Raw genomic sequence first — 131,973 nt, forward strand, 5'->3', positions numbered from 1 at the left:
ATACATTTTTGCAACAACATAAGCCTCAAATATACACACGGACCTCACTGGATGGAAAACACAGGAATCAAATTGACTACATCTGTGGAAAGAGACAGTGGAAAAGCTCAATATCATCAGTCAGAACACGGTCAGGGGTCCACTGCAGAACAGAAGACTAATTGCTCATATGTAAGTTGAAGTTGATGCTGAATAAAATTAAAACAAGTCCATGAGAACCAAAACACGACCTTGAGTGTATCCTACCTGAATGTGAATCTTTTCCCACCATTTCAAAAATAGATTTGACACCTTGAACACTAATGACGAAAGACCAGACAAGTTGTGGGATGACATCAAGGATATCATACATAAAGAAAGCAAAAGGTCCTTAAAAAGACAGAAAAGAAAGAAAAGGTCAGAATGGATGTCAGAAGAGATACTGAAACTTGCTTTTGAACGTCAAGTAACAAAAGTGAAGGGAAGAAATGATGAAGTAAAAGAGCTGAACAGAAAACTTCAAAGGGCCGCGTGAGAAGACAAAGTAAAGTATTATAATGAAATGTGCAAAGGCCTGGAGACAGAAAACCAGAAGGGAAGAATATGCTTGGCATTTCTCAAACTGAAAGAACGGAAAAAAAAAAAATTCAAGCCTCAAGTTGCAATTTTGAAGAGTTCTACAGACAAAATATTGAATGATGCAGGAAGCATCAAAAGAAGATGGAAGGAATAGAGTTACTGTATCAAAAAGAATTGGCGGATGTTCAACCATTTCAGGAGGTAGCATATGATCAAGAACTGACGGTATTGAAGGAAGAAGTTCAAACTGCACTGAAGTCATTGGCGAAAATAAGACCCCGGGAACTGATGGAATACCAATTGATATGTTTCAACAAATGGATGCAGCTCTGGAGGTGCTCACTCATCTATTCCAAGAAATTTGGAAGACAGCTACCTGGCCAATCGACTAGAAGAGATCCATATTTGTACCATTCCAAAGAAAAGTGATCCAACCGAATGCAGAAATTATCCAACGATATCATTAATATTACATGCAAGTAAAATTTTGCTGAATATAATTAAAAAACAGTTACAGCAGTACTTTGACAGGGAACTACGAGAAAGTCAAGTCAGTTTCAGAAGAGGACATGAAACGAGAATATAACTGCTGATGTCAGATGGTTCTTGGTTGAAAGCAGAGAATATCAGAAAGATGTTTATGTGTTTTATTGACTATGCAAAAACATTTGACTGTGTGGATCATAACAAATTATGGATAAAATTGAAAAGAATGGGAATTCCAAAACATTTATACTGTTATATTAAAGTATGTATACACATATAATACACAAATATAAAAATTATATAATATATAATAAAAGAAAAATTGCCATGTGGTCAATTCCAACTCACAGTGACCCTGTAGGAAGGAGTAGAACTGACCAGTAGCGTTTCCAAGGCTGTAATCTTTACAGAAGCAGACTGCCACATCTTTCACCTGCAGAGCAGCTGGTGGGTTCGGACCACTCACCTTTCGGTTCACGGTGGAGCACTTTAACCACTGTGCCACCAGACCTTCTTTCATATAATATAAAAGTCAATAAAACTATATGTAAGTATATATTATACAAGTAAATATAAAAATCATATAATACATAAATAAATAATACGTATTACATAAAAACCACAACCAAAATCATTGATGTCAAGTGGATTCCGATTCATAGCAACCCTATTGCGTGGAGTAGAACTGTCTCATAGGGTTATCAAGGAGTGGCTAGTGGATTCAAACTGCCCACCTTATGGTTAGCAGCCAATCTCTTAACCACTGCACCACTACGGCTCCATATAGTACATATAAGTTATATACACAAATAATATGTTAATATATTAAATAAATCCATAAATTACATACAAATATATCAATAAAATATAATCAATAAATATGCAAAATATATAAATTATATATATTTTTAAAAGCTGCCGTCTAGTTGATTCCAACTCATAGCAACCCTATAGGACAGAGTAGAACTCCCTAACAGGGTTTCCAAGGAGCGGCTGATGGATCCGAACTGCTGACTTCTTGGTTAGCAGCCAAGCTCTTAACCACTGTGCCACCACGGCTCCATATATATAATACATAAGTAAACAAATTAATATATAAACAATTATATACAAATTATATATAAGTTAATACATACAAATTTATATATGCAATTTATATATTAATACATAAACATAAAATTGTAAATAATATATAAATATATGCATATACATAACACACAAATAAATACATAAAAATTATTTATAAATTATAAATAAATATATAAACCAGAAGCCAAACCCGTTGCTGTTGTGTCAATTCCGACTCATATCCACCCTACAGGACAGAGTAGAACTGCCCCATAGGGTTTCGAACTGCTGGTTCAGAACATAATAAATATAAATTATACACGATTTATATATAAAAACAATATATAAGTAAATACACAAATTTTATACCTATTACAAAGATATATAAATATATTAATAAAAATACAAATTACATATGGCACTGGGTATATAAATACAAGGAGCCTCAATGGTTAAGATGCTCAGCTGCTAACCAAAAGACGGGCTGCTAACCAAAAGGTTGGCAGTTCAAACTCACCAGCCACCCCTCGGAAACCCCATGAGGCAGTTCTACTCTACCCTATAGGATTGCTATGAGTTGGAATTGACTTGATGGCAATAGGTTTGGTTTCTCTTTTTTTTTGGTTTGGAGGCACAATGGTTAAGTGTTTGGGTGCTAGCGTAAAGGTTGGTGGTTCAAACTCACCAGAGACTCCAAGGGAGAAAGACCTGGCCTAGAAAAACCTAGGGGACAGGTCTACTCTGTCCTGCAGGGTAGCTATGAGTCAGAATTGATTTGAAGGCCCACAACAACAACACGTAAATATAAATACATATGTAATATATAGACTGTATTATTTATAAATATATATAAGCACATAAGAATAGAAAATAGAGAATATGAATGCAGGTGAATTAGTAAAAAATATAATAAATATATAAACAAAATACAAATAGAATATATAAACATGTAAATTATGTGTATAAATATAAATGTGTACAAATTATATATCATAGACACAAATTATACAAACGTAAATGTACATAAATTATATATAATATATAAATGAATATTCAAAACTTATAAATCAATAGAATAAACAGCTGAAATGCTACTTAGTGATCACTGAATCCAGAAGACGGCCGTGCAGGTGTTCATCTCACTGTTTCCACCTTTCCTGCGGACCTGAGAATGTTCAGCCTCAGAAGTGGGAAACACGTAGAGGCTGTGCCCTTCCTGTAGCAGAGCCTGAATCTGAGCCGCGCGGTGGCAGGCGGTTTTTCTGCATCTTTTCCTGCGTTGACCAAGCCTGAGCAGGTACCATTACTCTTATTAACAGAAAACAAATAAAAAAAACCATTTTAAAAGCCTTTCACATTCTAGTAATATTTTCTCCTAAAAAGAAGTGTGAGTTAAGTTTTTTCTAGGTAGTTCCAGATCTAGGAGAGAGACGAGCTCCACAGTGCCCCCTCCACCAAATAATCAGCAACTTCAAACAGCCCCCCGAGGGTCAGGTGGGTCCCCGCGATTGTGAGAAGAGTCCCATCTTTCCAGGTGGGGCAAGGGGTCTCCATGGCCTCCCCCTTCCCTGTCCCCTCCCCATCAACCCAGGGACAAAGACAACAGGTTCTGAAGGGAGCAGGACAAAGGCAGAGCAACCCTGCGTGCTGGGCTCAGGGTGACCACCAGGACCCCACCCCACTCTCTCTGCCCCTCCCCCCCATTCAGTGGTAGATGCAGGCTCTGGAGGACCAGGCGGTGGCCTCCAGTGGCCCAGGGGTTAATGGCTCTGGCAGGGGCTCGCTGGGGTGGAGGGGTCAGATGTCCCTCTGGGATGGGGGTAGGCACGCCGGCTGGGCTATTCTGGGGCTCTGATCTCCACCACCTATTTATAGCGCCGGGGGCCAGCCCTCCCCAAACAGGCAGCCCTGCCGCAGTGTCACTGGCGTTCCCGGCTGCTGCCATCCACTGCCGCTGCAGGGGACGGAGGGGCTGCGTCTTGGCAGGGATCCTGTGGCCGCTGGGCGCTGTGTGAGGTGTTGGTCGATGGGCAGCACCATGGAGCCCCCTGGGGGCGGCTACCTTCACATGGGGGCTGTGACCTCCCCAGTGGGCACGGCCCGCCTGCTGCAGCTGGCCTTCAGCTGCACCACCTTCAGCCTAGTGGCCCACCGGGGCGGCTTTGCGGGCGTCCAGGGCACCTTCTGTATGGCTGCCTGGGGCTTCTGCTTTGCGCTGTCAGGGCTGGTGGTGGCCTGCGAGTTCACCCAGCTGCACGGGTGCCTGCGCCTCTCCTGGGGCAACTTTACAGCTGCCTTCGCCATGCTGGCCACCCTGCTGACTGCCACAGCAGCGGTCATCTACCCGCTGTACTTCACCCGGCTGCAGTGCCCCCCTGAGCCTTCGGGATGCACCACCCGGGACTTCCGCCTGGCGGCCAGTGTCTTTTCCGGCCTCCTCTTCCTGGCCTATGCTGCCGAAGTGGCCCTGACCCGTGCCCGGCCCGGACAAGTGGCCAGCTACATGGCCACACTGTCAGGGCTCCTCAAGATCGTCCAGGCCTTTGTGGCCTGCATCATCTTCGGGGCACTGGTCTATGACAGCCACTACGGGCGCTATGTGGCCACCCAGTGGTGTGTGGCTGTCTACAGCCTATGCTTCCTGGCCACGGTGGCTGTAGTGGCCCTGAGTGTGATGGGCCACACAGGTGGCCTGGGCTGCCCCTTCGACCGCCTGGTGGTGGTGTACACCTTCGTAGCAGTGCTCCTGTACCTCAGTGCTGCGGTCATCTGGCCCGTCTTCTGCTTCGACCCCAAGTACGGTGAGCCCTGGCGGCCCGCAGACTGCTCTCGAGGCAGCTGTCCCTGGGACAGCCAGCTGGTGGTAGCCATCTTCACCTACGTCAACCTGCTCCTCTACGCCATTGACCTGGCTTACTCCCAGAGGATCCGCTTCGTGCCTGCCCTCTAGCTGCAGCTGCCGCCTGGGCTGGAGGGGGCAGTGTCCAGGCACCAGGGAGCCAGGACTCCCAGGGGGCGGGCAGAGGGGTGGAGAGGCCAGGCATACATGGCAGGCACCGGGGAGGCTGGGGAGAAGCCCCACACTGGGCAGGCCACAGCTGAGGCTCTCCTGGAGTTCTGACAGCACCCGGTGGCTTGGCTCCGGGATGGAGGAGGGACAGAGGGGCAGGAGACTCTAAAAAGGGAGACAAGGGAGGAGCCTCAGGTGGCTCCCAGCCCTCTCTCTCTCTGTCTGTCTCTTTCTCCCTCTGGTCCCTTCTCTCCCGCCTCCTCCCCATTCCTCTCTCTCTTTTCCCTCTTCCTCTCCTTCCCTATCATATCTTCTCCTTCTCTTTTTCTCTCCCTTCCTCTTTACCCCCCTTTATCTCTTTCCTGCACCTCTCTCCTCCCTTTTTTCCTCCCTCTCCCTCCTTCCCCTGCACCTTTATCTCTCTGTGTACCTCTCTGTCACTTCCTCTTCCATGACCTCCCTTCTCTCTCTCTCCCCCTCCCTACCTCACCCCCTACTCTCTCTCCAAGTTCTGGCCCTCCCTGCCCTAGGGCTGGTTGCTCTGACATACGGGGACCTGGAGCAGGTGCTCTTGTGACCCATTTTGCAGATGGGGACACTAAGGCTAGAGGATTCAGAAGAAGGCCCAATGTGCCTATCGGGGTCTAGAGAGCACACTCAGGCTGGACAAGGGGACGGTTCCCAAAGGTGGGGGTCAGGGCCAGGAGAGGCACTGAGAAGAACCCACGGCCAGGCCCGGGGTGGGGGGTGGGCACAAGAGGAGACCTCTATGGACAGGCAGACAGGAGAACACAGCGAGTGCAGAGACGGCACGGTGGCAGATCATTGCCTGCCTCACCTGCCTCTGTGTGCCCCAGGGCCACAGCAATGAACCTGAGCAGCTGGCCTGGAAGGGCCCGTGGAGACCGCAGCACCTCAGATATCACAGTGAATCCAGGCACGGCACCCACCTGGAACCTCTGCAGTATCTGGACAGCCCCAGGTGGCCCAGGGGAGGCTGTCCTAGGGGGCAGCACTGCCATAGGGTGAGGGTCCAACTCAGGGCACTGGGCACCTCCCTGGTCTGCACGGGCTCCAACCTCCGCTCACATGTCCAGCTGTCCCTGACCATCAGGACTGTGGGACCGTCACCATCCACACTCCAGTCAGCTCCTTGTGCACAGAGCCTGACTGGCCCAGACCAGAGCAGGCCCCTAGCTATCCCCGGCCCTGAGCTGGGCAGGCAGTGGCCACAGCAGCCCTCAGCCCTCAGTCCACCTACTGGCCGCCCCAGGCCCTTGAGCAGAAAGTAAATGCCAACATTGATTTGCATCTGGCCTGGCCCAGCCGTCTGTCCTCAGGGGCTGTGGCCAGCTGCACCCTGGGGCCACCTTCCCCCACAGTGCTTGGGCCCTGGCTGAGGGAGGGGTGACCTTGGGGGTTCCCTGGGCTCTGGGGGTGAGGGGAAGGCTGGTGGCTTGTCTCCAGAAATTCTTGAAGCCTCTGAGGAAGGAGTGAGACTGTCTTCCCCCTCTCGTAGGGACAGGCCAGGGTGACTCAGAGGGGTATGGTGGGAGGAGAGGGGTTGGTATGAGCTTGTGGCCTTGACACCCTTCCTGCCGCCAGGGGTTTCCAGGGCTGATGTGGTCCTGGGGGAGTGGTGCTGGCACCTCGAAGGCTGGAACCCCAGCAGCTTTAGGTAGGGCTCCAAGCCAGGACTGTGTGGTCGCCACAAAGAATGTGAGGCCAGGTCTGGGGTCTTAAACACTAGCAAGCAGCCATCTAAGATGCATCAATTGGTCTCAACCCACCTGCATCCAAGGAGAATGAAGAACACCAAGGACGCAAGGTGATTACGAGCCCAAGGGCCACATAAACCAGAGACTACATCATCCTGAGACCAGAAGAACTAGATGGTGCCCGGCTACAACCGATGACTGCCCTGACAGGGAACACAACAGAGAATCCCTGAGGGAGCAGGAGAGCAGTGGGATGCAGACTCCAAATTCTCATAAGACCAGACTTAATGGTCTGACTGAGACTGGAGGGAACCTGGTGGTCATGGCCCCCAGACCTTCTGTTGGCCCAGGACAGGAACCATTCCCGATGCCAACTCTTCAGACATGGATTGGGCTGGACAATGGGTTGGAGAGGGATGCTGGTGAAGAGTGAGCTTCTTGGATCGGGTGGACACTTGAAACTATGTTGGCATTTCCTGCCTGGAGGGAAGATGAGAGGGTGGAGGGGGTTAGAAGCTGGCGAAATGGACACGAGAAGAGAGAGTGGAGGGAGAGAGCAGGCTGTCTCATTAGGCGAAAAGTAACTGGGAGTATGTAGCAAGATGTATGTGGGTTTTTGTGTGAGAGACTGACTTGATTTGTAAACTTTCACTTAAAGCACAATAAAAATTATAAGAAAAAAAAGAATGTGAGGCCTGGAGGCCTATGTCTGTTGAGAGCAGGGGCCCACTGGGTTCCCAGACAAATTCCCTGGCCTGCGGCCCTCTACTTGAAGAGGTGGGCTTTCCTGGCAGGCAGCTGGTCATCTGCAGACGTCCTGGGACCTCCGCTGGCTGCAATGCAAAGCAGGAGGACATGGTACACCTGACAAATGGATCCCCGCTTCCTGGCTCCCTGGGTAGGCCTGGGCACTATCTTGGTAGGGACCCTGGTTCCTCTCCTTTTTTATAGCCAGTCTATCAGAACAAGCTATCAGTCACCCATTCCCCAATCTCCCCCAGGTCCAGCCAACTTCTGCCCCAACTCTCCCCCCACCCTAAACTTCAAAGGTCCTGAGGGGGAGGAGAGGAGGAAAGGGGACCAGAGCTCCAGGTCAGCATGGAAGAAGGTCCACTCAGGTCACTCCTGCTGAGTTCACCCACTGGGCCAGAGCAACATCCTTTGTTTTTTAATATTGCAGTGAGAACATACACAACAAAATGTACACCGACTCAACCATTTCCACGTGTACAAATTCAGTGACCCTATTCCATTCAAGTGGTGCAAGCATTCTAGAGGTATGTTTTTGTTTTGTTTTGGGGTTGTTGGTTTCAAGACTTGAAACAGTTGTTTTACTGGGCTTTGCAGTCTGTGGGTTTGAATCTGGCCTCTCCTCCAAGCTGTGAGCCTCCCAGGAGGGTGAGGATTCAGTGCGGTCACGGCTGTGGGATGCCTGGAAATTGTGCTGTGTAACAGGAGGTTGCTAGACAGCAGGGTGGCAGCAGTGGTCGTGGCCGTGTCAATAAGGGGACAATGAGGATAGTAGCTCACAGCCCTGGCTGTGGCAGAAACACCCTAATCATCCCGAAAATTTAGATTTTAGAACAGCTTCTTCATCGTTTAAGACACAGTCAGAAAGAAGAAAGAGCCCACATTGTCCCTCGGTGGGGGCTGGGAGGGTGGCAGGGTGGTAGTGACAGCCTCATCTCACTTTGCCCTTAGCCCTGCTGCTGACTTGGATCCCAAAGTACCCCTTAACCCTAATGCAGACTCCACTCAGATGAGCCCTGAGCTCACCTGGTTGGGGAGAGAATAGGTGGAGACTTCTTCTCCCCAAACCCAGGCCCCAAAGATTCCAAGGACCCTAAAGATTAGAAGTCATGGGACGCAGGGGCTCTGGGCTTGGTGGAGGGAGACAGTGGGAGGTGGGGAAACTGTGGACTACCATCCAAGGTTTACTTTTTGAACACCTCCCATGGCAGCTTCCACGGGGGCACCTGCCCACTGGACTGGGTAAGGGAGGGGTGTGGAGGAAGGGGGACCAGGCCTCAGAAGGAATGAAATGGACTTTCCTTCTTCCAGCCTCTCTCTGCCCACCCTCCAGGAGGTCCAGATAGGCCTGGGCCAGCTCCATGTTTTGAGCTGCCTGGTTCAGGAAAAAGATGAAAATAGTTTATGTTAAGGGTAAGAAAAGTTTGGATAAGGAGAGTGAGAATGGTTGCCCAACTTGAAAAATGTTATCAGTGCAACTGAATTGTACGCGTAGAAATCAATGGATTGGTCTATGCAATAAAAATAAATTATTTTAAAAATATGAAAAGTGACGAATTACATTATCAAAAAGGTGACATATTTTAAATGCCATGTTGAGCAAACTGTTTCCAACACCCGAAACCAGCTCAGCTCTGCAGTCCAGCCACCCAGACACAAAGCGCTTTTCTAAGTCCGACCGGTTCGCCGCCACGCCGCGGGCCTGACGTGTCAGTGTCCGCTGGCCGGCACAGAGCCTCCGGCCCCGGCAGCCCCCCAGGCCCGGCGCCCCCGGCGCCGCCCGGCGCCCCCCCGCCCCCCCGCCCCCGTGCCCCCGTGCCCCCGTGCCCCCGGACGCCCGTAACCCCCACAACGCTGCAACGGCGCCGCGGGAGAGGTCTGGGGGCGTCAGGGGCGGGCCCACGGAGCGGATGATGCAACCGCCCCCGGCGGCAGCGTCGCGGATTGGCTGAGACGGCGGGGCGGAGCCTCGGGTGCCGCGTGGCGGGCGCGAGTTGCGGGCGGGGGCTACTAGCCCCGGTAACTGGGCAGCTCGCGGGGGTCGGCGTGCGGGGTGTGCAGGGGCCAGCCGGGGCGGGAGGGGGGCGACCTGCGGGGCGCTCGTGCGCGGGGAGGGCGGGGCGGGAGCGGAGGGCTAGCAGCAGCCGGCGGGGCGGGAGGGGGGCGGGGGCGGGGGCCAGGGCTGGGGAGGCAGGTCCGCGCCCCGCGCCCCGAGTGAGGAGCTAGATGCGCGGGCTGCCCGCACCCTTTCTCGGAGGCGTGCTCGGCCGACCCCTTCTGAGGCCCGCGGGCCGTCACCGCTGCTCGGGACCCTTGGGGCAGGTCGGGGTGCGGGGGGTGCTGCCAGGCGGCAAAGGGCACAGATAGCTCGCCGGGATGGGGCGGGGCTGTGGCGCCTGCGGAGTGTCCGCCTGGTGCTGCCCTCCTGACCGCACGATCCTGCCACGTCCTGTCCACAGCTGAGCCAGCCGCGGGTGCCGACACTATGAGCGTGGGCTTCATTGGGGCTGGCCAGCTGGCCTTTGCCCTGGCCAAGGGCTTCACGGCAGCAGGTAGGTCCCCGGCCAGGGCGAGCCCAACCCCCTCAGCAGGTCTGGGATGACGCTGGGGTCTGGAGAGCGAACCCCCATCTGGGTTCTGGTGGAAAGATTGGCTTCAGTCCCTTTGTAGTCGGACAGGTGCTCCTGACCTGAGATTTGCACTCTCGTTCCCCGGGGGAGGGAGAGTCTGGACTGGCCTCTCTCTCTCAGGTGTGGTGGCTGCCCACAGGATAATGGCCAGTTCCCCAGACATGGACTTGACCACCGTCTCAGCACTCAGGGTAGGCAGCTGTGTGTGTTGGGGCACTGAGTCCTGGCAGGGTGCCAGTGTGTCAGGGGGTTGGGGGGGTGGCCCTGACTGTAGAGGGTTAGGAGTAGAGAGGCTCTAGTGGACCCCAGCGGTAGAAGTGCCCTTGCCTGGGGGTCTTGCAGACGAGCCTGCCCACTCCCTGTCAGGACCCTTCCCATGGCTCCTCTTCGTTTGCTCTTGGAGCCTGGGTGACTGGCCGACATACCTCTGGTGCACAGGGGGTGTTGGTCTGGGCAGGGGGCCTCTGTGGAGCTGAAGTTTGAGCAGGGGTCACTACTGGGAGGCCTCTGGGGGCCAAGCAGGTGGGGCCACAGTGTGGGGGCCAAGTGAGGTTTGCCACAGCTAAGTCAGGATTACAGACCTGAGAGTAGGAACAAGCTCCTAGCTTAAGACCACTATTCATCCCCACCTTACGTCTGGAGAGGAGAGGTCGGGGGCTGCAGCCTGAGGTTGCGGCTGGCTGGGGTGGTGGCAGGGCGTGAAGCGCCAAAGGGATGCCTTCTGGAGGCGCTTCCTCCACTCTCGAGTCGGGGTTCCAAGGTAGAAGGGCCATAGCCTTATGCCTAGCCCCCACTTCTGCCCACACCCACTCTTCCAGCTGTCTGTGCTGTTCTGAACGTAGGGGTCAGCCTGAGTGGGGCCCTTAGCCCCTGGAGCAGGCTGAGCCCACTTATGCTCCCTGCAGAAGATGGGGGTGAACCTGACGCCCCACAACAAGGAGACGGTGCAGCACGGTGATGTGCTTTTCCTGGCGGTGAAGCCGCACATCATTCCCTTCATCCTGGACGAGATCGGCGCTGACATCAAGGACCGGCACATTCTGGTGTCCTGTGCTGCTGGTGTCACCATCAGCTCCATCGAGAAGGTCAGAGCTCAGTAGGGGTTGGCGGAGCGTTGGGCTGACAGTGCTCACCCACCCGGCCGGGGCGGGGCCGTGGATGGACACACGGCCTGTTTCCCCTCCAGAAGCTGATGGCGTTCCAGCTGGCCCCCAAAGTCATTCGCTGCATGACCAACACTCCAGTGGTGGTGCGGGAAGGTGCTACCGTGTACGCCACGGGCACCCATGCCAAGGTGGAGGACGGCCGGCTGCTGGAACAGCTCATGAGCAGCGTGGGCTTCTGCACAGAGGTAGAGGAGGACTTGATCGACGCTGTCACAGGGCTCAGTGGCAGCGGCCCTGCCTATGTGAGTACATAGAGTTGGGAGTTAATTCTCCTTGGACACATCTGGTCTGCCTGCTCTTGAAGGTCCGGAGTGGGGATCTGAGACTGGGAGCTGGTCTCCTCTTGCTCCGGCTGCCTCAGGCAGAGCTGCAGGCCAGGACAATGGCTTAAGCACCTTATCCCCACAGGCTTTCACCGCGCTGGATGCCCTGGCTGATGGTGGCGTGAAGATGGGGCTCCCGCGGCGCCTGGCAGTCCGCCTCGGTGCCCAGGCCCTGCTGGTCAGTGTTCTGCCTGGTCCCCCGGTGGGGGCACTGTGCATTGGGGTACTTGGGTGGGATCAGCGGGTGCTGCCATAGTCTCGGGCTGGGGGTAGTGGTTGTCCCACAACCCTGTCAGCCCCTCCTTTTGGCCACAGGGGGCCGCCAAGATGCTCCTGGACTCAGAGCAGCACCCAGGCCAACTCAGGGACAACGTCTGCTCCCCGGGCGGGGCCACCATCCATGCTCTGCATGTGCTGGAGAGTGGCGGCTTCCGCTCGCTCCTCATCAACGCCGTGGAGGCCTCCTGCATCCGCACACAGTAAGCACTCCGCCCAGTGTTGGGCCCTCGACCCCAGCTTTGGGGAGACAGACATGGCATCGACACACAGCTGGGGGACAGGGGCTAAGGGGACCCAGGGGCTAGGTGCTATGGCCAGAGTTGGTGACCCTGAGCCAGTTTGAACAAAGTGAGGGTGAGCTATGCTGCTCTCTTGGGCAGGGTGGCCAAGGGCAGGCATGTGAAAAGGCCCTGAGGTGGCAGTGGTGGCTCAGCATCGGCCGAGTTGACCGGTGCTGGCAGCCTTGGCTTGGTGCCCTCCTCCCAGGTGAAGCTGGAGTGCTGGTGGCCAAATCTCCTTGTGCCCCCACAGGGAGCTGCAGTCCATGGCTGACCAGGAGAAGGTCTCGCCCACTGCCATCAAGAAGACTGTTCTGGACAAGGTGAAGCTGGACTCCCCTATGGGGGCCTCATCATCCCCTTCCGGCTGCATGAAGCTGCTCCCCCGCAGCCTGGCCCCAGCTGGCAAGAAGGAGTGATTTTGCCTGCTGGCCTGCTCCCCACCCTCTCTCTGGGGCTCAGGTCCTGCCCTGGGGTCTCTGACCCCAGGCCACACAGCACTGTCTCCACAGTGCCACTGCCAGCAACGCTGGTCAGCTTGAGGCTTCCAAGAGAGGTCAGAGCCCGTCATACCAGGGAGGGGCACCTCTTCCACTGGAAATCTCCAGGGCCCCTGCCTTAGTCTCCTATTGCTGCTGTAATAGAAATACTGCAGTGGGGAGCTTTGACAAACAGGGGTTTCTTTCTCATACTTCAGGAAGCTGGAAGTCCAAATGCAAGGCACTAGCTCTAGGGAAGGCTCGCTCTCTCTGCTGGGTCTGGGGGAAGGGTCTTGTCTCCATTCAGCCTCTGTTCCAGGGTTCTTTGGTCATCTTCCCCCATCTGTGCTTCCTGCTTCTGTGCCTAATGTGCATTTTTTTATCTCAAAAGTGATTGGTTTAAGACACATCCTACACTGCTCCAGCCTCATTAACATAACAGAAAACCCTGTTCTTGAATGAGATTATGTCCACAGGTATAAAAAAAACAAAACCCATTACCCTACAGTCTATGCCGACTCATAAACCCACTGCCCTTGAGTTAATTCTGACTCACAGTGACTGTCGGACAGAGGAGGACTCCCCACAGGGCTTCCAGGGAGCGCCTGCTGGACTCAGACTGAGGACAGCTTGGTTAGCAGCCACTCCGCCACCAGGGTTTCCTTCTGATTTGTTGTTGCTATGAACCGTCGAGTCAGTTCCGACTCATGGCGACCGTGTGCACAAGAGAACGAAACGCTACCCGGTCCTCGCCGTCCTTAAAATTGTTGTTACACTTGAGCCCATTGTTGCAGCCACTGTGTCAGTCCACCTTGTTGAGGATCTTCCTCTTTTCTGCTGACGCTGTACTTTTACCAAGCATGATGTCCTTCTCCAGGGACTGATTCCTCCGGACAACATATTCAAAGTATATAAGACACAGTCTCGCCATCCTTCGTTCTAAGGAGCATTCTGGTTGTACTTTTTCCATGACAAATTTGTTCATTCTTTTGGCAGTCCATGGTATATTCAATATTCTTTAACAACACCACAATTCAAAGGTGTCAATTCTTCTGTTGTCCTTATTCATTGTCTGGCTTTCACATGCATATGATGCAATTGAAAATACCACGGCTTGTGTCAGGTGCACCTTAGTCTTCAAGGTGACATCTTTGCTTTTCAGCACTTTCAAGAGGTCTTTTGCAGCAGACTTGCCCAATGCAATTGTCTTTTGATTTCTTGTCTGCTGCTTCCATGGGTCTTGATTGCGGATCCAAGTAAAATGAAATCTTTGACAACTTCAGTCTTTTCTCTGTTTATCCTGATGTTGCTCGTTGGTCCGGTTGTGAGGATGTTTGTTTGTTTATGTTGAGGTGTAATCCATACTGAAGGCTGTGGTCTTTGATCTTCATCATTAAGTGCTACAAGTCCTCTGCCCTTTTATCAAGCAAGGTTGTCATTTGCGTATGCCAGGTTGTTAATGTCTTTCTCCAATCCTGATGCTCTGTTCTTTTTCATATAGTCCAGCTTCTTGGATTATTTGCTCCGCATTCAGCTTGAATAGGTATGGTGAAAGGATACAACCCTGATGGACACCCTTCCTGACTTTAAATGACTCATAGGGACCCTAATAGAGTAGAACTTCCTCACAGAGTTTCCAAGGAGCAACTGGTGGATTAGAACTGCTAACCTTTTGGTTAGGAGCTGAGCTCTTAACTACCGTGCCACAGAGGTCAGAATTCCAACATATATTTTGGGGGGACACAGTTCAATCCATAACAGACCCCATGTACCACCCAGCCCAAAGAGGGGGATGGTTTCTCTGACCTAAGCTTCCCTCCTCCACCTGAAACCAAGATGGGACCACCTCCCTGCTCAGCTCAGAGTCCTGGGGGGTCTTTGCTCCTCCACAGTGTCAGTCAGCTGGGGGCTTGGCACCTTCCTGATCACAAAGGTCGAGGCCTCCTCTGAAGGCTCAGCCAATGAAGAAGGCAATCCAACTTCTGCCTCCTCGCCGCCTTCTACTGTGGGAGACCACTGGGTGCTGGCTCCCCTTCTGACTCAGCTCCCATGTTGAAGCCATCACTTTCTGCTACCTGTAGGTCCAATAAACTTTCCCAGCTCCCAGTGCGATGGTTTTTAACTTCCATCCAAGTGTACAGGGAGCTCTCTGCCTGCCCCCAAGGATGGCTGCTGTCTGATGATTGAGGCTGGGGTTTCTGGGGCTTCTTGAATCTGCAGCTGGGAGGCCTTAGGAGCATGCCTGGAAGCTGGTCCCAAGGGGCTGGGCCTGGTGTGCCCTGCTGTGTGTGGGGGGACACCAATCTCTTCACCACCTGTGCTAGTCGGGGGCAGATGTCTCACCAGATGGGGAGAGGGTGTTCCTGGTGAGGGAGGCACCCCAGGTAAGCCTGCAGGATGAGAGGAGCAGCTGAGGACCTGCTGGGGCCAAGAGTGCTTCCGTGTTGGATGAACAAACACTCGCTGAATATGGAGACAGGAAGATGAGGCCGATCCCCAGAGCCTGGGAGGTAGAAACACCCAGTGCTCATGTGTTGGGCGGGGGGCGAACTAGGTGTCTGTAGGGGCATGGTGGGCACATGGAGGAAGGAGAGTGGGCAAAGTGGTGAATCTCTCTGTGTGGTGGTGGGGGGGTCAGGTGAGCTCTGTGTGTGTGTGTGTGTGTGGTGGGAGGGTCAGGTGAGCTGTATGTGTGATGGGGGGTCAGGTGAGTGTGTGTGTGATGGGGGTCAGGTGAGCTGCGTGTGTGTGATGGGGGTCAGGTGAGCTGTGTGTGTGTGATGGGGGTCAGGTGAGCTTGTGTGTGTGTGTGATGGGGGTCAGGTGAGCTTTGTGTGTGTGATGGAGGGTCAGGTGAGCTGTATGTGTGATGGGGGTCAGGTGAGCTTGTGTGTGTGTGTGTGTGTGTGATGCGGGGTCAGGTGAGCTGTGTGTGTGTGTGATGGGTCAGGTGAGCTGTGTGTGGTGGGGGGGTAAGGTGAGTGTGTGTGTAGTGGGGGGGTCAGGTGAGCTGTGTGTATGATGGGGTGTCAGGTGAGCTGTGTGTGTGGTGGGGGTCAGGTAAGCTGTGTATGTGGTGGTGGGGGTCAGGCAAGCTCCAGACTGGAGGAGATTTGCAAGAACTCCCCTGTGGTCTCATTTCCAGGTCTTCCCCTTTCCTGTGAGTCCCTTCAGAACCTGGTCCGGAAGCTGTGGGGTAGGCAGAGGGGACACCCTGGGGACAAGGATCCTGGCACTTCAAATCCAAGGGGGGAGAGAGGAAAAGGAACAACAGGGCAGTCAAGGCCAGGACGGTTGACGTTGGTGGTGGGAGAACCGTGCCCTCAGGGCATTGGGATCTGGAGCCCGGGAGGTAAGAGAACACAGGACAGATGAGTGCAGGGCTGAGCATCCACAGGGTGGCCAGGACTCTGGGTACCAGCCTGCATGGCCCACCCATGGTGTTAGCCCCAGCCCGTGAGTCCCCCAACCCTGGCAGCAAGCAGGCTGTGTTAACCCCATCCTCTGACTGCACAGGGCCCAGCACCTGGCCCTGGGGAGGAGATTGTCCCACGGGCCACATGCCTGCCCTAGGGCCAAGCGGCTTCTTTCAAGTCTAGGACAGTCTCACTGAGGAACAAAGATAAGGGGGGGCTCAGTGTCCCCCACATCTGGGGGTGCGAGGGGAGGCAAGGGTGGGTGCCCAGCATGAAGTAGAAGCATGTCATGAGGCCCAAGGAGGCCCAGTTCCTGAAAGGGAGGCACGCTGAAGATCAGGAAAGAAGGTGTGGGATCTCCCAGGCTGCAGGGGCGAGCCTGCCTGTGGCAGCTCCCAATTAAGCAAAAGGCCAGAGGTGGCCTGGAGAAGCATGGGTGAAATGAGAGAGAGGGCTGTGGGGACTGAGGAGGCTGCCACTCGGGAGCCATCGGATGTGCTTGAACTAGGGCCTAGAGCAGGCCTGGGAAGGGGCTCTTGGGGCAGGCCTGGGCCCTCTGCCTGCCTGGAGCGCCCGGTTGAGGTCTGCTGCACCCTGGGGGAGCCTCTGGGGTCCCCAGGTCTGTCCTGAGGAGGGGGCTGAGGACAAGAAGGAGCGGTATCTAAGCTCTGCCCCATAGCAGTGGTGGCTATGATCTCTGAGGACTGGCAGGACACCCAAGACTCAGCTTCACTCACACCGTTGCTTTCCAGGAGGGCCCCCTAAGCTGGTGGCCTCCTTGGCCATCGCCCAAGCAAGGCTGAGCAGTTGTTTCAGCGACAAGTGTCCAGGTCTGTGTTGGGAACCAGCCAGGAGACGCTAGAATAGATGGGGAGACGTGTGCCAGGGCCAGCACAGCCCCTCTGCAGCCCCTGAGCCTCTAGGATGGACCCAGAGGCAGGTCCCTTGGGCTTGGCTGTTGTGGCTGTTTCAATGGGGGTACCTTCCTTTCCCTCCACAGCCTCCTCCCGCAAACACACCCACCATCTATCACCCTACAGTGACTAGGACACTGTTCAAGGAGATTCTGTTCAAGGGTAGGGGGGCAGGCAAGGAGCCTGGGTTGCCTCCTGCAGCATCCCGCTTCCCCCAATTCCCAAGGGTGGGCAGCACAGTGCCTCTATCACCTGTCCCAGGTGTGGGAGTTTGGAGTTTCTGAGGGCTGCCCTCAGGGCTCAAGGTGGTTGTAGCCCCAGACTCACAGCCCCCATGCCTCCCCCCCACCCCTACCAGGCCAGTATGGCCTGAGTCACCTTTCCGCAGGCTTCCCTGGTGGCCCTGCTTGCCTGTTCCTCCCCCAAGATGGGAGTGCCCCTGCATCTGTTCCCAGAAAGGAGGAAGAGGAGAGAGACTGCTGAGTAGGAGTCTTCTCTGGGAGGAGCAGAGCAGTCAGTGATTCATAAAGTGCCTTTTCAGCCACCCCACGTGTAAGAGCAAAAAGGCGGACTCCTTCCTGGGAAGTGCAAGGAGCTGGGGGAGGAGCTTGGCAGGATGAGGAGACAAGTGAGGATCAGTCTGGTGAGTGGCTCCTGGGTTGCTGCCCCCAGGGACCAGTCACCCACGCTTCCTGAGGGTGCTGTGGTTCTGGTCAGAGCTGGGTGGGACCAAGGACAGAGAAGAGCAGGTCAACAGGCTGGCCTGACATAACTCAGTGTGGCCACCAGGTCCCCATGCAGGACTCAGCCACCGGAAAGCTGGGGGATAGAAGGAACTCCACATTCCGACAAAGCTAGATCTGGTGAGGAGAACCCAGCACCCACTGGGAAGAAGGCAGAGGAGACAGACTGCATTCTTGGCCTCGGAGGCAAATTGTTGTTGTCTTTGTACATTAAAAATTGAGAGCTTTACAACTATGTTTAGGTCCCTGCTTTCCATGTTTACCGTACACTATAGCCAAAGGGGGGAGCAACCCAACTGCCCACCAAGGGATGATGGATAAATGAAATGTGGTCAGTCCATACAAGGGAACTTTATCCAGCCCTAAAGAACAACGAAGTCCTGATACATGCTACAAGATGAGTGAACCTTGAAAACGTTATGCTGAGCCAGATACTAAAGCACAAACCGTTCATGACTGTACTTACATGAAATACCCAGAATAGGCAAATGCATAGAGACCTAAGTAAACTAGAAGTTACCAGAGGCTGGGCAAGTTATTGTCCAATGGATAGAGAGTTCCTGTTTGGGGGTGATTAAGAAAGATCTGGAAAAAAGATCTAGGTAGGCAACATTGTGAATGTACTTAATACCACAGAATCGTACACTCAAAAATGGTTAAAATGGTATGTATAACTCTATGCTATGTATATTTTACTAATCCAGAAAAACCCAGTGCCATCGAGTCGATTCTGACTCATAGCAACCCTATGGGACAGAGTTAAAAAAAAAATGTATATTTTACTACACATCCAAAAATACTACCCATAATACCTACCCAAAAAAGTTGAAAGCTTTCAAATTCACACAAGTATATTAAGCGTCTATATTGTGAGACACCCAGGGCTACGCCCAGAGCAAACAGGGAAGATAAGCAAAAGGTGACAAGGTACTGCGGGGTTCAAAGAACAGCTACTGGAGTCAGAGTGACAGATGGCCTCATGATGCCATTACCCCCACGCAATGTGGAGGCTCTGTGGCCCCCCATCCATTTATTTGAATGAATTATCCTCTGCTCTCTCCATAGTCCCCGTATGCGAGTCCCTCTGAGCTGCCTGGCTGGGTGCATCGCTCTTCCTGGCTTTGCAGCTGAGAAGGAATAGGGCTAAGTAGAGAGCCCAGAAATGGCACCTGGGAATTGGAGGGAACCCCTCTCCCTCCTCAGCCCCTCTCCCTCAGGGATCTGTGAACAGCAGTGAGAACTCCTTACAGAAAGAGCAGAGACAGACATGCCACGTGAACTAAGGACGCTGAGGAGACAGCAAAGGTGCCATTTGTTCACCAACTATCAACTGAACATAGTTTATTGCACACCTACGACATACGCGACCGTTTCCAGAAATACCCTCAACCCTTCTCACTAACAGGACTTCTAGGTGTTTGGGCTTGTGGGTGAAGACAGACTACATTATGGTATCTTGGTGCTGCCTTATCAGCCAGGTACATCGGGAGCTGAACGGACCCCAGTTTGAATGTCAGCTCTGCAACCTGGGAGAAGTTACGTCACCTCCAGGAGCCTGTTTCGTATTTACCTTGATGAAGCAAGCATTACTCAAACGAGATAACATCTACGAAGCCCGCGGACAGCGCCCGCCATCAGGTCAAGCATCGGAAAATACCATTATCGTTCTCTCCGTGGAAACCCCGGGACCTGTGTCCGTACCTAAGCTTGGAAAAATGTCTCGGAAACTGTCTGTACAATAAAGGTCTGGAGAGGCGGGCTAGCAAGAAAACCAGGATTGCTGGCCTAACGACCACGGGAGGGCCTGCGGCAGGTGGGTGGGCGTTGCTGGCCGAGCCGCCCGGGGGAGCGCGCGGCTCGACAACCCCGTCCGCGTGGAGGGCGTTGCCGGGCGACGGCGCCGGGGCGCGCAGGCTCAGTGCGGCCGCCCCGCCCCCGATGGCCGCTGCGCCTTCCCCTTTAAGCGCCCGCGGGTCGCGTCGCCGCTTCATGAATGGAGCCCACGTGACCAAACATCATGTGACGTCTGTGGAGCGGCAGCGGCGGCGGCGGCGGCGGCGGCGGCAGATCCCGAGCCTGGTCCGGCCCGGCCTTCCCGAGTGCTCGGCCCGGCCCGCGCAGGCGGCGACCCCCCAGTCCTGGGCCCGGAGTCCCCGCCGCGGCCCGCCTGGTGCCCCGGAGCCCGCGCGCCCCGCCCCGGCCCGGCCTCAGCCCGCCGGGCCCGCAGTGTGGTGAGTGCGCGGCCGGGGGGCGCGGGCCAGGGCGCTCCCTCCGGCCGGTGGGGCCGGCCGCCGAGCGGCGCTGCCCCCCGGCGTCTGGGTCTGCCCCGCGCCCTGCGGACCGGCGGCCCGTGCCTCGATTTCCCCACCGATCAGGACCCGGCCCCAGCCGCTGCCGCCCGGGGTGCCGGGGGTGGCCATGGGGACACCAGCGGTCTGGGGCGGGGCGCGTGCGAAGCCGACTCGGCGGAGACTGGTGCGCCCCGGAGAGGGAGGGGCGGCAGGAGGACGGGTGGGGTCGGGCAGGCCGCCGGACGCCCAGGTGTCCGCTGAGAGCCGGCGGTGCCGGCGCCGAGCTGCTGATTCATCAGGTGGCCGAGCCTCGGCTGAGCAGGGTTCCTCGCGGGGCGGGGGCGGCGCGTGCGGACCGCGCAGAGAGAGCTCGCGCCGCCGCGGCTCCCTCACACGCGTGCCCGAGCCTGGAGGGAGACTTGCTGAGTCATCAGCATGAGGTCACTCAACGCTCATCCTGGTGCCGGGGGGAACCTGGGAGAAGGGCTGGGGGCTCGAGTGCCGGAGTCGAGGGGTAAAGGAGAGCCCCGGGATCGCGGTGGGCGGGCTGCCCCGGCCGAGTGTGCGGGTGGGAGGCAGGGTGGTGAGGAGGAAGTGGAGCGGGTGCCATTGCAGGTTGTCTCCGGGCTGGGAGGTGACGCACCTTGCCTGGCCATCCCCTGCCTGACACGCTTTTCTCGGGCAGCGGTCTGGTACCCTTTCTGAGGCAGTTCCCCGAACTGGGAACTAGTTCTGTGAGCTGAGAGGAGGGGAGGAGCTTAGGGGGGCAGTGCTGGCAGGCTGAGAAGGATGGGCAGCCCCAAGCCAGAGAGGGCGGCAGTGGGAGGAAGAGAGGACAGGGCTCCTGGACTGGTGACAGGGGACGCTCCACCAGGACGTTGCAGCAGGAGTTAGAAGCCAGAAGGCTGAGGGATCCAGTGAGCTTACTGTGCATGTGTCCATGCTCAGCTTGGGGTGATGGGAGCTGTGGGGGTGCCTGGCCTTGGTGCACCAGGCCTTGGGGAACAGCAGATGGCCTGGTGTGGACAGTGCGGGATGGGAGAATGCAGTGTCCTGTGACCTCAAGGTGTCCCCTCCTGAGGCTGTGTTTGGAGAAGTCAGCAAGGAAAAGGGGCCTGGTGGATGTTGATATTTTGGTCCTAGTGGCCAGGCACTCTTGGGAAGTGACAGCCCAAGCGTGGTATAGCCTGAGCGGGCTCTCTTGGGGTGTATGAGTGGTTCCTGGCCCTGGAGCTCAGGGATTCATCAGGTTGGCCTTGTGGTTTGCCCTCAGGGGTGCCACACCCCCCAAATCTCACATTTGGTCCCCTGGGGCTTAGAGATGTTTTCACACTTCAGGGAACCCTTTGCTGGAGTTGTATCCTTTAGGAAAATGCAGGTTCCGGGAGGATGTTGTTTTTGTCTTAGGACTTCTTTGTGCTTGAGTGAAGGTTTAGACTCTCATCTCAGAGTGCCTTCCTAGCTGAGGGCTCTCTGGAGGAGGTGGGCCTGAAAGGCTGGTGGGAGCTGGGCTGGGGCATCCACAGTGTCCTCAGGTGTGCCTGGCCCACTGGGGCTGGCAGGCCAGGATGAACTCTGCTTCTGCCGTGTCCAGGCTGTAGGGTTGGGCACAAGGGGAAGGGGATGCCGTCCAGACCACTTCCCTTTCCTGATCCTCAATTTGGTGGGTGACCCAGGGCCCTCGGTGGACCCTCGGACAGCTTCTCCACATGGTGGGCTCAGCCTCTGGGAGGGTGCAGGGTTGGTCTTTTGTCAAGAGGAGGATTTTCAGTTGTGCAGGTGAGTGGATGACCGGCCTTCAGGACTGGGTGGAGGGAGGCCTGGGGTGGGCAGCTCCTTCTTAATCTGCCTCTGGGACCCCCTTCCTCTAGTTTCTGGAGGTGCCCTGGAGTCCTAACCCCCAGCCCATCCCCAAGGCTATCTCTGTCTTCTGGGTGGGCAGAGGCCAGAGGGCCAGAGACCCTGGCTTTGCTGAGACCGCGCACACTGCGTGTGCTCATGCATACACGCATACAGCACACCTTTGATTAGGAGCAACTGGCTGCGCTTGTGCTGAGTTCAGGCCTTTTGCGGAGGGTGAAATCTGTCGAGGAGGCACTTTTCTGCTCGCTCCAGCCGCCACACTCGGCACTTTTCTGTGTGATCTCTTCAGGAAGTCATCGTTGTGCTGAATGGGGGGGGGGGGGGGGTGGGAAAAGCTGGTGCCAATGCCGCCTGGGGCCACCTTTGCCTGGGTTGTGCAAAAACCCAGGGCTGCATCCCTGCACCTGCTCAGGCGCAAGGCTGGTGAACTCCTCCAGGCTCCCAGGGTGTGCAGGCAAGGACTTTCTGGTCTTCAGCCTCAGTCTCCATCCTTGGACCATGGAAGTACCTCTGGCCTTTCCTCCCCACTCTCACCTGTGGGTGGGCAGTTGGGTATGAGATGTGAGATGGGGTCTCTATCGAGTGTCCACCAAGAGCCCTGGGTCACCCCTACCTTAGCTCCTCTGAGGAAGCAGGAAAGCTTACAGCCCACATTGCCTCAAGCTCTGGTTTCCTGGTGCACCCTTCACTCCTGAGCCACAGCTCCCTGGGCCTAATCTGGAAAGTGGGGGGCAGAGCAGGAACGGAGGAAAGTCCTGGTTTACGGGTCTGGAAGGGGTAGCTGTGCAAAAATGCCCTGGTCATGCATCAGTAAAACACCTGAGGGTGGGGCAGGAGGGTCCCCGTGTGGATGGGGTGGCTCTTTGTCTTGGCTTCCTGGCTCTGTGGGGACTGACCTGGGATGGCAGCCTGAGTGGTCAGTGACCCCAGGGTGAGGGGCTGCCCACTGAGCAGGGCCCTGGTGGCTGCTGTACAGGTCCTTGTGAAATCCCCGATGGGGTGGGGCAGGGGTACTGGATGCTGCAACTTCAGCCCAGAGGCCAGTTGCCCCATCAGCGGAAGAGGTAGACAGGGCCGGAGTGGCCTTGGGTTGGGCGCTACTACAAGGTAGGGTGCACCTGAAAAGGGTCAGAACTCGTTGGGTGGCCCTGTCCCCACCTCTGTACAGTTAGATCTCTGGGGGACTCTGGTCTTCTCTGCCGAGTCCCCAGTGGGGACAAGCCCCCAGCCATCCTGGGAGCTGGGACTTTGTCCTAGTGGCAGCTGGAGGGAGGACCCCGGAACTTGCGTACTCAGGGTTGCTGCACGGCCCTCACCTGCTGCTGGCCTGCTGGCCTTCCTGCTGGCTGCTCCCACAGGTCCCCTGGGGCTGGGCTGGCTGGCAGGGCCCCAGAGTGCCCGTGCTGCTGGGCGGGAGTGGTGATATGCTGAGTCAGCGTGACTCGCTGAGAACAGTCACTCTGGGGCGTGCACGCAGGGTTATTTTTAAAGGTCGTGGCTTCCTTCTGGGCCAGCCCCTCCGGTATTGTCGTCCTTCTGATCTCCCCTTGCCCCTTTTCTGGTCTCTGCCTCCCTCACAGCTGTCAGTTCCCCTGCCTAACAGACCCTCTTGGCCCTCCCCACCACCTGAGTCCCAAAAGGCAGGGTGCACAGAGAGCAGCCCCACCTGCCCCGAGAGGCCTGCTGACGGGCTGTCCTGGGGTCAGGTAATGGGGAACAGGCTGGTGAGCTGGGGTGGGATGGGCAGGTATGGGAGGCTGACGGGGGGTCTCCAGCCCTGACTTCTGCCTTGTGTCTTGCAGAGAGAGTCTGCTCACTGCGCCCCCGGGTTATGACGACCCCCAGTAAAGGAAGCAAGGCCTTGAAGGTGAGTGGGGGACGGGGTGGGAGCGCCTGGGGTGGGGTGCCATGGGAATGTGCCACCCTGAGGGAGTGCCCCAGGTGAAGCGGGGCAAGGCACAGCCAGAGCGTGCTGCCCTGACCATGTGCCGTCCACCACAGGTGAAGCGGGAGCCTGGTGAGAATGGCACCAGCCTGACGGACGAGGAGCTGGTGACCATGTCTGTGCGGGAGCTGAACCAGCACCTGCGCGGCCTCTCCAAGGAGGAGATCATCCAGCTGAAGCAGCGCCGGCGTACACTCAAGAATCGTGGCTATGCGGCCAGCTGCCGCGTGAAGCGGGTGACACAGAAGGAGGAGCTGGAGAAGCAGAAGGCGGAGCTGCAGCAGGAGGTGGAGAAGCTGGCCTCGGAGAATGCCAGCATGAAGCTAGAGCTTGACGCCCTGCGCTCCAAGTATGAGGCCCTGCAGAACTTCGCCAGGACCGTGGCCCGCAGCCCGGTGGCGCCGGCCCGGGGCCCCCTCACTGGCGGCCTGGGGCCCCTTGTCCCTGGCAAGGTGGCTGCCACCAGCGTCATCACGATAGTCAAGTCCAAGACAGATGCCCGGTCGTAGGGACGTGTGCGCCCCGGTGGGTCAGCGAGGGGCCGCCAGGCACGTGGTGAGCTCGGCAGTCCTGTCCCCCTTTCTTCCCTCTTCCTCTCTGTTCCTTCTTCTTCCTCTCAACTTCCTTCCTGCCCTACAAAGCACAACCTCCACCAGGCGGGTGCCGGGCTGAGCCCCATTGATTTTGTTGTGTCCTCGTGTGTCTTGTACGTTGGGATTGGTCAGTTTGGTGGTGATGTTGGGTCACCCCTTGCCCCCTTGTACCAAGGCTGTGTGGGCTTAGAGTCTGCCCCGTGGAGGTGGACGAGGGAGTGGGAGAGAGGTGGGACCTGTGTGTCCCTAAATAGGGGCCCTCCAGTAGGAGGCCCCTGACTGCTGCCACCGGTTGGAGGGGGGCGCTGCGTGACTCCTTCTAGACAGACCCGCGGGCAGCTTGGCCCCGCTCTGAAGAGCAGGTGTGCCCCCTGTGAGGCCCCTGCGGGCTGAGCCCAGCTGGGCCCAGCAGCCAGGACATGGTGAGGCTGTGGGCCACGGGTGCAGCGCTCGGACCTAACGTATTGCACTGAATGAGACCAAAATCACTGGTTGTGTGCGTCTGTGAAGGGTGTGTCCAGTGTATCCTCTCGGTGGGTCCTGTTTCACTGTTTACATGATCTGTTTGTGTGGTTAAATAGCCCTGAAAAGAGAGAGTAAGTTCCTTTTACGAAGTTATTAAATTATATGTTTAAAAGCTACAGAAAAAAAAAAAGCTGCAAAGTATTTATAAAACTGTCTTTTTAAAAAAAAAAAAAAAAAAAAAGGCAAGAAGAGCATTTGACCCTGTCAGTGGAAAAGGGAAGAAAGCGTAACAGAAGCTTTGGTAGTTCAAAAAAAGAAAAAAAAAGCCCTTTCTTGTAAATTTATGGACAACTCTTTGTGGCTGTTGGAGTTTAGTTTTTATAAACACAGAGTTATCAGACATTATTTATAAAACTTAGTTTAAAAAAAGACAGAAAAAAGAAAAAAAAAAAAAGCCAAACCGCGAACCCCCCCAGGCGCGTCCTAACGTCCCCTTTGATATCTCTTTTGCAATTGTACCGAAAGTGACTTAGGCCTTGCCCTATCTGCTTCCGTCTCTTGCCGGTGCCGTGGTTTTGTTGTGCCTGGTGAGGTCTTGTGTGGCCGTAACGTGCTGGTGCTTCTGGTGACCTTTGACCTGTGGGTGTCACTTCTCGTATCTGTTCCCCCGTGTTTGTTTTTGGGACTTGGTTGTGATCTTGCACCTGCTGGCTTGCCGGGCCAGGGTGCTGGGCAGCACGGCCTCTCCTTCTTCCCACGCTACCCTGTACCCCTTGGTGGCCTGGCCTTGCTCTAGGTGTATGTTGGATGCAGATACTGGGCTCTGCTCCCCACCCCTGTTGACCCTCAGCTTCCTGCGTGTGCGTGTGTGTGAGAGTGCGTTTGTGTCTCTAGGACTTGGGCTGGGCCAGTGACAGGGCAGGTGGAACTGGGGGCCTCTCAGTGGCCTCCCATACTGCCTCCATGTCCACTGCCTCTGGCCTTGGGCGGTGGCCTGGCAGGGACCCAAGAGTCACTGTGGGTGCCCATGGGGTGTGGCCCAGCTGCCCCATCTGTCTTCCTCATTGTTTCTTATCAGCAGCACAGGTCTGGCCTCAGCTTTGCTCCTGGGCTTCCCTCGTGACCTCTGTCAGCTGCTGGGCCAACACGGGGGGCTATGACCCCACCGCCCACTTGTCCCACAAGTGTTTCAGGGCTGGGGTGGTGCTTCCCCAGGAGCAGGGCTTCTTCGTATCCCTGCCTCGCCCCAAGGGCCTGGGGAGTGGGTCTCTATCAGTGCCAGCAAGGGCTATGACCTCAACGCTGGGCCCTTCCCCCCTCCCCCTGTGCAGGCCTACAGCTCTCAGCTCCAGGCCCTTCTTCCACCTCCCTTTGGGATCTTTGTCTTCCAGGGACCAGCTGCTTGGCTTTCAGAGGCACTTCCGCTCAAGCCAGGGCTGCTGCCTCCCCATGCTGGCCACTGGACGGGCAGATGACCCTCCAGCCTTGGTACAGGAAGCTCCTGGTAGGGTGTGTTGGGTCGGCTCACAGCATGGCCTGAGATGCTGCAGCTCTGTTTCTGGCCACGGGGGCTTGGCTTCTCCCAGGGTTGCTGGCCCGTATCTCCAGAGCGCTAGAGAATACAGGTGAGGGTTGCTGAGGAGAATAAGAAGCGAGGCGGGCACCCGGGACAGCCTTGAGGCAGTGGTGTCTTGTCAGCGAGTGTGGCCACACACGTGCTTGCGGTCGTGGCAGGCACGTGCCATACATGGTGTAGCCTCTCTGGGGCTCTGCTCAGATGCTCCTGGCTGGCCCACAAACAGCTCTGTGACTCCAAGTCCCTCCATGGTTTAAGCCCTCCCTGGCGTCGGGCTTTGTCCCTCTCGGGTCCAGGCTGCATTGCCAGGGTGGTGATGTAGCAGTGAGTTCCAGCTGTATCACCAGGAGCCTGAAAGAGAGGGTGTGATGTGGTGGAGCGAGGAGGACAGACCTTCCATTCCCTTGCTCTGTTCTCACTTTTGTCATTGGCGTGGGAGCTTGTCGTCTATCTCTAAGTGCCTCTGCAGGCCACATACGGCCAGCTGGGAGAGCAGAGGCAGGAAGTGGGTGAGGCGAGGAAGGGCTTGATGGTGAGCATTGTGGCAGCAGGTACCGGTCCTTAACTCAGCCTGTGGAAGAAGCTGCTCTGGAGTGAGTGACATCGTGAGAATGCCGTGCTTGCATTCATGGTGTTTGGACTTGAAGCCACTGTTCTGGGTCTGCGGGAGCCTTCCCGTCCTGCCAAGCCAGCCCTAAGGGGCTGCTCTGCCCCTCTGCCCCTCTGCCCTTTTCCCTTGGTTTCTTGGCACTAGATCCGTGTCCACGTGTAACTGTTTTGTGTCTGTCTAATCCTTGTTGATTGAGTTTTCTACCGTGAACGTGTTGTGTTCTGTTTTTTCCTTTCTCTCCTGAACTTTCCTGACACAGCGAGTCGAGGCTTGGGCCGAGGCCAAGTCTTCAAACTTGTCCGCTACGTAAACCAAGATGCGCATCCCTTTCTGACCCTGACCTTGCCCCAGCTGCACCCTTATCCCAACATGGACACTCGGGTTTCTGAAAACAACCCTGAAGTAACAGGCCAGCTCTGCTCGAAGTGTCTGACCTCACAGGGCCTCCCCATCCCCAGCTGCTGCTCTTTGGTGGTTCTGTGTGGCACTGGTGTATTTGCTGGGCACCTGCCCTCCCTGGAGGCTGGAGGCTTTTCTGCTCTGGGTCCGTGCCTCAGGTCTGCCCACTTGTCAGCATCCTCTGGTCTCAGTGCCTGGCCATAGCACTGACTAGCCACAGCCTGCCCTGGGATACCTGGTCAGGCCCTGTCTTGCCTTGCTGCCTGCCTCTCTGGAGTGGCCCCTTGGCAGTACCTCCCTCTCGACAGCTCCCTGTCTGCAGCTGGAAAGCCGAGCCACAGCCTGCAGGGCTGTTTCCGCTCTGGGATCTTGTGAGTTATTTTTTTAGGCTGTGGTTTGGTGAAAGGAACCAACACATTAACGATTTTTCCCCCCAGAAGCCACTGAATAATTCTTTGTGTTGCTTGTTTTCTTCCTGCTGGCTATCAGTGGCTTTGGAGCAGCCGAGCAGTGTGGAGGACATGGTGGGTGCCATGCGGAGGCGGGAGTGTGCCCGCGGGACTGCCTATAGCCTGTTCTGCTATGTAGTATGTGTCCTGGGCAGGTGGGGCACCTGAGTGCCAATGGCACCAATTTCTACCCACCCCTTGGAGTAGCAGCCTCTACGCACTGGGTGTCTTGTGGGTCGGAGCCCGGTGGACTATGACATCTCCCAGTTCTGGGTGACGCCAGTTGGGTTTTGGCCCCCTTAGCCACCTCCTGCCCTTCCCCGCCCCCTCCACATCCCTCACCCTGCTTAGTCCCGAAGCCTTTAACCAAACGGGAGTGGGTACAGAAAGCTCCTCCTGGCAACTTAGGGCAACAGGACAAGGGCTGCCTGGTGTCCGGCTCTGCCGCCCTTGTGGCGCTGAGAGGGGTCGGAGGGAGTTGGTGAGACCCTGCCCAGTGCTGTGGCCGGGACGGTGGGGGTTAGAGCGGGCTGGGCCGGCCAGGCGTGGGGCCGCCGCTCGGGGCAGCGGCCGGCCTGCGGCCGCCACCCGCCCTGCGCAGTATTTATTGCTAAATTATTGTCCAGGAGGGGCGGCGCTGGGCCAGGCCCCCCGGGTATTTATTGCTGTACATAGTGTATGTTTGTGATATATAAGGTTTTCTTTATTTTGTATATGATCAATAAACACCTTTTAAAGAGACTGGCAGGTGCTTCTTTGCGGCTGGGCTGGAAGGTACGGGCTGATGGGGCGGGGCCGGAAGGGGCGGGGCCTGACTCGCGCATGCGCCTGGCACGAGGCTGCCGGCGAGGCGGAAGCGGAAGCGCAGGTGCCGGGGAGCGATGGCAGCCGGCGGTCTGAGCCGCTCCGAGCGCAAGGCGGCGGAGCGAGTCCGGAGGCTGCGGGAGGAGCAGCAGCGGGAGCGCCTCCGCCAGGTAGGCCACCGCCCGCGCCCCGCCCGGGCCAGGTCCCACGCGCCCCTGACCGCTCGCCCGCGCGTCCGCAGGTGTCCCGCATCCTGAGGAAGGCGGTCACTGAGCGCAGCGCAGAGGAAGGTCGGCTGCTGGCCGAGAGCGAGGACCTAGTGACAGAGTTGCAGGGCCGGAGCCGGCGGCGCGAGGGCCTGAAGCGGCGCCAGGAGGAGGCGAGTCCCGCGGGCCGGACGGGCGCGGCGCTCCGAGGGCGTGCTTCTCGCTCTGCGCTGGCCGGTCCGGGCCACTCGGTTGGCCCGATGCCCCGTCGCCTCTCCTGAGGTGACAGCAAACGTGGGTGCCGGCGTGGATCGGAGGAATGGGAGCGCTTCGTAGTCCAGAGCGTGCTTCGTGTCAGGCCTCGTTCCCAGCATGTCTCAGACGGCATTCCTGCCGTAGCTGTCATCTGCCTGGGATTGCTTGGCCCGGCTTTTTCAGCTCCTGGGGTGGGGGGCAAGAGCGAAGGATAGGGCCATGACCAGTCTCGGCGTCTTCGCAGGTATGCGATGACCCGGAAGAGCTGCGGAGGAAAGTCCAGGAGCTGGCCAGCGCCGTCAGGAACTCCAAATACTTGGTTGTCTACACAGGCGCAGGGATCAGCACGGTAGGGACGGGTGAACAGCTGCGCCCCGGGTCACCCCACGCCCTCCGGACTCTTCCCCTAACCCGTTGCCGTGGAGTCGATTCTGACTCATAGGACTTTTCCTGGCCCCAGAGAAATTGAGAGCGCGCGCTCCATGGGTCACGTGGCTGCCGGTCCCAGGGGTGGCCATGGGGCGCCCTCTTCTGGGTGACGCACCCCAGAACAGAGTTCAGCACTGTAGACTGGGGTGAAAAACAAAATAGAACAGCTGTAAAGTGTTTTCCTTTCTTAGAGAAATACAAACGGCACTGCCTAACAGGGAGCATAAAACTCCCAACACTATAAAGATGCTGGAACTCTGTTACACCTGGTTAAAGACAAGAAAAGCAGAGGAGAAAAAACAGGACATAACAGCTTAGTGCTTGCAGGTACTTCCTCATTCGCGGTGAAGGAGGTTAACCAGTTGGCCCACGGTCATGTAGGCAGAGCTACCCCTGCAGCTGACTCCTGAACCTGGCTTCTTCGTGGTTTCTACACGTTGGAGGAAAATAGAAAGTGAGACTGTAAGGATGCGAATCCTGATTTTTTGAGGAGCTGTGGGACATGACTAGCTTTGGAAGTGTGACTGGCACATACTCTGTCTAATACGATGGTCCTGTGTTGAGCGTCAGGCACGTGTCACCCCACAGAGGTGAACACCAACTGATTCCTGTTTTTTGAGAAACCTGTTGTTAATGTGACAAGGCGTGTAAACAAACAGTGGTAACGTGGAGTTAAATGTGTGAGGGGGATGTGACAAATCCAGGCTCTGCACTCGGTGGGGTCAGGGAGTGGGGAAACTCAACTCAGGTTGGCTTTTAGGGAGAGGTGGCCTTGAACTGGGGTAGTGAGAATGTGGAAGGTTCTCGGTGATCTAACCTGTGAGCACCTGGAGCCCAGGCAGTCAGGCTTCTCCCCTCCCTACCAGTCAAATGTACAATTCAGTCATGTGGTTACTGAAAGACAGGACTGTGGCCTTTTGGAGAGCTATCAGTGGTCCTAAAAGCCAGGTGCTGCTCATTAGTGTGATGGGAAGGCAGGTCCTTCAGCCCGGAGAGCACAGGCACCTGGGTTTTGGCAGCCTTCTTTGTCCTTTTCTCTCAGATAGGCTCGTTTTCCTGTACCGGAAACTTGGGAAACAAACTAGCATTTCTTCTCATCTGGAGAGATTGTCCTGGTTTTGTTAAAGTAGAACAGGAGCCTCTTAGAGATAAAAGGATCAGATGTGTAAGAATTTGGACAGAAGAGCCTTCCCACTTAGGGGTCCCCCACTTGCTGGTGTTTCCTGAGTATTGGGCTCAGCCTGGGGACACTCAGAGGAGCTGAGCAGTGCTCCCCACCATGTGGAGGGCAGACATGGCAATACAGGAGAGGTTTGTGGGTGGTGCTAAGGACTCCCAGAGTGGGTGGCCTCCTCCAGCCTTGAAGGATAAGCTGGGTGCAGTGGGGAAGGGGGAGTCTGGGAAGGCGGGAGCCACGGGTGGTACACCCGTCAGGCAGGTCAGGCGCTGGGTCTGTAGGGGAACAGGCAGTCATGGGCTGGCCCTGAATGAGGCAGGAGAGACGCCTGCTTCGTGTTCTTGGAAATTCAGTTGGTCCCGACAGTGAGACCCTTTTACCAGGCTTGTTTTCTTTCTGGACATGCAGGCGGCTTCCATTCCAGATTATCGGGGCCCCAATGGAGTGTGGACGCTGTTGCAGAAAGGGAGAAGCATCAGGTAAGCAGACCTCAGCCACCCACTCCACCCCGGGGCCACTGAGCAAGAGAGGAGGGCAGGGCAGAGCAGCCTGACCCTGCAGCACCCTCACCTCGCTCTTCCCCTGACCCGGCAGTGCCACTGACCTGAGCGAGGCCGACCCGACCCTCACCCACATGAGCATTGCCCGCCTGCACGAGCAGAAGCTGGTAAGCACATGGGTGGGCAGCACACAGGAGCCTGGGGAGGAGCAAGGCCAGTTTCGGCCAAGGCTCCTCTGCTCTAATGGCCTCAGTCCCAGAGCTGCTATGGCCCCTGTCCTCATGCTCACTTGTGTTACCCTCGCAAACCTCAGACACAGCCCTAGTCACAGGAGGCGGTTCACAACGAGTAGGGGAGGGTGGTTTCACCTGGGTCTGGAGGGATCTGAGACAGTGACCCAAGAGTGTGCACTTTGGGCAGAGCGACCCCCGCCGTCTGCCTCACTGGAGCCCCGAGTTCCTTCCCAGCTAAGAGGGGCGCTGCTATCGCTTACCTCCCATTCGTGCTTGAGCCGTTAGGGGGCATAGAGCCAGCCCAGGCCCCTGTCCTGTGGTAGAGCGACTCTGAGAGCCCGGGGCTCTCCTGGGTCCTGGAATTCTTGGGCTGGCTGGCTGTTCCCTGCCCCTGCTGACAGGCCCCTTGTCCTGCCAGGTACAGCACGTGGTGTCTCAGAACTGTGATGGGCTCCACCTGCGGAGCGGGCTGCCCCGCATGGCCATCTCTGAGCTTCACGGCAACATGCACATTGAGGTGCGCAGCCTGGAGGGGATGCAGGGCTCCCTGTTTGTGGTCCCTCCTACTTATGGGGCACGCCCTTCACAGAGCGCTCTCTGTTCACCACCCCTTCCCACTCATGCCCCCCTACCAGCCTTCCTCATGGGGCACCTCCCCTCTCATGGAGACCCTCCCTCAGGTCTGCACCTCCTGCACCCCCAACCGGGAGTATGTGCGGGTGTTCGACGTGACAGAGCGCACCGCCCTGCACCGGCACCAGACAGGCCGGGCCTGCCACAGGTGTGGGGCCCAGCTCCGCGACACCATCGTGCATTTTGGGGAGCGGGGCACGTTGGGGCAGCCGCTGAACTGGGAGGCGGCCACTGCAGCTGCCAGCAAAGCAGACACAATCCTGTGCTTGGGTTCCAGCTTAAAGGTACGAGGCAGGCGGCAGCACCAGAGCAGACGGAGCCAGCTGGCCCGGCCCCTTCTCTCCCACACTATCCAGCCTCTTGGCCAGGCCCAGCTACAGCCTCCCTCCCTGTGTACATGTGTGCCCTGTCTGTCTGTCTGTCTCCACAGGTCCTGAAGAAGTACCCACGCCTCTGGTGCATGACCAAGCCCCCCAGCCGACGACCCAAGCTGTACATCGTGAACTTGCAGGTAACTGAGGCCCAGGGTGGCTTAGGAAGGAAGAGCCAGCAGGTCCAGTGTGGGCTGGGGGGTGCTGACTGAGCGGGAAGGGGCCATGGCCGCCAGGCCGCCCAAGGGGGAGTGTGCGTTGTGCTCATGCCCCTCTCCCGGCCTCAGTGGACACCCAAGGATGACTGGGCTACCCTGAAGCTGCACGGGAAGTGTGACGACGTCATGCGGCTCCTCATGGACGAGCTGGGCCTGGAGATCCCCCACTACAGCAGGTGAGTGGGCACTGTGACCTGCCGTCCACGTGTACACTTGTGCCTGGTGGCGTGGTGCATCACTCCCATGGGCAGAGGGCTCTGACAGCACGTTCCTGCCCGATGTCCCCTCCATCTCAGATGTGGTACCTGGTGGGAGGCATTCTGAAGGGCGCCATCTTGGCAGCTCTGGGCAGCAGAAGATTGGCGCACTGGTGTTTGGGCCTTGGCATAGCTGTGGGTGCTTAAACAGACGGAGCCTTAATGCAGAACTTGTGAAATTTAGATGTGGTGTGTGTACTGAGTAAAAAGTTTACACTTTCTTTCTCTGTGAATTTCCAGGGTCTTTTAGGGGAAATCAATAACTTCTTTTAATCAAAGGGTTCAAGAAATTAAGGATTCCTTCACCTCTGGGCCTGGCAATTCTTGTATGTTATGTTTGTGGTGTTCTGTAACGTGGGCCTATTGTGTACTGCACTTTTTGTTTTTACATTAAATTAGCTCATTTCTTTATCAGTGCTTATCTGTATCTTACGTTTATGACGTGTGGTTCTACATCTCAAATCAGACATATGATTTCCTCACAACGTGCTCCGTAGGCTGCGCCTCCCCACCCTTCCCTGTCAGCTCCCGCACCACCCACAGTCTGGGAAGGGGGAACAAGTGAAAGGGGACCCAGAGTTGCTAGTGCCTGACCCCGGAGGTGGAGGTAGCCCCGGCGCGCTGCGGCCCACCCTGTGTGCACAGCCAGCTCGGCGCAGTGCCGGCCTTTGAGTCACCGCTCACAGGGGCTGGCTCTTTTGCACTGCTCTGTAGCTACTGTTGACCGCAGCCTGCCCAAGATGAAGGGTGGAGGGGTGGGGGGGTGGGTGACCTCTGAAGTCAGCTTTCCTATCCTGGGGCAGGTGGTGGCCAAGACGGGCTCCGCGCGTACCTGATGCAGCTTTCCCTTCCTGGTAGGTGGCAGGACCCCATCTTCTCCCTGGCAACCCCCCTTCGTGCTGGTGAAGAAGGCAGCCACAGCCAGAAGCCTCTGTGCAGAAGCAGAGAAGAGGGGCCCAGCGACCAGGGCACCCCGCCCAGTCCAGCCCCCATTCGCGGGGGCTGGTTTGGCAGGGGCTGTACCAAGCGCACAAAGAGGAAAAGAGTCACATAACCTGGTGCCTGACGGTGAAAACAAGTGGCACTTTGCAAATGGCCCCAACTCTTATTCAGGGCCAGGGTCACTGTGAAGGTCGGGGTTGCCTCCAGGGTCTGGTGAGAAGAATCATTGGGGGTGACGTTTTTAGCCATTTACCCATCGCTGGGAAGGTGCATCTCCCGGCCCCCTGCACTGCTGTGGGTGTCTCCGACATGGGCTTGACCGTGGGAACCCCTCTGACCCCCTGGCCCCTAGGTCCGAGAAGAGAGGGTGTCGTTTCACATCTGGCTGCCCAGAGGAAGCACAGGGCTGCCTTACCTCAGTCACCAGGCTAGTCTCAGGAACCTGCCCTCTTTTTACTACTTCTCAAGAATGTTCTTTATAGGAACCCTTTCTGTTGGGTGTGTGGCAGGGGGATGGTTTTGAGCCCTGGCTCTCAGCAGCCCTTTTTATCGTTCTTATTAAACATCTCTGCACTGTTCGCATCGTCACGAATGGCTCCGCCGCGCGACGACGGGGGCGCGAGCGCGGGGGGGACCCCGGGCGTAGACCGGCGCGTGCCCGCTGCTTGGGCGCAACCCGGCCGTTGATGCGAACCGGGGCCCAGCGGAGGCTCTTTGAGGAGGCGGCAGAGAAGAGTACCACGCCCTACCTGCGCCAGCCTCTGCCAGCTGCCAGGCGAGTTCGAAAGACGACGATGTGCGGCGAAGAGCGTGCGCTCGGAGCGCTGGGCTCCGACGAGGAGGAGCACGCCATTGGCCGCGTACCGAGGGGCTGGTCTCCAGGTCCCGGACGGAGTTCACCATTGGCCAAGCGCGGAGGGGCGGGGCTCGGGCGGGTGCTGCGTGTTATTGGCCAGGCACAGGGGCTCGGGTGGGCGGTGCACATTGTAGACCGGGGTAGTGGGGCGGGGCTCCGGAAGGCGCTGGACCCCGTTGGTGAGGGGCGGGGCCTGGGCAGGCGGCTCACACCATTGGCGAGGCGCGGATGGGCCGGCGGGGCGGGGTCTCGGGCAGGCGGCACTCGCCATTGGCCGCGCGCGGCGGGGTGAGGCCCGCGTGACGGCGGACGCGGGTGCACGGAGCGGGTGGCGGGCGGCGGAGCGGAGGCTGAGTTGTCTGGAAGGGCCAGGGCGTGTTGCCGACGGGCCATGATCCGGAACGGGCACGGGGGGACAGGCGCCGAGGAGCGGCCGGGCCCCGGGGGCCGGCGCGCCGTGCGGGTGTGGTGCGACGGCTGGTGAGCGTGGGGGCGGGGGCGGGGGCGGGGGCGGCTCTGGTCTGCGCGGCCCGGCCCGGCGACTCGGCAGGCACCCTCCGGCCGCGCTCCGTCATGTGGCCGGGCGTCCGGGAGGGAACGGCGGTCGCCTGAGTGCTGCTGCGCCCAGGCCTCGTTCAAAGGAGAAGTCGTTAGGAGAGGACCCGCGTCCGCGCGACCCGTGTCTACGGCGCGGCGCTGGGCTTAGGGACCCCGGCCGGGGAACAGAGGGACCCGCCCGGAGCCCGGACGCTTCTCTGAGCGGTCCGAGGACGCCAGGGTCAGCGCCAGGCGCTCCCTGAGGCCTCGGGATGGGTGGCATGCTCTTTGGAGGATCGTGATAGACGCCGCTTTTCCCGAGGTCCCTGCACCTTTGCCGTTGAGGCTCCCAGCAAGTGATACAGCCAGACAGGCCCCTTGGGTCTGGGCCTGCCTCCACCCGCCCCGGTGGGGCCAGAAAGTTGTGTGACTCTAGTTGTCATCAGCCTGGCTGTTTCCAGGTGATTAGGAGCACCTCCAGCTGAAGGAGCGGACACAGGGAAGCCTTCCCAGGGAAGCCCGGGGAGGGCGGTATGTCTTCCCTGTCCTCCAAGCCCGACCTCTCAGTGTGCTTTAATGTGAAAGCCGTGATTGCCGGGCACAGGGCAAGCTTCAGTGCTGGCAGAGTGCAGCCATTGTCTTCAGGGCCTGCCACAGAAGGTGGACAGCCCTAGCCCATTCTTTTTAGGCAAACTAAACATCTGCAGCCTTTCAGGAAAGTTGGAGCTGTGAGAGTAGTCACAGCTACTGATAGTTTGTTACTTTTAATGCTTCTCTATGCCTTTTCTTGATGGGAGCAAAAAGAAACTCTCATCTAGCTAGAAGCGGGACAGCTGCAGAAAAACCCCCAGCCCCAGCCCAGGGCTTTAGGAGAGGGTGCTTTGCCCTGGACATGGCCTCATGGCAATGGATTCTGACTCTGGCCAGGCCCCCCGGCCCCAGGCAGGCCACAGCCACAAAGCCACAGCAGTGACACACCTGCACCCAGCCCCAGGCCATCCCCTGTTGTGCTCTACAGGCTCAGCCTCTGATCCCTTCTGCTCAGCCCTGTTCAGTGGGCACATGCCCAGCCAGAACACCTGGGCTTGTTCTGCCCTCTGCTTCTGGACCAGAGCCCTGTGAGCTGGCTGTCCTTGGGGTAGGTGGGGGCAGTGAGTGGACCAGCTACATATGCATAATGCAGCTGTGCCTGGTGCCCACCAGGTCATCTGGATCCTCACGTGGAGAAAGGGCACAGCTCCTGCTCACCAGGTAGTGGTGCAGCCGGAGGGAAGCAGTACCCAAGAGAGCCCTCAGATAAACATGGGGTCCTCCTGATGCCTGACAGGAACCCAGAGGGTGTCGAGGTGCTGTGGTAGTCTTGCAGTTGGAAGTTCCGTTGTAAATAGACCCTGAGCTTGAGAACAGATAGTGGGGGATGTAGTCGTTTGTCCCAGAGACGAGGCCTCGCTGAGTTTCTGGAACTAGCTGTTTCCAGACCATTGTCCTTTTTGTTGAGCTTTTTCTTTAGTATTGGTCTCAGGATCTGTTTACTTGTCTCAGGGTGGTATGAGATCCAAACCACCACCCACCCCAAGTTGATTTTGGTTTAGTTTGAAGCGTCTCTATGCTAGCAGTTTCTGTTCGGTGAGAGGAGGGATGCAGGCTCTGTACCCCCAGTGGACTCTGGTCTGTCCCCCCACTCAGGTCTGTCCCTACACTTGGGCCCCTGGGACTAGACGTGTGGAGGGCAGGGTATCTGCCTCTGCTCTGACCCCCCCAGGCCCAGCCCCACCTGAGGGAGCAGGCTGAAGTTCCCAGAGGCCATGGCTCCCTCACTAACCTCCTGGAGCTGCTCAGGACTGACGGACGGCCTGACCCCTTTCCACAGCTATGACATGGTGCATTACGGCCACTCGAACCAGCTTCGCCAGGCGCGGGCCATGGGCGACTACCTCATCGTGGGCGTGCACACCGATGGTGAGCCACGGCCACTGGGCTGCACCCCCTTCTCCACCCATCTGCCAGGCTGAATGGTCACGTGTGGTGACAAGCCAGGCTTGGTGCTGGGGAGGGACTCCCCAGAGAGGTGCCGGACCAGCCTGTGGACAGCCCTCCAGGGTCACATCCCTTCCTTGTCCTTTCTACCGGCTCAGAGGAGATCTCCAAGCACAAGGGCCCCCCCGTGTTCACCCAGGAGGAGAGATATAAGATGGTACAAGCCATCAAGTGGGTGGATGAGGTGGTGGCCGCTGCACCCTACGTTACCACGCTGGAGACGCTGGACAAGTACAACTGCGACTTCTGTGTTCATGGCAGTGAGTGGGGCTGGGCCCCGGGTGTGGGAGGTCAAACGGGTGTGGTGGTTGTGAGACTAAGCACCCAGGGGCCCCTGGAGCTGGTTAGGTCATGGGTGGTATCTCAGACCTGGAGTCCCTTCGAGGGTCTGAGGAGAGCTCTGGGTTCTTTCCCCAGAAGTGAGCCCACACTGGGTAGGCCTGACATTGGGGTCATGGGCCCCAAAATGCCATCACCTTGGGTTAAGGTTCTTGCTCTGTGTGCTTGGTGCTGTAGACGATATCACGCTGACTGTGGACGGCCAGGACACCTATGAGGAGGTGAAGCAGGCAGGGAGGTACAGGTGAGCCCCCATCTCTGTGCTCCCAGGAGTGGTGGGGAGGCGTCTTGTCACTGGATGCTGACCTGCCAGAGCTCTGAACCAAGGGAGTAAAGGTGCTTGTTCTGGATGTGGTCCTGGCAGCCAGCTCCACATGTAGTGTCCTGCCCCCATGGCCACAGTTCTCTGGGGCAGCAGCACTGTGCAGTGGAGCCTTCTGCTTGGATGGAATGTTCTAGGTCTGTGCTGTCCAGAACAGCGGCCGCTTGCCAGACGTGGCTGTTAAGTAGTGGAAACACGGCTGGTGTGGCTGAGGCGGCTGAAAAAAGGAACTTTATTCCAGCCGACTGAAACTTAAAAGTTGGTACGGTCAGTAACTCTGCATAAATGACATAGTTATAAAGCTGTCTCAGAGACAGCACAGGTAGGTAGGTCGGGGCCCGCTTCTTGATAATGTGGCCATGGGATTCAACCACACAGCACCTCTAGCTGATCTAAGGACAGCGGCCTTCCCTGTGTCCCTGGTGCCAAGGGGCAGGGGGTGCCACCATGCCAGTAGTCCCTGGGGTGCCGTTAGCTGGAGGAGGACCTCAGTGTCACAGCCTATGAGGGTCCCAGGCTGAGCCCTGCTGGCTGTGTCCCCCAGAGAGTGCAAGCGCACCCAGGGCGTGTCCACCACCGACCTCGTCGGCCGCATGCTGCTGGTGACCAAGGCCCACCACAGCAGCCAGGTGAGCTTCTGTCCCTGGTCACAGAGTTTAGGACATGCCTGAGAGGAGTGGGCACCTCTCCACTCTCTTCATCACTCTCTGGCATGTGGGGGTCCCAAGAGCCAGGGTTTCCTGTCATCGTCCGAGACAGTTGGGGTGGGTGGGGGCCTATAGCTTCACTAGCACCTGTTCCTGTGTGGGCTGAGTGTCCCCCCCGCCGGGTCCTGGGGTGGGCCATATCTGCAGGGTGAGGCCTTCAGCCCTTCTGCTCTTCCATAGGAGATGTCTTCCGAGTACCGGGAGTACGCAGACAGCTTTGGCAAGGTGAGTGTCAACCTTGCCGGCACAGGCTCAGCTGCAGGCCCCTCACCCCCCGCCCAGGAAAAGGGGTGCAGGGCCTCCCTCTGCCCTTGCTGCCAGGTGCTCAGCAGCTGCTGCCGGGAGGAGGCTGTGACCAGGCAGCCTGGCCTCTCACCCTCTGTAGCCTCATCACCCAACACCTATCCGGGAGACTTTTCTCAGAAAGTTCCTCCCAGGTGACCAGATGGTGGCCTCAGGGTGCCGCGTCCCCAGGGCCTATGTTTGTTGGCCACTGGCCCCTGAATCCTTAACTGGGACAGTCCCAGGACACCCCTTGCCTGCTGGTGGTGTGGACAGTGTTGTGGACTGGTGCTCTTGCCTGCCCACTCCCTTGCCTGGACATGGTGCTGGCCTTGGGCCTGGGCTGCCTTCTCTGGCTACAGGCTTGCCCTGCCCCCGCTCTTCCATCCCTGCTCTGTGCCTCCTGGGACAAAGAGACAGGCAGGGGCCCTGGGCCCCCAGGCTGCAGAAAGAGCCCTGGGCGGGGGCCAGGCAAGGGAGGTGCTGGGGGGCCCTCTGTGCTGACCAGCACCTCTCGGCCTACAGTGCCCGGGTGGTCGGAACCCCTGGACGGGGGTGTCTCAGTTCCTGCAGACGTCCCAGAAGATCATCCAGTTTGCTTCTGGGAAGGAGCCCCAGCCTGGGGAAACAATCATCTATGTGGCCGGCGCCTTTGACCTCTTCCGTATCCTCTTGGGGTGCGTGGGGGTACCCTGCTTGGGACTTCCCACACTGCCTGTCCACCTCCGGGACCTGAAGGGCCAGCGCTGACTTCTTGACTTTCCTGGATGGGGGTGGGGAGCAGGGATGGGGTGCAGCAGGGGAAGGAAGAGTGGTGGGGGGGGCCGGTGGGGGGGGCGGTGGGTGCAGGAAGGGCCTCTCTCTTACCATTCGAGGTCCTGTGGCAGCTGCACTGGCCCTCCCCTTCCCACCGCTTGCTCCTTAACGTGGGCACAGACATCGGGCATGTGGACTTCCTGGAGAAGGTGCACAGGCTGGCGGAGCGGCCCTACGTCATCGCAGGCTTGCACTTTGACCAGGTCCTTGCCCTGCACCTGCTTGTGCCCCTGCAGGCAGGGACTGAGAGACCTGAGCCCTACCTCGCAGACCCTGGGCTGACTTGTCGGGGAGGGGGGGGTGGAGGCAAAGGAGATCCCCTGCAGGGATGTAGGATGGGCGCTCCTCCCAGCCACACTCTGGTGGGGAGAAGTGGCAGAGAGATGGTGGGAGGGAGCCTAGCCTCTGTTTGCTGGGGGCAGCGGCTGACCTGGCCTCCCACCCTAGGAGGTCAACCACTACAAGGGGAAGAACTACCCCATCATGAATCTACACGAGCGGACCCTGAGCGTGCTCGCCTGCCGGGTGAGTGGGCCGCAGGGGCACAGCACCTGAGGGGGCTCTTGGGGTGAGGGCAGGGCGGGCAGGCAGGCTCTCCAGGGCTGCTTCTCTTACCCACCTGGAACCGGCAGGTGTCAGGCCCCATCCAGGTGTTGGGCTGGGGCCTCGTGCACCCCGTGTCTAGGGCTGGCTCCCAGCACCCTCAGGCTGAGGCTGGCAGGGCCAGGGGCTGGGCTAGCAAGCTGTATGTGTCCCCGCAGTACGTGTCAGAGGTGGTGATCGGGGCCCCCTATGCAGTTACAGCTGAGCTCCTGGACCACTTCAAGGTGAGGCTGTGGCTGGGCCCCAGAGCTGCAGCGGGGCACAGAGAGGGGCCTGGGGTGGGGAAGGACCCCCAGGGTTGCGGCCACCTCCCTGGGAGGGCTCCCTGACCCTTGCTCCCTGCCAGGTGGACCTGGTGTGTCATGGGAAGACGGAAATCATGCCTGACAGGGACGGCTCTGACCCATACCAGGTGGGTCCATGATGGCCATCTCGGGATGTGGGGGTCCCATCTGAACTGTGTGGCACCCTATTTGTGCGGTGGGAGTGGTAGCCCTCACTGCTGTAACGGCCTCACAGAGCAGGAGGGCATGTCCGCAAAGGAGCGAGAGGGAGTGAGCGCTCCGGGCTGGGCAGCAGGCGATGTCCATATCTGTGCTCAAGGGGCAGGGCCTGGTCTGTCCTTCCCACCTGCAGGAGCCCAAGCGGAGGGGTATCTTCTGCCAGGTGGACAGTGGCAGCGACCTCACCACAGACCTCATTGTCCAGAGGATCATTAAGAACAGGTGAGGCCACAGATGTGGCCTGGGCCCAGGGAGTGCTGTGGCTGCTGTAGGTGAGGCTCGGGCCTAGGGGGTACTGTCGCCATTGCTGAAGCTTGCCCCCACCTGTTCCTGCAGGCTAGAGTATGAAGCACGGAACCAGAAGAAGGAGGCCAAAGAGCTAGCCTTCCTGGAGGCCTCAAGGAGGCAGGAGGCACGGCAGTCGGAGAGTGACTGTGACCTCTGACCCCAGGGGGGAGGTGGCCAGCCATAGCCCTTGGCCCTCACCTGCTCTGCTTCCCATGACTTAGGCCCCCGGCTTAGAGCCCCGCACGCCACTCCTTGAAGCCGAGAGGCCTTGTTCACGAGCCCTGTCCCCAGGCTGTCTGGAGGGACGCTGCCCCCAGCCACCTGCTCGGCCCCCTCCCTGCCGAGCTTTGCACAGAAGGCCTGGAGGCTGCAGTGGGAGTCGGGCATCTTGGACCGGAGGTGCTGCTCCCGGTGCCATAATGCCAGTGTCTACTCTCACCCAGCTCTGGCCCCCCCAGAGGCTCCTGCAGAGCTGCTCAGCCCGGGACAGGCCTTGGTCGGGCAGGGGGACAGGGGCGCACCAGCAAGGTAGGGGTCTCCAGGGGAGAGGGCCGGTGCCACCCCTTTCCTCCTCCCAGCAGGCCCTACTCTGCCGTGCCCCGGGCTGGTGCCCCTCCAGGAGCCACCCCACTCACTACTCTGTACAGATTTTCTAGTCTCAGTTTTGTACCTGACTCACTGTTGGCGGTGTCTATGGTGCAGCTGAATAAACCCCATGGGAAGCTTCCTGTCTACCTCGCAGCCCTGCCGACGAAACCAACACTGGGGGCTGGGGAACAGCACCCAGCAGCCAGTGACCCTGGGGAGGGTGAGGAGCTGGTTCCCTTGGCTTGTCCACCCAGCAGCAGGCCCCACCCACTAAGGAGCAGGGCAGGCACCCCAATTCACATGGGTCTCCTTCTCTGAGCTGGGTTCCCTGGAGCTGCCTACCCCAGGGGGCCTAGCTCCCGGGGTGTCTGTGGGGACGCATCTGTGGGGATACGATGGTTTGATTGGTTTTGTCGTGTTCAAGTGAGGGTGTTTTCAAGATTCTCTGTCTTTCCATCCCATGCAGAATGGTCATGGTTCTTGCCTTCACTCTCTCTGAGGAAAGGGCTTGTCCTTCAGTTCCCCTTGGCAGTAATTCCTGAGGGCTAACTGGTACACAGGAGAGCACAGGCAGGGTGGGAGAGCCAGGCGGGGAGGGGCTGGATTGCTGTTTGCCCTGGAGCCCCCCTGCTTCCCACCCAGGGGCTGTGAGCAGAGGGCTGGCAGGTCCAGCTCCCTACAGGCCCCTCGAGGCCCAGCGTACCAGGTACTCCACAGGTTGGGGACACCCCTAGGGGACAGGACCAGGACTCAGGCCCCCATACTTGGTCTTCCTGCCACCCATACCCTTGGACCCAGCCTACCAGCCTCCCCAGGGGATCCGCCCTGCCAGGGTGGGGCCAGCTGGGCAGAGGGAGGTGATGACAGACCATTGCCCTGCTCTGGAGACCTCAGTGCATCTGCCTTTGAGATAGGAGTTCTGAGTGTGTGTGGCGAGGGTAGTGGAGTATTAACGTGCTGAGCTCCAAAAAATAATTAGTCCCAGTGGAGAAGACTATGCCCCCACTCCTGAGCCCCCCATCTGCCCAGGCTGCTTTCTCACAGGCCCACCAGCTCCAAGGTACCTTCTGCAGCCCCGGGATCTGACAGGATGCTGTGCCAAGGAGGGAAGGCTGAGCCAGGGCCGTGGAGGCTTTGTTGAGGGCTCTGTTGAGGCTCAGAGGGCCTCTAGGCAGCCCCAGCCACCCAGGAGCTGCACACCTGGCCTTGCCTGGAAGGCTCCCTCCACTCATGCACTTATCAGCACATGGTCACCCTGTGCTCAGTTTCACGCTGGGTCTTTGGGGGCTCTGAGAAAGGGGTGGGCCCAGGACTGCCCCCTAGTGAGGAAGAGTTTTGGCCACAGGAAACCCAGGGTTGGTTTGAGGCATGGCTTTGAGCAGGAAGCCACAGAGGTGGGAGGATCACTTGGGGTGGGGTGGCCAGGGGGGCTTCTAGAAGGCAGCACTTTTGAGTTGGCTGTCAGGGGACACAGGTAGGGCCTTCTAAAGGGCCCCAGGAGCTACAATGTACAGAGATGTGGGTGTGTGTAAGTGTAGAGAGCCATGTAAGGCAGGGTTCCCCGCTTTTCAGCGGGGTCAAGGCTGGGAAAACGCTAGGCCATCCCGGCGAGGGGCTGCCAGGGACCCTGAGAAGGGCCCACCGCGCGGCCCAGCACTCACCTTGTGGGCTGCACCCAGCCCCTCCCCACCCCCGGCGCCCCCACCGCTCAGAAGCTGCTTGCTTCTTGCTTTATTTCTTTAATCCTTTACTGATGGGGCGGGGGAGGTCTGGGGACCGGGAGGGAGCCGAGCGAGGTCGGGGTCCGGGGTCCGGGCTCAGACGCGGCGACAGTCAGCGGCGCGCAGCGACTGGAGGACTTTCTCCTTGCACTCGAAGGTCCCGATGCTGTCGGGGAGCTGCGCGCAGCTCTGCAGGCTCGGGATGACGTGCCGGACGCACACGGCCTGGGGCAGGCGGGCGCGGGCTTAGGAGTGCCCCGCCCTGCCCCCCGTGTCCCCCAGTCCTCCTCAGCCTACTTCCCCCCACCTCCTCATACCCCCCGAACTGCCTGCGCCCTCGGCCCCCCGCGCCCCTGGTCTCGCCCTCACGAGGCTCCGCAGGCTGGGGCGCAGTTCCGGGAGGGCGTCGGCCTGGCCCAGGGATCCCACCCCGACGGGGGGCTGGTCGCGACGTGCATACGGGGACCTGCGGAAACCGGAGAGGAGCCCGGCGGCGCGGCCCACCGAGTAGTAGCTGGCCCCGGCCGCTGGCTTGTACCACGCGCACCCGGGCGGCGTCAGCAGCAGGACCAGCGCCAGGGCGGCGGCCGCCAGCATCGCGGGCCCGGCCATGGGGACGCGGACGGGCGGTGGGGCGACTGCAGGGCGGCGGCAGCTCGGTGGGCCTTTTATCTGCGGCGGGGCGGATGGGCGGGCTGGGAGCAGGTGCGGGGGCGGCGGAGCCCGCGGCGCCGGTGGGTAGTCGCGCAGGCGGCCAGGAGCGGGACGCGCTGGGGTGCAGAGGACCCCGGGCCTCTCCGCCCCCAAGACTAATGCACCCTAGGTAAGCGCTCCTCCGCGCGGAGGCGGGCAGGAGGGGCACGTGGATCCAGCGGGTCCGAACCCCCGCCCCCACCCCTCCATCTTCTCTCGGGCACCCACCCTCGCCCACCGCCCCCACGTGGACGTGCAGCGGGCGTCTTACTGGGCACAGAAGGCGGCCAGGGCGCTGGTCCAGGAGTCACTCCCCCAGCGGTTCAAAATCTCTCGGGGTTGGAGCCTTTCCCCAGTCTTCCTGCTGGGACTGACCGACCCCAGGCTGTCTCTGCCTGACCAAGAGTATCAAAGTCCGTGTTTGGCCTAGGTGGGACGTTGTCTTGTGGGGAAAGGCTCTACCAACAGGACCACCACTGACCAGCCAACTTCTCAGGAGAGTGGCTGTTAGTTAGGAGGAGGGGGATCCCACCAGTCCAGCCCAGGCCCCATGCCCCTCCAGCCCCTGGCTGGGGATCAGGGCCCTTTCCTGCCCAGCTGTCCATTCAGCACACGGTCTACAAAACATCACGATGAAGCAAGCCACAGAAACTCTTGAGTTCACTGATCCCCTACCATCTGTCAAGGCCCCTGAGGTGCAAATGGCCAGCTCTCTGGGGAGGAGCAAGGGCCTGCAGGGCTAGGCTTCCTGGAAGGTGGCATTCAGGCCCTCGTGGTGGGGGTGCTGAGGACCCCAGGGGGGGCCTGCCAGGAGGGTAGGCCTGTTAACCCCTCTGGAAAATGGGGGCAGCTGGGCTCAGGACTGTAGGCTCTTCCTGTCTCACAGGGAGGCAGTACATGAGAGAAGGAAGACAGGGGAAAGCATTCCCCAAGAAGAGTTCCCAGAAGGGTGGGGGCTGCTGGGTGTGGCCTCAGGGTGGCCTGGCCCAGTAAGGCCTGCTGCAGAGCTGGGGTCCTGTAGAGTCAGGACACCTCCAACAAGGAGAGGCAACAAAAACATCAAACCGGAAAATCTCACCCTGCGGTGTTCACCCTGGAAGCACTGCCCTGGCAGCCAGCTGCACGTAAGCCACCCACTGTCCCCTCCAAGCCCCTTCGCACCTGGTGAGGGTGGTCTTCCCCACTGAGCTGTGAACTCATGGTGACTCCACAGGCAGCCTGCAATTGGCTGGGACACACTGTAGACAGAGGAGCAGGTAGAATACAGAGTAGCAGCCTGGGGCCCCAAACACTGTGGTAGCTTTGTCTGTAGAGGTGGTGGGGTCCTGGAGACTGGACCCAGGCCCAGATCAGCCCCTCCCCCTGCAGGGGGACTGTGGTGGCCCTTGCTGATGTCACGCTCCCCAAACATGCTGGTCAGAGCCTGTGACGTCAGGTCTCCCCAGAGAGTCTCCTGGGAGAGACGGGGCCCGGGTCCTGGTGGGTGTTGCTAGGCACTCACGGGTGAGGGGACCTTTGGGCTCGGGGGCTCACTGCACGGGCTGAACTCCCCAGCCTCTCTGTCACCGTGCTCCCATTAGCAGACACAGACCCGAGGGCCCGAGGCCTCCCAGTCGAGATCTGACCCCAGATGCTCCATGCTCCTAGAGCCATGACTCAGCCTGGCGGGGCATGGTGCTCGCACAGATGTTTATTCATGTGAGTTTCAATATCAAAATGCCGCCACCGTCATGAACGCGCCAAGAAAACAGGCGCTGGAGGCCTCCGGTGAGGCACAGAGACTTTAATAAACTCCGCTTATTGGATAAAAGCGTCAACTTGTCATGGGAAAAACAAAGGGCTGTCCTTCCTCAAGCCTGCCACGGCCCGGGGGGGCGTCCCGGTGCGAAGGTCGAAGGCCCTCAGGCGGAGGTCCCGGTGCGGAGGTCGAAGGCCCTCAGGCGGAGGGGACGCGGGTCCCGCGGACTCGGCGGCCGCTCATTCCTTGAACTTCCACTCCTGGCGGCACATGGGGCAGTGCTGCTGCACCTGCTGAGCGTTCAGCCACTTGAGGATGCAGTGCATGTGGAAGCAGTGGGAGCACTGGCCCCACACCAGCGGGCAGTCGTCGCCCGGCACCTTACCTGCGGAGAGGAGGGGGTGGGGTCGGGGCGGGGCCCCAGTGGGTGGGAGACGCCCCTGCCCTAGGCCAGCGGGTCTGTCAGGATGGCCCAGCACCAGTCTACGGTGTGAGCTCCCTGAGGGCGGCAACTGCCTCCTGACTCTGAGGCCCGGTGCCTCCGTGGGACAGACGCTCAGTAACTACCGAGGAAGGTGGGGTAAAGGATGGCACGTCTTCCCCGGGCTTGACACCGCCTGCTGGATGTAACCCGCAGGCAGACATTTTCAGTAAGAAGGCAGGTGCCAACTCTGCAAACACAACATGGGCCCAGGAGTCCTGCACCCGTTAAAGGCGGCCCAGAGCACCACGTCATGCCGCGCCACGCAGCGCCTCCACCGGTGCCCCCGGCGTACCTCCTCCCTCTCCTGGAGCAGTCCCTGGACCCTGCCATCACCTCTGGCAAACCCAAGAGCACCTGACTTCTACAGTCAGGGGCAGCTGCCGTGACAGCTTTTACCCCTCCTTGTAGATAGTGTTTTTCTAGACAGTGCTTCTCTGTCTCTTAAAAATCCTTCTAACAGCGGAGATGTTGCTCCCTTTCTAGAACTGTTATGGCAAAGCAGTCAGATAGGGCACTGCAAAAAAACGCTGGAATTCCGACAGAGGCGGGAGGACGTGGGACCCTAGGCAATGGAGATGGTGGGGCAAAGCAGATGGGGAGTGAGACCCCAGCCAGTGGAGGTGGGGGGCACGGAGATGGGGGTTGGGTGGGACCCGAACCAATGAGATGGGGGGGCAATGGAGATGGGGGCTGGGACCCTGGGCAATGGAGAGGGTGGGGCAAAGCAGATGGGGGTGAGACCCCAGACAATGGAGATGGGGGGATGAGGCCCCAGCCAGTAGAGATGCGGGTCATGGAGATGGAGGGTGGGACCCCGGACAATGGAAATGGGGGTGACAATGAAGATGAGGGAAATGGAAATGAGGAGTGGGACCCCAACCAATGGAGATGGGGGTTAAGACCCTGGACAATGGAGATGGGAGGCAATGCAGATGGGAGGGTGGGCCCCAGACAATGGAGATGGGGGCAATAGAGATGGGGAACCCCATCAATGGAAGTAGGGGGTTGGATCCCCAGGCCAAGGAGGTGGGGGCTGGGACCCCGACCACCCCTGTCTCAGCCCCCTGGTTTGAAAGCTCTGCTCTCCTCAGTGTACCTTTGCACAGTGAGGTCAGGGTCAAGGCAAGGACAGGACCACCCAGAGCCTTCTGGCTGTTCCTAAGGTCAGGGCTGGGCCAAATGGAGTCCCTGGGCTCTGCTGCCTAACACCTGATGTGGATTAGTCCCCGCCTTTCCTTCCATACCCCAGCACACACTGTATCACCTCTTTCAAATTTGATTCCCCTAGGAAAGAAAAGGAGCCCTGGCGGCACACTGGTTAAGAGCTACGGCAAGCTATGGCCGCTAACCAAAAGGTTGGGAGTTCAAATCCACCAGCCACTCCTTGGAAACTCTATGGGGCAGTTCTCATCTGTCCTACAGGGTTGCTATGAGTCAAAATCAACTTGATGGCAACAGATAAGGTAAGGGTTAGGAAAGAAAAGGTGGGCAGTGGTGGCTTGGTAGAATTCTTGCCTTCCATGTAGGAAAACAAGGTTCAATTCCTGGCCAAGGCACCTCATGCACAGCTACCACCCATCTGTCAGTGGAGGCTTGGTGCTGCGATGATGCCGAACAGGTTTCGGCAGTGCTTCCAAACTAAGATGCACTAGGAAGAAAATCCTGGCAACCTACTTCCGAAAACCAGCAAATAAAAACCCTATGGGTCACAGCTGTCTGACCTGCAACTAATCACAGGAATGGTGCAGAGCTGGGCAGCGTTTCCTTCTGTTGTACACGGGGTCTCCATGAACAAGGGCCAGGCTCCACAACAGCTGACAACAGGGGAGAGAAGCCAATCACTCAGTACCTGCCCACTAAGTAGGGGTGTCAGGCCTGCCTACTGAGTAGGGATGTCACGGCTGCTCTGGGCCCAAGGGAGGCAGGAAGTGTGGCTGTGCAAGTAGCCTGCTGACATACGTGATGACAAATACACTGATGACTCACCCGAAGGTGCACCGTTGTTTTACGCCTGAACTCTCTGGGATAAGGTGGTTTATCGTGACCTTAGCCACTCCGCCTGAACTCTCTGGGATAAGGTGGTTTATCGTGACCTTAGCCACTCCGCCTGAACTCTCTGGGATAAGGTGGTTTATCGTGACCTTAGCCACTCTGATTTTATCAAGAGCAGCCTGGTGCCCCATCACCTGTGGAGACAGCACCTCAGACCTGTGTCACAGATTGAGTTGTGTCCCCCCAAAGTATCTGTCAACTTAGCCATGATTCCCAGGATAGTGTGACCATCCACCATTTTATCATCTGATATGATTTTCCTATGTGTTGTAAATCTTATCTTTATGATGTGATAAAATGGCATTAGTGACAGCTATGCCAACTGAGGCAGGATTCAATCTAAAAGATTAAGTTGTGCCTTAACTCAATCTCTTTTGAGATATAAAAGACAGAAGCAAGCAGAGAGATGGGGGACCTCATACCACCAGGAAACAAAAGCCAGAATAGCGTATCCTTTGGACCTGGGGTCCCTGCACTGAGAAGCTCCTCGGCAGGAAAAGATTGATGACAAGGACCTTCCCCCAAAACTGACAGAAACAGAAAGCCTTCCTCTGGAGCTGGCACCTTGAATTTGGACTTCTAGCCTCCTAGACCGTGAAAGAATAAATTTCTTTGTTAAAGCCATCCACTTGTACAATTTCTGGTAGAGCAGCGCTAGATAACTAAGACAAGCTGTCAAACACTCTGCACATTAAAACGGGATCACTGTCGCTGAACAATGTGCCAATCCACAGGTGGGACCCCCAGTCGCTATCCTCTACAGCAAGGAGTCCCTGTTTTAACACAATCTGAGGGGATCACACAAGTGTGGGGGTGTCAAGTCCTAGGACCTGCTGATTACACACAGGCCAGGTTCCTCAGGCCGTGTGCACGTCCACCACTGCGCAGGGACGGGGGGCCACCACTAACACAGACTCAGTGACACACCAATGCCCAGCTAGCCTAGGCACAGGCACAACACGTTCGCTCAAGCTGCTTTCCAGGACTTTGCAGAAGTTAACACCTTCCTTGCTCCGGAAACTGCAAGTCCTTGCCCCTGCAGGCTTTCAGTATCTGGGGCATCCTTATGAAGGGCGATTTAAAAAGCATGAAATCAAACCAAACCTCTAGAAATTCCGTTACTAAACTCATTTGCTACTCAGGTGGCATAAACAGTCAACTGCCTGCCTGCTAACTGAAAGTTCAAACCCACCCAGCAGTTTCTCGGGAGAAAGGCCTTGTGATCTGCTAGGTTGCCCTATGGGGCAGCTCTGTCACATGGGGTTGCCATGAGTCAGAATTGACTGAACCCAACAATCAACAACACAGCCTGATTAAGGACAGTCAATCAACGATCCCATCAAATCCCATCCCTCCAGCCTGATGGGATCAGGATTTGTTAATCCCAAGTGATGAGATCTCCTTCTGGCCAGGCAGACGAAGAGCTCAAGCCTGGAATAAAATCTTGTTTGTACTGAAACCCAATCTCTTGAATTTCACCGGAAGAAATCAAGTTCTAGTGAGATACTAGGCTCTTGCCTGCCCCAAAAGGACGGAACTGCTCTAGATCAAGGAGACTTAAGAGTAAACGCATCCTAATGTAATGTGGAATCCTGGTTCAAACCACTCAGCCGTACAAAACCACCTGGGGACAAACTAGAGCGATCCGAACAAGGAGGAGGTACCGGGCGGCACTAAGGGATTACTGCTGTGTTGTCAGAAGTGACCAAAGTGCTGTCTCTGGAGAAGAAGTTGGCGAGTCAGGTTTCAAGATGTGGCTGAAGTGTGTGACGTGAGAGATCAAAATGTTTATGACTTACCTTAAAATACTTCAGCAAAAAAGTGAAACAAAAGTGGTAAAATACCATTACCTGTCAACACCATGTGCTACATGGGTATGTGTGTGCTGATACCACTCTAGTCTGTTTGAAAACGATCAAATAAAAAGTTTTAACACCTGTTTTTGATCTGTGTGTTTTATAGCTGAGTCTGATTACATCACAAGGCTGCATACTTTTTCCTTCAAAACCGTGGGTTGGATTATACAAACATGGGCCCAAACTGCCTGGCTTTTTAGATGTCAGCTCTTCTTCAGGGACGGGATATTAACACCCAGAGCTTGCATGCAGGTATTTACTAGGAAAGGCCAGCAGACAGAGCTCATGACAGAGCAGGGGTGTACTCACAGTCTGGGCAGCAGCCGTTGAAGGCCATCCGGCAGATGCCACAGTTCTCATCATTGGCCACCCAGAGCCAAGTGGCCACACCATTCCAGCACTTGATCTTCACCTTCATGGCCTGGAGCCTTCAGGCTAAGGGGAAGAGGATTACCTTGCTAAATTTAGTATGCAGAGCTGGAACATTTGGGCACCAAAGAAGGAATATTTGCCCTATCCAAGAGGGTCAGCACTGCTGTGAGTGGCTGGGCAAATGGGGTGCAGCTCCACTCAGAGGGCAGGAAAAGGTGCACAGAGGTGGTACTCCGCTGTCAAGAAACATCTACTAGGAATCCCTTTTAGAATCAAAGGAGAAAGCTGGAGACCCATCTCCAAGGAAGAAGACTCAGCACCCGAGGAGCCTCAGATCCTGCTTAGGACAGCGTGAGTCTGTCCAGCGTTCCATTCTGCCAACCACATTTAGAACGCCTTCACGGACCTCGAGTTATACCTTGAAGCTCATAAAAGGGTCTGCTGGTTCCCACTAGAGAACTGTAAAACTATGCCAAACAATACTCTTTAAAATGACGCGATTAGCAAACAATGAGAGCCACCAGCTTAGGCATTACAGATGGAGGCCAAAATTCCAGTTCGGTGTGAGTTTTCACCTCCAGAAATCCTCCCCCACCACTCCAAAAAAAAATCAAGCGTCTACTCCGGGCCTCCACCCGCCTCGGGGCTGAGCCCGAGGTGAATCCAGTACCTGACGACAGAACCAGATGACAAAGTGCCCAGACACGAATCGTCAGGAAGGGTGGACGGGGAGGTGGGAAATGCAGGTAACGACCCAGTCACCGCCCAAGGAAGCTCGGCGTTCCCGCTGCCAAGTCAGGCCTCAGCTCCCCGGCCACGTCGGGAACCCACCTCGGCCGCCCTCCAGTCCGGCCTCCCGAGCCCATTCGCCTCAGAAGCCCCCCAAACCCGAGCCCAGCCGCCCCAGTGTCCCCCCTCCCCCCAAGCCCAGGCTTCCGCAGCGCGACCCGAGGCCGGCAAAGGGCGGGGCTGCGTGGGAAAGGGCGCCCCGCCCAGGCCCCGCCCCCAACGGCTGCCGTCCAACCCGCGCACCTTCTACGACCTAATCGGCCCGGCCCCGCCCGCCCGTCCGTTGGCAGCGCCGGCGTCCGCGCGGGAAGGTCTAAAAACGACCGCGGCCGCTGCCTGCCACTTCTCGAGCAGCGCCCGCGGAGCTTTGCGCGCCAGTGCGCCTGCGTCGCCCTGCCCCGTGAGCTCAGCCACCCGCCCGCAGCCAATCAGCAGCCGCTCCGAGGCCGCGGCTCCAGAAGGCCCCGCGCGACGAAGGAAGTGACGCTGCGGCGTGCTGACGCGCGGGCTCGAGCCGAGGCCGATTCTGCGCCCGCCATGGCCGACAAAATGGACATGTCTCTGGACGACATCATCAAACTGAACCGGAGCCAGCGCGGCGGCCGCGGCGGGGGCCGGGGCCGCGGCAGGGCCGGCTCCCAGGGCGGCCGCGGCGGCGGAGCGCAGGGCGCCGCGCGAGTGAACCGAGGCGGCGGGCCCATCAGGAACCGAGCGGCCATTGCCCGCGGCGCAGCCGGCGGCGGCAGGAACCGGCCGGCGCCGTACAGCCGGGTGAGTGGGGGGCAGCCGGACAGCCAGCCTCCGGGGACGCGGCGGGAGTGAGCCGGGCGGGAGCGGCTCGCGGCTTGGCCGGGCCCGGGGGCGGAGAGGGGTCGAAGGAGCGGTCGGACCCGGGTGCCGGCGCCCGCGAGGTGTGGGCGGGGGCGAGGGCGCGCGACCCGGGCAGATACCGGAGACAGAGACCTTCTCTGGTCGTTTGTCTTATTCGGGCCCCGGGGCCTCGTAACGGCCAGGAGCCGAGGGTGCGCTGGGTGCGACGGCGGCGGGAAGTTAGTTGAAGGAACTGAGAAGTTGTGTGGCCGCGTCGGGACCATGGGGCCTGCGGCTGGGACGACGGCAGCCCCCGGAGCTGGGGCCCCCGAGACCCGGAGGAGAGAGGGTCTGTGGTAGTCGCGAGCGAGGCCTGGAGTGCGATTGACGGGCCTATTTCTGTTTTTGTGGGTTTTTCGTCCCCTTCAGCCGAAACAATTGCCAGACAAATGGCAACACGACCTTTTCGACAGCGGCTTTGGGGGCGGTGCTGGCGTGGAGACCGGTGGGAAACTGCTGGTGTCAAATCTGGATTTTGGAGTGTCGGATGCTGATATTCAGGTAAGGAACGTGAGATTCTCGTTGAGCAGAGTTGCACAGTTTGAAATGTGGCCCCGAATTCCCTTCCCACCTTAGAAAAGTGAGCCCTCCCAGCTAACCACGGGATCGCCTTGTGCCCGTGTTAGCGGCCACTTTGTCGCTTGAACATAGTGTCAAGCAGTGATTGTGTTGAAGTTGACAGTTCCACGAGTAGGCCCGTCTGTGCTTGCAGATAGGACTGTGTCAGTCTGAGGAGCTACTTCTGAGCACTGAAACGCACTCTGTGAGCCTTATGAGCCCCTGCTAGAGCTTCCAACTTGTAGCAGGGAAAGGATTGGTTAAAATGTGAATGGGTCTCAGGTATCAGTGACAGACCCCGCTGCTTGCTCTAATTTTGTGCTGATTTTGATGATGATGATTTGGGATTTAGAAAATTTGTTGCTAAAACTAATGAAGTGTAGCGGGAGGATCTTCCTTCAGTGTTTTTCCTGTCATGTTTGCCTGAGTCCTGTCCTATTGTATAGCTTTTTGTAAACCTGGTCTCACTTGTCAGCACTCGCCACGTCTCATCTGTGGCATGATTCTCAAACCGTGTTTGGTCAAAGCCCGTGGCTTTTTTTTTTTTTTTTTTTTTAATTGAATCCCAAATATGTTTAAATTGGTTTTTTGGTTAAGGAGTAAGTTCTGGGTTTAGTTTTACCGATGTCTAGGTCAGGGTGTTGGGCCTTTCTGGGTTCAATTTCCCAGAGTCTAGCCGTGTGACTTTGCCATGGAAGGACAGAGCAAGGCTGGTGAGCACTCACAGTGTCTCAACACTTTTTTTAAGGTGGTTTCTGGCATCCACTGGAAACCGCTTTTGGTGAACTCCACTTCCCGCTGTGTGCCTGCGGCCGGAGTAGCCCCACTCTCTGGGTTCCCTCTCCAACTCCCAGCCTGCCTGAGGTCAGGGCAGTTACCATGGCAGCGCTTGACTTCAGCCTTTGCGGCAGGCTTGAGTAGGAGGAGAGGGAAAGGTGAGCCAGAACCTGCCTGGGGGAGGGCTGGGGTCAGGGCTCCTCCGTCAGTGCCCTCCAGGCTGCTCCACTGTGTGGACAGCTTCCCTTGCTCTGTGATCATGGCCTTTGCTGTTGATTGGACGTCTCCTTGGTCTGAGATAATCGTGACTTAATTTTGTGTCCTTCATAGTGGACTTTGCAACTTCCTTCACCTGCCTCATGAAATCGATGTCCACTCCCAACGCCGACAGGGGCCCTCAGACCCACCTGCTGTAGGAAGTTGCTGTCTGCCAGCCCCGTCCCCCTCCCCCGCCCCAGTTCCCATCCCCGCTACCTTGTCTTGCATATGTTTGTCTCCCAGGGAAACACCCCAGAGCAGATCACACTTGCAGGAACTGTATCTGGGACACAGCTTTTCTGTTAACTTTGTTTTTCCTGATTTCCAGGAACTCTTTGCTGAATTTGGAACTTTAAAGAAGGCTGCAGTGCACTATGACCGGTCTGGCCGGAGTTTAGGAACCGCTGACGTGCACTTTGAGCGGAAGGCGGATGCCCTGAAAGCGATGAAACAGTACAATGGCGTGCCATTGGACGGTGAGTGTCAGCCTGGACCAGGATGAGAGGGGCCAGATCCTACGTTGTGGCACTGGGGCTGGTACCTGTCATATAGAAATGTGGCTCCCTCCCCGTGGCTGAGCACACTTTGCATTTGCCCCTTTGTCTCTCTCTTCCATTCTGCCACCTCTCATGCTGCCCCACACATCGGGACCAACCTCTTGTGAACCCCCATCCAGCAAGCTACATCCCTCCCCTCCTTCAGCTCCTTCCGGAAGATTCACTTCTGTGAAGCCTTCTCAGAACTGCCATAGTACACCTCTGAGTGCGGGGCTGTAGTCGTAAAGACAAAGGTACCGGTCCTTCTTCTGTGAGGTCACCCACACCTCTCTACCCACCAGAACCCCAGACAGGTTACCAGACAGCCCACCTGCCTAGACAGGAAAAGAAGGATGAGGTGTGGTGGGGTTGTTTTTGTTTCTCCACCAGTGTTTTCATGCTCGTGTCCTTGTTGGCAGCATTTGAGGCACAGAGAGACCCTTTCCAGTCTTTGCATGGACCCCAGGGTATGGTGGCATCTGGACTGGAATGTGATCTCTTGTGTTCTTTCCCACAGGTCGCCCCATGAACATCCAGCTGGTCACATCACAGATTGACACACAACGGAGACCTACACAGAGGTGAGTCTGGGGCCGCTAGGTGGTGAGGTGGCCTGTGATGTGTGGGAACATTGTCCTTGAGGGATTATGAGGATGTGAACAAGTTCTTTTCTTTCTGCCAGTATAAACAGAGGGGGCATGACTAGAAACCGTGGCTCTGGAGCTTTCGGTGGCGGTGGCGCCCGGAGAGGCACCCGTGGGGGCAGCCGGGGACGAGGCAGAGGAACTGGCAGGAGTTCAAAGCAGCAGCTTTCAGCAGAGGAGTTGGACGCCCAGTTGGATGCTTATAACGCCAGGGTAAGTCCTGGGGTGAGGGTCCAGAAGCAGGCAGCCATCTGGGGCACAGACCTGGACTGGGGCAACCCAGAGAGTGGCAGGAAGCAGGAGCCTCTGAATGAGAATGTTTCCTTTCTCTCTGTTTCAGATGGACACCAGCTAAACAGACCCATGGATCTGTGCACGGAATAGGACCCAGACGTCTCTCGCCCGTGCTCCCTGGCGGGTGGGAGGGTGCGGGCCTTGAACTGGGTAGCCAATGGTGGATTTGTTTCTTTTGTGTTTTAAAATAGGATTTAAAAACTCATGTAAAGGTTTTTTTCCTTTTTTTTTTTTTTTTTAAATTCTGAAGCAGCCATGTTTTGTACTGATTTATTTTTGGGATAAACTTTACTGGTTGTTGTTGTGGGGAAGGTGGTGTTCTCACCTTTGCCATAATAAAATAGAACTGTGTGTAGAACTAGACCTGACTCATTCGTCCCACTGTTGGAGGCTTGGCCTGGCCTGGGCAGGGCCCCGGTGTCTGAAAGGTGGCAGGTGCGGGGGCTGCAAAGAGTAATCCTGGGGGGCATTTTTGAGCTACAGGGAGCCTGGCTGCTCTTTTTCTGTCCCTGCCAATCCTAATCCTTCCTCTCTTACTTGATAGGTGGGAAGACATTGAACGGGGGTGGCCTTTGCCTGGAGCTGCTGGTTCACCCTGCCACACTGTGGAGGTGAGGGCCCCGGGAGGGAGGGGCACCTGTGCTGTTTGCAGAGGTTTTTCCACGTCCTGTAGTTCTCAGAGAAACCTCGTCGTCCAACCCAGTCGTGTTCTCTTTGGTTGTGTTGCCGTGAGCAAGGCACACAGTGATCTCTCTTATTAGTTGTGCATGTGGCGAAACGGTTCGTGGGAAGCCAGCAGCCATCTGTCCAGCAGAGAGCTGGGGAACGTGGCAGGCACTTGGCCTAGCTGCTCTGCGTGGGCCTTGCGGAGGTGAGCCAGGCCACCAAGACTCACGAGGCTGTTTCTGTGCCTCTGGAGGGCAATGCCCAGTGGAAGCTCCAATCTGCTAAAGCCCAGTGAGACCCAGGCATGCTGGTTCTGAACTTTTTTCAGACTTGTTCATGCTTGGGGCTGGGGCAGTTAGCTGGGGACAGTGCTTGGAGAACAGGCTGTCTTGAAGTCCTATAGCCAGAGTACCAGATGGCCAAGGACCAGAAAAGGGTGGGTGCTAGTCCTTGCCTTTCTGCCCAAAGCCCTTCCCTGGGAGAGGCAGCTGCCACGCCCTGCATGGAGGACAGACTTCCTTGGCTGGGCACAGTCTGTGGCAGGTCAGCTTCTGTGTCTGGGGCTGGACTAAGTGAGTCATGCTGGAGAGAGCCCGATTGACAGGAGGGGATGGGAATGTCAGCCATGCACATCCTTTCTGCAGAGCCTGGGGCTGCCACCTGCCAGGCCAGGATGTGGGCTAGGCAAACAGAGGTGGATACATGGAGTGATCTCGGCCCTGCGGAGGACCCAGTTTAGCAGCGGGAGAGGACGATCAGTGTCTGGTTTTAATTCCTGTGGCAGCGAGTGGCAGTGGTCTCACTGGAGAAGGTGGCTCTGTCTGGGCAGTTGGGCAGCATCCCTGAGCAGGTGGCATTGGGCTGACTCAGCCTGAACTGGGAGACATGTGTTCTGGAGAGTGTTAGCATGCGAGCTGGTGGCCGTCTTTCATCGTGTCACATTTTCAGTCAGGGCTTCTTCCCTCTAGGCCCAGCAGAGGCATAGGCTTCCCCTACCAGCCACACTGGCATCCTGGCTCGCACTTGGCATTCAGTGTACTCTCACCTCAGGGCCTTTGCACGCGCTCTTCCCGCTGCCTGTGAAGCTCCACATGGCTTTACGCCTCCCTTATCAGATCCCATATACCATGAACAGACTGGTATGCAAAAGCCAACATGCCACCGTCTCTGCTCTTTTGGACGTTGCGGGTGTCGCCCACGTTCGACAGCAGCCATCCCCACTGGAACCCACCGTGCAGGGCCAGGCAGCCCCTGAGGCCCCAGCACCTGCCCTCTCCCAGAGGCTTGCCCAGGCTTTTGTGTTGTCTGTGTGTTTTCATAGTGTATAGAGCAGGAAGTGCTTCTTTAAGAGGACTAGTGTTCTGATTGAAAAGGTGACACAACGAAGCAGTACAAGAGGGTGGTGGGACAAACTGATGCCCTTACTCTCCAGAGGGGACCATTGTTACTTATTGTTGAAAACTTATTTTTTAAGTGAGAACTTTGTTGGGATATAGCGGACATACCATAAGTTCACCACTGCAGGGTGTACAGTTGAGTAGTTTTAGTACACTCACAGAGCTGCACATTTGTCACCACCATTGTTTCCAGAACATTCTCATCATTAATAGAAACGTGGTACCCATTAAGCAGTCACTCCCCATTTCTCCCTCTTCTCCCCTCCCCCCCCCCCCCCCCAGCCCCAGCTCTTGACAACCAAAAGTTTCCTTTCTCTCTTTTGTGGATTTGCTTATTCTGGACATTTCATATAAATTGAATTTTATAGTATGTGTTCTTTTGTGTTTGGCTTCTTTCACTGAACACAATGCTTTTGAGGATTATTTTTATCATAGCACGTGTCAGTACCTCATCCCTTATTGCTGAATGATACTCTGTTATGGACGTGCTACATTTTCTTTATCCATTTACCTTTTGATGGACGCTTGGGTTGGTTCCACTATTTGGCTACTATGAACAAGGCGGGTATGGACATTCCTGTACAAGTTTTTGTGTGGCTATGTTTTTTTTTAATAATTTTTATTGTGTTTTAAGTAAAAGTTTACAAATCAAATCAGTCTGTCACATATAAGCTTATGTACACCTTACTCCATACTCCCACTTACTCTCCCCCAATGAGTCAGCCCACTTCCTCCTTCCAGTCTCTCCTTTCGTGACAATTTTGCCAGTTTCTAATCCTCTCTACCCTGCTATCTCTCCTCCAGACAGGAGATACCAACACAGTCTCAAGTGTCCACCTGATACAAGTAGCTCACTCTTCGTCAGCGTCTTTCTCCAACCCATTGCCCAGTCCCTTCCATGTCTGATGAGTTGTCTTCAAGAATGGTTCCCGTCCTGGGCCAACAGAAGGTTTGGGGACCATGACCACCGGGATTCCTCTAGTCTGAGCTGGACCATTAAGTCTGGTCTTTTTATGAGAATTTGGGTTCTGCATTCCACTGTTCTCCTGCTCCTTCAGGGGTTCTCTGTTGTGCTCCCTGTCAGGGCAGTCATCGGTTGTGGCTGGGCACCATCTAGTTCTTCTGGTGTCAGGATGATGTAAGTCTCTGGTTCGTGTGGCCCTTTCTGTCTCTTGGGCTCATAGTTATCATGTGACCTTGGTGTTCTTCATTCTCCTTTGATCCAGGTGGGTTGAGACCAATTGATGCATCTTAGATGGACGTTTGTTAGCATTTAAGACCCCAGACGTGTGGCTATGTTTTTAATCTCCTTGGGTGCGTATACACCTAGGAGCGGAATTGCCGAGTCATACGGTAACTCTATGTTTAACCTTTTGAGGAACTGCCAGACTATTTTCCAGAGCGGCTGTACCGTTTTACAGTCCCTCCAGCAATGCATAAGGGCTCCAGTTTCTCCACATCCTCACCAACACTTGTTATTGCCTGTTTCATTTTCACTATCCTGGTGGTCGTGAAGTGGTATCTCACTGTGTTTTTGGTTCGTATGTCCCTAATGACTAATGATGTTGAACGCCTTGCCTGTGCTTATTAGCCATTCATGTGTCTTCATTGGAAAAACGTCTGCTCAGAGCCTTTGGCCAATTTTTTAATTGGACTATTTGTCTTTTTATGGAGTTGTAAAAGTTTTTTATACCTTGGACACAAATCTCTAATCAGATACATAATTTGCAAATATTCCTATTCTGTGGGTTATCTTTTTCACTTTTTAATGATGTCCTTTGAGGAAACATGTTTTTAATTTTGATGAAGTCCAATTTATCAGTTTTTTTGTTGTTGTTGTTTGTGTGTTTGGTCTTATAGCTAAGAAAGTCTTGCCTAATCCTAGGTCATGAAGATTTACACCAGGGCTTTGAACCAGTTAGGTCCGGTTCAAACCATTGCTGAGAATTTGCAAGTTCTCAGGTGCTGCTAATGCTGCTGGTTAGGGACCAATTTTGAGATCCACTAGTAGAGCAGTGGTTCTCAAATTTTATTACACACAAGGATCACCTGGCAACTGCTCTGACAGGGAACACAACAGAGACTCCCTGATGGAGCAGGAGAACAGCGGGGTGCAGACCTCAAATTCTCATAAAAAGACCAGATTTACTGGTCTGACTGAGACTGGAGGGACCCTGGAGGTCATGGTCCCCGGATCTTCTGTTAGCCCAAGACTGGAACCATTTCCAAAGCCAACTCTTCAGAAAGGGACTAGACTGGACTATAAGGCAGAAAATGATACTGGTGAGGAGTGAGCCTCTCAGCTCAAGTAGACACGTCAGACTATGTGGGCAGCTCCTGTCTGGAGGCAAGATGAGAAGGCAGAAGGGGACAGAAGCTGGGTGAATAGACACGGGGAATATAGTGTGGAGAGGTGAGCAACTGGGAGTACATAGCAAGGTGAATACAAGTTTTTGTATGAGAAACTGACTTGACTTGTAAACTTCCACTTAAAGGACGATAAAAAAAAAGTCACCCAGGGATCTTGTTAAAATGTAGATTCTAATTCAGTATATATGGGTGAAAATGCAAATTCTCAGTGAGGGTTCAAACCGGTTTGAAGCCCTGATTTACGTCTGTGTGGTTAAGTGCTATAGCTGCTAACCAAAAACGTCAGCAGTAGGAATCCACCAGCCCTCCTTGGAGATCCTATGGGACAGCTCTGCTCTCTCCTGTAGGGTTGCTGTGAGTTGGAATCGACTCAATGGCAACGGGTTTTGGTTTTAGCTCTTACGCTTAGGTTTTTGGTCCATTTTTAGTTAATTTTTGTGTATGGTGTGAGGTGGGGATTCCATATCATCCTTATACATCACTGAACATCAGGAGGGCAGAGATAGCAAGTACACTTTTTGAATGAAGGTTGCACGGCCTTGTGTTAAAACCAGTACTCAAGTAAGATGTCACCCCGTGGAACCAGTTTCTGAGTTAAAGGAATATAGAATTTATTCACAAAATTTCCAGTTGTTACAAGTAACCTGAGTCACACTGCAAATAGTGATGTCTACCTTAGGAGCTGTAACCACTCAAGACCCGAGCTGGCAGATCGTTCTGAAGCCTCAGGTAGCTGCTCACCTTCAATGAACATTGTCTTTATAACCCAGACATATTCGTTTATGTCTGGATTGAATAAGTAGCTATAGATAAAATTTTCTTCCCTGGGTAATCTGGAGAAGTTTACTTGAAATATTTGTGGTTTAAAGGGAATTGAACTTATTTATTGTCACAGGCATTCATCACATTCAACAAAACAGTTGCGAAAGCTCGACTGTTGACTGTGGTGAATGCCTGGACGCCAATGTTAACAAAGACTAGAATCGTATCTCACCTCAATGGTGTTGTATGTTTTAAGTTTTATGTAAATGTTTGTATCAAAAACTGATAGGTTCTCCCTGAAATTTATAAAGCTGTCATTTTCTCCTAACATTTAAGTGTTCTGTAAACCTTTTATTTTGAAATTCAGATTTATAGAAAAGATGCAGGAATAGTACAAAAAAATTCTTGTATACTCACCCAGATTCCGCAAATGTTAATATTTTACCACTTTTTGTATATTTTCTGAACCGAGTGAAAGTTGTAGTTGTGATGCCACTTTGTCCTAAACACTTCCCTGCCTGTTTCTTTGAAAACAAGGACATTTTCTTATATAATCAGCAAACGAACAGGGATACGACATCGTTACCTAAATGACAGATCGGATGTACATTTAGCCAGCTCTCTAATAGCCCTGGTATTAAGTGTTTACCTGGTTCAAAGTCTGTCCTATTTAGCCCTCATGTCTCTTTGTTGTGGTGCTGCCATCAAGTCTGCCCCAAACCTGACCACGCACAATGGAATGAGATGCCGTTGCCTTTCGATTGCAGATGAGACAGTTGTGATCTGTAGGGTTTTTGTTGGATGATCGCCAGGCCTTTCTTCCCAGTTGGTCTTAGTCTGGAAGTTCTGCTAAAACTAGTTTGGTGTCGTAGCCGCATGCAAGCCTCTGCTGACAGACAGGCAGCAGCTGAGCGTGAGGTGTGTGGGTGGGGAGGCAAACCCAGGTCTCTTGCATGGAAGGCAAGAATTCTACCGCTGAAGCACCACTGCCTCGTTATGGCTGTGTAGTGGTTATTGTTGGAAAGCCCTTTAGCCTTTCTTTGCCTTCATGACCTAGACACTTCTGAAGGGCCCTGGTCAGTTATCTTGTAGGCCACCCCTCCGCTTTGAGTTGTCTCACGTTCAGACCAGGCTTATGCATTTGTGGTGAGAAAGTACAACCATCGGTTCCATGGTATCCGTACGTGTTGTTATGGGTGATGTTACCTTGCCTGCCTGATTCATGCGGGATCTGCCAGGTGTCTGTGCTGTACAGCTAGTGTTTCCTCTTAACCTGTTGCTGTCAAGTCAATTCCGACTCATAGCAACCCTATAAGACAGAGTAGAACTGCCCCCTAGGGTTCCCAAGGAGCAACTAGTGGATTCAAACCGCCCACCTCTTGGATAGCAGCTGAGCTCTTAATCACTATGCCCCCACCCCCTGGTCTTTATAAATATCTTAGGGAAAGTACTTTAAGACTATGCAAATACCTGCTCCTCAAACTGCCCATTGCTTTTAGCCTCCTTTCTTGGCTGTTGCATGTAACAGTTGTCACTGTGGTGTTTGGTGGTGATTTTTTCATGTCCTTTGTTCTTCAACATTTATTAACTGGAATTCTGTAAGGAGGAGCTATCCTTTCTCTTGTTTGTTTATTTATTTGTATCAGTCCAGACTTGTGGATATTTATTTTATTTCATAAGTTATAAGCTGATACTTTCATTATCATTTTGTTGTTCCAATTGTCCCAGCCTTGGCCATTGGGAACTCTTGCAGGTTGGCTCCTGCGCCCTCATCCTTTTTTACGCCCTTTAAGCCTTACTTTCTGCCACCATAAGATACTCCAGGCTTGTCTTCTATTTCCCCTGCCTTCACACTGGAATCAATCACTTCTCCAAGGAGCCCTGGTTCCTTTTACTGAAGAATGGTATTTAGCAACCAAGATCTGGGTACCAGGTGTGATCGCTGATGCTGGGGTGTTGTGCTCCTAGGCCCTGTTTGTAGGCTGACTGGTGCACACAAATCTATGTTTATTTCTGTATCTGGGGTGTCATGCTTCTAGGCCCTGGCTGTATGCTGACTCGTGTACACACACGTTTGTTTTTTTGTGTGACTATAGAACTGCTATGGGTGGAACTGTATCCTCCGAAAAGGTATATTCAAGTCCCAACCTTGTTTGGAATTAGGGTCTTTGAAGGTGTTACCAGGCCTTACTGGAGTAGAGTGGGTCCTGAACCCATTCTGAGTGTGCCCATATAAAAAAGAAGAGAGACAGATGAAAACCTCAGAAGGAATTAACACAGCTGACACCCAGATTGTGGATTCCTAGCTTCCAGAATTGGGAGAGAATAAGTTTCTGTCATTTTAAGTTCCCACTCTATGGTACTTTGTAATGGCCCTAGGGGAAGCAGGACACTCTCAGCACCACCTCTGAAATCTGAACCAGGGGCTTATGAAGCCAACATAGGTATAGGGCATTAGGGGCAGTCCACCGAACCCCAGGGGGCTCACTCAGCTGTGTCCAGAATGTGGGATTGTAAATGATCTTGTCCTGGTTTCTTCACCAAAGTGAAAGTACAGAAGAGGAGACTAGGTCACCAGACAGGGTGGACTCCCATCGGGGCCCTCATGTGACAAACTAGCCGGACAAAGAGCTGGGACTCTGGGAAGGTTGAACATGGACAGTTAGATAGAATGCGGAAAGCACTGTTAATTTTCGTAGGCAGGTTACAGTATTGTTACATCAAAGATAAGGCCCCCATCAGGCAGTGAGTTTATGTTCCTAGAGAAAGAACTCGATAAAAGAGGGTGGGGATGGTTGCACAACTTGAAGAATGTAATCAACGGCACTGAATTGTACATGTAGAAATTGTCGAATGGGTGTATGTTCTGTTGTATATATTCTCACAACAAAAATAAAAAATAAGAAAAAAACAGGTGTCTGTCTTTACAGGTGAAATGGGGGTGGGGTGAAGCAGCTCAGGTAAAAATATTTAGGGCAGGGAGGACTATTAAAGACTTCTGTAAATCAAGTAATACCAAAAAACAAGCGGAGTGCTGGAAGACATACTGCAAGGGCGTGAACAGGCAGCTCCAGAGAAATACGTCTAATAAACTCACCTTTTTAATAATAAAAGCAAGTTAAGACAATGTGATGCCTTTGTTTTAGGATGCTTAAATGGGCAAAGATTTAAAAAAAAGATAACACCATCCTGTCTGTTAAGGGTGAAACCAGGCATTATCACTCGGATGACATGAGTCTTCGTGTAGAAAATCCTGAGGAATCCACACAAGAAACTACTGGAACTAGCAAACAAGTTTAGCAAGGTCACAAGAATAATAACGTCAATATACAAAAATCAGTTGTATTTTATATCTGAGCAGACAATGGTCAAAAAAATGAAATTAAGTAAATAATGCCACTCACAACAGTATCAAAATGAATAAAATACTGAGGAACAAATTTAACAAAAGTGCCAGACCTGTATATGCTGAAAACTACAAAATACTGCTGAATTAAAGAAGACCCAAACAAATGCACAGAATTGTTTGTTGACTGGAAGACTCAATATTGTTAAGATAGCAGTTCTTACCAAATTGTCCTGTAGAGTCAGTGCAATCCCTATCAAATTCCCACTGGGATTTTATTTTGAGAAATTAATAGCTGATTTTAAGAAATTTATATGGAAAATCACTGGACCTAGGATAGGTAAAACAATTTTGGAAAGAATGAAGTTAGAAACTTACACTACCTAGTTTCAAAACTTATGATAGAGCTATAGTCATCGTGATGTTTTGATATTGAATAAGGATGTGGACTAAATGGAGCAGAACTGAGAGTTCAGAAATAAACCCTTATGTCTACAGTGAATAAATTTTCAACACCAGTGGCAAGACAGTTCAGTGGAGGAAATTATAGTCTTTTCAACAAATGGTGATGGGACAAAGATGAAACACTGACTTCACACCATATACAAATACAAAAATTAACCAAAAAAATGGATTGTAGACCTAAATGCCACAGCTGAAACTATAAAAGAAGAAAATACAGGGAAAAATCTTCACGACCTTAGGTTAGGCAAAAGAGTTCTTAGCAATGACACCAAAAGAAAGAAACATGAAGGAAGAAGTTGACGATTTGGACTTCATGAAAATAAAAATTTTCCCTTCAAAAGACACCATTAAGACAATGAAAGACAATTATTGCTTATGGAGTCCCCAGCTTAGGTCGGGGTTCTGGTCCGATAATGCCATTGTAAGAGTCAGTTCTGACATAAGTTGAATACTTTTTTTTTTTTTTTAGTTTTCATAGCCTGCTGTACAGCAGTTTTGTGAACAGCAAATTATAACATTGAACATCTGTGAGTGAACGTCTGAGCATGATAACGTCAGCAAAGTACACATTGCAACATTGTATGTAATACCTATTGCTAAGGATAAGATGTATTTAAAAAAAAAAAATGGTAACTCAATGATGTTGGGGACTACCTGTACTGAGTTTCAGTTTACGGTGATAGAAAAATCTCATGAAAGGTAGGGTTGCACAGTAGATTTATGTAGTTGCTGTCAATAAGTTGTACACCTGTAAAAAGCTGAATTGGTAAAAGTGTAGTAGATACATTTACAATGACCAAAAAAAAAAAAGCTGCCGAGGCTGCTTATGTACTGTCGAACACCTCATGGAATTGGGTTCCTTAATTTGGAGGTTTAGAGTCTTGGTTTCATGGAACATCCCAGTTAACTGTCCTAATAATGTGTTTAGTGCTTCTGTTCAACCTCCTAGTTCGATGCCTGGGGTCTTAAAGGCTTGCAAACATCCAAGGCTCAACAATTGGTCTCTATTCCCCTGGAGCAACAGAGGAAGAAGAGTCAGAAATGAAAGGAGGAAATGGAATGTGCGGCTTATTGCCTCCATGAACAACTGCCTCCTTTGCTATGAGACCAGAACTGGATGGTATCCTGCTGCCATTACTGAACGTTTTAGTCAATGATTCTATAGAAGAATTCTGGTCTAAAGCGGGGAAATGCAGAAGAATTTCAAATTTTCATGGAATCCAATCTTTCTGGAGCCATGGAGGCTAGATGAACCCTGAAATGATTGCCCTGAGATTATCTAAACCTTAAACCAAAAATATCCCCTAAAGTCATCTTAAAACCAAACAATAGCTAGTAAAGAACATTTGCCTTGAGCATTGTGCTTTTTTAAGATTAATCTATGGGATCAAATTGATGACAGCAACTTGAAAGATTAGATAGGAAGCTCAGGGGGCAATGAGTTTATGTTAATGGAGGAGGAACAGCTCAGAAAAAAGTGAGAATGGTTGCACAACTAGAATGTAATCGATGTCAGTGAATTTGTACATGTAGAAACTGTTGAATTGGTATATGTTCTGCTGTGTATATTCTCAACAACAAAAAATAATTTTAAAAAAGCTACAGAAAATATCTGCAATCATATATTCGATGGACTTGTATCCAGAATGTAAAGAAGCTGTTACGGATTGAATTATGTCCCCCCAAAATATGTGTCATGATTCCCAGTACTGCGCAGTTGCCCTCCATTTTGTGATCTGATGTAGTTATCCTATGTATTGTAAATCCTAACGTCTATGATGTTAATTTATGAGTTGGAATCGACTCAACGGCACTGGGTTGGGTATGATGTTAATGAGACAGGACACAGTCTACAGGATTACGTTGTATCTTGAGTTCATCTCTTTTGAGATATAAAGGAGAGAAGCAAGCAGAGAAGAGAGGGGCTTCAGTACCATCAAGCAAGAAGCGTCAGGAGCAGAGTGCGTCCTTTGACCTGGGGCCCCTGTGCTGAGAAGCTCCTAAACCAGGGAAAGATGGATGACAAGGACCTTCCCCCAGAACCGACAGAGAAAGCCTTCCCCTGGAGGTGGTTCTCTGGATTTGGACTTCTAGTCTACTTGCAGCATTATATAACTAAGACAGGAGCCCTGGTGGTGCAACCATTAAGCACTCAGCAGCTAACTGCAAGGTTGGGAGCTCCAACCCACTCACAGACTGGGAGAAAAGACCTGGTGATCTGCTCCATAAAGATTGTACATAGCCAAGAAAATTCTATGGGGCAGTTCTACTCTGTCACGAGGTCGATATGAGTAGAAATCAACTCAAGGGCACCTAACAACAACCACATTTAGAATATATGCCCTTCCAGCCTTGGACACCAATAAGTGAAAGAGACCCAGCACCCAGCGTTGGGATGTGGTGAGGGAGTCAGGGCCTGTGGTGTAGGTGAGGCGGAGCATCAGTGCCAGGAACTTCCTTCACTTGACAATCATGGAATTGCTCGGTAATGGGATGCCTCTGAAGTGATCCCCCAGCGAAGAAGACAGTGTGCTGGGCTTGAAGAACCCTGTGATTCGAAGTCGGCCCTGAAGGGGCTGAAAGGAGAGACTGGCAGAGGAGAAGCCTTGGGCCTCTGCAAGGTGTGGACAGTCAGCAAAGGTTCAGGCCCTTGGCTAGGTGTGGGTGGTTTCCAGAAGATGCTGGTATCCACGGCCTTGCTCATCAGCACGAGCAGTATACAGGGCAGGGCAGTGGGGACACTGTGGCCCACACGCAGGGACCTGACCAGACGCCTGGGAACCGTCTCCCCAGCGTTCCCTCAGAACCTAACCCAATGCTGAGTGCTCACTTAAGCTCGTAGGAAGCCTCAGGACACGGGACATTGCCAGGTGGCACCAAGAGGAGCAATGCGATGCGGACGGTCCGAGTTGGAGGACAAAAGGCCAGTTAGGGCGACCCTCTGGGAGAAACATTTGGGGTGGATGGCGGGCTTTTGGGTTCAGTGTGATGCTGCAACCGTGTGTACGTGAAGGGACACGCTTATTTTAAAGATGCGTGTTAACTGCCTGGAGGGGCGATAACATGACCTGTGATTCAAAATGCTTCCAGGTTAAAAGCAAGCTGTATCAAAACGTTCAGTTAATAGATCAATATAATCGACAAAGCTGCTCAGTCTGGGCGGTGGACATGAGCTCGGTCACACCGTCTCTGCACATCTCGTTACAAAAAGTGAAGGAGGGCGCGGCGGCCGAGAGGCCGTACCCCGAGGTGCTTAAGCAACCAAGAGAGTCACAGCACCCAGATACCAGAAGCAAAGAAGAAAACACAAAGCCGCATCCGGTCTCCGGCCCAGCCCCTCCGCCCGCCCACGCGGAACCGCCCCGCAAAGCCTCAGCCCAAGATGGCGGCGACGCGCTCCTGGCCGCCTCCCGCACGCCCGCGCCTTGCGCATGCGCTCTCCGACCCGGCCCTGCCCGCGCATGCGCCCCGGGTGTGGCCCAGCCCGCCTGGGAGCGGAAGTCGCGTGACCCCGGAAGTGACAAACGGGCTGGCAGGCGGGTGGGTCGCCGCGACGTTCGTCACTTCGTGCGGGAGGGAGCGAAAGGCCGCGCGGTCGAACCCTCCGGTGAGTGCCCGCGGGCGGCGGGGTGGCGGGGCGGTGGACGGGACGAGATGGGGCCGCGCGGGCGGATGAGGGGCGCGCGCCGCCGGCTTTGTTTCCGCAGCCCCGCCCTGCCCCGCCCTGCGGCCCGGCCTGGGGATCCCGGCGGGATCCGGGCGCGAGGACGGCGCTGCGCGCGGCGGTGACAATCGGGCCTGGCCCGCGCGGTGGCCGGGGAGCGGAGGGCGCGGACCCCGGGCGGGCGGGCGGCGGCCGCACGTGCCGTCCGGGGCGGAGGCGGCGCGGAGCCGGGGAGGAAGCGCCTGGGGCGGGGAGGGGCCTCGCTGTGGCCATCCGGCTGGCTGCCCGGCCCCGCCGATGCGCACCCACCCGCCTGCACCCGAGCCTGATGCGCCCCGCATCCGGCACGTGAGGCGGCTGGCAGAGCCCGGGGCCTGTGGACCCTCGGGGCGCGCCAGCGGTGGGGCGCGCCGGTCTTCGTGCACCGCGGCAGCCCCGCCCCGCCGGGCCTCGCCCGCCCAGATTGCAGGGCCGCACGGAAGTGCTGGCGGCGGGGCGCGCGCTCTCGAGGCAGAGCTGCCCTGAGGCCACCCTGCTGCGCCCCGGGCCCGCGCCTTTCAAGAAATCCTAGAGGAATCCTGGGGGGCAGCGAGCGGGAGGCGAGGGAGGGCCTGCGGCGGCTCCGAGGCCCAACCCTGGGGCCACTACGTGCATCCCAGTTTTGAAGTAGGCCTGTTCCTGGGGTTGGTTACTTTTCCCGGAAAAGCCTGAGAGCTTGAAACGATTGAGCGGGTTTTCAGCAAACGTAGGGGAATCCCGCTTGGAGAATTCCAGTGGGAGCAGAATGTGGGTCCCTAGCGGGAAAGCCCCGTGTGACTTCTCTGGGGACTCTTGGTCACAAACTCACACAGTTGGAGGGAACCTTGGCAGAAACTTGGGGCTGGCCTCGTGTCCCGCGGAGGCCCCTGTGGAGCTGAGCTCCAGAAGAGCTTGATGTTAGCAGGTTGAGTCGGAGCCTGTGTTCTGCTTAAAGGTTTCATTATGGGGGGTAGGGTCTGGGTCAGAGGAGTGGCCCTTACAGGGAGGCTGAGCTCACTGACCGGTGGGGGTCATGGCAGCGGGCTTGGGCAGCAATATCCCGAGTCTTTAGAGGTGATCCACTCAGGCCCTGCCGGGTGGCTCTGAGGGTAGCTAGGTCATGAGGTGCCCCAGCCTCACCCCCTTCCCTTGGGTCCCTGAGGGAGCAGGGCAGTGGTGCCCATTCAGTCCTGGGTGCCTTGTCTGCGTGGTGCCTTGCACTGCCCACGCCCCCCCCCCCCCAGCATGACTCCCCTGAGGTGGGCAGGCCTGGGATACATGTGGGTTCTTTCTGAGTTGCAGAAAGCTGTTCCTTGGGCACTCTCTGTTCCTCAGGCACACGTTGGCTGCAGCAGGAGCCCCCTTCCTGTTTTCCTCCTTTAGGAGTGGCCTGCAGGGGGCTGGAGGGCTGGCTTCTTTAGTGGCAGGGTCCCAGGGGGCACAGGCTTTCCTCCAGGCTGCCACAGCTCCTGCCGACCCCCAGGCATCCCAGACGAGGTGAGTGAGCATGGCTGAGCAGGAGCCCACCGCTGAGCAGCTGGCACAGATTGCAGCTGAGAATGAGGAGGATGAGCACTCGGTTAACTACAAGCCACCGGCCCAGAAGAGCATCCAGGAGATCCAGGAGCTGGACAAGGACGATGAGAGTCTGCGCAAGTACAAGGAGGCCCTGCTGGGCCGCGTGGCCGTGTCTGCCGGTGAGGACCCCACTGTTCCCCCAGGCAGCCTTTCCTCTGAGTTTTATCTGCTGCTCCCCTGTCCTGCTCTGGTGGGTTACCGAGTACAAGGTGGTCCTGCTGGGCCACGCAGCCATTTCTGCTGGTGAGGCCGCTACTTCCCCTGCGTCCCGCCCCCCTCGTGGGTTACCAAGGACTGGGGCGCTGATTTTCTGTCCATCCCCAGACCCCAACGTCCCCAATGTCATCGTGACACGGCTGACCCTGGTGTGCAGCACCGCCCCAGGCCCCCTGGAACTGGACCTGACAGGTGCGTGGCAGCCAGGATTCCTGGGTGGGGCCGGTGGCACCCTGTTGCTTTCCCTGAGCATTGGTGCCCTGTGGTGGGGAACATCGGCTGCAACCAGGTGGCCTTTGAAGGGTTTTGGCCCCGGAACAGCCTGAAGAGTTGGGGTGCCTGCACCGGGGCATGTGTGTCCATGTGCTGGCATGGAGGGACTAGGCTGATGCAGGTCTGAGGTGTATAGGATGAACCACAGACTTCTCTGAGAGTTTCTGTCCGCAGGAGACCTGGAGAGCTTCAAGAAGCAGTCGTTCGTACTTAAGGAAGGCGTGGAATACCGGATAAAAATCTCTTTCCGGGTAAGGAGGGTGGGGGCTGCCGGTACGGGGCTGCAGGGAGGGCCGGGCTGATTGAGGGGCTGACCGGCTGCTGTCCCCAGGTGAACAGAGAAATCGTGTCTGGCATGAAGTACATCCAGCACACCTACAGGAAAGGCATTAAGAGTGAGTGCACCTGTGTTTCTTCTGTGCCTTGCCCTCCCCCAGACAGCCACCCCGGCACAGGTGGGGTGGGAGGGGGTGGAAGGAGGTGGGGCAGCACTGATGGGGGGTCCCTGTGGCTGCAGTTGACAAGACCGACTACATGGTGGGCAGCTACGGGCCACGGGCAGAGGAGTATGAGTTTCTGACCCCCATGGAGGAGGCACCCAAGGGCATGCTGGCACGGGGCAGCTACACTGTCAAGTCCCACTTCACGGATGATGACAAGACAGACCACCTGTCTTGGGAGTGGAACCTCACCATCAAAAAGGACTGGAAGGACTGAGCCCTGGCTGGGAGGCAGACAGGGAGGGACAGACGGACGCACCCCACTCGACCCCACCCCCTTCTTCCTCCCGACCCCATACCAAAGTGCTGATAGGGCCCGAAGCCACCCTTGGCAGCCCTGGCCTGCCTCCTGGCCCGGCCAGTCCCCAGCCTCCCATCCCAGCCCCCTTCCTGCAGGCCCCAGCCTCCACTGTGGTCGCCGTGGTCAGTGTCTCGTTGCTGCTTCTGCCTGTGCTGTGGGCCGGGTGGCCCAGGCCCCACTTCCCGTTTTGTACCCAGGTTCCCATCACTTTTCCGGCCATAGTGGGGCATGGTGCGGGGTTTTGCAGGCACTCAGTGCCCCTCTGAGCCCCTGTGGGTGCCCCAGCTGGCTCCCACCTCTCTCCCAGCCCCTGGGACCTAGCCAGCCCGATTGCTGTCAGTCACCGTGTAACCATGATGCCTTAACATGTGGAGTGTGTGCAGGGCCGTTACTAACCTCTCACCTTGGTGTCTGCATGAGCATGTGGTCCCCACCCCATCTGTAAGCCCGAGACCCAGGTGTGGGGTGTGCTGCTCCCCCCGGCCCTAGGGCTGTGGAGATGGCTCCGTGACTTGGGGAAAGCCAAATTGCCAAAAGTCAAGCTGCCCCAGGAGGGCTGGGTGGCCTCACCTTGGACACCTCCTACACTCACCCGCCACCGCCAAACAGCCCCTCGACAAAGCCAGTGGCCGAGCCTTACCTGGCCCACCTGGCCTGGCCAGAGCCACATTCCTGGCCTGTCAGTATTTATTGCCTCCATTTGTGCCGTCCTCTGGGCCCACCCTGGCCTGCTCCCTGCCGCCTGTACCCAACTCTTGGTGCCACCACCTAGGCACAGGCCCCCTTTCTCCCCCCAACCCTGGACCCAGCCAGGACAGACAGGGACCAAGCACAGAGTTGGGAGCCGTCTCCTGTGCCTCCCCCTTCCCCCTACCCCAGTCGTAGTGTTGTGTTTGCTGGGCCTTCAGCATCCCAGACAGCAGAGGGCCATCCCTGCTTCCCCCTTTGACCGGGAATAAATTCTCTCAAAGGAGCCAACAGGTTTCCTCACTTCTGTCTCATGGTGGGAAGGGCTGAGGGGGAGGAAGTGGTTGTCTGCTGACTTGCAGCCCCTAGTGGAGTCTGTTCTGTCTGGCTCCCAGCCCCACGGTGGCCTGTAGTGTTGGACCAGAAATAGACTTCAAATCCCATTTCTTAGTCACACTGGTTGCCATTCAGGTGCTCAGCAAGCACATGTGGCTGCTATATGGCATAGTGGGGGTTTAGAACATCCCATTTTTGTGGAAATTTGTGGGTGGTGCTGTTCTGGGCCAGTGAAGCTCAGAAAAGATTGCTCCAGAGCCTGTGTGGTTGCTGGTTTAGAGGAGCAGGACTGGTTCTTCCAACCTGCTGGGTCAAGTGTGGTGTCATGAGGCACTCCCAGGTCGGTGGTATGCACTCCTGCCCAGGAGGCACCCAGGATGCTGTTGAGGGAGACCTAGCTTTGACTGTGGGTCCAAGGGCAGCGAGGAGGGTCCACTTCCAGAGCCTGCACTGCCCTGCTGGCCAACTGGTGTGGAAACTGCTTGGGGCCCCCTGGAACTATGGAATCATATGCTCCCCAACTTTAGAGACCACATTTGGAGAATCAGGACTTATGCGAAAGACAATCAGTAGGAATAAAGAGCTAATGGGTCCCAAGCAAACCAGAGCTCAGGTTGTCAGTTTTGCGATGCCGCGAGAAGGAGGTACTGCTGCTCCCCCAGCCAGAGTGTCCCCAGAGGAAGTGGGAGAAGCCGGCTGTCCAAGGAGGCCCTGAAGGCCGGATGGTGAGATCAGCTGGATTCCTTGAACTGCTTGACCCAAGATGAAACAGATGAGGTGGGGGAATGGGACACATGGGTCACCACAGCCTCAGAGGAATTGCTACAGGGACCCTGAAGGCCCCCACTGGCAGGCACCAGGTCCCGTTGTCCAAAATGCCTGGGTCTGCCTTCTACCTCCAAGCACCACTCTGAAGATGCCCAGCATACCATGGATAGTGGTGCCAGGGCTGGGCTGGGACAGGATGTGCCGTGCGGGACCACGCCATCCCCCCCATCCAGGGAAGGGCCCAGTGAGCAACTCCCAGAAGCTCCGCCTGCCCGGGGCCACTTCAAAAAGCTGCTCCTGCTGTCTGAGCCATTCAGAAAGTGCTGGCTTCACGCTCAGGCAGCTGGGACCTGGGCTGCTGACTGAAGGTAAAGCCTTCACCCCTGGCCTTAGGCCCTCCTGTCACAACTATGGGGCACCACCCTGCTGATGTCTGTCATTTAGAAGGTGAGCCCTCCTCTCCCCCAGGTCACAGAATGCCCACCTGTGTGCTGGGTTGGTCCCCGAGTGGCAGAGCTGCAGAGCACAGCATGGAGCCAAGGCCCTGTGGAGGTGACCAGGCAGACAGTACCTCCTGTGCTGCTGCCCGACACAGATCCCAGAGCAGCCCCAGGAAGTATGACAGACACTCCAGCCTCCTTCCCAGAATTCCATTCCTGGCTCCCCAAGAGGCAAACAACCATGCCAGGCACAGACAGGAAGAAACAAAGTCAGCCCAGCTCTACCCGAGAACCTCCCTACTGACAGGGCACCCTCGCCCACCCTGGAGAGTGCCAGACAGCAGGCCTGATTCCAATCTCAGTCACCCTAGCTCTGCCCGCTCTTCTTCAACCATGCTAGTTAGCAGTTCTGTTTATGGGGTGAGGCCTGAGACCTAGCTGGGCCAACAGGACTGGAAGTTTTGTCCTTGGCTTTTTCCAGCTTTAGGGAGATGTGTGAACTCAGACCCTGAGTGCCAAGCTGTACTAGCACACTGCCAAGAGCCAGGACTTTGTCCCAGCCTCATCACTGGCACCTGTGTGATGTGTCCCTGGTCCCAAGTCCAACCCAACCCACTTGGCCCCGTGTGCAGCATGGTCTCCAGTCCAGCCAGTGCCTCGCCTGGGCTGGACCTACCCACGTCTTCCTCCATCCCCAGCTTCCTCCTCCTCCCCAGCCCCTCCAGGGACTCACTCAGGAGAGTCTTTGAATGTAGCCAGTTAATTAGCAGTCCTGGCATTTACAAGCCTTCCTGGTGCCTGACCTCATCCTGTGTCATGCAGGAGAGCATGCTAACCACCTTCCTTCTCCCAGGTGTTCTAGCTGCACTGCTGGCACACCCACGCAGGGCTGCGTGGAGGGGGAACCTGCAGGAGGGGCCTATCTTCCAGTGCCACTGAACCCCTCTGGGTGTTCCCAGCCTGTCAGCTTGCCCACCCCCCACTGGAGTACAGGCTGAACAGAACTCCATTTTGGGAGTGGGGGGGCTGTGAAAACATTTGATTCCTTTCTGGGAAACTTCTTGACCATGGGACAGCCAGGAAAGCATCCTGAGCAGCTGTGATGGTTCAGAGACCCAGCATGGGGATCTGCAGTCCCCACACCCCAAGCCTCACCTAGGACTGCACCATTCTACACTCAAGGGGCATGAGCAAGCCAGAGCCAGCTGGCCCCTTGGAGCTGCCAGGCCTACAGAAGTGGTCAGCCAAGACGGCCAACATTCGGCAGGGGCTGGATGCTGCCTGGCAAGATTGGAGATCTCACATGCATACCCCAGAGCAGGCCTCCCTGCCGATTCCCAGCCCAGCTTGGCTGCGTCTGCACGTTAGGTGCAGATGCCAGCTGAGAAGCATCAACATCACCAAGACCTGTCCACTGGTGCCCTGGGTAGGCGCCCCAGGCCACAGTGTCCACCTGACCAAGGCTCACTGAGGCCACAGAACTATCCTGCCCTGCTACCCTGGCCACCCGGCCACCTGCCTGGAAGTGTCCCCCTGCAACACCATGCTTAGCGTCTGCCACCCAGCCCAGAGCCAGCCAAGTCCAGCTCAGCCACACAAACCACTCAGATGCCCACCTGGTCCTTGTCTGGGGGTCCTCGGAGCTGACGTCCTAAACCTTTTGTGGATGTTCATCCTTTACGAATATGTCGCTGTGCAATTCTGAGGCTAGCTGCCTGTCAACTGTGACACTACGGTACCTCTTCCCATCAGCCACCACCATGCTGGCCCCAATATTCTGGCATCTAAATTCAGACTTTGTGATGATCTCTTATACCTACGGGTGGCAAAAGCATCCTGTCTCAGGTCCCAAATAGTGCTTTGCCAACAGGGCTGTGACAATCACCCAAACACTGGGTGATACGGCAGCAGGTATGAAGCAATTCAGCTGTCTCCGAGGCAGTGACTGCTCACAATCATGGTTACAAAGACAGCAGACAGCGAGCACACTAGCCAGGGCCCTGGTCTTCACCTAGAAGTCCAGCTTCTGTAAAATCCTGTGGAGGCAGACAGCTCTCCTGAGCAGATAAAACCCACACCTGGTTGACCCTTGCTCTCCTGGCCCTGGGGGAGGTCGGGGCATTCACATGTTCGGTGAAGAAGCCCTGCATAGAAAAGACGAGAAAACACGCTTCAAGAGCAACATACCAACACACGCAAACTCTGCAAAGCACAGGAGCAGTCTCTGTTTTACCACTTCTGAATTAGAATGTTCTCAATCGATGCGTACACTGAATGTGGGAAAACTTCCCTTTTTTCTGCCAAGTTATTACACTAATTCTGAGCCTAAAAGACTGAGGTGGCATTTCATAAATGAGGAAAGAGTGCATGAACAGAGAGGGAGAACCCCTGAGAAGGAGGTGGAGCAGGTGGGGAGAGGAGTGCAGTGGCGGTAGAAGGCTTTGAACCATCCAATAGAAATGAGCCCCGTGTGTAATTTGAAAATGTCTAATAGCCACGTTAAAAACAAAAACAAGTGGAATTAATTTGAGATGTTTTAAACTCGACACAAAATATTTTGTCAGGTACTCATTATTAAAAAGTATCAATAAAACCTCCTTTTTTTTTTAAACTCAGCCTCTGCGACCTGATACGCATTTTACACTCCAAGCACTTTATATCTTGGACTTGCCATATTCCAGGTGCTGAGCAGCCTCAATGGCAGCGAGTGAGTGACAAAGCACGGCTGGAGAAAGACCTGTCCTACCTTCTAAGGAAACGCTTGACATTCACTCCACAGCTGTGTGGGGGCTGGGACGTCTTTGAGGCTGCTTCCAGCGCACCTGAGAAGCATCACAGGGAAGGAACGCCTCCTAAGATTTGTCAACGAACGGGAAAGCGAGAGGGACAGAGAAACGCAAGCACAGAGGGGAAGGGCCACACCCTGGGGGCCTTTTACCTGGGACAGCCTTAACTCACTTAAAACAGCACAGTTGAGTGACCCCCTAGGAGGGTCCTTCCAGCGCCCTGTGCTCGGTTTCAGCCCTGGGCACCGGCAGGTCACCCTGGTGTCGCCCCTGCAGCTGTAAACATCCACAACATAACAGCCCCACAAAATAACCTGCTTCCTTCCACCTGCCTTTGTGAGCCGCCCCCTGCCACGTGCTGGGTCTGCTAGGAAGTTTCCCTCGTCCAGCTTTCCGCCCCAGTTCTGCAGCCCCTGGCTGGTGCAGACGATTCAGGCCTGCTACTAACTGCAAGGTGCCTTGGAAAAAAGCACTAGCCATCTATTTTCGAAAAATCTGCCAGAAAACCCTACGGAGCATAGATACACTCTGACACGCATGGGGTCGGCGTGAGTCGAGGTCCACCGGACAACAATTGGTTAAAAGTTCTACTTCCCGCCCCAGACACGACAGCACCTTCCCCGAGTCTTCTCGGCCGGCTATAATCTCCTCGCGCCCTGGCGCCTGCTCCGAAGGCCGGACCGCGGGTCCACGGCGCGGAAGGCGCTTTCCGAGCCTCCTAAGGCGCTCAGGGCCCAGGCACGGCACCGAGATATCCAACTGCCCATCCGTCCCAGTTCCGGGCGCACGGGCGACACGCTCCCGGAAGTTACTTCACCCAGCTTCCGGCTCGCGGGCTGGGGGGCGGGTGCCAGTTACGGATACGCGGTCCAGTCAGAATCCAACACGAGGGGCTTCGGAGGCGCATGTGCGGCCCCGCCCCCCGGCAGGGGTCCCGCCCCACTGCCACGTTTGACGGAGGGACGTGCAGGGTGCGCGCATCCCTCGGCCAATCAGAAGCAGCAAATCCCGGGCTGCCAAAGCACGCAGCCATTCTCGACTGGCGGAAGGTGCGGGAGAAAGCCGCCAGTGAGAAGTCGCGGGAGAGAAAGTTCTCCGCCGGAAGCCAATGAGAGGCCGGGGAAGAGCGCGAGCGCTAGCCCTCCGGCCAATCCTGGGAGAGGGCGAGGGCCACCTCCGGTGCGATTCCGAATCCGGGGCCGGGTCTGGCATGAACATCCAATCGGAGTGCGGCGGAGGCGGGCCCCGGGCTACTCCGGCCAATGGGAGGAAGCCGGCGGGCACGTGTGGGCGGTGGCGGAGCGTGCGGGCGGCGGCGGCGCGCCCAAGGGCCGGATGTATAAAGGCCAGGCCGGGCGGGTGCGCGCTCTGCTCGCACTGTCTCGGCGGCGCCAACCGAAGCGTCCGCCCGCCCGCGCCGACATGCTGTGCCGCGCTCTTCTCTGCCTCGCCTTGGCCGCGGCGGCCAGCGTCCGCGCCGACGCCCCCGAGGAGGAGGACCACGTCCTGGTCCTGAAGAAGAGCAACTTCGAGGAGGCGCTGGCGGCCCACAAGTACCTGCTGGTGGAGTTCTGTGAGTGGAGTGGGGCGGCCCGGGCCTGCGCCTGCCCCTGCCCCTGCCCCTGCCCCTGCCCCTGCCCCTGCCCCTGCCCCTGCCCCTGCCCCTGCCCCTGGGTTCTGGCCACAGACCCTACCCTGCCCGCCTGGTCGAGCCCTCGCCCCCAGGGCCCTGCCCTGCCCCAGATCCCTGGCCCGGCCTCCAGATCCTGCCCGTGTCTGATGGGAGGTGTGTCGGGGACTACGCTGCCGGGAGGGGCCGGTGCGGGGCTTGTGTGGGGAGCCCCGTCCCCTGGGGTGGACAGGCCAGCGCAGCCTTGCTGCGCCTCCCCAGATGTCTGGCCGCCATGGGTACCCTGAACTGATCTCTGAGCTGCTGTTGGGGTCTCTTCGCAGTTCTGGGTTGTCAGCGGCAGGCCCCTCTCAGACGGGTTGAACTTTAGCACCTTTTGAGGTTTTGCTCATCCTGGGGGCTAAAGCCTACTGTTCAGACGGGTGCAGGCCCTGTCAGCGTTCACAGCCTCACCGTGTTGCTTAAGGGGCGCTTTTTTTGCCTAAAATGGAAGCAGCTATGCTCAGGGCTCAGTAGGCTGAATGCTGGACTGGGAGCCAGTCAGGCGCCTTTGTGTCTGATGGCCACATGGCAGGACCCCTGAAAGAATAAGAAAAACAGGACCGACCCATGTGAGCCTCAGCATACAGCCAGGCGCTGGCTAGCCTCCACGTTTCTTAACTGAACTCACGTAAGAGCACGCTGGATGCTGTGCCCACACCCGTTTAACCTGAGATAGCTATTTCTTTAATAGTGCCGCAGACTGGCATCCCAGCCTTTATTTGCATGTGTGAGTGTGCAAGCCTAACTACGCCTGGGTGGTCAGCTTCTGCTGCACGCAGCTGTTAGCCCTTGTTGACTGACAGCTCTATGTCCACATGTAAAGGACCAGATTGGAGACCCTGGGACATGATGAGCACATGCGTCACGTATCTGTGACTTCTTCTTGCTAGGTGTACGACAGCCACACAAACTTTCTAAACTTTTTTCTGGATTCTTGAGAGATTCCAGGGACACTTTTGCCCTAATTGTTTACAGGTAGTGTGAGGTTACTAGTCTTTCAAATCTGCCAGAAAAGTAGGGTGGGCGTTTGTTGCTGACCAGTTCCTCCTGGCCTCAGTCCCAGTGTTGCCCAAGAGCACCAAGACAGGGCTTAGCATGGTGTGTTAAGGAGGGTTATCTTGGCCGTTAGATAAAGTTTTTATGAAGGAAGTACCTAAGGAGCCAGAGGGGGAAGTGATAGGCTGGACCTGGTACACTTTCTAGCTTTTTTTTTTTTTTTTTTTTCCTCCCAGACGCCCCGTGGTGTGGTCACTGCAAAGCCCTGGCTCCTGAATATGCCAAAGCAGCTGGAAAACTAAAGGCAGAAGGTTCTGAAATCAGATTGGCGAAGGTTGATGCCACCGAAGAGTCTGATCTGGCCCAGCAGTATGGCGTCCGCGGCTACCCTACCATTAAGTTTTTCAAAAATGGAGATACAGCCTCCCCCAGAGAGTACACAGGTGGGGTACAGCTGCTCCAAGGAATGCATGGGTCGGGTATGGCTTTCCCCAGAGAATGCACAGGTGGGACCACGACTGTTTAACTGCCTTTAGAGAAGTGAGGAGCTCTGGTGGTACAGTGGTTAAAGCACTCAGCTACTAATAGAAAGATCGGCTGTTTGGACCCAGTAGCTGCTCTGCGGGAGAAAAACATGGTAGTCTCCTTCCATAAAGATTTATAGCTTTCAAACTCTATGGGCAATAAACTCTACCTTGAGAGTCACAGTGAGTCAGAATTGCCTCTGTGGCAGTGGGTTTGGTTGGTTGGAGAGAGGGCCTTGCCCGTAGGCCTGGAGGGGCTCTTCACCTGCAGTCCAGTAGGAAGGAGTTTGAGAGGCGTGGCAGGAACCTGTTCTCAGACCGGCTTCTCTGTTCAGGTTTTAAAAGTCCTGCAGGAAAGCTCTCTTGTCCTGAAACAACTCCTCAAGTGGGGGTGGGGGAGGGTATATACCATGTGATCTGCTGTGATGTTTTGGGTGGGAAGTGGGGGTAAGATTCAACAGTGAGAGGGTGGCTGGCGCCACGCCAACCACACAGGCCCGCTGAGCTGTCAGTGTTTCTAGGAGTAGCATGTGTAGCAGTGACACCCAGGGGGTGCTCGTGGTATGCCAGGTGCCGCCGAGCTGAGTGCCTGTAAGGAGCTGAGGCTTATAGTAGCTCAGTCACATGCCCAGTGTCACATGGCACCAGTGGCAGCACCCGAATGCAGACCCAGCTCCATCTGCCTGGCGGAGAAGCAGGACGGCCCTCTGTAGCCACATCAGAACGGGCGGCCTTGAAGAAGAGTGTTTTGTCTGTAAAGGTGGGCTCCGCGGCACGTCCGCCAGACCTGCGTGGTTGTGGCCTGTAACCATCTACCTCAGTGTCGGCAGAGGCGTTCCTCAGAGTAATTCTGTCTTGTCATTCTAACGTCAACAGCCTTGATTGCCTAGTGGCTGCTAGCGTGTGGCTCGCACTTGTACTTGTGTTTGCTTTCGGAACAGGAAGTTCTGTGTCCACAGTTGGCCACGATGTAGTTGCTAATAGTTAGGTTTGCTAGGTGGGACAACTGCTCTTAAATCCACTCACAACTGGTGACTCAGCTTTTCGCCACCACTCGGCTGAATCCTTTTAACCTGAGACCTGGCACCCTTCCTAAATCGTACCAGGTAGTCAGACCTTAGGTGGGTAAAGTAGTTATTCAAGATCTCAGGAGCAGGTTTACTTGTGTTCTTTTTGTCTGCTTGTGGTGGCATGCAAGTGCATGATGACATTTGAATTCTTAACAGTCTGGGAGGGATGGAGGGCAAGCCAGGGACCAGGAGCACCTGGCCCACCTGTGAGCTCAGAGGCCTGGGAGGGTGAGGGGGAAAGCAGCACTGAGATGAACTTAGTTACACCACGTCACTACAATCCAGGTGAAACCTTCCTGAGGTCCTCAGGTGGAAAAAAAGTATGTGCATGTCGGCATGTTTAGCGAACTTAAACGTCAAATGCAGTTTAGAAAATGTAAAAGATCAAAGAAAAAAAACGATTTACCATCATGTCACTGTTTTTTCTCCATTAAACGCAGCCACGGTCTTTCATGCACAAAAGATTCTTGGAAGGGTGGGCCGGCAAGATGCCACGTCACCCCAGGTGCTAGCTCAGATGATAACAGGAGGTCGGCTGCCTCTGGGCAGCGGTGCCCCTGGCCTCAGAGAATAACCTGCCTGTGTTTGGGTCCAGCCGGCAGGGAGGCCGACGACATTGTGAACTGGCTAAAGAAGCGCACAGGCCCTGCCGCCACCACGCTGACCGACAGCGCCTCAGCAGAGTCCCTGGTGGAGTCCAGTGAGGTGGTCGTCATTGGCTTCTTCAAGGTAGTGGCTGGAGTGCCACCCCCAACCTTGTCTTTCCACAGGGGTCCCACTGCCCCATCCCCAGGCCTGGTCCTGCCGTGCCCCTTGTGGGTGGGCCATGTGGGGCTGTGTGGCCACCCTGTCCTTCCTCTTCCAGGACGTGGAGTCGGACTTTGCCAAGCAGTTCTTGCTGGCAGCGGAGTCTGTCGATGACATACCATTTGGGATTACTTCCAGCAGTGACGTGTTCTCCAGGTACCAGCTCCACGAGGATGGGGTTGTCCTCTTCAAGAAGGTGAGGCCCCGGGCACCTGCCCAGTTTTCCGGGCGCAATCTGCAGAGGGGTGAGGCTTCACTATCTCCGGGAAGAACCTTGCCCCCAGGAGGCCCTGGGGCTGCAACCCAGCCCAGAGTGCCGCCCAGGGCCCTTGTCTGCAGTAGGTACTGTATCAGCCACTTAAGCTGGATCTTCAGACCTCAGGCGGGGCTGCACGGGTCATCTGCTGTGGTGGCCAGTGTGCGGTGTTTGTAAAAGGCACAAGCGGACCCACTTCTGAGCATTAGCTTTTTGTGGAAGCATTCTCGCTCTGTTGGCAGTGTCCACCTCCCGTGTTCCAGCCCTGAGGGGTTCTGCAGACCCCCAGGATCCAGCCTGAAAACTGCCAAGCTGGCTGTTGCAGCTCCTGGGAGAAGCTGCTGTCATACTTCGATGCTGATCGGCCGGGGTTCCTGTTTGCACAGTGTTACCAATAAGGGTGGTGTGTGGTGGGCCTTTTTTGCACCTTTTATTTTAGTCATCGGGAGGATTGTTGCCAGGCGGGCAGGTCGACAGGGTGACCACCCCTCACTCTTGGAACATGGCACTACCTGGATGCAGGAGACAGTGTGTACTTAGGTAGCAAGGTGCTAGCAGAAAGGGAGTGAAAGATCTGTGAGAGGGCAGAAAGAGTGCTTCAGGGGTGGGGACCTGGGTCTCTGACCTGTTCTGGTTGTCCCCGTGGAGAGGAAAGGATTTTAGGTTTGGAGCAAACGGCTGTCTGGGTTCTCTTATCGCACCAGAGAACGCAAGACATTCTGTCTTCTTTCTCCGCGCGTAGAAGTCCTCCGAGCGTGCCCCAAGTGAACCTATTGTCATCACAGAGGGACCGACATTTTAACTGGACATGTGACTTACGAACAGTCGTGCATGGTTGAGGTCAGGAGGCAGTGTAGCTGCATTTAGATTCCTGGAGTCTATAGTTCCTAGAGGCCTGTGGAAGCGTGGAGTCCAGCTCTTCCATTTCCATTGCCCTTAAGCCTAGAAGGAGGACTTGAATCCTGGACTGAGGCCTTGGGTGCTTGTAGATCCTTCTTGAAGGGTACAGTGAAGATTTGTTTTTCCTCCTGCTGGAAGAGGACGTGGCACGCGATAGATCACTTTTCCAGGTGATTGTGTGATTTTTCCTGCCCAGGAATGTCTGCATGGCTGGGGTGTAACCCACCCACTCCAGTGGCAGTGCATCCCCCCAGCCAGGTGGCTCAGGTGGTATGGGTGCCTAGAGCTGTGGACTTGGCTTCCTGGTGAGTTGTGCTGCTGGGCCAGGAGGGGGCACAGCTGAGGCAGCACAGAGCGCAGATCCTCCAGCCCCACTGCAGCCATCCTTGGGCACTCAGCCCTGTGATGCCGCGTCAGGCTGTCAGACCTGGCTCCAAAAAGCGAGCTGGCCTTTCTATTTGTGGGACCAGGTGGCGGGCTGGAAAAATGACGAGTGGGGTCATGCTGGCACTGGGGCTGTTGGTTCCCAGTAATGTGACCAGTGGTCTGGTGAGTTGGCTGTCCTTTGTCTGTGCCAGCACTTCATGTCTCTTGTTCTTTAGCACTGGGGCAGGTAGGATGGGCTGTCCTTGTTAGCTAGCTGTCACCCAGGGACCAAGCCGCCCACACCAGCCCAGAGCACCAGGCTTTGTGTTGCCTCTGTAATGTAGACAGAGCCCTGCCCCCTGCACTGCCTGTTCTTCCCGAAGTAGATGACGACCCTCGTGTGATACACAGCCTTTCTGAAAGACTGTGGTCCAGGTTAGGGGTGGCAGCTCTGCGCAGCATCGCAGCGTGGTGGCCGCAGGGAGTGCTGGGGCACTGGGGAGGCTGCGGGCTGCACAGGGGTTCACATACCCACTAATCACCGCCTAGCAAGATCCCTGGAGAAAGTGGGCCTCGCTCACGCTGGGCCTGATGAGCTGGCTCAGCCAGCAGCCAGTTTCCCAAGGAGCCTGGAAGGGCCTGGCGGCCCCACCTCTTCCCATCTTTTATCTTCTCTCCCCCTGTGGTTCCGGAAAGGAACAATCGGTTTGAAAGCCCCTGTCCCTGAATCCTGTGGGAGTGTGGCGCTGTGTCCCCTGCTCAGCGGCCGGCACACAGCAGGACCGGTGTGTTTAGCCGCATGTTTGGTGGTGGAGCCCAAATGTGCAGCCACAGGGCTTTCTGCAGAAGGTGACAGGCGGTGGGTGGGGCTGACAGCCACTCTTCTGGGAACTGGTTGAGGAAGTGAAGAAAAAGCCTTGTACGAGGCGATACCCATCTGTGAGTGTCCCTTGTAAGAAGTCTCGGCAGAGGAGAACACGCTCCTGGGCGACATCTTAGCACATTGTGCAAACACTTCCTCCGGTAGTTGTTTCTGTGCCGCCTGCTGAGGAGGCAGCAGCTTCGCTTCTCCTTCGCCTTCTCCGCCCAAGACCAGGCCCTGTCCAACCTCTGAAGTGACAGTGGCTGATATTCCTCAATAGCTAATGTTCCACCTCGTGGGATCAGGGCCCCTTAAACATTTAGACATCATAGTACTGACCCTGAAGAGCTTCTGTTGATGTGGATCGCAGTGGTCGATGGCTTGTACCAAAGATTTAAACCGAGAAACTTTAAAATTCATAGTAAAGTCTCTATGTGTTATCATAAATGACATATTTTCACAAAAAGAATAGCCCCCAGGCAAGAGTGTTAGTGGTAAGGGCGGCGCTGTTTGATGGCTTCCTGGAGGTCAGTTGGGTGCTGTCTTGCAGCAGTCTGCCTCATGCTCACGGCATGTGGCCTTGGAGAGTCAGCTGTGCGCTCCCGAGAGGTTGCAGTGGGATTGGATGGTGACATCTTCCTGTCACAGGGAAATACGTGACCTTGCAGGCCCTGAAGGGGTTGTTGGGGCCACACTGCGAACCTGAGGAGGGTAGTTTATACATTAAAGCCAGATGCTTTCCCGGCACCCCAGGATGTGGAGGTTCTCAGAACTGCCGGCAGAAGGGCGTGTGAGCGGGTCACAGGACAGACCTCTGGGGCTCGGAGCCGCTGCCGTTCTGGCACGTGGAGGCCTCCACCTGCTCGGGCTTGGACTCGCCCCTGCCGACCTGCTCGCTGTTCTGAGGGAGGCAGCAGTGTTGGGTGGGCTTTCCTCACTGCCCCACTGGCCATCGTGGTAGTGCTTGCTCTCCAGGTTGAGGTGGGTAGGGGGCAGGGTGAAGGCCTGGAGTGCCCAGATGGGGAGCAGAGCTGCCTGGCTGCCTTGTTGGCAAAGCCCTGGGTGGCCTTGCTCCTGACACTCTTCTGTCCCCAGTTTGACGAAGGTCGGAACAACTTTGAGGGGGAGGTTACCAAGGAGAGCCTCCTGAACTTCATCAGGCACAACCAGCTGCCACTGGTCATTGAGTTCACCGAGCAGGTGGGCACGGGGCTGCTGGGCGTGGGGTGGTGGGGCCAGGCTTGCTCCCTGCACTGAGGCTCAGCTCACAGCTCAGACCACGTGACTTTACGTTTCTGACACAGACAGCCCCGAAGATTTTCGGAGGTGAGATCAAGACACACATTCTGCTGTTCCTGCCCAAGAGTGTGTCTGACTACAATGGCAAACTGAGCAACTTCAAGAAGGCGGCTGAGAGCTTCAAGGGCAAGGTGAGCCGCCTCGGCACCTGGCCAGTGTGGGGACGGCAGTGGGTGGGGCAGATAAGCACTGCTTCCAGAGGGGCTGGGTTGCAGGGTGTTGCCGAGACCCTCCTGGAGCGCACACCTGCTTCGGTGAGGACCCCTCCTTTGGAGCCAGGATGCTGGGGACTGTGTGGTCCTGGGGTCAGGCTCCCAGGCCCGGTGGGTCTGCTCTGGGTGGATCAATCTGAGCTCGGTGGCTGTGGTAGAAATTAGACACCCAGGCCTGGAACACCCCGGTCTTCCCGGTACTATCTCAGTGTGCCTTTTTTTCCCCGAGATCCTCTTCATCTTCATCGACAGCGACCACACCGACAACCAGCGGATCCTTGAGTTTTTCGGTCTCAAGAAAGAGGAGTGCCCGGCAGTGCGTCTCATTACCCTGGAGGAGGAGATGACCAAGTACAAGCCTGAGTCGGACGAGCTGACAGCAGACAAGATCAAGGAGTTCTGTGACCAGTTCTTGGAAGGGAAAATCAAGGTGAGGAGCTCTGGGCCCAGCCATCCCCAATTTCTTGTGGCTCACAGGTGTCAGACCCCATGAGGCAGTGAGAAAGTCACCATTCTTTATAATGTCTGGGGGACGAGAAACCCCTTGCTGTGTGGCAGCAGGACAAGTATCCGAGCTCTTTTGGGAAGTCGGGGCAGGGCAGGCACACTTTCTCCCGGGCAGCCCTGAGTGCGAGGCTCCATGTCCCTCTGACTCCTGGCACATGTCCCTGTGACTGGTGACTCTGTGGGCCACTCTGGGCCCCGAGGACTCCAGAGGCCCCCACTCTCCCTGTGACTGGATCCTCATCCACAGCCACATCTGATGAGCCAGGAGTTGCCTGAGGACTGGGACAAGCAGCCGGTCAAAGTGCTGGTCGGCAAGAACTTCGAGGAGGTGGCATTTGACGAGAAGAAGAACGTCTTTGTGGAGTTCTGTGAGTGCACCGTTCCTGCCCTAGCGGGATGGGTGGGGGTGGCCTCTGCATGGGGGGCCTGGAGACAGACCAGAGCTGCTTTCCCTGCAGATGCCCCATGGTGTGGTCACTGCAAACAGCTGGCTCCCATCTGGGACAAGCTGGGAGAGACATACAAGGACCACGAGAACATTGTCATCGCCAAGATGGACTCCACGGCCAACGAGGTGGAGGCGGTGAAAGTGCACAGTTTCCCCACGCTCAAGTTTTTCCCTGCCAGCACCGACAAGAGAGTGCGTGCCCAGGGTGGCCGGGCAGGTGGGCGGCAGGACTACTGCGGCCGGCCCGGGACGGGCCTCACCTTCAGTGTCTCTGCAGGTCATTGACTACAACGGGGAGCGGACACTGGAAGGGTTTAAGAAGTTCTTGGAGAGTGGTGGGCAGGACGGGGCAGGGGATGAGGACGTAAGTGTTAATTCTCACCGACCCAGGTGGGCTGGAGGAGGGGCTCAGCCCACGTAGTCCTGCTGGGTGTGCTGCTCGCGTTGCTTTCGGAGTACGTGTGTCTGTCCAGTCACTGCCCACCCTGCTGTGAGGACCGCCTCACCTGTGCTGCGAAGGTGGCTCCGGATACAGCGTTAGACGCTGGTGTCTGCTTCTGGAGTCTATGTGGTTCTCTCTCTTCCGCCAACTGTGACGCACAGCGTCACTCCCGAGCCCCTCAGCCGCTGTGCCTTGTGCCATGGAAGGTGCCCTGCTGGGCAGCGGGGCATCACGGTGCTCCTTCGAGGCCTGTCCTCCCTGGTCGGGGCACAGCAGGGCTGCCAAGGCAGGGAGCAGGGGAACGGCCCCCTCACAGGAGCCTTTGTCTTGCTCAGGAGCCTGAGTTGGCATCCTGGAAGCCATTTTTTAAGGGGGGAAACGATTTCTTTTTCCTTAAACATGAACGTACCTACGTGTTCACAGCAGGTCTTCTTGGGGCGGGAAGTGGTCAGCCCTGAGGGAGCCCCCCTCCCTGGCTGCCTAGTGTAGGTGTGGATGCAGGGAGAGGCCCGTGGTGGCAGTCCTCCCATCTCAGGGCCCTGGGGCTGGCAGGGTGACTTGCAAGACAGGGTGATTGCTGGGTCCTCACTGCAGGTGGTCTTCCCTGCCAGGGTGGGGACCCCTCTGGTGTCAAACCGGGAGAGAGGTATACCGCCTGGTCATCTGCTGAGGACCTGGTGGCAGCGCTTACCCCCCGGCCCCCACACCATCTGCTCAAGAAGCAGCTGCACATATCCTCAGTGGCCAGGCAGGCGCTGAGGCCATGTATGCCCCCGCTGGCACTGAGGGTCCATCTAACCCCCTTTCTCACACACCCAGGATCTAGAAGATCTGGAGGAGGCTGAGGAGCCAGACATGGAGGAAGACGACGACCAGAAAGCTGTGAAGGATGAGCTGTGAGGCTGGAAGACTGACCTGGACCCCAGATGCCCATACCTCAGGGCAGCCCTCCCGGCAGCGGTGCCTCTGGAGACCCCAGGACCCCCTGCAGGGGCAGCAACCGAAATCCAGGGACCTCTAACGCTTCCCCTAACACAAGTACACCTCCCTGCCTCCCCTCTGGCTCTTCCGTCTGGAAAGGATCTGTCTCCAGGGCCGCCTGGCTGCCTGCTCTTGGTTTTCATTGTGATGTACTTCTGTACCTGTATCTGTCTGGAGCGCTCTCTGAAATGTTTGGGGATCCCACGCAGGCAGCGCCCCTTCCTGCAGAGGTTTACGCCATGCTGCTCAGGAATTCCGCCTGTGGGATCATTAAACGTTTTTCGGTGTCAGGGTGTGTTTCTCCTTGGCTGGGCCTCCTGGGAGTCCATACCCAACATGGGGACAGGAACAGCCCAGGCTGGGCACAGCCACTCTCCACCTCGTGCCAGTGTGGCCACAACAGCATGGCTTTCATTTTTTGGTTAAACAGAGACTTCCAGATCTCTGGCAGAGGTTGGGTCCCACCATGGGAAGGGGCTGCCACTCCGCTCAGAGGCCCAGGGCCAGCCTGGGCAGTCCCTCTGCCCCCCTCCCTGGCCCAGCTCTGGCACGCCGGACCCTTTGCCCTGCAAGGTGGCCGGAGGCCGACCAAGGCACAAAACAGGACCTCGATTCCCAGGCTGGGAGCGGGGCTGTCTGGGTGACTGCCAAGACAAGTGTCAACAGTTCTTCAGGCATTTCTACCCAATATTAGAATTGAACACATTGGCCAAATAAAGTTTAAATTTTACTACCTATTGTTGCTCCTGCATTGTGATCTACCTCCTCCTGCCCAAGCCGAGCAAACCCTGACCCAAGGAGAGAAGTGGGCCTGGGGGGTTGCTCATGATGACAGAGCTCTACCCTAAGTGGGGCACTCACAGCTCAGTGTGTTCTGGGGACAGTAGTTGCTTGTGCATTGTCACGTGACCAAGTGGAAGGCCAGGGGTGTGCTGCGGACTCCCTGGTGTCTAGTTGTTGCACTGATGACATGTTCACTGGACCCATGTATGCTGGGCCTGCAGCAGGGGCTGCAGCTGTTCCCCTAGTCTGATTCAGGCTTCAGAAAGGGGAAATCAGCAAATTGATGTGTTTGCTACCCAAGCCTTCATGTAAAAAGGATTGGGCTGGTTTTAAAATACGAAAATTCCTAGTGTTTAAAATGTAATTTGACTCCTAAAAGCTGCGCTTGCTCTTGGTTTGCAAACGGACGAGCACAGAATCCAGCCCACCTTCGCAGATAAGCTGCTGCAATGCAGGTCATGGTCGATGGTCTGGATTAGCACCCCAAGCCCCCCCAGTGGCGGTGGACACCTCTTGGGTCTTAGGGCCACCAGGGAACACCGAGAGTCAGGGAGGTGGCTACAGAACTGGGGGGCTTTGCACCCTGCTGCTGTCTGCCCAAGTGAGGGGGAGGCTGCAGGCAACACCCCTGAAGGAAGCAGAGGGGGCCCCAAAAGGCTGGGCAGAGCACATGGCTGAGCCCCTGGGGAACGCTGGCATTCCGCCAAGCCCCTCACGCCCCAACGCACCTTTGTATCAACTGGGTCCTTGAGCAGGACGTTGTCCACTCCCAAGGCCTGATGTCTACATGCTGAGTGCCTCTGGGTGTCACAGGGCTGCTAGGCTGGCAGCCAGGGACCACGCGCAACCGTGGCGGTGCCACACCTCGGCCCTCGGGTAGCTGTGGGAGACAGGCACCTCCTCCTGAAGCCCCCCAGCCTGCCGTCCAGGTCACAGCCCAGGACTGCTCCGGCTGACCTGGCCTGCGGTATACAGCAGGAGCACACTGAGGACACTGCTCCCTGTGGTCCTCATAGGACTTGTGCCTGGTGCCTCTGACTGGACCAACCAGGACCCTGGCTTCACGTGGCCTGATACTGTGTGCTCCGGCTGGCAGACTGCACCCCCTCCCTGCACCCTGAGCCTACATGACCACTCCCTACTCCCTTGCACCCAGCCTGGCCCCTCCCCCCTCCCATATCCTGCAGCCAGTATCCAGGGGCTTGTGTGGGGCTAGTTCCTCTTCCGGACCCTGCCGACACTTAGGGATGCCTAACCACAGGAAAGTGCCAGACAAAGATTCGTTTAAGTAGACACCAAAAATCCCACACAGTGAAGGGCCATGCTCTGTAACGCTTGCAGGAGAGGACAAGGGGCCTCTGAAAAGGGGACAGCAGGGTGACAGTGGGTCTGGCAGTCCTATCATGTGCTCAGTGTGGACCCTGTGGCCAGCTGTACAGGAGTTGCCTCTGGAATAAGGTGGGCCAGGCAGGCTGCCCGGCAGCAGTGGCACGTGCTCTGAGAAGGGCAGTCACCAAGGCCTCGCCCCTCCACAGGCAGCTGACCGAGCACTCGACGCTGGCTTTTCCGAGAGGTGTGGAGAGGTGTTTGACCCAGCCGGCAGGCTGGGGATTAGCGAGGCAGCTGCAGAGGCTCTGGGCTGGTAGTCAAAGCTTAGAAGCAGGACTTGTCTCTCACCCCTTTTTAGGTGGCAGGAAGCATGCCCTGGAGTCTAAGAAAACTGCCAGACCTGAGTGTGACTCTCGGGGTCCCTCTGACCTTGGAGCTGCCAGGCAGGGCTGGCCTCCCCTCCACAGCCTACTCCTGTACCCTACTTTCCAACGGGACCTGGCAATCTCCTTCCAAAAGGTCACGCCCTTGAAAACCCTATGGAGCTCATTTCTGTTCTGCACTTAAAGGATTGTCATGAGTCAGAATTCGCTTGATGGCAACTAACTACAAGCCACATAATAAGTTCATAGAGACCAAGGAGGGCCAGGGACAAAACTACATAAATACAGGCTTTGTTCTGTCGTCAAGTTGCACGATGCTTACACCAACTGTAGAGGTGAGCAACTGATGGCCAGCTCTGAAAAAGAGGCTCGCAAGTGAGGTGATCTAGGGTTTCTCACCTAGAAGACGTGTTCCCATGGCGACCCCCGCTACAGTGAAAAGCACAATACCTTTCTGGGGATCTGTTGTGCCTGGTAAGACTTTGGTGACCAGTTCCTTCTCTGATTCACAAAGAAACCCCAAAGCCAAAAAGCTGAGCCCCCTGTTAAGAGAATGCATTGGAGGATCCTTTTTGGAGTCACCCAACAGGCCTCTCCTGGGGGCTTACTCGAACCCTGGCTGTAGAATGGTGCCCGGCCCCGCCAGCAACAAGGCACTTGGGGGCCACTGCTTTAGACAGCGTTCTTTCACCTGATCCCCTGGGGTTGGGGGGGCAGGCAGAACTTTCCACAACCTAAGACAATCTCCTCAACAGAGAAAATTCTGTCTCCCGTGTGCAGTGAAAACTTTCAGTCTTTGGGGAAACAAGCCAGAAGGGACTGTACACGACTCTCAAGGGACCGGCATTCATGCTGACCACTGCCTGCTTCTGGGACCCTGGAAATTAGGGGACATTGAGTACCCCCTTGGGTGGGGGCCTCTGCAAAGCTGGGCCCCAGAGAGCTGTCATACTGTGTTCAGCCATGCCAGAGGGAACGAGACAGACCACTGCTCAGATCAGGGAGCCCTTCCTGGGTAGCATCCTGTTTCTCCCCAAATATTTGGCAAGAGGCTCTGCACCTCGAGGCACTCTAATGCACTTGTTGATTTGGTTTCGTTGGATTGAGAGAAGCCTAGTGACGCAAGCCTCCTGACCAGGTGGCAACAAGCACTGCCCTCTCTCAGGCAGTGCCCCTTGCCCCTAGAGGCCAGTCTGCCCTTGTTCTAGCTACCAGCTTCAAGTTCCTTAACCCCAGTTACGCCTGGGTTCCATGGCCCAAACTCTGCTCCTGTACGCCTGCCCCACCTACAGCCCCTTCACACACACTCACACCCAGCAGTGTGGGGTCTGGCTGTCAGCCCTGCTTCTTGGTGCTGTCACAAAAGCAAAAGCCTTTGGGACCCGGAGCCTGCTGGACTGTGTTTTCCTGAAGTTCTCCTGGTCGCCTCCTACAGGTGCATCCGCACAGGGCCAGGGGAGACAGGACACCCTGTCCTGGGGGCTGACTGGGTGCCGTCTTAAACGTGAGGTCAACAGGAAGTGCCAGGAACTGAGAACTAGGAGGGGCGGAGCAGAGCGGCAGTGGGGATCTGCAAGGTGAGGGTGCCTACAAAGGGCTTCCGTGGGAACAGGGACTGGCTGGGCAGTTGCCCTTGGTCACAGCTGGAGAACTTAGAGCTAAACCTGGAATCCAGGGTAGGGCTGGGGATTCTGAGCAGGAGGGTACTGCCCTCCAGGCCCAGGTTCTGGGAAAACAGCAGGTGGTGATGCAGGCCCCACCGGAAGGTGGAAACTGACAGGTGATAGAATTCTCACCTTCTGTGTGAGAGACCTCAGTTCAATTCCCGGCCAATGCACCCTGAGTGCAGCCACCACCCCTCTGTCACTGGAGGCTTGCAAGTTGCTACGATGCTGAACAGGTTTCAGCGGAGCTTCCAGACTAAGACTAGGAAAAAAGACCTGGTGATCTACCTCTGAAAATCATTTAGTGAAAATCCTACGGATCACAATGGTCTGATCTGAAATTATCATGGGGATGGCACAGGACTGAGCAGCGTTTCATTTCGTCGTGCATGGGACCAACATGACAGCAGCCAACAACAGGGACACGAGTTGGGCTTGTGTCTCTCTCACTTGTGCTCAGCACCCCGGTTCATCAGTGGTGTGGGAACCCCCCGGGGATTCCCAGATTAGGGTGGGGAGGAGGATGATCCTTACCGCCTATCACACCCTCTCCGAGTCTCTTGGGCTGTCGGTGACCTTTAACAGGCTTTGCCCAGGCCCCTGGCCTTCTTTCTGGGCCCTGTCCTTCTAGAGCCTTCCCTTGCCCTCTGCAAGGCACCTTCTGGGTCCAGCTGTGGGGCAAGAGTGGTAGCCAGGAAGGATCTGACCTCTCTGGCTGGGCACAGAGACAGGTGGACTGAAAGATGAGCTATCAAATATGATCCTGGGCAGGGAGGGAACGGCTCAGTTTCAGGCCCTTGCGGCAACGGGCATGACGGCACAGCTTTATATAGCTCTGCAGAACTACATAAGGCAGAGCACCCTGCCACAGAGCAGCACCAGGGTCCCTGTGCCGGGGAGGTCTTCGTCAGACAGGGCAGCCTGCACGCACCTCTGCTCTAGGCAGGCACCCTCCTCACCCTTGGCTCAGGAGGGTCTCCCAAGGGGCAGCCACCACAGCCCTACAACATGCCCAGCAGAACCGTCCGCTATGCCCGCTACAGCCCACAGCACCAGCGCCGGCGGATGCTGGCCGATCGCAGTGTCCACTTCCCAAATGATGTCCTGTTCTTGGACCACATTCGCCAGGGTGACCTGGTGCAGGTGGGGCGCTTCATCCGGGCCCGAAAGGTTGCCCTGGACACCATCCACCCCTCAGGTGAGTGTTGGCAGGTGCCGGCCAAGGGTCTGTGGGGTAGCAGGGGGCTGGCCGTCAGCCTCCGCTGTGATCCCCGCACCTCTGCCCTGCCCAGGCCTGGCTGCCCTGCACGAAGCTGTTCTCTCTGGGAACCTGGAGTGCGTGAAGCTGCTGGTCAAGTATGGGGCTGACATCCACCAGCGCGACGAGGCCGGCTGGACGGCCCTGCACATTGCCTGCAGCGATGGGTACCCGGACATCGCCAGGTGAGGAGGCCCGGGCTGTGGGCTTTATCCCACCCCCGAAAAGGTGGCCCTGTAGGAAACCCAAGGACTCCTGGAAGCCTGTCCCTGCTCCTTTCTCCTACTCAGAACAAACTGTGGAAAAATCAGCCTCGGCTTCCAGAGGGTCAGGTTTCTCCTTGTTCCCCCTACCTGGAAAAAACAAGCAGGCTAACCTCAGGAACCCAGCCACTGCCCTGGGTGAGGTGAGCGTCCTCCAGGCCCCCCACTGCTTCACCCAGAGCCGCGCTCTGCACCCAGGTACCTCATCTCCCTGGGGGCAGACAGAGACGCGGCCAACAACGACGGCGACCTGCCCTCCGACCTCATCGACCCGGAATTCAAGGATCTGGTGGAGCTCTTTAAAGGCACCAGGATGGACTGAGCCGGTCCTGGCACCAGGGCGCCCTCCCTGCAGAAGCCCCGGCCCGGCGCACCCCCTCCGCCCCCTGCACCTCTCTGGCCTGGCTTTTTCTCTAGATGACTTTTTTATGGTGACACTTTTTACTTTTTCAATAAACATGGTTCCTAAGCCCGTGGTGGTGGCTTCGATTACTGGTGACCGGCCCGCCCCTGGCTCTGGCCGTTGCAGGTGTTCAGTGCCGGCCGCGCTGGGCTGGAGGTTCTGGGGACACCAGCCCGTGCGCCCCGCCAGGCACCAAACCCACCAGTCACGTGGCCCCGCGGCGCCTGCGCCTGAGCGCCGGCTGTGGCGTCACTTCCGGCCGGGGCCTCCCAGCTGGAAGAGGAGGTGGCGGCCGAGCGGGGCGAGGTGAGGCGGGGCGGGAGGGCGGGACGAGGCGGGAGGGCGCCGGGGGCCTCGAGACCCCGCCCCGCGGGTGGGAGCCGGCCGGCGAGGGAGGGGCGCACGGCCTGAAGGGCCGGGGTCCTCGGCGACCGCACCTCCCGGACCGCCCGCCGCCCGCGGCCCGGGGCCCCGCCGAGCAGCCGGGCGTGCCCCGCGGAGGAGCGTCCCGGCCCCGGGCTGCGGCTCCGGCCGCGCGGGGTGTGAGGAGTTGGGCGTGAAGTCGGCCGCAGCCGAACGGGAATGCAGCCCGGGAAGAGCCTGGGCGTGTCTTCGGGGAAAGGGGCCCCTTCCTGCTCTTTGCAGGTGGGGGGGGGCGGGCCCTCGTAGGTGTGAGGGCAAGGACCGAGGAGGGGGCGGCCTCGCGCCGGACCCCGGTGGGAAGCACCCCCAGGGGTGACCAATTGGCCGGGCTGACCAATGTCCCGCGTCCCTATTTTCCTTCCAAAGGGGGCATCTCAGAATCCTTCTGGTTCTTGGAATGCAGCTGGCAGGCCCTTCTTCAGTTTCTCCTGTGCTGCATCCTGCCTTTCCCACACTCCAGGCTCCCCAGGTGGTCTCTGCTGGGTCCAGGGCGCTCACAGCCCAATGCTCCGATGGGCAGTGATTGCTGACCGCTGTGTGGGGAGGGGTGGACAGCAGGAGTTCAGGTGTGTGTAGAGGTAGAGATAGGTTTCTAATTACAGACGGAATCGGGGTTCTAAAAGCCTACAAATAACAGGGAGATGCAGAAGTTGTGTGACCTGCCAGACCCAGGGTGGACTTCCAGAGAAGGTGTTCTTTTAGCTGGACCCCAAGGAGGAGGCAGATAGTTTGGGCAGAGGAGGTAGTTCAGGCAAAGGCCCAGAGGGGTAAACTGAGGCCAGTGAATGGATTTCTGGGTAGAGCATGTGGAGGTCCTTTGAGATGGTGTGGGAGCAGGTCTCTTAAAGGATGTGGCCGGTTTGGGGTGATTGAAGGAAGATGTTTCCAGGGAGAACAGGGGTGCAGGAAGAGGGGAGACACGCTCAGTCTGTCGCACAGGTGGGAGTTGCTCCTGGCACCCAGGAAGGAGGGCAGGGGGCTGGAGCCATGCTCAGAGGCTGTGCCTGTGGGTGTTCAAGGGACCTCCAGCTTCTTGTTGGCCATCTGCCCAGCCACTTTCCTGGTGGCCCCTGTTGGGTAGCAGGTCATCTTTTAGAAGTTTTGTTGGCTGGAAATAGGCTAGTGAGAGCCCCAAGGCATAGGGCATGAAAGGAAAGTGGTGTCTAAGAGAACGTGAAAACCAGAAATTCCATGGGAACACAGACCATCCGCTACATGTGTATTCTAGCTCCGGAATCTCTATTGTCACTTTCTGGACAACAGTGTCATCTTGTCTCATATCCTTAGGCACATGGCTGCATGTGGGGAAAGGGCCTGAGACAGGCGCTGGAGACCTGGGTTCTGGCCCAGCCTGGGCTCTTGTGCTCCCACCTCCTATTTCCCCCAGGAAGGCCCTGAAGCCCTCGGGTCCCATGGAAGAGGAAAGTTCTACATAGACCCTTCTTCCTCCCAGACTTGGGGCCTGAGGACCAGTTTCAGCGGAGCCACATCAGTGTCGGTGGGTGGTGGCTTTTCAGGGAGGCCAGGAACCTGCCAGAGTGCAGGTGAGAGCTGAGCCAGGCCATGGGAGACTCTGGGAGGGATGGGGGAGGTCCCTCGTCCTGAAACGGGTATAGGGTGCCTTCTTCCTGACCAGTTGAGGGGGACATGTGAGCAGTGCTTGTGAAGCTCTACAGCGGTGGTCGGCCAGCCAGCCCTGGATGAACGTCAGTTGTGGCCAGTGGCGGCGGCAGTGCTTCTTGGTTTTGCTGGTTCCTGCCTGGTCTCCACCCCCTGTGCGTGGCGGTTCTCCCTGTCCGCCTGCACTAACCTGGTTCATCTCTTCCCTGTCAGCATTCCTGTCCGTTGGCCCTCGTGTTGACTGAGAGGCCGTGGGGGTCTCTGAGGTGCGGGCTCCCACAGGGCTGGGCTCTCGTTCCTGGTGGAGCAGGAGGGCTCATGGAGGAGAGGGCTGACCTCTGGCCCCGGAGCAGTGCTGACTCTCCTTGTGCCCCATCCTCAGCCACACCCGCGACATCAGGTGCTTGAGAATGCATAGGCCCAGGGGCCGCGGCACTGAGGGGTGGAGTGTGGTTTTCTGTTTAAAGACTACGTTTGGGGGTGAACTGGAGGCCTAGCAGCAACTGATGTCTGATTGAGTAGATTGGGCTGGACTGTAGGCTTAGTGGCAGCTGGGTCTGGCTGGTGTCCAGCTGGCGAGTGACCTGGGGAAGCAGTGAGTTTTGGGAGGGTCCTGCTGGCACCCATGGGCATCAGGGCCAGGAAGGCCAAGGTGGGACACTGTCCCAGCACGGAACCAGAGGGGCTCTTTGGGGAGGGCTCGCCGAGCAGCCCAACCTGTGGGTGGAGGAGCCCGATCTGGGAGGGAGAGGTGGGCAAGCGCCAGTGGGTGGCACAGAGACCCTGAGGTCGGGCTGCTGGAGCGTGTTTCCTTCCCTCAGCGTCCCTTTATTTTTGAGTCCCGGGACAGAGAACCTGCTGAGCCCTCACCAGCCCTGAGGGTGTACAGACGTGGGGCACACAAATGTGGAGCGCACAGACGTGTGGTGTGCAGTCACGGGGTGCACAGACAGGTGTGCAGTAGTGGGGCGCAGATGTCAAGTGTGTTCCTGTCGTGACCTTGTTCCCCAGACACTGCTCTCTGTGTCCTTCCACAGGCGCCGCGTCCAGCTCTTGTGCCAGAGCTCTTGTGTCTGGTCCGGTCTGGTCAGGAGGGAGGAGACAGCTTTGCAGGCTTGGGGTGGTGTGGGGGGTCAGGTGCGTGGGAGCCTGTTCTGCCTAGCAGTGCTGGTGGCTCTCGGGGGCTGCGGAGGCACAGCGCAGGTGAGGGCCAGGCACAGGTGAGGGCCAGACGCCTGAGCGCAACTGCAAGCAGGGGCCTGCTTGGGGGCTGCAAAGGGAGCAAGTGCTGGGCAGGGGATGGGAGGGGGCAGGGTTTTTCAGTGGTGGGTCAGCAGGGGAGCCCAGGCCCAGGGGACAGCAAGTCCAAAGGCCCTGTGGCTGCTGCAGGCAGAGGCTGCATGGGGGAGAGGCGCCAGGGACTGGTGGCTGGGCAGTGGGCGCCACGGAGGAGTGGGTCAGGGTAGGTGGAGAAGAGTAGACAGCAGGTGTCTGTGGGGAGGGCCTCAGGCAGAGAGGGCTTTTCCTCTGCTCTGGTGTCTACTGGACTGGAGACCCCGGCAGTGGACCATGGCTGAGGGTTCAAGCCTGAGGCAGGGAACCCCCTTCCAGGAAGGGAGGGCTCCTCCTGAGGGGCAGGATGGGACGGGGCTCCACGTGTCTCCAGGGAGCTGCTTCACTTCCTTTCCTGTCTGTTCCGCCCTGGGCCCACCGGTTGTGTTCACCTGTGCAGACTCCTTTAGGGTACATCGTCCTGTTGCCGAGGTTAGCATGGAGGCGGGGTCGGATGAGCCCTTTCCCCCAGGATCCTGTAGGGGAGAAGCCCCAGGCATCCCTGACCTGTCTCCTGGCCCTTTACCTCCTGCACTGCCCACGCATGCTAAGGAGCTCTGGACAGATCCAGGTGGGCTGAGGGCACCCCAGAGATGCCAGGAGCTCAGGCTGCAGAGCAGAGGTGCTGGCCCCCGTCTGTTTGCTGCCTAAAGGACCCCCACCTGGCCAAGATGGTCAGGTGCCTCCCAGCATGGGTTCTATGGGTCCCCTGGGCTAGGGGTGGGTGCTTTTGTGCTGAAAACTTCCTTAGTGTCTCCCCTGCCAGCACCTCAGGCTACCCTACTCTGGGATGAGGACAGGAGGCTTGGGTCCAGCCCAGCTGCCGGCTTCTTCGCCCTGTGTCTACGTGTCCTAAGCCCAAGAAGGGATCCTGGTCAGCTGGCCAGTGAGAATCTGAGCTTAAAAATAGAGTCCATGCCCCCATGGCTGTGGAAGTCCCCGGACTGAGTGAGGGTGTAAACAGGCAGCCCCTTCGGTCACCAGCAGCTGCCCCCCCGCCCCACATCCTGGTTTGGTTTCCTCTCCAGGCGGTGTCCTCCAGGGCCTGGGGACAGGGACCTGGGTGTCCCCTGATGAAGCACAGGCTTCTGCAGATAGGAAGCGGCGTGCCCGCCTTTGCCAGCGAGGGTGCAGGAAGGGTCACTCCAGGCTGGCAGTCCTTCCTGTGGACTCTCCCCGCCCAACACCCCGCACTGCCCACGCATGCTAAGGAGCTCCGGACAGGTCCAGGTGGGCTGAGGGCACCCCAGAGATGCCAGGGGCTCAGGCTGCAGAGCAGAGGTGCTGGCCCCCGTCTGTTTGCTGCCTGAAGGACCCCCACCTGGCCAAGATGGTCAGGTGCCTCCCAGCATTAGCCCACCCTGCCCTTTGGGGCCCCCTGGTGGACAGCAGGGCCAGTACAGCTTGACCACAGCTTATGGGGGGAGACCGAGGCACTGTGTCCTCCTACACCCTGACACCCCTGCTGAGGGTGACCCACCCCCAGGTCTCCGTCCTGAGTCCTGGGCTTCATTTCAGGGCCAAGGGGACCGGGCAGTGGAGTGCCAGGACCAGACGCCCCAGCGATGACCAGGTGGGTCTCTGTGGGCGTTGTGGTCTCTGCCCCATAGGGGGCTGGGCTGTAGGTGCCCCACCCTATGCCCCCCACCCCATACTCACACTGCAGGGCTCCCCCAGCTCCCCTGTCTCCAGAGTCGTCTACAACGGCAAGAGAAACAGCAGCCCCCGGTCTCCAACCAACAGCAGCGAGATCTTCACCCCAGCTCACGAGGAGAATGTGCGCTTTATCTACGAAGGTGGGCGCCCCCCTGCCCGCTGCCCTCCCCCGCCCAGGGCACGCCTGACTCAAGCTGTCCAGGCCTCCAGTAGGTGGGGAGACTGGTGTGCTGGATGGGGTGCATGTGCACACCGGAAGGGGGCCTGGGGACAGCACCTGCAGGGATGGGGATGCCCATGTACAGCCTGCACTACAGGACAGGAATGGGGTCCAAGGCACCACAGGACAGGGGTGGGGTACCCAGGTGCAGCCTGCACCACAGGACAGGGGTGGGGGTGCCCAGGTGCGGCCTGCACCACAGGACAGGGGTGGGGTGCCCAGGTGCGGCCTGTACCACCAGACAGGGATGGGGTGCCCAGGTGCGGCCTGTGCCACAGGACAGGGAAGGGGTGTGTGGCCTGCACCACAGGACAGGGGTGGGGTGCCCAGGTGCGGCCTACACTGCAGGACAGGGAAGGGTCAGGGTCACACATGCCTTTTCATCGAACCCTGGCTGTAGTCCAGAGAGGAGCAGGCCTGCAGATAGGCAGGCAAGGAGACCAGGAGGTAAGGTGGTCCCAGTGGGGTTCCCCGGGGGAGAGGCCAGGGGTGCTGGTGACGACAGCCATGGGGAGGGCGGCAGGGTGCAGGCACGCAGGGGCCAGCCTGCAAGAGGGAGAGTGGGCTCGCCCTGACCCCTGACCCTGCCCGCATCCCCCTGCCGCCTGCAGCCTGGCAGGGCGTGGAACGAGACCTACGGAATCAGCTGTCAGGCAGCGAGCGGGGCCTGGTGGAGGAGTACGTGGAGAAGGCCCCCAACCCCAGCCTGAAGAGTGAGTGGGGATGCTGGGCTCGGGGGGCAGGAGGGCAAGGCTTCCCATGGCCCCAAGACAGCACTGGACTTCTCCCCACCTGCCACCCCCCACCAACTGCCCTCCCCCGACAGCCTTCAAACCCATCGACCTGAGCGACCTGCGACGCCGGAGCACGCAGGACACCAAGAAGTCCTAAGGTGCCGGCACCCGTCTCTGAGCTTGGCCCAGCCCTGATGGCCCCCTCCTCTCCTGCAGGCCAGCTCGGGGGTGCAGAGCGGCCGCGCACACAGCGAGCTCCATGGGGCTCTGACTGATGGCCAGGGATACCCGCCTCCCAAGCCCTCCCTGCCTATCTGGTCTCAAACTGCCCTGTTTCTGGGGTGTCCAGGCCCTCAGCCCCTGCCCCCTGGCCTAGCAGTGTCTTTGGAGCCATCTGGCGGTCCCACCCCTCCCTTTCTGCCACTGCCCCCTGCCCCTTGCCACCTACTTGCAGGTGGAGTCTTGCTCGGGCTGGCAGGACTCGGCCGGCTCGAGTTGGGACAGGGCAGCCCCACCCACCCCACCAGGCCCTCTGTGGACCTCCGCTGCTTCCCCAGCCTGGGCACTCGGGCAGCACTGACCCCCATATTCTTGTCACACTGGCACTGGCCCTTTCAGGCATCTCAGGCAACCAGGCCTGGCCTCCTGGTGTCTGATGCCTGTGCCCCCCGTGGACAGGGGCGCCAGGCTGGCCCGAGCTGCTAGTGGCCCCAGTCCGTCCTGGCTCTGTGGGATGCCTAGAGGGTCCCCAGGGCCCCTTCCTCCTGTGCCCTTGGAAGTGCATGTCTGCGTGTCACCTGAGGGTTGGTGAATAAAGGCAGGCACTGAACCAGCCTTCTGCACTCTGTCAGCTGGCAGCTTTGGTGTGGTAGGCTCCCTCCCCTCTCCGGCTGCCCCTGCCCACGCAAGGTCTCCGCCTTCCAGGTGGGGGTCTGGAAAGCCAAAGTCGGGGTTGCAGGGAGCCCAGAAATTCAGTCTGACCTCCTGGGCTCTGCTGGGGTCTCAGGCCCCCAGGGTGGGGGTGGAGGTGGGCTGCTCTCTGCTGATCACTGCCTTGTCCTCCCCTTGGAGGCTGCAGGGCCCAGCCCCAGACACCAGAAGGCTCTCAGACCCAGTGGCCCTTGGCCTCCAAAGTCTGAGCAGCCCCAGGCTGGACCAGCCCTGGGACCATGCCACAGTCTAGACGAGATTCCACCCACTCCCTACCCAGGAGCCAAACCAGAATTTATTTCAGGAACACTCTTTTCCTGAAGAGTATTCCGGGCCCCAGGTGACCCAGGGTGTGGACTGAAGGCATCCAAAGGCCTCCCCGAAGGGGTATCGGCCCCTGGGTGCCCTGGTAGCATGTGCTCGTCTCTAAGGAACCTCCTCCTTCTTGACATTGTCCCAAGCCTGGCCTGCCCTGCTGACCTTTTCCTGTGGGGCTGGAAGGTGGCAACAGGCCCCTGGACTTGGCCCCACTGGGGCCACACTGGGTCCCACCTGGGATCTGGCCCTGCCAAGCCTGCCACCTGTCACCCCCTGACCTCCCCCACTGTGGGGGTGCCCATAGCCTCATCCCCAGCAACCTCAGCCTGCACATTCCTTTGCCCCGCCCCACATGGATGGGCCCACAGATACTCTCCTCCTGCCAAAGCTTTCGCTCCGCCAGTCGGCTTGGCTTTTCTATGAGACCGAAACCCTTAGCTTGGGGTCTTTTCTGCCAAGCAAAATCCCTGAGGCAGGATGGCCTGGTCAGGCTGCCAGCTAGCAAAGTGGGCGAGGGAATGCTGGGGGCATCAGGGAACTGTTCAGATGGGACTGGAGGTAGAGGCTCGTGGCCCGGGCAGGGCAGCTCTGAGGACAGGACATGGGGACAGGGATTGGCCAGTGCCAAGGAGCAGGTGAACAGGGCCAAGCCCCTTGATGCCCTGTGGAGCCCCTGCCCCACAGTGACCTACCTGCCCTTCTGCTTCTAGGGTGCCGCCCCTTCCCCAATGGGGAACGAACACTCCCAGCAGAGTGGGACCACCAGAGGAGGGGCCTCAGTGGTGGGGTGCCATGCCCTGTGCCATGGTGGGCTTAGGTAACGTTTTATGATGGAAATCTTCAAACGATGCAGAGTAGACAGGATGATGGGGTGGTCTTGGTGTCAGCCAGGCCAGCCTTGTTTGGTCTTTGTCCACACTTTCCACCTGTGAAAGCAGACTCCACCTGTGAATAGCACTTCACTGTGTTGACCTAACCCCAGGCCATTCCCATACCTGCTGCCAAAAACAAGCCCAGTTGCCATCGAGTCAGCTCTTGATTCGTGGCAACACCACGTGTGTCAGAGGAGACCTGTGCTCCATGGGGTTTTCAGGGGCTGTGACCTGGTGGAATTAGATTGCCAGGCCTTCCTTCCTAGGTACCTCTGGGTGGACTGTTGGTTAGTAGCCAAGTGCTTAACTGTACCACCCAGGGACTCCATTCACCTACTATAATTAACAATAATTCCCTAATACCGGTCAGCACCCAGTCTGTGTCATTCTGAATGTCTAAAACAGTTTTTCCCAGGGTTTCTCGACTCAGGATGGAAAAGCGGAGTCTCAGTGAGTCTCTCTAGGTCTCTCTCAATTGATCCCTGTCCCCCTCCGCCCTTTCTCGGGCGTTTGATCGTGGGTTTCCCACATTTGGGACATGGCTGAATCCTCATGGTGTCAGTACCACAGGCTCACCTGGTCCTGAATCTCTTGTAAATGGAGGTAAAAATGGAGGCTTGATTGGGCTCCTGTGTGGAGTCTTTCCATGGCCATGGTTGAGAGCGGACTGCAGGGAGACCCGTCGGGGCATCTGCGGTGAACCATGGGAGGGAGAAGCTGATGCGGGATGAGGAGCTCAGCATGCTCGTCCGAGCGGAGGGGCCGAGTGGGATTCCGGAGGGCCGTGGGGCTGGATATATAGGTTGGGAGTGGTCTGAATATTGATGTTTTTTAGATTGATAAAGAAGGGGGGCCTGAGCTCAGGGAGAGGAGGAGGTGGAAGCAGGAAAAGGGATCAAAGTCAGGGGAAGAGTAGGTGAGCTGGGGTGACCGGGCACTGAGGACTGCAGAGGTGTCAGGAGGAGGTGAACCAGCTCCACGCATGAGTTCTTGCTTCTGGATTTTGCTTCTTAACCATCATCTGTTGACCTCCCCTTGGAAGATGAAGGTTTTGTTCGTCCCCTGACCAGCGCAGCACGTACATACTCTTGGTGTCCGCCAGCCTCCCTAGGACCCCACCCTCCATAACTTTGGTTACGTCAGTGTTGAGTGTTTACATTGTGATATCTGTGTTTGTATTCCAAGCTGAGCATTTTGGCAAATTGTGATTGCTTTTTCATTCCTGTCCAACTTTTTGTTTTCGTTGGAGTTATTAATTGCCTTCTTTTTTCCTTTGCTCAGTCTCTTATGTACTCATCACCAAATAAGTTCTGAACTCTCCAGCAGGTCTTCTAAATCTTTCCGTATGTTCACTTTCATCCCCTTGAGGGAATCTGTTCTGGACCTGTGTGTCGCCCCACCCTGGGGCCTACTCTGCTTGGCACACGGCTGCCATTGTGGGGACACTCCTCACCTCTCCTGGGATTGGCCCCTTGTTTGTTGTAGTCTGTGCCTTTGTCTTTCTTGTCTCTACTCACATTTTAGTGGCTGCACATACACAAGATTTCAGGGATCCACACACAGCACACCTCCCTGGAACACTGGGTGTGCATACAGCTGTACACTTGCCCACCTGGCCCCATACAACTGTACGCTTGCCCACCTGGCCCCATACAGCTGTACACCTGCCCACCTGGCCCCATACAGGTGGAATTGCCTTTTTCCACATTCATACACCCAGCCACCTCCCTTTGCAGCGCACACACACTCTTCTGGGCGGCACCCATGCATCCTTGGGATGGAGGTGAGAGGAGAAGCAGAGATTGGGAGGGGCAGAGGGCCAGGATGAAGGGTGGTGCTGGGTGGGCCTGGGGAAGGGCCAGGGCCCCTCCCACAGCAGCTGGGCTGAGTTAGAAAGTGGATCCTCCACCTGGTCTAGCTGCCAAACTGCCCAGCCTGGGCCAATGTTTATTGGCTGATAGAGTCCAGGCCCCCAGCGCTCCAGGCCCTGCACCTCCACCCTGACTCCACCGGCCTGTTCCGGTTCCCTTGGAAAGCTCCGGGACGGGTTGAAGGAGGGCAAGGGCAGATGGGGAGGGTGTCAGGAGGCCCCAGGTGAGCGGGCATGCTCTCCCCAGGCAGTCCCCAACCCCAAGCTCAGCTGGCATGAAGGAGAGTGGTGCCCTCCCTTGCCAACTTGGAGGAGGCAGTCTTGTGCCCACGCCACAGCTAGGCACGGAGGCTGGCAAGGCCTGGAGGCTGGGACGAAAGGTGTGTGAAGCCTCAAGGTCAGGGCCTCAGGCTTTCAGGTTGCACAGCTGCCACTGCCCCTGGGTCCAGAGAGGGTACACCCGGCTGGCCCAGCCCCTGGTCCGAAGTTCCCACCAGCCACAGCTCCCTTGACGTGCCTTGAGCTCCCAGCCTCCAGACCCTGCCACGCACCCACATCCCTCCCCACCCGCCTGCGGGGGGCAGTGGGGTAGGCCACCCCAGGAGGGCCCCAGTGCCTGGCAGTGAGTAATTCTGTTTACCTTTCCTGAGAGGCCTCCTATCCTTTCATTTGCTCCAATTAGCCCCGCTTTGCCTGAGCAGTTCTGGCCCACGTGTCCCAGGCAGGCAGGTGGATGCGCACCCCTCCCCCAGCGCTCCTCAGAGTGGAGACACCTGGTGGGCCAATTGGGGCTGCGCCTTCTGCTCCTCCGGGCCCCCTGCCCTTTGACAGCACCCCCATGCATGCACCCCATAAGGCATTGCAGCAGGTGCTGTGGGGGCACTCCACAGAGGGGGTGACCACAGTCCCCGCCAGCACTCCCCGCTCCCGACTTGCCTCCGCCCAGCTTGGGTGGTTCTGCCTGGTGTGTCTGAGCCCTGGTGGCAGAACGTACCTCAACAACACACTCTGCCTCAGTGGCAACCTGGACCCCCAGACAATTGTGCCCCCCCACCCCCAGCGCACCGCTTGGTGTTTCTGCATCCTGGCAAACACCAGCCCCCCTGCTACCGAACGGAGCATGTCCACCATGCCATGTGGCTGCCTTTCTGTGTGCCTGCTCTTTGGGAGTGGAAGGCTTGAGAGTCTCTGCTGAAGAACTACCCTATGGCTGCACAGAGGTTTTGAATAAAGTCTCCTGCCACCCTGATTTGCATCTGTGGCAGCTTTAGGTCCGTGTCTTCCTGTGGCAATCTGCTGCGTATCCAGGAAACTGGATTGCCAGGCTGATTAGAAGCCAGTGACCACTTGTCCTCAAGTCAACTCTTATTCACCACAACCCCATGTGTGTCAGGGTAGGACTGTGCTCCACAGGGTTTTCAGTGGCTGATCTTTTAGAAGTAGATCCCCAGGCCTCTCTTCCTAGGCATCCCTGGGTGGACTCAAACCTTCAACCTTTAGGTTAGCAGCTGGAAGCATTAATGGTTTGCACCTCCTTGGGCAGCCAGAGCTGGTGTTAGAGTCAGTGGTGCCCAGGCAGAGTGTCCTCTCCCTTTGCTGGATGCTTCCAGGGAAGGGGATTCTGGAAGACAGCCTCTGCAGAACACATTTCCTGCGTGGCTTGTAGGGTAAGTGTTGGATGGCCAGGGCCCCCCTCAGCCATGTTCTGCCTCCATATCCCCTCTACTAGTGATTCTGCCCCACGGGGAGCTGGGAGGCAAAGCTAATGGGGGGCCGTTGACTCTGGCCCATGAGGAGACGGAGCCCCGGCCCTGCCCTGGGGTTGGGGGTGGCCAGACCAGGCATGCTCAGTCGGGACGGGAGAGGTGGGGCCGTTCCACTGGCCTCCGCTGGCCTCAGGACCCCTCATCCGTACGGTAGGGTGACCAGAGGAGGGAGCGCCCAGGCATGCTTGCTCCCTCTTGCAGGCTGAGGGCCCTGGCACATGCTGATGCCCAGCTGTGCTGGGTGTGTACACTGTACAACCTGAGCTTTTTATTGTTGAAGACACATCCATGCACACGGGACACGCCAACACCCGGGACATGTGGTATGCAACTCAGCATAGCTCCCTGCCCCTTTCTGCACCCCATCCCCTGCCTCTGGGTTGGCATGGTCACAGTGAAGGCAGGAGGGCACTGTCGGGGGACCACTATCAGGGGGCCTCTGGAGGGCTCCCCCACACTCCAGCCTGATCAAGCATTGAGTTCTGGAATGTCCACAACGCCCACTTGGGACACACAGTCCACCACAGGGGGGGTCCCAGTGCTTCAGAAGGGTCTCTCAGCCAGCCCAGGGAGGCTGTGGGCCGAGGGGGTCTCTGAGGAGGGGTCTGGGCCGGCTCCGTCCCTGCCGTTGCTCCTCACCAGCAGCAGCTTCTCACTGGGGGGCCTGTGGGCAGGTGGGGCTGAGTGGCTGCCCCTCTGGCGCTGCTCCTGTAGGGTCTTGCCGATGCGCCAGCGGTGCCAGCGTCGCAGCAGCTCCGACTGCACCTGGGGTCAGCCTGGGGTCAGCCTGTACCATGTACCCTGGAGCCTGCCTCGGTCCCTGCGCCACATCCCCCCAGGACCTACCTTGGTCCCTGTGTCAGTGCTTGTTGCCGCCAGGCCCACACCATGGTCCCCTGCTGTGTGGGGCCTGGAGGACCTGTGCAGGCACTCGGCTCTGTGCCAGTGAGTGATGCCACTCAGTCATCGCCACCCAGGAATGCATACATCTGGGCCCCTCGCTGCGGCTAACCCATCTCAGGGTCCCCACCCCTGTCACTATGGCAACATGCACTCCCTGGATGTGAGTGGCAGTGGGCTCCAGGGCTGTGGGTGTTTGTGCCCCAGCTCTGTGAAGAAGTCCCTGACTGCTACCCAGACACCCACAGCCAGGGCAGTCCCAGACTCCACCGTCCCCTCACCTACCTCCTTGTTGAGAAAACAGTAGAGAACAGCCACCAACAGGCCCTGGGGAGAGAGGGAGTCAGGACAGTACCCATGATGGGGGTGGGGGGGCGGGGAGGTCAGAGCAGTACCTCTCTGGGGGGGAGGGGGTGATCACAGCAGCTGAGTCCCTGGGGAGGGGGGAGGGTAAACAGGGCAGCACCCTTCCCGGGAGAGGGAGGGGAGGCCAGGGCACCACCATCTCTGGGGGCCGCAGGGTGGGGTGGGCAGCAGCACCTGGAAGGAGCTGAGGAAGAGGTCAAAGAAGAGCTTGACGAAGCGCAGGGTGCCCTGGGCGTGCTCGTCGGTCACGAAGGCAAACACCACTTCGTGGACACCCAGCAGGGGAATGAGGGTCAGCGTAGACTTGGCCAGCCTGTGGGGGTAGACCCTCAGCCTCCCTCGGCCCAGCCCCAGGCCTCCCCTCCCGGCAGCACCCCGGAGGGTCTCTGGTCTGCGTCACTGCCACGCACCGAAACTTGTAGTCAGTGTAGCGCATCTGGCGGGCACGCAGCTTGGCCATAAGGACATGGATGGTGTGCACAAAGATGAAGAAGTTGATCTGTGGGCAGGGAGGGTGCAGCTGGGGAACAGCTCAGGACAACCCCAGACAGCTCAGAGCCCTGGCCGCCCCACGCCTGTCACATCAGCAGGCCCTGATGCTGGCAGGTGTCTGTCCAAGGATGACAGCCCACAACCTCTGGGCAGCCTGACCCGAGGCCACAGTGCCAGCCAGCGTCCTGGGTACATGCCAGGAGCCAGGTGCTATCTGCCCTCAGCTTATGTGGCTGCCCAGTGCCACCCCGACCCGTGCCCCTCATTGCAGCGCCAGTGGGCCTCATTTCCTCACCAGGATGGCCAGGAAGACAGGGAACCGCAGGATCCACCAGAAGCCCATGTTGTCATTGCTAGTCCAGCACCTGTGGGGGTGGGGCTCATAGCCTGAAGCCCCCCCCAGGGGACTGGGGTGCACTCTTGGGCCCTCACCCCACTCGGGGGCCCAGCCCACATCCCTGCAGCTCTGGGCACATGGTGCCCTACCGGCCCTGCCCCCCAGTTGATGTGACCTCAGGAAGGATGGAGATGGTCAGGAGGGCCCCCTTCCTGGGGACCACTTCTGCTCACCCCCCGCACTGGCTCCTGCTGAAGCCCCCATGCCCGCTCCCCTCACACTCAGGACACTGCCCACGTGCCAGGCACAGAGCAGCTGGGAGGGGTGTGACCCAGCCGCCCAGGCCTCCTTGGTCAGATCCACATCCTGCTGTCTTCACCCCAATCATACTCACTGGATGTTCTCATACAGACACTTGACCACGGCCCAGGGGATGACAAAGAGCATCGGGGCACCTGCAGGCAGCATGGCAGGGAGATGGAATGACTGAGGTCCCAAGTTCGGCTCCAAGGGGCTGCTGGCCCACCCCCATCGCTTGCCCTGCTCACCCCAGCCGATGCCCAGGTAGAGGGTGAAGAAGCTCCTCTCAGGGAAGGCGGCCAGGCCCAGCAGGCTGTGCAGGTACACACCCTCCACCAGCAGCCAGCAGTAGTTGGCCACGATGCCGTACTGCATGAACACGGCTGCCACACGGCAGCCGGCCACCGCCTGGCCACAGGTGCAGGTCAGCTCAGGCAGCCCAGCCCTCCTCACCCCCTGGGCGCTCACACTCACCCCGTTGCTGAGCCAGATGCTCACACTGAGGTCGTCACCAATCTTCTGGCTGTAGCGTGTCTGCAGCAGCGCGTCCATGACCAGTACGGAGCTGGCCTTGAGCACGAAGGAGGTGAACAGGTTCATGTGAATGTAGTTTCGGGTGCAGTGCAGCTGGCTGCAGGGACAGGGTGTCAGCTCGCCACCCTGCCCACGGGCCTCCCACACACTGCTGGGCCACTGTCCCTGAGCCACCACTAATGCTGGGCAGGCATACCTGAGGCCCAGCAGGACCGCCAGGGCGAGAAGCAGCGCCCCCAGGGACAGGCAGTACCCCACGGTGTACAGCATCTGGAAGCTGCTGTATATCTTGACCACCTCCTTCTGCAAAGGGTGAGCGGGTGCTCAGAATGGCCCCCGGCCTGTCCCACCATGGCTGCTCGCCACCCACCTGCTACCCACCAGGGCTGACCTGGACCTCCAGCTCGTCCTTGTCCATCTGGCACTGGGATGCATTGCGCCATGGCTGTCCCTGGGGCCCCCGCACCCACTGCCCATCAGGCCCACACTTCTTGAAGACGAGGCGGTGCTGCACTGGGGGTGGGGGCACGGCTCAGGTCAGCGCCCCATGCTGGCTGCCTCCTCGGTCAGCCCTACCAACCCCCATCCCCCCAGGAGGTACCTTTGTGGTACCAGGGCAGGTACCAGGGGCAGGAAATGTTGGCTGTGGTGTTGGGAGGGGTGTCTGGCCAGCAGGAGTACTTGTCAAAGGTTCGGTTGCAGACCAGCTCTGCAGGTGGGGTGACGGGGCAAAGGGGCTCCCTTAGCAGGTCTTGACCCTGTACAGCACCCTCCACCAGAGCCTCCTCCTGGAAATGACCTGGAGTGGCTGTCTCCCACCCCTGCACCGAGGCCTCCACCTCTACTGCTAGGGCAGCTCTGCCCAGGGTCACCTTCCCTTGGAGATGCAATTCCAAAACGTGCCCCAAGCCCACCCTGAGACCCCCTTTCCCACCAACCTTCTCAGAGCACCTCCCTGTCTGGGAGCTGAACCCCTATTCTCTTGCCTTCCTTCCCAGGCCCCCCAAGGGTCCTGCACCAGTGCTGTGGCTCCAGTGTCCAGATGCCAGCCCCGTCCCTGTGCATCTCCACTGCCCTCAGCCTCTGGCCTTAGTCTCCCCAGCGACTGAACCCCCAGCATAATGCACCTCACCCCCAGTGCTCAGCCCACCCCTCTCGGGCCACCTCTCCTTGTGCCCTGTGCCCACTGAGTTGGGAGCCCTGTGAGGCCTGAGTCAGGTTCCCACAGCAGAGGAGGGTAGTTCCTGCTACTTGCTGGCTGTGTGACCAGGTTAGTCACAGCCTCTCTGTGGCTGTTCCTAGGGATAAAGCCCCGCCACAGTGTTACATGAGGCGACTGGTGCACCCCAGGCAAGAGGAAGCGCCAGGCGCCCAAGGGGCTGGCCTGGGGGGCCGGCTGGGCTCACCGGTGGGGGGTGGCAGCAGGCTCAGATTATAGTGACACTGGTCTCCATAGAGCTTCCACTTCTCAAACAGGAAGTCCATCACCTGAGCAGCGGGGGCCTGTGGCTGGGGGACAGATGGACAGGCAGCCAGAAAGAGGACAGACAGGGCGTCAGGGCAGAAGGGTGCATGCTCTGTGCTGGAGGGGATGGCCAGGAGGGGCAGGCTGTAGCACTCACCTGGTGGGCCAGCAGCAGCAGCAGGAGGAAGAGGTGGGGGTGGGATGGCTGGGCGGGGGGCATGCCTCTTGGCAGCTGCCCTCCACATCTGGCTGGGGTACACGTCTGGACAAAGGGGTCCTCCTGGGAGTGCCCACTCCTCTGGGGACACCAAAAGCCACCACAGGAGGACCTGGGGCGGGGGGCCAAGAGTGAGCAGAGGGCTCTCCCCGACACCAGTGCTCTGAGCCTCAGAGTTCTGCTGAAGTGGGAGAAGGAGGTGGGGAGGCTTTGTCCAGGGTTGTGGGGACTCTGCCATCTCCCCTGGGTGAGGCTGGATCCCCCGGTCCATGCCGGCTGTCTGTCCGGTGGTCCTGACAGCCCCAGAAGCCCCCTCTCTGTGCTGGCAGCAGCCACCCTCCTGCCTGGTCACCCACAGCTCCTGGAAAACAGCCAGTACCAGCCACCTCCTTGGTCTGGCCACCCCACCCCACCTATTCTCAGCCCTGGGAAAGGCCACCTGCCAGGCTGACTCGACCTGGAGCACTGAGGGGCAGGGGCATCTCCTGGTCCCCAGTGCCATGTCTGATGAGGTGGCCCTGGGCCAGCTCCCTGCTGTGCCATCTGCAGCCACAGGCTCAGGTGGTCTTCATCACTCCTTGCCCCCTTTCCAAGGATACGGTATCTGGGTGCCCCCACCCGTGGCCTCGCCCAAGTCTCCGTCCAGCTTGCCATCCTGTGGACACATTCCTAAGGTTAGCACTGTGGCAGCCTGGGGCCCAGACACAGGACCCCTGCCCTTACAGTGCCTGTGAGGGGGTGGGGGGAGGTGTAGTGCCTGAGTCCCGGCAGAGCCCCATCTGAGCCGGGTGTCCGTCCGGCAGCAGCCACCTCATAAATCAGCTGTCACTGTTTGCACAGCCCATCTCAGGGGGGCTTCCCTTGAGGCTTGGGGGGCCCTTCTTCTGGGCACCCTGGCCCCTGGTAGAGGACGGATGGCAGTGTTATCCAGGAGCCAGGGAGAAAGCAGGGAGTGGCAGGGGTATGGGGCAGTTGCTGTACTGGAAAGTGACTGGGCAGCTGACCAGGAAGGGACAGTGCTGGCCTGCCTTCTCAGGTCAGAGTCCAGCTGAGCCCTCATGGGGGCAGCTTGCTCTAGGCCTCTTATGTTTCTTCCTTCCCCTAACGGGACCCGGATCTGCTGCCATGTGGGGTCCAAGCTAAGGAGGCCAGCTGGGCTCCTGGTCCACAGCCCGGCCTGGGCTCTGTTGGGTCTGGTGGGAGGCGGAACCCAGCAGGCAGGGAATGGGGAGGGGTAGCCCAGGTGTCCCCAGCCTGGGCCCCCGTGGGCATGATCTCCTCTCAATTTTGGCCAAATAGCCCCATCTGCTGCTGCTTGCCTGCCCAGCCCAGAGTGCCTGGTGTCCTAGCTTCTGGGTCGACTGGGCAGGAGCAGGCTGGAGATGTCCTCTCTGCTTTGGCCTGCCGGCCACCCCATCCCCAAGGCTGCTGGACTCCCAAGAGGCCTTGGAGGAGGGGGAATGGGGAGTAGGGGAGGGGGTGCCAAGGGCTGGCAGGGCAGAGTGGACAGGGGTAGGGGAGGGGGTGCCAAGGGCTGGCAGGGCAGAGTGGACAGGGGTAGGGCAGGGAGGCCACTGGCCGATAAGCTGTCCCTGCCTAGAGGCCCCTGGGGCACTGGCCCTGTGGCCAGGGTGGGGGAGGAGCTGTGCTCTGCCCCAGGGGGGAGGACCCTGCAGTGTGGATGCCCTTCAAGCCAGCTTTTCAGGGAAACATGGGAGCCGTTTGGATGCCCCCCTTGCTGGCTTCCCAGGGTGAGGAAACACAGGCATGCCACCACCAGTGGCCCATGCAGGGCTGCCTTCCAGTGGGGTCAGCTAGTTTGGGGCCCCTGAAAGTAATGAGCAGGGGCCAGAGGGAAGGAGAGGTGGGCTGCACCCCCAGACCTCCATGGCAGCCAGGCTCATGAACAGGGAATCCCAGGGGCCTGGGAATCCTTGAAGCTTGCCCCCTACACAGCTCATGGCCTGGCACCTCCCTAGGGGTGAAGGCAGGCAGGGAAGGGCCCCACAGAATGTGAGGGGCTGGCCATGGTCCCCTTCAAGGCCTCTGATAGGAACCAGGAAGGGGCAGAGGGCAGGTATCGACTTCTAACCCAGAACCAACAGAATATGGCCCTGGACGCAGCTCTTCAAGGCAAGACGAGGTCCCCTGGGCACCAGGTGGCAGACTGCCCCTCACAAGAGGGACAACCTCTGGGAGCCAAGCTCTGGTCCTAGAATCTGTTGCAAAGAATTGGCCTTTAAAGTGGGGATTTGTGGCTCCCCATCACTGAGGACTAAAGGAAGTCATGGAGAGAAGGACTTGGTCCTTGACTGTCAATGTCAGGCCCAACCCTCCAGCTCTTTAGTCAGGCAGCGGGGTGTCGGGGGTGTGGGGGGTGTCGGGGGTGCAGGTGTTTGGGACCTCAGAGGCCTCCCAGAGTCCTCCACCCTGCAGCCTTGGATAAATGAAAAAGCAGGTTGAGGTCTTGGACCAGCGAGGCCGCCAGACGTGAGGTACCCTCAGTTCTGTTGGTGGTCCCCACTTGTCGTTTTCCACCTTATTATCCCCTTGGAGCACCCAGACCAAGGGGTGGAGGTGGAGGCGACCTGCTGCAAAGGCCCTTTTCCCTGCGTGACTCAGTGGGCCCCTGACTGTACCGGTTGAATGTCTGGACTGGAAATGAGGGTGCCCAGGGCTCCCCAAGAGTGCACAGCACCCACCCTGAGGGAGGCTGGCCTCCACAGCACCCAGCCACCTCAGTCTGCCCCCACTCTGAGCTGGCAGCAGGCATGTGCCCTCCCCCAGGTCTGTCCGCTGGCCACCACTTCGTGCTCATGGCTCCTCCCAAAAAAAACCCTTGCCTTCAGTCTGTTCAGACTTATAGGGACTCTACAGAACAGAGTATAACTGCCCCGTTCGGTTTCCAAGGAGCGCCTGGTAGATAGGAACTGCTAACCTTTTGGTTTGCAGCTGTAGCACTTAACCACTATGCCACCAGGTTTCCAGGTGGCTCCTCCAGTGTCCCACAATTTCCCCTGAGAGTGGCTGAGGAACCTCAGAGCCTGGAGAAGACCCCTGGGACATGTGGATGGCCCATCTGCCAAGAAGCAGAGAGGGCTCCCCATTCTTGATCTGAAAGGGTAGAGGAGGGGCCCCAATGCCTTGGGGAGCCCCGGAAGGGTGGAGGTGTAGGTGTTTTTAGAAGCCCTAGTTGGGGGAGAAAACCCTGGTGGTGTAGTGGTTAAGTGCTACGGCAAAGGTCGGCAGTTCAAATCCTCCAGGCACTCCTTGGAAACTCTATGGGTCAGTTCTACCCTGTTCTATAGGGTCCCTATGAGTCCGAATCCACTCGATGGCACTGGGTTTGGTTTTTTTGGTTTTTAGTAGGGGGAAGGTCATGGCCCTGGGGCAGGTCAGGGGCCAGCGCTGTTGACAGAGCCGGGTCCCTGCAGCCTCCTGGAGTGGGAAGGGTGCGGAGGGTGGGGGTGAAGGAGTGGGGGGGCGGGCGGCCTACCTTTCCATTAACCCCTCAGGCCCTCATTTCTCCCCTCCCCTCCACTCTCCACCCATCACCACAGCCCAGAGGACTGAAAACTGCCCGAGCCAGTCCAGAGAATGCCGGCGCAAATTGCAGGGTCAGCTGGTGGGGGTGGGGGTGGGGGCAGGAACCCCGGCAGCTGCGAGATGGGGGTCGCCAGAGAGATTGGGACATGGTGGTGACTCGCCGCCGGCGGGTCAAAGTCACACGTGTGGGCTGCGGGGGAAGCTCTGCTAGGCGGGGTGGGGACCCCTCACCCTCTCCAGGGGGTAAGAGCCCGGGGGTGGGAGGAGAGGGAAAAGGGCCAACGGGAGGGGGAGGGGTGCTTGGGGGTGACGCTGTTCTCGGAGGTGGGGGCTATGCTGGGGGGGTGGGGAAGAGCAAGTTCCAGGCGGAGGATGGCAGAACCAGCGCCTGGTGGCCACCGATCCCCCCAAAGGCCGCGCCTGTGGGACAAGAGGACTGGGGAGGGGCTGAGACCTCCGAACCTGCCCGACAGTGCGGGACCACTTGACCCTCCGAGCCCCGAGCTGCATCACGTGGGTTGGGGACAGAGGTGTCCGCGGGGCGAGGGCGGCGACAGCCAGGGACCCCCGGCACCGCCCTGTCCCGGACAGGAGCCCGCCCGTCAGGCCCCGCTCCCCATCCGCAGCCCCGGTTGGCTCCGGGAACATCCCCTCGGGGCCCGCGGTCCCCTCGGCCGCGGCCGCAGGTGCTCACCGTCCTGGCGCGGTTGGTCCGGGCGCCGGGGGCCGCTCGTCTCAGCCTCGCTGCCGGGTCGGGGTCGGCGCCGCTCCGCGTCCGCGCAAACTTTCCGGCGCGACACTGGGCGGCGGTGGTGGCGGAGGCGGCGGAGGCGGGATAGGGGAGGGAGCTGCCCGCGGGGGGAGCGGAACCGAGGGCCCCCCGCCCCCGCCGCCTCCCTCGGCCCGGCCCCCGAGGGCAGCACCCTGGACCCCTGGCCCGCACTCCTCTCCCCCAGATTCCTACCCCCCGACCCTCCTCCCGGACCCTGCACCCAGCGAACCTTATGTCCCGGACGCCTACCCCGCAGACCCCCATTTCCCGCCCTGCAGAGCCGTTACCTCCGCAAATCCTCGTCCCTCGGACCCGGGACCGGAAAAAGGCAGTGACCGCGGGTCTGCAGCCCTGCCAGCCAGCCCCGAGGCCCCGAAGGACAGGCGGGGAGTGTGGCGGGGCGCGGCTGGGGGTGACTCAGCGCCCCTTCCCCTGGCTCCCTCCTCTTCCCCAGTCCTCGAGCTTCTTTCCCGGGCGCCGCCCTGATTTGTTGGTAGGGCTGACACCCCGCACACCTCCCACCACGGCTCCTGGGTGACACTGGTCCTTCAAAGAGCCCGGGTGGGGGCCAAGGGTGGGGCCCGAAGAGGTATGGCGGAGAAGCCCCTCCAGTCCGGTAAGCCCAGGCCTGTGGTGGCAGGACGGCCCCGGAGGTGTCTCCTTAACCCTTTCTGTGCCCCATTCCGGGTCTCAGGGCCTTGTTACTCTTTGTTACATTTCATTCGACAGGGTCCCCACGCAGACCCGGACTCTGGCCCCAGCTAGCTGCCGCCACGCCCAGATACTGTTCAACCTCCCAGGTTCTGCAGGCAGAGGATCCGTGCTCCCTCCCACCCCTCCTACCCCTGCCCAGCCCCACCCCTCCCTGACTCCTCTCAGCCCCTTTCCGGTCCCTCCTTGGCACCTCCCCACCCTCTCCAGCCCCTCCTGGACCCCTCATCTACCCTCCCCTAGCCCTCCCCTACCCTCCTCTAGCCCTCACCTAGCCTCACCTAGCCCTCACTTACCCTCCCCTAGCCCTCACTGAGGCCTCCCCTCCCCCTCCCCAGCCCTCCCCCTCCAGAACTTTTCTCTGACCCCTCCCAAGCCCCTCCCCAGCCCCTCCCTAACATCTCCCCAGCCCCTCCCTAACCCCTCCCCAGCCCCTCTCCCAGCCTCTCCAGTACTGGTCTCTTCCAAATTCCAGTGGCCTTTGTTGTGTGCCATCAAGTGATCCCAACTTCTAGCTACCCTATAGGACAGAGCAGAACTGCCCCATAGGATTTCCTAGGGTGTAATCTTTTTTTTTTAATCTTTACAGGAGCAGATTGCAAGGTCTTTCTCCCCTGGAGTCGCTTGTGGGTTTGAACCGCCTACCTTTCTGTTAGCAGCTGAACCTTTAACGCTTGTGCCACTGGGGTTTCTTCCCGCTTTCTGAGGCCCTTACTGCCCCAAACTCCCCCTCAGCGCACAGCTGTCTCTCCCCCACTCCCTTCCCCCTCCTTCCTAAGGCTGACCTCCCACTGGGCCCCTTCTCTGAACCTCACCCTTCAGCTTCCACTTCCTCCTTCACCTTCCATCCACATCATCCCCCCACAACCCCCCAGTCCTTGCTCTGTGCCCAGTGACTTCAGGGTCAGCTAGTCCCAGGGACACTTTTGGGCCTTATCTTTCCTGGCCTTTTAGCATCCTAGGACACTGCTGGTCACACCTTTCTAGAAAGGTCTCCTCAGCAGCCCACTCTAGGATTTTCCTTCTACCTCTTTGGAGGCTGCTCACCCCCATCCCTGCGCTGGCTCCTCCTCTAACCCAACAGGCCGCTTTCTCTTCCCCTGCACCCCCCCCACCCCCCCAGTCTGCCCCATTTCCCTTGCCCCCTCTGGGCCCCCCTTGGAGCTCATCCCCCATCTCCTGGAGGGCAGCTCCTGGTCCACCCACCTCTGCCCTCACCTCCACTGAGTCCCCGTATCTCTCTCCCTTCAGTGTCTCTGGCCACCATTGCCCAGGCACCTCCCTGCCCCTCCCCACTGGTCCGCTCTTTGTCCCGTGTTCCCCCCACCTCCCCACACCTTCCCCCCTACTGCCCCATCTACTTGTACTTGGGAACCCCATGACCAACCCCCTTCCTCTGGGCCTGCAGAGCAGAGCTGGCCTGGTTTTGCTGCCCTGGAAGGTGTCTGCATGTAGCTGGGCCCAGCCCCTCTGCCACAGCTAAGCCCCAGCCCCAGTCCCGCTCCGGGCACCCACACAGCCTAGTCTCAGGAGGGTCATCGGCCCCCAGTGCAGGAAGGGTATCATCTTGTGGGGTCTTAGCCCTTCAGGCACCCATTCCTACTGGTAATCTGAAACCCTGCCACCCCCCCCACCCCCAGTGGCCGAGAAAGTCACCCTGCCTGCAGGGGGTTGCCTGTGGAAGGGGGGCAGGTGGAGTGGTATTGGGGGAGGGGAGTCTCCTGAGCCCACATCACCCTCTCCCTCCACCTTCACCCTCCTTCAGTCCCTTACCCTCCCTTTCTAGGGTGGCAGTGGGCAGCCCAGTGGGCTGAAGGAGCCACCCCCATGGTCCTTCTCTCCCATGGTGTTACGAGCTAGGGAAGCCCTGCCTCTAGCCTTGGTGGGTTCTGCCTGTGATCGGGGTAACAGGAAGCACCTCCACCATGAGGGTCAGTGGGGTGAGGGGGTCAGCAGAGTAACAGGTGTTAGAGATGCTGCACAGTGTGACATGCAGGGGGGAGGTTGAGTCCTGGGGCTCCTCCTGCCTTGACTCTGCCTCCTGATCCCACTTCCTGTGGGTGGGGTGATCATCCTTACTGTGTGACTCCCTGGGCAGTCCCTGCTGGACAGAGGCTCAGCACCTGCAATAGGTGCTGGGTGGGGCTGTCTATGCCAGCAGGAAAGGATGCAGAAGAATAAACTCAGGGTGTATGAAGGCAAGTGGACAGACTGGGGAGGGAGAGGGGATTGAAGGAGTGAGGCCTCTCCTCTGGGCTGGGCCACCTCTATTTACATAACTGAATTCATAAGACATACACAGTACTAGAGCTGGGAATGGAGGGGGCTGGGCCTTTCCACATAGCAGCTGGGGGCTTGGAGACCCAGGAAGGCGCCTGCCCTCTCCAGAGTTCCTAAGGGTGGGAAGAGGTCCCTGGGAGATATTCAGGCTCAGTGGAGTGCCTGCCCTCTGTCTGCTTCTTCTCCCATCCTCTGGACCGAGGGTCTGTGTCTCTGCGCTTGGGGTCCTGGAGACGGCACCAGCAGGACTCTTCCTTTTGTAGGAAAGGAGGTGATGGGCCACTACTCAGACACCCCTTGCATGACAGCAACTCTCTACTGTGCAGGTGCTACTTTACTCTTTTATGTTTGTTTAGAATCTTTTGTCATTAGGGCACTAAACCATTTTCAACTACATTACTGTTTATGTAAACTTAGTGTCCAGCTTTTCCCACCACAGCTTGTAACAGAAACATGTCCCTGTATTAACAAGAACTCTTAAACACCATTGTAAACAGCACTTAGTATTTTGCCATTTGGGTTTCTCAAATTTTACTCAACCAATCACATGCTGCGGAAATTAAAAAGGTGTAAAAACCAAAGTCAAGGTGAAGGGTATTCAGACTGCTTCCTGTGCTTAGACATGGATAAAAAACCAAGGACCATCAGACATATGAGAGAGACCAAGAGTCAATGGAAAAGAAGAACCTAGAGGAAAAGGCTAATACAGGGAACAGAAGAAAACTTCACATCTTAGAGAGATATGATAAGATGGTTGCCCATAAAACAATACAGAGCCCATGAAATAAAAATGTAAACTCTGAAATTGTAAAAACGTAATAGATGGCTGGAAGACTGAGCTGAGGAAATCTCTAAAAAAAATAGAACAAAAATCCAAGAGATAGAAACAAGGAAAGGAAAGATTTGAGACAATGGAAGGTCCGTGCAAAAGTTCTAGAACCTAATGCCAGAGGTTTCAAAAGGTGATTCAGAGAGTGAGGCTTGGAGACAATTACAAAGAAATAATACAAAATGCTCCCAGAACTGACAGACATATTGAAATGACCCAGCAAGTGCCAGGTTCAATGCAAATGGTAAACAAACTAACACATTAAAAAACAAAACAAAAAACACCGAGTTATATCATCATGAAATTTCAAAGTAATCAGAATAAAGAGATGATACTAAAAAAAGAGAGAGAGAGAGACAATACTAAATACTTCTAGAGAGAAGAAGTAGGTCACCTAAAATGAACAAGAATCACAATGGCACTGAGCCTCTCCAGAAGACAGCAGAGTGGTGGCTTCAACGTTTGGAGGGAAAAGGACTTCCCACCTAAGAGCCTATGTTCAAACACATTACCCATTGGTCATGCTGTCCCACATGGAGGCAGGATAAGGACATGCCCCGTCTTAGGAAGCTCCCAGATATGCTCCTGAAAGACAAGGGAGTAAGCCCTTGTCTTTCAGGAGAAACCCCCTCTCACCCCGCATGCGTTTCCTAGGGCTAACTTAACAAAGTACCACAAAGCAGAAGGCTTATAAAAGCAGACATTTATTCTCTCCAGGGAGGCTGGGAGTCAGAATTCCTGGTGTCAGCAGGGCCATTCTCTCCCTAAACATTGTATCGGAAGGCTCTTCCATGTCTCTTCCAGCTTCCAGTAGCCCCAGGTGTCCTTGGCTTGCAGCCACAGCACAACTGCATTGTCAGATGGCCGTCTTCATTCTGGGTGTCTCTGTGTCTCTTCTCCACTTTTATAAGGACACTATCCCTCACCCCCTCACCCCTGAAATCCCTACTGCCCTGAATGCGGTGTTTCTCCTTCAGTCTTCCCTACAGCTATTCCACGCATGTGAATGCATACATGATATATGATATTAGGGGGCATGTTCTTAAAGGAACAGGATACACACCTGCATGCAGCTGGATCTTCTGCTAATCACAGGATTTTTTGAGCGTCCTTCATATCAGTTCTTCACACATAGCTTTTGATGCTTATGTTGGTTGGCATTTCATGTATTCCCTCCTTCCTTCTCTCCCTTCTTCCCACCCTCCTTCCCTTTCACCATTCTTGCTTCTGTCCTTCTTTCTTTCCTTTCCTCCTCCTTTCTTTCCTTTCCTCCTTCTTTTTCTGGCTATGGCCACAAGGCTGCACCGGGTATCCCTGGACAGTTCTCCTTGTGCACCTGGGTAGGTCTCTCAGAAAGGAGCACTGCTGAGTCCTGCAAAGCTTTAGTAGATATGGATGCATTGTTCTTTAAAATGGTTACGCCAACTTTCAGAACTCCCAGCTTGGAGCCTCGGTGGCGCAGTGGTTAAGATCTCAGCTGCTAACAAAAAAGGTTGGCAGTTCGAATCCACCATCTGCTCCTTGGAAACCCTGTTGGGCAGTTCTACTCTGCCCTATAGGGCTGCTATGAGTTGTAACTGACTTGACAGCAACGGGTTTGGTATCTTTTGCGTTTAGCAGGGTTTGCAAATTCCTGTTGCTACACCCGCTTGCCAACACTTGCTTTTATTTAATTTTAAAATATATAACTATTAATTCCATAGCATTTTTTAAAGCCAGGTTTCTTGGGGTATAATTTACATAGCAGTAAGTTTCACCCTTTAAAAGCGTATAGCCAGAGGAGACAGAGCCAAGATGTCGGAATAGACAGATGTTTCCGTCAAGCCCTCGTTACAACAAAGACCTGAAAAAACAAGTGAAAGAAGTGTATTTGTGACAAGCTGGGAGCCCTGAGCATCAAAGGCAAGCTTAGACAACGAACTGAGGGGCAGGGGAAGGAATAGACAGTTCAGAAGCAGAGAGGAGTTGCCGGACCTGAATCGCGGGGAGCCCTCAGGCACCATTCCCGGAGCAGCGGCGGCGGGCTGGTCCTAGCGTTTGGCCTCAGTTTCCTCAGGGAGAAGCAGCCAGCCACACGGCCCACTCACACCTCCGGAACCCGAGGAGAACGGCGTTCTCGGCAAAAGCTAAGTGCTTGCGTATATTTTACCGTGCCCCCCCCACCCCCAGGCTGACTTCAGCGGCTGAATCCCTAGGCCTGAGATAGACCCTGGTGAGCACCTAGAGCCGTCCTCCCAGCCTTGAGCCGTCCTCCCGGCCTTGGGGAAGGGAAAAATGTGCAACTGGGGGGAAAAGATAATTCGCTAGCTCCATTAACCGGGGGAACTCAGGGCAGAAGCGGCTCCTGTCCAGGCATAAACCGTCCGTGGACCTTGAGCACCTTTCCCTTGTGCATGGACCTGTGTGGGCCTATTTCGGGAGAATAGGCCCTCGTTGGCAAACTCCAAGCGTTTCAATGGTGCAGTGGAGACGCGGGTGTTTGACGTTTGACATTGCCTATCAAACAAGGTCCTCACCTACCCAATACAGGGACCTAAGGACTGGTAGCTCCACTCAGCTCACCCAGCCACCCCCAACAGGGGTCCAAAGATAACTGGTACTTCTCAGTCCTTACAACCAAAAACTTTGGGTGCCCATGGTCCTTCTGCAGAACCCACCCACCAGCACGATCTAGAAAACAGAGATGCGTTTTCCTCAGAGACACTTGGGGGTTCGTTCTCAGCCCCCTGCCTTGTTCCGAGTGTGATCCCCTGCTGCAGTCAGATACCGGTATATACCCCGATCACCCCTGCTCCTCTAAGACTGTAGGACAGAGTCTGTAGCACACACTTGATATCAGCTACCTGGAAACCTGAGCTGAATTCATACAAGAAAACTGAATGGACTCCTAGACTGATACACCTGAGAACAGCTCTAGCCAGCTGGGGACAGGACACCAGAGCTCCAAAGGTGAAAATAATCAAGCTAGCTCACTCAAGCAACCCATAGGGGTACACCAAAACAAAACAAAGCAAGCAGCTACGACACAGTAAGGAAGCATAAGCTAATACAATAACTTATCGATGGCTCGGAGACAGCAGTCAATATGAAGTCACATAAAGAAACAGGCCATGATCAGCTCAACAGCCACTCAAAACAAAGAATCCAGGGATCTTCTAGATGAAAGTGCATTCCTGGAATTACCAGACGCAGAACACAAAAGATTAATATAAGAACCCTTCAAGACATCAGGAAGGAAACGAGGCAATACGCAGAACAAGCCAAGGAACACACAGATAAAGCAACTGAAGAAATTAGAAAGATTATTCAGGAACATAATGAAAAGTTTAATAAGCTGGAAAAATCCATAGACAGACAGCAATCAGAAATTCAGAAGATTAACGATAAAATTACAGAATTAGACAACTCAGTAGAAAGAGGAGCAGAATTGAGCAAGTAGAAGCTAGAATTTCTGAACTCGAAGATAAATCACTTGACACTAATATATTTGAAGAAAAATCAGATAAAAGAATTTAAAAAAATGAAGAAACCTTAAGAATCATGTGGGGCTCCTTCAAGAGAAATAACCTACGAGTGACTGGAGTACCAGAACAGGGAGGGATAACAGAAAATACAGAGAAAATTGTTGAGGATTTGTTGGCAGAAAACTTCCCCGATACTGTGAAAGATGAGAAGATATCTATCCAAGATGCTCATCGGACTCCACATAAAACCACATAAGGTAGATGTTAAAAGAAAGTCACCAGGACATATTATAATCAACCTTGCCAAAACCAAAGATAAAGAGAGAATTATAAGAGCAGCAAGGGATAAACGAAAAGTCACCTACAAAGGAGAGCCAATGAGAATAAGCTCGGACTACTCCGCAGAAACCACGCCGGCAAGAAGGCAATGGGATGACATATTTAAAAAATTGAAGGAAAAAAATTGTCTGCCAAGAATCATATATCCATCAAAACTGTCTCTTAAATATGAAGGTGAAATTAAGACATTTCCAGATAAACACAAGTTTAGGGAATTCGTAAAAACCAAACCAAAACTACAAGAAATACTAAAGGGAGTTCTTTGGTTAGAAAATCAATAATATCAGGTATCAGCCCAAGACTAGAACACTAGGCAGAGCAACTAGAAGTGAACCGAGACAGGGAAATTAAAAAAAAAAAAAAAAAAAAAAAAGCAAGATTATATTAAAAAAAAAAAAAGCCCAAAATGGGGTAACAGCGATGTTATTATATAAAAGAAGACAAAATTAAAATAATAAAGAGGGACTAAGAAATGTAATCATACACCTTCCATATGGAGAGGAAGATACAGAGATACAAAGAAATAAAAGTTAGTTTTAAATTTAGAAAAATAGGGGTAAATGATAAGGTAACCACAAAGGAGACAAACTATCCTACTCATCAAAATAAAATACGAGGGAAAAATGCAGACTCAGCAGAAACAAAATCAACAACAACAAATATGAGGAAAGGATAATATATAAAGAAAATCTCAGCACATAAAATCAAGTGGGAAAAAAAAGCTGTCAACACACAAAAAAAGACATCAAAATGATAGCACTAAATTCATACCTATCCATAATTACCCTGAATGTAAATGGACTCAATGCACCAATAAAGAGACAGAGAGTGGCAGAATGGATTAAAAACAAGATCCGTCTATATGCTGCCTACAAGAGACACACCTTAGACTTAGAGACACAAACAAACTAAAACTCAAAGGATGGAAAAAATATATCAAGCAAACAACAATCAAAAAAGAGCAGGAGTGGCAATATTAATTTCTGACAAAATAGACTTTAAAGTTAAATCCATCAGAAAGGGTAAGGAAGGACACTATATAGTGATTAAAGGGACAATACACCAAGAAGATATAACCATATTAAATATTTATGCACCCAGTGACAGGGCTGCAAGATACATAAAACGAACTCTATCAGCACTGAAAAGTGAGATAGGCAGCTCCACAATAATAGTAGGAGACTTCACTTCAACACACCACTTCCGGTGAAGGACAGGACATCCAGAAAGAAGCTCGATACAGACACGGAAGATCTAAATGCCACAATCAACCAACTTGACCTCGCAGACATATACAGAACACTCCACCCAACAGCAACCGAGTATACCTTCTTTTCCTAGTGCACATGGAACATTCTCTAGAATAGACCACATATTAGGTCATAAAGCAAGTCTTAGCAGAATCCAAAACACTGAAATATTACAAAGCATCTTCTCCGACCACAAGGCCATAAAGGTGGAAATCAATAACAGGAAAAGCAGGGAAAAGAAATCAAACACTTGGAAACTGAACAATACCCTGCTCAAAAAAGACTGGATTATAAAAGACATTAAGGATGGAATAAAGAAATTCAGAGAATCCAATGAGAACGAAAACACTTCCTATCAGAACCTTTGGGACACGGCAAAAGCAGTGCTCAGAGGCCCATTTATATCAATAAATGCACACATCCAAAAAGAAGAAAGGGCTAAAATCAAAGAATTATCCCTACAACTTAAACAAATAGAAAGAGAGTAACGAAGGAAACCCACAGGCACCAGAAGAAAACAAATAATAAAAATTAGAGCTGAAGTAAATGAAATAGAAAACAGAAAAACAATTGAAAGAATTAACAAGACCAAAAGCTGTTTTTTTTAAAAAAACTCAACAAAATTGATAAACCACTGGCCAAACTGACAAAAGAAAAACAGGAGAGGAAGCAAATAACCCGAGTAAGAAGTGAGATGGGCGATATTATAACAGACCCAACTGAAATTAAAAGAATCATATCAGATTACTATGAAAAACTATACTCAAACAAATTTGAAAACCTAGATGAAATGGAAGAATTCCTAGAAACACTCTACCTACCTAAACTAACACAAACAGAGGTAGAACAACTAAACAGACCCATAACAAAAGAACAGATTGAAAAGGTAACCAAAAAACTCCCCACAAAAAAAAAAGCCCTGGTCCAGACAGCTTCACGGCAGAGCTCTACCAAACTTTCAGAGAAGAGTTAACACCACTACTACTAAAGGTATTTCAGAGCACAGAAAAGGATGGAATACTACCAAATTCATTCTATGAAGCCACCATTTCCCTCATACCAAAACTAGGTAAAGACACCACAAGAAAAGAAAATTATAGACCTACATCCCTCATGAAGGTAGATGCAAAAATCCTCAACAAAATTCTAGCCAATAGAATTCAACAACATATCAAAAAAATAATTCACCATGACCAAGTGGGATTCATACCAGGTATGCAGGGATGGTTCAACATTAGAAAAACAATTAATGTAATCCACCACATAAATAAAACAAAAGACAAGAATCACATGATTTTATCAATTGATGCAGAAAAGGCATTTGACAAAGTTCAACACTCATTCATGATAAAAACTCTCAGCAAAATAGGAATAGAAGGAAAATTCCTCCACATAATAAAGGTCTTCATTTATACAAAGCCAACAGCCAACATCACCCTAAATGGAGAGAGCCTGACAACATTCCCACTGAGATCAGGAACCAGACAAGGATGCCCTTTACCACCACTCTTATTCAACATTGTGCTGGAAGTCCTAGCCAGAGCAATTAGGCTAGATAAAGAAATAAAGGGCATCCAGATTAGCAAGGAAGAAGTAAAAGTATCTCTATTTGCAGATGACATGATCTTATACACAGAAAACCCTAAGGAATCCTCCAGAAAACTACTGAAACTAATAGAAGAGTTCAGCAGAGTATCGGGATACAAGATAAACACACAAAAATCAGTTGGATTCCTCTACACCAACAAAAAGAACATCGAAGAGGAAATCACTAAATCAATGCCATTTACAGTAGCCCCCAAGAAGATAAAATACTTAGGAATAAATCTTAGCAGAGATGTAAAAGACTTATACAAAGAAAACTACAGTACACTTCTGCAAGAAACCAAAAGAGACTGACGTAAGTGGAAGAACATACCTTGCTCATGGATAGGAAGACTTAACATTATAAAAATGTCTATTCTACCAAAAGCAATCTACACATTTAATGCAATTCCGATCCAAATCCCAAGGACATTCTTTAATGAGATGGAGAAACAAACCACCAATTTCATATGGAAGGGAAAGAGGCCCCGGATAAATAAGGCATTACTGAAAAAGAAGAACAAAGTGGGAGGCCTTACCTTACCTGATTTTAGAACCTATTCTACCGCCACAGTAGTCAAAACAGCCTGGTACTGGTACAACAACAGATACGTGAACCAATGGAACAGAATTGAGAATCCAGACATAAATCCACCCACATATGAGCAGTTGATATTTGACAAAGGCCCCAAAACAGTTAAATGGGGAAAAGAGACAGTCTTTTTAACAAATGGTGCTGGCATAACTGGGTATCCATCTGCAAAAAAGTGAAACAAGACCCATACCTCACTGCATGCACAAAAACGAACTCAAAATGGATCAAAGACCTAAATATAAAATCTAAAAGGATAAAGATCATGGAAGAAAAATAGGGACAACGGTAGGAGCCCTAATACATGGCATAAACAGTATACAAAACATTACAAAGAACGTAGAAGAAAAACTAGATAACTGGGAGCTCCTAAAAATCAAACACCTATGCTCATCCAAAGACTTCACCAAAAGAGTAAAAAGACTACCTACAGACTGGGAAAAAGTTTTTAGCTATGACGTTTCTCATCAGCGCCTGATCTCTAAAATCTGCATGATACTGCAAAAACTCAACTGCAAAAAGACAAATAACCCAATTAAAAAATGGGCAAAAGATATGAATAGACACTTCACTAAAGAAGACATTCAGGTAGCTAGCAGATATATGAGGAAATGTTCACGATCATTAGCCATTAGAGAAATGCAGATCAAAACTACAATGAGATTTCATCTCACTCCAGCAAGGCTGGCATTAATCCAAAAAACACAAAATAATAAATGTTGGAGAGGCTGTGGAGAGATTGGAACACTTCTACACTGCTGGTGGGAATGTCAAATGGTACAACCACTTTGGAAATCGAGTTGGCGCTTCCTTAAGAAGTTAGAAATAGAACTACCATATGATCCAGCAATCCCACACCTTGGAATATATCCTAGAGAAAGAAGAGCCTTTACATGAACAGATATATGCACACCCATGTTTATTGCAGCACTGTTTACAATAGCAAAAAGATGGAAGCAACCAAGGTGCCCATCAACGAACGAATGGATAAATAAATTATGGTATATTCACACAATGGAATACTACACATCGATAAAGAACAGTGAGGAATCTGTGAAACATTTCATAACATGGAGGAACCTGGAAGGCATTATGCTGAGTGAAATTAGTCAGTTGCAAAAGGACAAATATTGTATAAGACCACTATTATAAGAACTTGAGAAATAGTTTAAACTGAGAAGAAAACATCCTTTTGTGGTTAGGAGAGGGGGGAGGGAGGAAGGGTGGGAGAGGACTATTCACTAATTAGATAGTAGATAAGAACTACTTTAGGTGAAGGGGAAGACAGCACACAATACAGGGGAGGTCAGCACAATCGGGCCAAACCAAAAGGAAAGAAGTTTCATGAATAAACTGAATGCTTCGAAGGCCAGCGTAGCAGGGGCAGGGGTCTGGGGACCATGGTTTCAGGGGACATCTAAGTCAACTGGCATGATAAAAGCTATTAAGAAAACATTCTGCATCCCACTTTGAAGAGTGGCTTCTGGGGTTATAAACGCTAGCAAGAAGCCATCTAAGATGCATCAATTGGTCTCAACCCACCTGGATCAGAGGAGAATGAAGAACACCAAGGACACAAGGGGATTATGAGCCCAAGAGACAGAAAGGGCCACATGAACCAGAGACTACATCATCCTGAGACCAGAAGAACTAGATGGTGCCCGGCTACAACTGATGACTGCCCTGACAGGGAGCACAACAGAGAACCCCTGAGGGAGCAGGAGAGCAGTGGGATGCAGACCCCGAATTCTCATAAGACCAGACTTAATGGTGTGACTGAGACTGGAAGGACCCCGGTGGTCATGGCCCCCAGACCTTCCGTTGCCCCAGGACTAAGGTGGCATCTCCTGCCTGGAGGGGAGATGAGAGGGTATAGGAGGCTAGAAGCTGGCGAAATGGACACAAAAATAGAGAGTGCAGGGAGAGAGTAATTGGGAGTGTGTATCAAGGTGTATATGGGTTTTTGTGTGAGGGACTCACTTGATTTGTAAACTTTCACTTAATTGCACAATAAAAATTATATTAAAAAATATATATCTGATAAAAGACTTGAATCCAGACTATGTAAAGAACCCTCACAACTCAATAATAAAAAAACCCAATAACCCAATTTTTTAAATGAGCCAAAAGATTTGAACAGATGTTTCACAAAGGAAGAGATGCATATGGCCAATAAGTCTCAAGTGTCCACCTGATCCAAGAAGCTCACTCCTCGCCAGTATCCCTCTCCAACCCATTGTCCAGGCCAATCCATGTATGAAGAGTTAGCTTCAGGAATGGTTCCTGTCCTGGGGCAACGGAAGGTCTGGGGGCCATGACCACCGGGGTCCTTCCAGTCTCAGTCACACCATTAAGTCTGGTCTTATGAGAATTCGGGGTCTGCATCCCACTGCTCTCCTGCTCCCTCAGGGGTTCTCTGTTGTGCTCCCTGTCAGGGCAGTCATCAGTTGTAGCCGGGCACCATCTAGTTCTTCTGGTCTCAGGATGATGTAGTCTCTGGTTCATGTGGCCCTTTCTGTCTCTTGGGCTCATAATCCCCTTGTGTCCTTGGTGTTCTTCATTCTCCTCTGATCCAGGTGGGTTGAGACCAATTGATGCATCTTAGATGGCTTCTTGCTAGCGTTTATAACCCCAGAAGCCACTCTTCAAAGTGGGATGCAGAATGTTTTCTTAATAGCTTTTATCATGCCAGTTGACTTAGATGTCCCCTGAAACCATGGTCCCCAGACCCCTGCCCCTGCTACGCTGGCCTTCGAAGCATTCAGTTTATTCATGAAACTTCTTTCCTTTTGGTTTGGCCCGATTGTGCTGACCTCCCCTGTATTGTGTGCTGTCTTCCCCTTCACCTAAAGTAGTTCTTATCTACTATCTAATTAGTGAATAGTCCTCTCCCACCCTTCCTCCCTCCCCCCTCTCCTAACCACAAAAGGATGTTTTCTTCTCAGTTTAAACTATTTCTCAAGTTCTTATAATAGTGGTCTTATACAATATTTGTCCTTTTGCAACTGACTAATTTCACTCAGCATAATGCCTTCCAGGTTCCTCCATGTTATGAAATGTTTCACAGATTCCTCACTGTTCTTTATCGATGTGTAGTATTCCATTGTGTGAATATACCATAATTTATTTATCCATTCGTTCGTTGATGGGCACCTTGGTTGCTTCCATCTTTTTGCTATTGTAAACAGTGCTGCAATAAACATGGGTGTGCATATATCTGTTCATGTAAAGGCTCTTCTTTCTCTAGGATATATTCCAAGGTGTGGGATTGCTGGATCATATGGTAGTTCTATTTCTAACTTCTTAAGGAAGCGCCAACTCGATTTCCAAAGTGGTTGTACCATTTGACATTCCCACCAGCAGTGTAGAAGTGTTCCAATCTCTCCACAGCCTCTCCAACATTTATTATTTTGTGTTTTTTGGATTAATGCCAGCCTTGCTGGAGTGAGATGAAATCTCATTGTAGTTTTGATCTGCATTTCTCTAATGGCTAATGATCGTGAACATTTCCTCATATATCTGCTAGCTACCTGAATGTCTTCTTTAGTGAAGTGTCTATTCATATCTTTTGCCCATTTTTTAATTGGGTTATTTGTCTTTTTGCAGTTGAGTTTTTGCAGTATCATGCAGATTTTAGAGATCAGGCGCTGATGAGAAACGTCATAGCTAAAAACTTTTTCCCAGTCTGTAGGTAGTCTTTTTACTCTTTTGGTGAAGTCTTTGGATGAGCATAGGTGTTTGATTTTTAGGAGCTCCCAGTTATCTAGTTTTTCTTCTACGTTCTTTGTAATGTTTTGTATACTGTTTATGCCATGTATTAGGGCTCCTACCGTTGTCCCTATTTTTCTTCCATGATCTTTATCCTTTTAGATTTTATATTTAGGTCTTTGATCCATTTTGAGTTCGTTTTTGTGCATGCAGTGAGGTATGGGTCTTGTTTCACTTTTTTGCAGATGGATACCCAGTTATGCCAGCACCATTTGTTAAAAAGACTGTCTCTTTTCCCCATTTAACTGTTTTGGGGCCTTTGTCAAATATCAACTGCTCATATGTGGGTGGATTTATGTCTGGATTCTCAATTCTGTTCCATTGGTTCACGTATCTGTTGTTGTACCAGTACCAGGCTGTTTTGACTACTGTGGCGGTAGAATAGGTTCTAAAATCAGGTAAGGTAAGGCCTCCCACTTTGTTCTTCTTTTTCAGTAATGCCTTATTTATCCGGGGCCTCTTTCCCTTCCATATGAAATTGGTGGTTTGTTTCTCCATCTCATTAAAGAATGTCCTTGGGATTTGGATCGGAATTGCATTAAATGTGTAGATTGCTTTTGGTAGAATAGACATTTTTATAATGTTAAGTCTTCCTATCCATGAGCAAGGTATGTTCTTCCACTTACGTCAGTCTCTTTTGGTTTCTTGCAGAAGTGTACTGTAGTTTTCTTTGTATAAGTCTTTTACATCTCTGCTAAGATTTATTCCTAAGTATTTTATCTTCTTGGGGGCTACTGTAAATGGCATTGATTTAGTGATTTCCTCTTCGATGTTCTTTTTGTTGGTGTAGAGGAATCCAACTGATTTTTGTGTGTTTATCTTGTATCCCGATACTCTGCTGAACTCTTCTATTAGTTTCAGTAGTTTTCTGGAGGATTCCTTAGGGTTTTCTGTGTATAAGATCATGTCATCTGCAAATAGAGATACTTTTACTTCTTCCTTGCTAATCTGGATGCCCTTTATTTCTTTATCTAGCCTAATTGCTCTGGCTAGGACTTCCAGCACAATGTTGAATAAGAGTGGTGGTAAAGGGCATCCTTGTCTGGTTCCTGATCTCAGTGGGAATGTTGTCAGGCTCTCTCCATTTAGGGTGATGTTGGCTGTTGGCTTTGTATAAATGAAGACCTTTATTATGTGGAGGAATTTTCCTTCTATTCCTATTTTGCTGAGAGTTTTTATCATGAATGAGTGTTGAACTTTGTCAAATGCCTTTTCTGCATCAATTGATAAAATCATGTGATTCTTGTCTTTTGTTTTATTTATGTGGTGGATTACATTAATTGTTTTTCTAATGTTGAACCATCCCTGCATACCTGGTATGAATCCCACTTGGTCATGGTGAATTATTTTTTTGATATGTTGTTGAATTCTATTGGCTAGAATTTTGTTGAGGATTTTTGCATCTACCTTCATGAGGGATGTAGGTCTATAATTTTCTTTTCTTGTGGTGTCTTTACCTAGTTTTGGTATGAGGGAAATGGTGGCTTCATAGAATGAATTTGGTAGTATTCCATCCTTTTCTGTGCTCTGAAATACCTTTAGTAGTAGTGGTGTTAACTCTTCTCTGAAAGTTTGGTAGAGCTCTGCCGTGAAGCTGTCTGGACCAGGGCTTTTTTTTTTGTGGGGAGTTTTTTGGTTACCTTTTCAATCTGTTCTTTTGTTATGGGTCTGTTTAGTTGTTCTACCTCTGTTTGTGTTAGTTTAGGTAGGTAGAGTGTTTCTAGGAATTCTTCCATTTCATCTAGGTTTTCAAATTTGTTTGAGTATAGTTTTTCATAGTAATCTGATATGATTCTTTTAATTTCAGTTGGGTCTGTTATAATATCGCCCATCTCACTTCTTACTCGGGTTATTTGCTTCCTCTCCTGTTTTTCTTTTGTCAGTTTGGCCAGTGGTTTATCAATTTTGTTGAGTTTTTTTAAAAAAAACAGCTTTTGGTCTTGTTAATTCTTTCAATTGTTTTTCTGTTTTCTATTTCATTTACTTCAGCTCTAATTTTTATTATTTGTTTTCTTCTGGTGCCTGTGGGTTTCCTTCGTTACTCTCTTTCTATTTGTTTAAGTTGTAGGGATAATTCTTTGATTTTAGCCCTTTCTTCTTTTTGGATGTGTGCATTTATTGATATAAATGGGCCTCTGAGCACTGCTTTTGCCGTGTCCCAAAGGTTCTGATAGGAAGTGTTTTCGTTCTCATTGGATTCTCTGAATTTCTTTATTCCATCCTTAATGTCTTTTATAATCCAGTCTTTTTTGAGCAGGGTATTGTTCAGTTTCCAAGTGTTTGATTTCTTTTCCCTGCTTTTCCTGTTATTGATTTCCACCTTTATGGCCTTGTGGTCGGAGAAGATGCTTTGTAATATTTCAGTGTTTTGGATTCTGCTAAGACTTGCTTTATGACCTAATATGTGGTCTATTCTAGAGAATGTTCCATGTGCACTAGGAAAAGAAGGTATACTCGGTTGCTGTTGGGTGGAGTGTTCTGTATATGTCTGCGAGGTCAAGTTGGTTGATTGTGGCATTTAGATCTTCCGTGTCTGTATCGAGCTTCTTTCTGGATGTCCTGTCCTTCACCGGAAGTGGTGTGTTGAAGTGAAGTCTCCTACTATTATTGTGGAGCTGCCTATCTCACTTTTCAGTGCTGATAGAGTTCGTTTTATGTATCTTGCAGCCCTGTCACTGGGTGCATAAATATTTAATATGGTTATATCTTCTTGGTGTATTGTCCCTTTAATCACTATATAGTGTCCTTCCTTACCCTTTCTGATGGATTTAACTTTAAAGTCTATTTTGTCAGAAATTAATATTGCCACTCCTGCTCTTTTTTGATTGTTGTTTGCTTGATATATTTTTTCCATCCTTTGAGTTTTAGTTTGTTTGTGTCTCTAAGTCTAAGGTGTGTCTCTTGTAGGCAGCATATAGACGGATCTTGTTTTTA

At 55.6% G+C, this 131,973-nt stretch overlaps 13 protein-coding genes across 51 annotated transcripts; 10 read left to right on the top strand and 3 right to left on the bottom strand.

Moving 5' to 3' along the window:
• The first annotated feature begins 4,138 nt into the window (after positions 1-4,138).
• Positions 4,139-5,107, top strand: MYADML2 (myeloid associated differentiation marker like 2). Its single transcript, XM_003417306.3, has one exon. The coding sequence runs from the start codon at positions 4,139-4,141 to the stop codon at positions 5,060-5,062; it is 924 nt and encodes a 307-aa protein (XP_003417354.1). The 3' UTR covers positions 5,063-5,107.
• Positions 5,108-9,597: 4,490 nt separating this feature from the next.
• PYCR1 (pyrroline-5-carboxylate reductase 1) lies at positions 9,598-14,851 on the top strand. Of its 2 annotated transcripts, XM_064270510.1 has the most exons (8): positions 9,598-9,643; positions 10,050-10,142; positions 10,341-10,411; positions 11,126-11,305; positions 11,407-11,628; positions 11,795-11,887; positions 12,025-12,188; positions 12,520-14,851. In XM_064270510.1, exons 2-8 carry the CDS (start codon positions 10,076-10,078, stop codon positions 12,683-12,685), a joined length of 963 nt encoding a protein of 320 aa, XP_064126580.1. In that variant the 5' UTR covers positions 9,598-9,643; positions 10,050-10,075; the 3' UTR covers positions 12,686-14,851. The 2 variants fall into 2 exon arrangements, with proteins under 2 accessions (XP_064126580.1, XP_064126581.1); XM_064270511.1 differs by lacking the exon at positions 9,598-9,643 and having other exon boundaries at positions 10,055-10,142; positions 10,360-10,411.
• Positions 14,852-19,979: 5,128 nt separating this feature from the next.
• MAFG (MAF bZIP transcription factor G) lies at positions 19,980-27,402 on the top strand. 4 transcript variants are annotated; one of them, XM_064270521.1, is made up of 3 exons: positions 19,980-20,049; positions 23,775-23,839; positions 23,974-27,402. In XM_064270521.1, the coding sequence occupies exons 2-3, from the start codon at positions 23,804-23,806 to the stop codon at positions 24,424-24,426; spliced, it is 489 nt and encodes a 162-aa protein (XP_064126591.1). In that variant the 5' UTR covers positions 19,980-20,049; positions 23,775-23,803; the 3' UTR covers positions 24,427-27,402. The 4 variants fall into 4 exon arrangements, with proteins under 4 accessions (XP_064126591.1, XP_003417363.2, XP_023412551.1 ...); XM_003417315.4 differs by lacking the exon at positions 19,980-20,049 and adding an exon at positions 20,424-21,888; XM_023556783.2 differs by lacking the exon at positions 19,980-20,049 and adding an exon at positions 22,306-23,696.
• Positions 27,403-28,872: 1,470 nt separating this feature from the next.
• SIRT7 (sirtuin 7) lies at positions 28,873-34,612 on the top strand. 10 transcript variants are annotated; one of them, XM_064270515.1, is made up of 10 exons: positions 28,873-28,983; positions 29,055-29,192; positions 29,519-29,623; positions 31,289-31,359; positions 31,475-31,547; positions 32,032-32,130; positions 32,249-32,530; positions 32,677-32,757; positions 32,905-33,011; positions 33,951-34,612. In XM_064270515.1, exons 1-10 carry the CDS (start codon positions 28,891-28,893, stop codon positions 34,144-34,146), a joined length of 1,245 nt encoding a protein of 414 aa, XP_064126585.1. In that variant the 5' UTR covers positions 28,873-28,890; the 3' UTR covers positions 34,147-34,612. The 10 variants fall into 10 exon arrangements, 9 of the variants coding, with proteins under 9 accessions (XP_064126585.1, XP_064126586.1, XP_064126590.1 ...); XM_064270516.1 differs by having other exon boundaries at positions 32,294-32,530; XR_010318260.1 differs by lacking the exon at positions 33,951-34,612 and adding an exon at positions 33,333-33,503 and having other exon boundaries at positions 32,032-32,530.
• A 625-nt stretch (positions 34,613-35,237) lies between these two features.
• PCYT2 (phosphate cytidylyltransferase 2, ethanolamine) lies at positions 35,238-42,056 on the top strand. 2 transcript variants are annotated; one of them, XM_064270522.1, is made up of 13 exons: positions 35,239-35,370; positions 37,298-37,386; positions 37,563-37,724; positions 37,981-38,047; positions 38,670-38,754; positions 39,013-39,057; positions 39,640-39,778; positions 40,051-40,133; positions 40,378-40,455; positions 40,692-40,757; positions 40,880-40,945; positions 41,170-41,258; positions 41,373-42,056. In XM_064270522.1, exons 1-13 carry the CDS (start codon positions 35,282-35,284, stop codon positions 41,479-41,481), a joined length of 1,167 nt encoding a protein of 388 aa, XP_064126592.1. In that variant the 5' UTR covers positions 35,239-35,281; the 3' UTR covers positions 41,482-42,056. The 2 variants fall into 2 exon arrangements, with proteins under 2 accessions (XP_064126593.1, XP_064126592.1); XM_064270523.1 differs by lacking the exon at positions 40,880-40,945 and having other exon boundaries at positions 35,238-35,370.
• Positions 42,057-43,636: 1,580 nt separating this feature from the next.
• On the bottom strand, positions 43,637-44,245 carry NPB (neuropeptide B). The gene is made up of 2 exons (XM_064270524.1): positions 44,003-44,245; positions 43,637-43,858 (listed from the first exon to the last, which is right to left on the bottom strand). Exons 1-2 carry the CDS (start codon positions 44,243-44,245, stop codon positions 43,730-43,732), a joined length of 372 nt encoding a protein of 123 aa, XP_064126594.1. The 3' UTR covers positions 43,637-43,729.
• A 1,849-nt stretch (positions 44,246-46,094) lies between these two features.
• ANAPC11 (anaphase promoting complex subunit 11) lies at positions 46,095-51,990 on the bottom strand. 3 transcript variants are annotated; one of them, XM_010596879.3, is made up of 3 exons: positions 51,861-51,990; positions 50,766-50,891; positions 46,095-46,449 (listed from the first exon to the last, which is right to left on the bottom strand). In XM_010596879.3, exons 2-3 carry the CDS (start codon positions 50,872-50,874, stop codon positions 46,304-46,306), a joined length of 255 nt encoding a protein of 84 aa, XP_010595181.1. In that variant the 5' UTR covers positions 50,875-50,891; positions 51,861-51,990; the 3' UTR covers positions 46,095-46,303. The 3 variants fall into 3 exon arrangements, with proteins under 3 accessions (XP_010595181.1, XP_010595182.1, XP_003417372.1); XM_010596880.3 differs by lacking the exon at positions 51,861-51,990 and adding an exon at positions 51,660-51,771; XM_003417324.3 differs by lacking the exon at positions 51,861-51,990 and adding an exon at positions 51,499-51,653.
• A 149-nt stretch (positions 51,991-52,139) lies between these two features.
• Positions 52,140-55,915, top strand: ALYREF (Aly/REF export factor). Its single transcript, XM_064270525.1, has 6 exons — positions 52,140-52,388; positions 52,857-52,988; positions 54,409-54,556; positions 55,134-55,197; positions 55,299-55,473; positions 55,601-55,915. The coding sequence occupies exons 1-6, from the start codon at positions 52,155-52,157 to the stop codon at positions 55,613-55,615; spliced, it is 768 nt and encodes a 255-aa protein (XP_064126595.1). The 5' UTR covers positions 52,140-52,154; the 3' UTR covers positions 55,616-55,915.
• Positions 55,916-68,058: 12,143 nt separating this feature from the next.
• ARHGDIA (Rho GDP dissociation inhibitor alpha) lies at positions 68,059-71,141 on the top strand. 2 transcript variants are annotated; one of them, XM_003417329.4, is made up of 6 exons: positions 68,059-68,167; positions 69,726-69,939; positions 70,145-70,228; positions 70,484-70,560; positions 70,641-70,704; positions 70,827-71,141. In XM_003417329.4, exons 2-6 carry the CDS (start codon positions 69,750-69,752, stop codon positions 71,024-71,026), a joined length of 615 nt encoding a protein of 204 aa, XP_003417377.1. In that variant the 5' UTR covers positions 68,059-68,167; positions 69,726-69,749; the 3' UTR covers positions 71,027-71,141. The 2 variants fall into 2 exon arrangements, with proteins under 2 accessions (XP_003417377.1, XP_023412552.1); XM_023556784.2 differs by lacking the exon at positions 68,059-68,167 and having other exon boundaries at positions 68,745-69,939.
• A 6,382-nt stretch (positions 71,142-77,523) lies between these two features.
• Positions 77,524-88,204, top strand: P4HB (prolyl 4-hydroxylase subunit beta). 2 transcript variants are annotated; one of them, XM_064270526.1, is made up of 11 exons: positions 77,526-77,700; positions 79,032-79,238; positions 80,985-81,118; positions 81,255-81,392; positions 84,676-84,780; positions 84,885-85,010; positions 85,321-85,521; positions 85,846-85,966; positions 86,057-86,238; positions 86,324-86,410; positions 87,308-88,204. In XM_064270526.1, exons 1-11 carry the CDS (start codon positions 77,550-77,552, stop codon positions 87,386-87,388), a joined length of 1,533 nt encoding a protein of 510 aa, XP_064126596.1. In that variant the 5' UTR covers positions 77,526-77,549; the 3' UTR covers positions 87,389-88,204. The 2 variants fall into 2 exon arrangements, with proteins under 2 accessions (XP_064126597.1, XP_064126596.1); XM_064270527.1 differs by lacking the exon at positions 86,324-86,410 and having other exon boundaries at positions 77,524-77,700; positions 86,057-86,323.
• Positions 88,205-88,332: 128 nt separating this feature from the next.
• On the top strand, positions 88,333-93,710 carry PPP1R27 (protein phosphatase 1 regulatory subunit 27). The gene is made up of 3 exons (XM_064270528.1): positions 88,333-92,826; positions 92,921-93,071; positions 93,348-93,710. Exons 1-3 carry the CDS (start codon positions 92,637-92,639, stop codon positions 93,469-93,471), a joined length of 465 nt encoding a protein of 154 aa, XP_064126598.1. The 5' UTR covers positions 88,333-92,636; the 3' UTR covers positions 93,472-93,710.
• A 96-nt stretch (positions 93,711-93,806) lies between these two features.
• MCRIP1 (MAPK regulated corepressor interacting protein 1) lies at positions 93,807-100,384 on the top strand. Of its 13 annotated transcripts, none has more exons than XM_023556793.2 (7): positions 93,821-93,858; positions 95,363-95,473; positions 97,956-98,157; positions 98,446-98,500; positions 98,605-98,723; positions 99,415-99,516; positions 99,630-100,384. In XM_023556793.2, exons 3-7 carry the CDS (start codon positions 98,001-98,003, stop codon positions 99,692-99,694), a joined length of 498 nt encoding a protein of 165 aa, XP_023412561.1. In that variant the 5' UTR covers positions 93,821-93,858; positions 95,363-95,473; positions 97,956-98,000; the 3' UTR covers positions 99,695-100,384. The 13 variants fall into 13 exon arrangements, with proteins under 13 accessions (XP_010595183.1, XP_023412555.1, XP_023412561.1 ...); XM_023556786.2 differs by having other exon boundaries at positions 93,834-93,858; positions 95,363-95,519; XM_064270538.1 differs by lacking the exon at positions 97,956-98,157 and adding an exon at positions 95,809-95,995 and having other exon boundaries at positions 93,836-93,858; positions 95,363-95,519.
• A 5,157-nt stretch (positions 100,385-105,541) lies between these two features.
• On the bottom strand, positions 105,542-114,264 carry GCGR (glucagon receptor). 9 transcript variants are annotated; one of them, XM_064270532.1, is made up of 15 exons: positions 110,362-113,377; positions 109,845-110,016; positions 109,629-109,731; positions 108,824-108,931; positions 108,614-108,735; positions 108,419-108,525; positions 108,163-108,319; positions 107,937-108,096; positions 107,783-107,843; positions 107,347-107,416; positions 106,970-107,058; positions 106,734-106,872; positions 106,479-106,520; positions 106,140-106,230; positions 105,949-106,058 (listed from the first exon to the last, which is right to left on the bottom strand). In XM_064270532.1, exons 1-14 carry the CDS (start codon positions 110,556-110,558, stop codon positions 106,153-106,155), a joined length of 1,605 nt encoding a protein of 534 aa, XP_064126602.1. In that variant the 5' UTR covers positions 110,559-113,377; the 3' UTR covers positions 105,949-106,058; positions 106,140-106,152. The 9 variants fall into 9 exon arrangements, with proteins under 9 accessions (XP_064126606.1, XP_064126600.1, XP_064126599.1 ...); XM_064270536.1 differs by lacking the exons at positions 106,140-106,230; positions 110,362-113,377 and adding an exon at positions 114,145-114,264 and having other exon boundaries at positions 105,542-106,058; XM_064270530.1 differs by lacking the exon at positions 106,734-106,872 and having other exon boundaries at positions 105,542-106,058; positions 110,362-113,378.
• Between the last annotated feature and the right edge of the window lie 17,709 nt (positions 114,265-131,973).

The sequence above is a fragment of the Loxodonta africana genome, chromosome 18, assembly GCF_030014295.1.
Source record: "Loxodonta africana isolate mLoxAfr1 chromosome 18, mLoxAfr1.hap2, whole genome shotgun sequence".
Lineage (NCBI taxonomy): Eukaryota > Metazoa > Chordata > Mammalia > Proboscidea > Elephantidae > Loxodonta > Loxodonta africana.

Coding starts and splice junctions, on each gene's coding strand:
- PCYT2 (XM_064270522.1), top strand. CDS start 35,282: ATGATCCGGAACGGGCACGGGGGGACAGGCGCCGAGGAGCGGCCGGGC. Junction 40,456..40,691: donor TGAGCGTGCTCGCCTGCCGG/GTGAGTGGGCCG, acceptor GTGTCCCCGCAG/TACGTGTCAGAGGTGGTGAT. Junction 40,946..41,169: donor ACGGCTCTGACCCATACCAG/GTGGGTCCATGA, acceptor TCCCACCTGCAG/GAGCCCAAGCGGAGGGGTAT.
- ANAPC11 (XM_010596879.3), bottom strand. CDS start 50,874: ATGAAGGTGAAGATCAAGTGCTGGAATGGTGTGGCCACTTGGCTCTGG. Junction 46,450..50,765: donor CAACGGCTGCTGCCCAGACT/GTGAGTACACCC, acceptor TCCTCTCCGCAG/GTAAGGTGCCGGGCGACGAC.
- MCRIP1 (XM_023556785.2), top strand. CDS start 97,165: ATGGCTGAGGGTTCAAGCCTGAGGCAGGGAACCCCCTTCCAGGAAGGG. Junction 97,360..97,955: donor TACATCGTCCTGTTGCCGAG/GTTAGCATGGAG, acceptor TTTCCTCTCCAG/GCGGTGTCCTCCAGGGCCTG. Junction 98,158..98,445: donor GGAGCTCCGGACAGGTCCAG/GTGGGCTGAGGG, acceptor GCTTCATTTCAG/GGCCAAGGGGACCGGGCAGT.
- GCGR (XM_064270529.1), bottom strand. CDS start 110,558: ATGGCAAGCTGGACGGAGACTTGGGCGAGGCCACGGGTGGGGGCACCC. Junction 108,736..108,823: donor CCTGCCCTGGTACCACAAAG/GTACCTCCTGGG, acceptor CCCCACCCCCAG/TGCAGCACCGCCTCGTCTTC. Junction 107,059..107,346: donor CTGTCTTCCTGGCCATCCTG/GTGAGGAAATGA, acceptor CCCTGCCCACAG/ATCAACTTCTTCATCTTTGT.
- NPB (XM_064270524.1), bottom strand. CDS start 44,245: ATGGCCGGGCCCGCGATGCTGGCGGCCGCCGCCCTGGCGCTGGTCCTG. Junction 43,859..44,002: donor GCCCCAGCCTGCGGAGCCTC/GTGAGGGCGAGA, acceptor CGCCTGCCCCAG/GCCGTGTGCGTCCGGCACGT.
- PPP1R27 (XM_064270528.1), top strand. CDS start 92,637: ATGCCCAGCAGAACCGTCCGCTATGCCCGCTACAGCCCACAGCACCAG. Junction 92,827..92,920: donor GGACACCATCCACCCCTCAG/GTGAGTGTTGGC, acceptor TGCCCTGCCCAG/GCCTGGCTGCCCTGCACGAA. Junction 93,072..93,347: donor GGGTACCCGGACATCGCCAG/GTGAGGAGGCCC, acceptor CTCTGCACCCAG/GTACCTCATCTCCCTGGGGG.
- SIRT7 (XM_064270512.1), top strand. CDS start 28,891: ATGGCAGCCGGCGGTCTGAGCCGCTCCGAGCGCAAGGCGGCGGAGCGA. Junction 29,624..31,288: donor CAGGCGCAGGGATCAGCACG/GTAGGGACGGGT, acceptor CTGGACATGCAG/GCGGCTTCCATTCCAGATTA. Junction 31,548..32,031: donor GCCTGCACGAGCAGAAGCTG/GTAAGCACATGG, acceptor TTGTCCTGCCAG/GTACAGCACGTGGTGTCTCA.
- P4HB (XM_064270526.1), top strand. CDS start 77,550: ATGCTGTGCCGCGCTCTTCTCTGCCTCGCCTTGGCCGCGGCGGCCAGC. Junction 81,393..84,675: donor GGGTTGTCCTCTTCAAGAAG/GTGAGGCCCCGG, acceptor TTCTGTCCCCAG/TTTGACGAAGGTCGGAACAA. Junction 86,239..86,323: donor CTGCCAGCACCGACAAGAGA/GTGCGTGCCCAG, acceptor GTGTCTCTGCAG/GTCATTGACTACAACGGGGA.
- ARHGDIA (XM_003417329.4), top strand. CDS start 69,750: ATGGCTGAGCAGGAGCCCACCGCTGAGCAGCTGGCACAGATTGCAGCT. Junction 69,940..70,144: donor CCGCGTGGCCGTGTCTGCCG/GTGAGGACCCCA, acceptor GTCCATCCCCAG/ACCCCAACGTCCCCAATGTC. Junction 70,705..70,826: donor CTACAGGAAAGGCATTAAGA/GTGAGTGCACCT, acceptor CTGTGGCTGCAG/TTGACAAGACCGACTACATG.
- MYADML2 (XM_003417306.3), top strand. CDS start 4,139: ATGGGCAGCACCATGGAGCCCCCTGGGGGCGGCTACCTTCACATGGGG.
- MAFG (XM_003417315.4), top strand. CDS start 21,819: ATGGTGGGCTCAGCCTCTGGGAGGGTGCAGGGTTGGTCTTTTGTCAAG. Junction 21,889..23,774: donor GAGGATTTTCAGTTGTGCAG/GTGAGTGGATGA, acceptor TGTGTCTTGCAG/AGAGAGTCTGCTCACTGCGC. Junction 23,840..23,973: donor AAGGAAGCAAGGCCTTGAAG/GTGAGTGGGGGA, acceptor CGTCCACCACAG/GTGAAGCGGGAGCCTGGTGA.
- ALYREF (XM_064270525.1), top strand. CDS start 52,155: ATGGCCGACAAAATGGACATGTCTCTGGACGACATCATCAAACTGAAC. Junction 52,989..54,408: donor TGTCGGATGCTGATATTCAG/GTAAGGAACGTG, acceptor CCTGATTTCCAG/GAACTCTTTGCTGAATTTGG. Junction 54,557..55,133: donor CAATGGCGTGCCATTGGACG/GTGAGTGTCAGC, acceptor TCTTTCCCACAG/GTCGCCCCATGAACATCCAG.
- PYCR1 (XM_064270510.1), top strand. CDS start 10,076: ATGAGCGTGGGCTTCATTGGGGCTGGCCAGCTGGCCTTTGCCCTGGCC. Junction 10,412..11,125: donor CCACCGTCTCAGCACTCAGG/GTAGGCAGCTGT, acceptor TGCTCCCTGCAG/AAGATGGGGGTGAACCTGAC. Junction 11,629..11,794: donor GTGGCAGCGGCCCTGCCTAT/GTGAGTACATAG, acceptor TTATCCCCACAG/GCTTTCACCGCGCTGGATGC.